Source organism: Sus scrofa, chromosome 6, assembly GCF_000003025.6.
Source record: "Sus scrofa isolate TJ Tabasco breed Duroc chromosome 6, Sscrofa11.1, whole genome shotgun sequence".
Lineage (NCBI taxonomy): Eukaryota > Metazoa > Chordata > Mammalia > Artiodactyla > Suidae > Sus > Sus scrofa.
The window spans coordinates 77,345,456-77,486,057 of record NC_010448.4 but is presented as its reverse complement, the minus strand read 5'-3'; the positions used below and the strand labels follow the sequence as shown (position 1 = coordinate 77,486,057).

At 53.5% G+C, this 140,602-nt stretch overlaps 3 protein-coding genes and 1 long non-coding RNA gene across 6 annotated transcripts; 3 read left to right on the top strand and 1 right to left on the bottom strand.

Annotated features, from left to right (window-relative positions):
* On the top strand, window positions 27,824-79,691 carry IFFO2 (intermediate filament family orphan 2). 2 transcript variants are annotated; one of them, XM_021095461.1, is made up of 9 exons: window positions 29,795-30,774; window positions 64,195-64,255; window positions 65,522-65,617; window positions 66,736-66,876; window positions 68,194-68,333; window positions 72,224-72,344; window positions 72,450-72,542; window positions 73,932-74,062; window positions 75,256-79,691. In XM_021095461.1, exons 1-9 carry the CDS (start codon window positions 30,119-30,121, stop codon window positions 75,359-75,361), a joined length of 1,545 nt encoding a protein of 514 aa, XP_020951120.1. In that variant the 5' UTR covers window positions 29,795-30,118; the 3' UTR covers window positions 75,362-79,691. The 2 variants fall into 2 exon arrangements, with proteins under 2 accessions (XP_020951122.1, XP_020951120.1); XM_021095463.1 differs by lacking the exon at window positions 66,736-66,876 and having other exon boundaries at window positions 27,824-30,774.
* Window positions 35,769-36,980, bottom strand: LOC110261105. The gene is made up of 2 exons (XR_002344919.1): window positions 36,470-36,980; window positions 35,769-36,315 (listed from the first exon to the last, which is right to left on the bottom strand). It is a non-coding gene; the product is annotated as an uncharacterized LOC110261105 (long non-coding RNA).
* Window positions 82,043-112,059, top strand: ALDH4A1 (aldehyde dehydrogenase 4 family member A1). Its single transcript, NM_001252213.1, is given in 16 exon segments — window positions 82,043-82,105; window positions 92,631-92,724; window positions 93,539-93,631; window positions 97,933-97,980; window positions 98,744-98,899; window positions 100,442-100,591; window positions 100,666-100,740; window positions 102,076-102,263; window positions 104,207-104,280; window positions 106,460-106,656; window positions 106,808-106,855; window positions 107,831-107,983; window positions 108,661-108,756; window positions 108,759-108,781; window positions 109,581-109,699; window positions 110,626-112,059. Coding segments are annotated over 16 exon segments (1,689 nt in total). The 5' UTR covers window position 82,043; the 3' UTR covers window positions 110,739-112,059.
* TAS1R2 (taste 1 receptor member 2) lies at window positions 120,506-135,632 on the top strand. 2 transcript variants are annotated; one of them, XM_021093444.1, is made up of 6 exons: window positions 120,506-121,387; window positions 123,082-123,382; window positions 128,387-129,160; window positions 131,739-131,948; window positions 134,089-134,212; window positions 134,673-135,632. In XM_021093444.1, the coding sequence occupies exons 1-6, from the start codon at window positions 121,215-121,217 to the stop codon at window positions 135,599-135,601; spliced, it is 2,511 nt and encodes an 836-aa protein (XP_020949103.1). In that variant the 5' UTR covers window positions 120,506-121,214; the 3' UTR covers window positions 135,602-135,632.

Sequence of the window (140,602 nt, the reverse complement as noted above, 5' to 3'; positions counted from 1 at the left end):
GGGTATTCAAGGTGGGTGAGAAACCTACTGGTGGACCTCAGGAAGGTGTTAACGATCTAGTTAAGTATCAGATGAGGGAGGTTAAACAGATCACCTTGGATAACCCTATCTTCTTCCTTATTATTGAAGTAATACACCAAAAATTAAAAAAATTGATGATGACGTGTGTTGTCAAGGAGCAGGTATCTTAAACACCATTAGTGAGAAAATTGAAATCAATTATTATTTATAAATAATTTATAGTAATAATAAATAAATTTTATTTTTTGGAGTATGCTTTGGAATTATCTATTTAAATTTAAAGTACACCTGATGGAGTTCCCATTGTGGCTCAGCAGTAATGAACCCAAATATTATCCGTGAGGACATAGGTTTGATCCCTGGCCTCAACCAGTGAATTAAGGACCTGGCATTGTCATGAGCTGTGATGTAGGTTGCAGACGCTGCTTGGATCTGGCATTGCTGTGGCTCTGGTGTAGGCTGGCAGCAACAGCTCCGATTAGACCCCTAGCCTGGGAACCTCCATATGCTGCAGGTGTGGCCCTAAAAAGACAAAAAGGCAAAGAAAGAGGAAGAAAGAAAGAAAGAAAGAAAGAAAGAAAGAAAGAAAGAAAGAAAGAAAGAAAGAAAGAAAGAAAGAAAAGAGGAGAAGAGAAGAGAAAAGAAAAGAAAAGGAAAGGAAAGGAAAGGAAAGAAAGAAAGAAAAGAAAAGAAAAGGAAAGAAAGAAAGAAAAGAAAAGAAAAGGAAAGAAGGAAAGAAAGGTTGATTCCATTCATGGAGTTCCCATTATGGCTCAGCAGAAACGAATTTGACTAGTGTTCATGAAGATGCAGGTTTGGTCCCTGGCCTGGCTCAGTGGGTTAAGGATCCAGCATTTTCATGAGCTGTGGTGTAGGCTGCAGACACCGCTTGGATCTGGCATTGCTGTGGCTGTGGCGTAGGCCAGCAGCTACAGCTCCAATTTGACCCCTAGCCTGGGAACATCCATATGCTTCAGGTGCAGCCCTAAAAAGACTAAATAATAATAATAATAATAATAATAATAATAACAATAACAATAATGATAACAACATTCCATTCATGTAAAACATGTAAGTGAAATAATAACAAATTCGTATAGCCACCATGCAATTTAATAGAGCTGACATTATAAATTCCTGAAGCTTCCCCGTGTCTCTCCTTGAGCTCCTCCTTTCTCCTCTGTCTGGAGGCAATAACTACCCTGAATTTTGTATTTATCGTTCTTTTGTCCTTTTCCTTACAGTTTTCTCACAGACAGATGCAGTCCTGAACAAAATGTTGTCTAGTTTTTCATGCCTTTGAACTTCAGAGAAATGCAATTGGATGGTCTGGATTTTCCTGCAGCACCTGTGTTTTTGATTTACATTTTGCTTATGAAATTCACCCACGCTGTCGAGTAGAGCTGTCTTGCGTGCATTTTCGCTGCTGTGATGCACTCTCAGACATGAGTAAAACACATATCACTCATCCATTCTCCTCCTGATAGACAGAGGGCTGCTGCAATCAATATTTATTACATCTCCTGGTGCCCCTGTGTAAGAGTTTCTAGGTGAGGCACATGGAATAGAAATGTTGGATTTATGTGCATCCGAACTTGACCAGACAATGCCAAGTTGCTTGCCAAAGTGGTTGTGTGCATTTACACTCCTCCCACAAGCAGTGAATAGAGCCTGCATTGTTCCACAGCCCTGACAACACTTGGTGTTGTCAGACTTTAACTTGGTGCCAATCCGGTGGGAGTAAATTGGCATATTATGGAGACTTTAGGTTTGCATTTCCCTGGTCCCTAATGAGATTGAACATTTGTTGGCAACACTTGGCAATACTTGTTTCCTCGTCTGTGCAATGCTTGGTTATGCTTTTAGTCTTTTTCTGCTGTGTTGTCTTTTTCTTATTGTTTCCTTAGGAGCTTTTTATATATTCCAATCCTAATGTTTTGTAAAGTACATGCATTTCAGATGTCATTTCCCAATCCATGGCTTGTCTTTTCACTTTCTAAATGGTGTGTTTTTGTGAACAGAAATTCTTATTCTTAACATACTAGAATGCATTGATGTTTTCCTGCGTGGTGTGTGCTTTTTGTGCCTTTAAAGAAATTCCTCCCTCCCTGAAGTCAGAGAGATAGTTAGTTTTCCTACTTTTCTTCTAAAGTTTTGCCTTGTATGTTTAGTCTTTAGACAACTGGAATTGATTTTATATAAATAAAGGTCTAATTTCAGGTTTTTTTCCATATGGATAAGCAACTGTCCTAGCTCTATTTATTCATTAGTTCATCTTCTGCATTATTTTTTAAAAAACACCTCTTCTCTAGATCACATTTCCACAATGCTTGAGTCTGCTTCTAGATTTTTCAGTCTAATTCGCTTATCTGTGTGTCTATCTCTGAGCCCAAACCACACCACTCCAATTACTAATGCTTTAAAACAAGTCTTAATGATCAGTTTATATTGTGTGCATTGATACCCAGTGGGCCAAGCCCTGTTCCTTGTAATTCTTTAGGAATGTCTTGGCTCCTTTGGCCCTTTGCCCTTCCTTATAAATTATTGAAAGAGATTGTCTTATGCCATGAACACCTGGTTGAGATTTTATTTGGAACTGCATTGAATGATACTTTGTGCAGATATTATATTTTATTACATTTTATTTAGTTAATATTGGTTTACATTTACTGCATAGTTGTCCTTTTTTTTCTTTCTTGCATTTTCTATCTTGCATTTTTGATCTTACATCTGGAATCATTTTCCTTCTTCCTGAGGTACATTTTTAAAAACTTGGCGAAAATATATTGCTGGTCAACTTATCCAATATTTTTTTTTTTGCTTGAAAATAGTATCCTTGTTCTGGAAATACGATTTTTCTAGGTACGCAATCTTAGTGACAATTATTTTCCCTATGGGACAATTATTTGGCCCTTTTAAAATATTGTTCCAGTGTCTTTTGGCTACAGTAGTTAATATTGAAAAGTTATCTGTCCATGAATCCTTGTTTCTTGGCTGATAATCTGTTGTTTCCTTCTCTGACTGTATTTTGTCTTTGATCATGGTCTTCTGCAGGTGCACAATATTATTATGGATGTGTATTTATTTATTTATTGTGTGGTTTTTTTTAAGGCCACTCTTGCAGCATATGGAGGTTCTCAGGCTAGGGTTGAATCAGAGCTGTAGCCACTGGCCTACACTACAGCTATAACAATGTCAGATCCAAGCAGCATCTGTGACCTATACTATAGCTCACGGCAATGTTGGATCCCTAACCGACTGAGGGAGGCCCGGGATTGAACCTGCATCCTCATGGATGCTAGTCAGATTTATTTCTGCTGAGCCACGATGGGAACTCCTGGATGTGCATTTAAATTTCCTGGAGTTCCCATCGTGGCGCAGTGGTTAACGAATCCGACTAGGAACCATGAGGTTGTGGGTTCGGTCCCTGCCATTGCTCAGTGGGTTAATGATCCGGCGTTGCCGTGAGCTGTGGTGTAGGTTGCAGATGCGGCTCGGATCCCGCGTTGCTGTGGCTCTGGCGTAGGCTGGCGGCTACAGCTCCGATTCGACCCCTAGCCTGGGAACCTCCATATGCCGCGGGAGAGGCCCAAAGAAATAGCAAAAAGACAAAAAAAAATAAATAAATAAATAAATAAATAAATAAAAAATAAATAAATAAATTTCCATCTTACTTGAGATTTACTGTGTTTCTCGAATATGAAGATTCATGTGTTTCATCAGTTTTGAACAATTCTTAGCCACTATCCTCTCAATAATTGCTTCTCTCCAGTTGTATTAGTGTTTTGTGGCTGTTGTAACAAATCACCACACATATGGTGGCTTAGAACAGCAGAAATTTATTCTTTCACAATTCTGGAAACCAGAGTCCTAAAGCAATATGACTGGGCTGAAATCAATGTGTCAGAGGGGCTGTGCTTCTTCCAGGGGCTGCAGGCAAGAATCCATTCCTTGTCTCTTCCAGGTTTTGGTGGCTGCTGGCCCTCCTTGGCCTGTGGCAGCATCACTCCAGTCTTCAAAGGCAGCATCTTCAAATCTCTCTCTTTTTCATCTTCATGTAGACTTATCCGTGTTGTCAAATCTCCCTCTGCCTCCTCTTACAAGGATACAGGGGATTGCATTTAGGCACTTTGTGTAATCTATGCTAATCTCCCCATCCTCTGACTCTTAATCAGTTCTGCAAAGACCCCTTTTGTTTGCCATAAGTGGTAACATTCACAAGTTCTAGGCTTTAGGACATGGATAAATTTTGGGGGACTATTTTCAACCTATTTCACTGAACTCCAATGAGGTGTATGTTACACCCTTTTCCTCCGTTCTCTATGTCTTTAGGGTTTTTTCCCCATAGTTTATCACTTTGTCTCTCTGTGCCACATTCTAGGTGGTTTCTTTAGCTATACCTTCCATTTTCTTAATTATCTTTTCAACCCTATATAGTCTGCTCTTTAATCCAGCCATTGATTTTAAAATTTCACTTAAAATATTTTTTCATCCCTAGAAATTCTGTTTGGTTCTTTTTCAGGTCTCCATGGTCATTCTTATAATTTCTTGTTCCATGCTCAGTTTGATTTTCTTTTTAATTGATTCAATTCTTTCAATTGAATGTGGCTAGAGAAAAATTCATAACTCTTTTGAGAAATTATACTGTGAAAATGATCCAAGAATTGGGCCAGTTGCTAGAGGGGATGTAGGATCAGAGGAAAAAAAGAAAGAAAGAAAGAAAGAAAAAGAAAGTTGAGAAATTAAGGTAAGAGAGAGATTTGTATGGTCCTGAGAATGACCCCTGGCAGACAAGACAGGGACCAACTGATGGGGTGATGTCCTTACATCCTTGTATGGGGAGAACAGACAGGTCCAATGCACAGAGGGAGTTAACAAGGTTCAGATATGAGCTGGAGAGTTCACTTGATGGCCACAGTGGGAAGGCAGAGCAGAGTAACCTAGGTTGAAGTGAAGTGATGGATGGATGTGGGCCATCTCTTTTGGCTGCTTCTGCTTCCTTAGTAAATAGAGAGAAAAGTCATTAGCTGAGAAGGAAGATGGGAAAGATGTGTCTGAGCTTTGAAAGACAGAAGGTGTGAGAGGCTTATCGAAACTGAATCAGCTGGGAAGTGGATTAGGATTGTCTGGCAGCCATGAAATACCCCATGGAGAGTCGTGGACTGAATTTGATGAGACTGACCGATCACCAAGGTTGTATTTTCCTAAAGCACAAATTTGACCATGTCCCTCCCCTGCTTAAAACGCTTATTCACACCCCCTTCTGTAAACTCCTTTGCATGGCAAGGTCCTCCACGATTCCAGCTCTACCAGATCCCAGTTAGGCTCTTGACACCCAACAAGCCAGAGCTGCTTGCAGCACTCCCGCCCCTGCCTGGATTTTGCACCTCTCTGACATGGCTCTTGCTGTTTCCACTGCCTGGAATGCCCTTCCTGCCTCTGCCCTCCAAGCGGGGAGCCTGTTCACCATGTCTGCTTCCCTCTGCCCCTTGCCCCTCACTCCACAGTTCCCAGCACAGACTTTTCTCATCTATTTCAGCTCCTGTAAATCTTCACCGGCTCCCAGTCGTTTATGGTTCCACCTCATCTGCCCCAATGAGGACACAGACTATGTCCTTCCTCTCTGTGTCCCTGGTGTCCTGTACCGAGCAGGTGCTAAGGCAGTATCTGCTGAGAGGATGGACTGAGGGCTTCTAGAGGGAGAGCTAGGTCAGGCGGCAGGGGTGTTACCCAGAGTGACATTAGTGGAATCACTGGACTGTGGAGAAGAAACCAGAACAGTGGCCAGGAAGCTGAGCCAAGGCCTGAGGTCAGGAGAAAGCAGGCCATGCTCCCAAGAGAAGGGCTGGGAGGGAGGCGATAGAGAGGCTGTGGGAGTGATGGGGGGGGGGGCTGGGGTGGAGCCACGTGGTCCAGGACACACGTCTTTGAACGCTGAGCACCTGGCAGAGTGACTTTGTGCTGTCACCTGGTCCTCGGGCTGGGGAAGGGCACAGGCTGCTGCAAAGTGCTTTTCTCTCTGGGGATCAGAGACTTCTAAAGGAAGGAGAGCTGTGAGGAGTCCCCCAACCCCTCGTGTCCACAGAACCAAACATTCCAATCCCAGCAAGTTCTAAACATGCCCAAAGGCAATAAGGTCAAATGGGGATCTGCAGATGGCCTGCTGTGGTGCCAAGGGCAGTGCTCATGGGTCAGGATGCCTGTCCCCCTGTAAGCTGGGGTGCTGCGGACTAGCTGCTATGCCTCTCTGAGCTTTGGTCCTCACCTGTAAAAGGAGGATGATAAAGACAACACAAAACCCAGTTTATTTATTTTCTTATTTATTTATTTATTTTTAGGGCCACACCCGTGGCATATGGAAGTTCCCAGGCTAGCGGTCAAAGCGGAGCTGTAGCTGCCGACCTACACCACAGCCACAGCAATGTGACATAAGAGCCACGACTGCAACCTACACCACAGCTCAGGGTAACACCGGATCCTTAACTCACTGAGTGAGGTCAGGGATCAAACCTGTGTCCCCATGGACACTAGTCGGGTTTGTTACTGCTGAGCCACAATGGGAACTCCCATAACCCCATTTAAAAATGGGCAAAGGGTTTGACTAGATATATGTCCAAAGATGATAAAGAAATGGCCAATAAACCCATGAGAATCTGCTCAGCATCCTTAGTGGTTAGGGAAATGCAGATCACAGCCACGGTGGAGTAAAATTTACACCTTCTAGACAATAGTGATTGTTGACAAGGTGTGCAGAGCTAAAGCCTGCATGCATTGCTGGTGGGAATGTGAAATGGTGCAGTTGCTTTGGAAAAGCATTTTCTCGAAATTGTGAACATCGAGTTAGCATATGACCCAGCAATGCTATGGTCAGGTACCTCCTTAAGAAAAATAAGAACATATATCTACCCCCAAACCTGTATGAAATTGTTCATAGTAGCATTATTCATGATAGCCCCAAATGGAAACAATTCAAATATCCATGAGCTGGTGGATAGCGAGGTAAAATATGGTATTTCCATTCAACAGCATACTATTTGACAATTATACAGATTGAAATATTGCAACAGCTGCCACATGGATGAACATCAAAACCATGTTAAATGAAAGAAGCTGGACTCAAATGATCACATGGTGAATGATTCCATTTATATGAAATAGACAAATCTGTAAAGACAGAATAGATGCATGAATGCCTGTGGTGGGGGGGGGTGTTGCTGGTTGTGTGGAAGTGGGAAGTGACTGTCAACGGACAATTTTCTAACGTTAGATTGTGGTGGTGGTGGCCCAACTCAGTAAGTGGGACAAAATACATTGAATTGGCAAAATGGGCAGAATTTGTGGTATGTAAACAACACTGCAATACAGCTGCTTATTTATTTATTTATTTATTTATTTATTTCCTTTTTGTTTTTAGGGCTATACCTGTGGGCACATGGAAGTTCCCAGGCAAGGGGTCAAATGGGAGCTGCAGCTGCCAGCCTACACCATAGCTCGTGGCAATGAACCCCCTCCTCATGGATACTGGTCAGGTTCCTTACCGCTGAGCCACAACAGGAACGCCCAAAAAAGCTATTTTAAAAGGGGAGGGAGACAACGATGTCTTTTCTGCAATTTGTTGTGGGGGGATTGAATGCGTAGGGTAGACAAGTGCCTAAAACACACTAAATGCTGGACTGGAGTTGGTACCGGGAGACCCCAGATTTCTCAGCTCAGATTCGGCAGGGGCTCCAGAATGTCCCCACTGGGACTGAGCTCCAGCCGCCTCTGCTACCTCACCCTTTCAAACTCAATTCCCTACCCCACTACTGGTGTTTCCTGGGCTCGCCTCTCCAATAAGCAATGTACTTAGATCCTTGTACTGGGTCAGCTTTTAGGGGTGCCTCGTCCAAGGTTGTGCTCCCAAGCTCTGGCTATGTATGGTCCCAGTGGGGCTCATCCAGTCTCCAGGCACAGCTGGTCCAGCTCTGTCTGCTCCCAGTGCGCTGTAAAACCCTGGCCTCTCTACTCTACACTGAGCAGGGATGACGTGCCCTGGAAGGAGCTGAGGCTCAGGGAAGGAAAGAGAGGGACCCAAGGTGTCTTCAGCTAAGTGGGTTGAAGATTACTCAGTGCGCGGAACTGAATAAAGCACCGCTCAGGTATTTTTGCATCCTTCCAGCATTTCCACGCTTCATTTGACTGAGTTGAAAACTGAGGTTCAGAGACATGAAGTGACTTGCCCGAGGTCATACAGCAATGAAGTTGGGATGTCTGCACTTGAACCCAGGGCCCGAGCTCTCAGCCGCTGTACTAACCTGCCTTCCTCGGTGCCCAGATGAGCATCTGACCTACCGCCTTTAGACGTATGGGGACTCTGTTAAGGGGAGGCTTTGGCTTGCTCTGCTTACTGCCATCCTGGCCCTGAGCCTAGCTATAAGGACACTGTGCAGGTGTGCTTTGGTTGAAAGTTTTATTTTTTTTTTATTTTTTTTTATGGTGGGGGGAGCCCATTCTCAGGAGAGAGCCTGCAGGCTGGATGGGAAACAAAGACGCTGGTGTGGCTTCTTTGAGGTCCCACTGACTCATGAACGAGGCAAGCCTCTTAATCTGTTTTCTGGCTCATAAACCAAATTTATGGGATACTCTCTTTGGATTTGCAAGGGCCTGGAAGGGCCCTGTGGGGTGGCCACTGGGAGCCTGGGTTTCAGGTCAGGGACCCCTGTACTTGGGCAGGCTGGGTCCCGTCCCCCCGCCAGTTTGCTTTGTTCAGAGGAGAACAGGGATGGGGGCGGAGCTGAGGAGGAGAAAGATGGAGGGAGCTCCCTTTCCGTGAGTACTTAACCAGATCTGCTGCTGCAGCAGGGGCACCGGGGGGTCATGCAGAACCCCCATCAACTGGGGCAAGGGTGCAAGACACCAACAGTCATTATCACGGCATGGCAATAAGAGCAGACGTCTGTGGAGCACTCCCTGTATGTAGGGGCTTCCCAGACATTATCTCATCCAATGACACCCGACACCAGGCACAAACTGCTGTCGCTGCCCCGTTTTATGGGCAAAGCAGCTGAGGCAGAGCAAGGCTCAGTCACTTGTCCAAGGACAGAGCTAGAACTTGAGCTCAGGCTGTCTGGCTCCAGAGCCTTTCAGGCTAAGCCTCCCCTTCTATTTCCTCCACTGGGGCAGGGGGAATGGGGAGCCCAGCAGCAGGAAGGATCTGTTGGGGTGGGAGTGGGATAAACAGTGGTTTCCATATTGATGCCTGATTGGGGTTTTGGAGGATGGATAGGAGTTAGGTGCAGAAGGTGCAGGGAGGGTGTTGTGTAGGAAGGAACAGCCTGTGCATAGATAGAGAGGCCTGAGCTGGCATGATGGGCTTGGGGACTCACAAGAGGATCAGTACTGCTGGAGCATAGTGTAAGCAGGGGAGAGGGGAGGTGAGGCCATTGACCAGGCTCACGGCACTGACGCCCTGTCGTGTCCAGCTGAATCATTAAGACTTTGTATAAAACCCAGTCCCTGCCCTCTAGGGCTTCTCCTGAGTCTGGGGAGATGAGCTAGATCATCAGGAAATGACAGTGAAAAATCCACTGCCATTCAGGTACCAGTGTGGGGAGATGCAGAGGAGGGAGGCCTGCCCTGGGTCCAGGGGGATGGACTGTGAAGGAGACTTCCTCGGGAGGGGCCGTCTTGCTGGGGTTAACAATGGGAAGAAGAGGTGTATGAACAAAGATGCAGAGGCTAGAAAGAAAGTTACCAGGTGTGTTTGGGGACATGAAGAGAATGAAGGGATGGCAGTTGTGGGAAGAGAGATCAGCAAAGCTTATGTGATGTTCAGCTCTGCCCACCGTTTGGAGTCCGACCTGGGTTCAAATCCCAACTGGCTGTTGACTGGCTGTGTGACCTTGGGCAAGTCACTATACCTCTCTGAGCCTCATTTTCCTTCTCACCTGTTAACTGGCTGGAAACAAAGGATGATAACCTCCCAGAGTTCTGATGAGGGGTTCACTCACTCGGGTACCATCACCAAGATCTTGGCCATGTCAGCCAACCACATTCACCAGGGGTTGGAACAATTTTCTCTAAAAGATCAAATAATAAATATTTTAGGCATTGTGGGCGATTGGTCTCTATTGCAATTACTGAACTCTGCCATTGTAGAATGACAGCAATCGTAGGCAAAATGTAAATCCATGAACATGAAAGTGTGCCAATTAAACGTTGTTGATAGACACTGAGAGTTGAATTTCATATATTTGCCACGTCAAATATTCTTCTTCTTTTGATCTCCCCCAGCTATTTAAAAACGCGAAAACAATTTTTAGTTCATGAACCATACAAAAACAGGCAGTGGGATGGATTTAGCATGCAGGCCACTTTGCCAAACTCTGGCCCAGGCTCTTCTTTCGTTAATGTTTTCTTTAGATTCACCTTGCGCTACTTAAATAGATTCATGTGAAAAGGAAACTTTACATCGCATCAGTATCATGTCACGTGACTAGAAGGTGACCATGAAAAATAGCATAACAAAGCAAACTGGCATCATTAAATTTTCACGGGGTCCAGCCCAAGAGTCCAAGCCTGGGGCCGGTTCTCTCTTTGTTAAAAAAAGACAAAGAGGTGCCAGGGACAAATAGAACAAGACAGACTTTCTCCTGGTCAAATTCAGGGGGGATAGTATGGAAAAGGAATAAACAAGAAGGTGTCTCATTAAAGAAGTCAGTGTTTAATGCTGCATCGTACACGGCCTAACCTGCTCTTGTGGGAGCCGGCTCTGATATCATCGAAGTGCCAGGACCACGGAGACTGCTCATGGTGGCATGCTGTCCTGAGTTCTAACTGAGGTCTCTGACTATCGGGGGAGGAAAAACGCTGCCTCTGACCAGTCTGTGGGGTGTGAGTCAACCTCTGTAAGTGTTTTGAAATCACCTAATGACAAGTTGATGGCCAGTACAGGGAATTATTAATGTTAATAAAATGCTAATCGCAGTAATGGTGAAGAATTCTGGCTGATGAGATGTTAGTGCCTGAAGGCCTCCGAGCATCTTTTAAAAGCATCCCTAAAATAATAATTAAAATTGCAGCAAGAGTGCGTCAAAGCCATGAAAGCAACTTGGGCCTGGTGCAAACGGCAACTGACCGAGACAGCCTGGGGGCCTTACCTGCCCCCTCCAGGCAGAGGACCGCAGGGGCTACGGGAGGCACAGGAAAATGAGCTAACAGACTCAGGCTGTCGGGAGGCCTTGAGTGAGATGATGATTTTTTTCCCTAACTTTATATCTTTGAGAATGATTGCAAACTTAAAAATTGCAAGGATAGTAACAAGAATTGTCACACACCCTACACCCAGATTCATCAATCATTAACATTCCGACATATTTGCTTTATTACTCTTTCTATGTATGTCATTTATTACATATCAAATGTAATGGCTATTACAATATTAAATGCATAAGCTCTATGTATATTTCCCTAATACTTCGATGTGTGTTTTTTGATGACAAGGATATTCACTTATCTAATCACAGTCCAATGATCAAATTTAGGAAATTTGACATTGACATCTCAAACAAGACTATGGAGATGGTGACTTTTTTCTTCTTTTTAAGGCCATACCTGTGGCTTACGGAAGATCCCGGGCTAGGGGCTGAATCGGAGCTGCTGCCGGCCTACACCACAGTGACAGCAGCACCAGATCGGAGCTGCATCTGCAACCTACACCGAAGCTCACGGCAATGCCGGATCCTTAACCCACTGGGAGCGGCCAGGGACCAAACCCACTTCCTCAGGACGTTATGTCGGGCTCTCAACCTGCTGAGCCACAACGGGAACTCCGAGAAGATAACTTTTGACGTGGGGCCTTTAGTTGAAAATTCCTGGACCTCAGTGACCTCATCCGAGAAATGTGGATGATAATACTTTGTGTGCAGGAGGAAGGGGGCTGGACCAGATGGGCCCAGAGGAGGCCCTGTTTCAGTGCTGCCAGCTCTTAACCTGAGGCGAGTCTCCAATCCTGGTGTTTGGGTCATTTCAGTGGCCAGGTGTCCACCTGGGAGAAAATATTTAACTCGGGGTTTGCAAACCTGCTACCTAGGGGGCCCTTAGAGCTATTTGTCTCTAACTAGCAAAGTTAAAATTTAGAAAACAACACTTGGGATTCATTACCTATTATGAGGTCATAAAAGCAGACACAGTGCATAATTAAGTAGCTCAGCGAACTGTGACATAGCAAACAGCTGTGTAACCACCAGCCAGGCCACAAGAAAGCACAGCAGGACAGGTCCCCGGGGACACCCTCATGTCCCTTCCAATCTCTTGACATCACTGAAAACATTTTTTTCAGTTTGAACATGTGGTATCTTTTTTTCTGATACCATTAGAAAAAATTAGAAAAAATTGTGTGCATTTTTTTTTCCACACGGAGTCTGCAATTCTTTAACACCCATTAAGTGTCCAACAATTTGATTGAGTTCTGACGTTACCTGCTTGGAATTCGTACAGATCCCACAAGTTAAGGGCTCAATCCCAAAGACTGCCCTCCCCCCACTTCGGACACCCATCCCAAGTCCTGGGGACCACCTGTACTTCTGACCAACGGGCTATAAATCCAGGGTCCCCATGACCCCTCCTGAGGTTTGATGAGTCACTGGAATAGCTCAAAGAACTTTGGAAAACACTTAATTTACCTTTACTGCTTCGTCATAAAGGACACAAGGCAGGAATGGCCAAATAGAAGAGAAGCACAGGTCAAGGTTATGGGCACGATGGGCCTGGAGCTTCCTTGACCCCCTACCAGGTCCGCCACCCTCCAGCACCTTAATGTGTTTATCAGCTCTCCGAATGTGCCATTTAGGGATTTTTAGGGTGGTTTCATTATCTAGGCATGACTGATGAAGTCATTGGCTGTTGGTGATTGAACTTAATCTCCAGTCCCTCTCTTCCCAGGGACTTGGGGAGGGGAGGCTGAAAGGCCCAACCCCCTAATATTTCTGGCAACCAGCCCCCATCCTGAAACTACCTAAGGCTCCCCTTCCATGAGGCATCGCACTAGTGTACAAAAGACAGTAAACTCTGAGGGGTTTAGGAACTGTGTGCCAGGAACCACAGGCAAAGAAGAAATATTTATTTTTTATTATACCACAGACCATCTTCAAGCAGGAGCAGGGAGGGACACTCTGCTTTGCCACAGACCCTACCAACCCCTATTGCCTTGCACGGTCCAGTTCACAGATGTGTGTTGCCTATTCAGCCACTGTAGGTATTTGGAGTGGTCATTAATAGATGCTCTCTCTCTTAATAATAACAGAAATAGCAGTTATCATCATCATCATCTAATTATAATAATGGTAAAGTAGCTATCAATTACCGGATATTTATGGTGTTCCTGTTGTGGCTCAGCGGAAACGAATCTGACTAGTATCCATGAGGATAAAGGTTCGATCCCTGGTCTTGCTCCGTGGGTTAAGGATCCAGCATTGCTGTGAGCTGTGGTGTGGGTCACAGATGCAGCTTGGATCTGCCACTGCTGTGGCTGTGGTGTAGGCCAGTGGCTACAGCTCCAATTCGACCCCTGGCGTGGGAACCTCCATATGCCATGAGTGTGGCCCTTAAAAAAAAAAAAAAGATTGGGTATTTATAATACACCAGGGACTGTACTGTGCAAATCAGCTACAGTATCTTGTTTAATCTTCACAGGAATCTTTCCAAGTAAACTTTTATACTCTCCATCTTTCAGATAAGGAAGCCAAGGATCAGAGAATTTGAGTGTGTTTCCCCGGGCAACCCAGCAAATATAGTGGAAAGCTATATCGGGCCCAGGCCTTGAAGTGGGGTGGGTCATGTGGGGAGCAGGACAGCCCTAATCCCACTCCCCACATGACCGGTTTTATGTTGTGGGAGTGGCACAGGTTTGGGGGTCAGATAAACCTGGGTTTCTACCTTCTCGATGCTACCCTGGACCAGTTACTCAGTGTTCCAGGCTTCAGGTTCCCTCTCTATTACCTGGGTACAGCGACAGCCACCTCACAGGGTCACTGTTAGGACTGAGTGAGCTAAATGCTGGGTAGAAGCTCCATAAATGATTCTTCACAGCATCCAGCCCAAGCAGAAGGGTTGCTTAAAACTCAAGAGCCCCAGGGAGTGTTCCATCTCTGCCTCCTTCAAGACCAGGTTCAAGACTGCTTCCACCAGGAAGCCTCGCCAGGTTCCCAGCAGCCCCATCGTCCTTGTTTTTACTTTCGAATTCCCCAGGACTTTGGTTTATGGGACCACGTCTCATCTCGCCTTGCTGCCACTCCCAGCCCTGTGTACGCGCTCTCTCCTCTGAATGGCTTTGACTTCCCAGAGCGCTCTCGACCTTGTTTCATCACTTTTGACCCTCTGTGGGTGTCACTGAGGGGCCAGCCTGGTCCCTTCCCTGGGCAATGGAGGCTCCTTGAGGGCAGGTGTCTGGCAGAGAGGGACCTGTAGAGCCTTGCCGACTCTCCCACCCCATGCCTGCCCCAGGGCTCAGCAGAGGGCCCACCTGCTGCTGGTGGACTTGTCTGGGTCTCCTGTCCCTTCTTGGCAAGAAACTGTGTGAAAGTGACATGACTTTCGTCAAAGAATATCCTGGGGATGATACACTTGTCTCATGTAATCTCCCGCTAAGGTTTTTTTCATAAGGTATATTAAAAATATTTTTATTTTGGCAAGAGGTGCATAACATAAAATTTACCATTTTAACCATTTTAAGTTTGGTGGTATTTAAACGTACTCACTATATGGTGCACCTATGGCCACGATCCGTTTCCAGAACTTTTTCATCCTCCCAAACTGAAACCTTGTACCCATGAAATAATAATTCTCCATTTCCCCACTCTCTCCAGCCCCTGGTCACAGACCTGGACTCACACAATGTTTATCCTTTTGCGTCTGGTCTATTTCACTTAGCATAATGTCTTCTAGGTCCATTCATGTGAGAGCATGTGTCAGAATTTCCCTTCTCTGTATGGCTGAGTAATAGCCCCTTGGATGTCTATATCACATTTTGTTTATTCATCCTTCTGTAGATGGACACTTGGGATGTTTCTACCTTTAGGCTATTTTGAAAAACACTGCTCTGGATATTGGTGTCCGGTATATATTTTAGTCCCTGCTTTCTGTTCTTGAACATACACCTAGGCGTGGAGCTGCTGGTATTTCTATATTTATCTTCTTGAGAAACTGCTAAACTATTTTCCATTATGTCTGCATCATTTTACATTCCTCCCAGCAGGGCAGGGAGGTTACAGTTTCTCTATATCCTGGTCAACCCTTATTCTTTTCTTTCTTTCTTTCTTTTTTTTTTTTTTTTTAATGTTAGCCATCCTCATGGGTGTGAAGTGATATCTCATGTAGTTATACCCCTATAATTTTCTTAGGGCCACACCTGCAGCATATGGATGTTCCCACATTGGGGATCGAATCGGAGCTACAGCTGCTGGCCTATACCACAGCCACAGCAATGCGGGATCCGAGCTGCGTCCGCAACCTACATCATAGCTCACGGCAATGCCGGATCCCTAACCCACTGAGTAAGGCCAGGGATGGAGCCTGTGTCCTTGTGGATACTAGAGGGGTTTGTTACTGCTAAGCCACAATGGGAACGCCCATCCCTATAGTTTTAGAGGTAACTCTTACTGCCCCATTTTACAGTGGGGGAAACTGAGGCTTGGGAAAGTTAAATAACTTGAAGTCACATCCTCGGAGCTAGGATTTGAACTCACTGTCTTCACACTATTCCTGCTGCCTCTCCTGAATTCCTTGAGGATAGGGTCTATGTCTTCCCGCTCCTCTGTGGACACCAAGAAGGAAGAGGACTCTGTCATAGAAGCCCTGAATTTGGGAGCAACTGAAAGGTCCTGGGAGACTCTCTCATTCAGCCCCTGATTTTTCAGCCAGGAAGGCTCAGGTCCCAAGTGAACAGCAGGACAGAAGCTGGTGTCACAAACCCTGAGCCTCTTTCCTGGGTTCCTCTGGCTCTCGCCAAGGCATCCTGCTTTCCCACCCCTGAGTGTTGCCTCTCTCATCTGACCCATGGCACCGATGGGGACCGGGCGGCAGTCTGGACTCCAGGTCAGGTGACCAGTGTCCAGGTCACAGGGGATGAGCTGCACCTCCCCCAAGGACTCCTCCCAAACAGACATCATTCCTGGCTGTGGGCCAGGTGGTTTCAACCCCTCCTGGGAGGTGGTGGCCAACCTCAAAAGGGAACACCAGAGGATCCTCAAAAGGGATCCAGAGACTCCTGACAGCTGGCCAGACCTGCTCTTTCCCCTAGACAACCCCAGTGGTGGTCCGCAACGAAGGCCACAAGCCCTGGAGGATGGATTCCAGCCCAATGGCAGAGGCTTGCCTTGGCTGCCCAGGAGGCGAGGACCATCTGACTTTGGGGAGTGGAGGGGTCTTGGGAGATGTCTGTCCATCCACTGCCTACGGGGGAATGCAAGTCCCAGGGACGGAGTGTGAGGTTAGAGAAAGAATATAGGCTTTGGGTTTGCACAACCCGAGGTCCGGTCCTGGCCAGACCCCAAATCATCTGTGTGATGTTTGTAAGTTATTTGAGCTTTGGAGGTCAGGTTCCTCATCTATAAAATGAGGAGGCGAGCATGAGCTCTCAGCATTGGGTGAAGATGAAATGACTGGCTGCACGAATAAAGCTGAGGGCCACGCCTGATCCATAGCAAATGCTCAGCGAGATGAGCTCTAGTGAATTAACTTTTTCTGCCTGATCTTGGGCTGGGCTCAGCGCTAGATGCTGGAGTCTGAGAGGACCTTTCCTCCCAGGTTAGGCTCTCCTGGGAGAGGGTCTTCCCCTCCCCTCCAAGGCCCCTCTGACCCCTGAGTCTCCCTCTTTCCTTGTTAACCTGTGACACTGTCTCCTCCCTCTTTGCAAATGACCAGCCGATGGACACTAGTGGTTTGCCCTCCTGGGGAGCAATGTTTTCATTTCAGGGGGTCCTTTAAAACCTGTGATGGCAAAGATCAGGCTCAGATGACTTCAGAAGTCTTTGCAGTGCAAAATAATATTAATAACAGTGATGACCATTTATTAACTGCCTGCCACGTGCCGGACATTGCTCTGAATCCCTTGCAAGTATTCCCTATGTGATTGTTGCAACAAAAGTCTGAGTTTGGGACATTTATCGTCACCCCCATTTTATAGATGAAGAAAGTAAGGCACAGAACACTTAAGTAGCGTGTGCCACATCACACAGGAAGTGGCCGAGAAGGGACGCAAATCCAGCCTGGCCGACTCCAGAGCCCACTACAGCTTCTATTTAACTGAGGATTCAACACGCCTCAGGCATGTTTTCAAGATGCTTTATACACATAATTAGCTCTACTGCCTCTGCCTGGCAATACGTCGAATTTCTCTTTTAACCCTCGCACCAGCCCATGAAGTAGTTACTGTTATTTAAAAAAATTTTTTTGGCCACAACATGTAGCAGTTTGATGTGGGATCTCACTTCCCAGACCAGAGACTGATCCTGGGCCACAATGGTGAAAGCACTGAGTCCTAACCACGAGACCACCAGGGAACTCCCAAAATAGGTGTTCTTACCCACAATTTAAAGGGGAGAAAACAGAGGCCTGGAGAGAGAACTGCTTTCTGTTGTCTCTCCTGCTGTTGCGATAATCCCTATGAAGCAAGTTTAGACTCGGAACTGCTTTGTCCTGGACACCCTCTGGGTATGATGGGAGGAGTATCAGGGGTGGGACAGAAGGCATTGACTGGCTTTGGAATCAGAAGTTCGGATCTCCTCTCCACTAGTGTTAGCTTCACAGCTCTGGGAAAATTCCAGAGCCTTGCTGAACCTGGATATTTTCATGAGCAGAAAGGCAGAAGTTATGCCCACCTCAAAGGCTGTTGTAAGCCGGAAATGAGATAAGATGCCCAGAGCAGGAGGCACATAGTAGGTGCTCAAGAAATTGTTTCATTTCCCCTAATTCTGCATCATTTGCTCTGCATTCTCATAACACTTTGCCTCATGCCTCTCTCAGTCCACTTGTTGGAGGTGATCTGGTGTCCAGTTATTCAGGGACCTGGGGCTGGAAGCTTCTTAGTCAAAGGCCACATCCCACACATCTTTAGATCTCCCACTTGGCCCAGTGCTTTTCATCTTATGCAATAACATTTTTCTTTTTCAAGTGAAAATAACTTTTCCACTTTTCTCCTTTTAAAAGTAGTACGCGCTCATTTTAAAATGGGGAGGTGTTTCCATGTAGCTCAGTGTTAATGAACCCAACTAGTATCCATGAGGACGCAGGTTCGATCCCTGGCCTCATTCAGTGGGTTAAAGATCCAGTGTTGCCATAAGCTGTAGTGTAAGTCACAGACGTGGCTCGGATCCCGAGTTGCTATGGCTGTGATGTAGGCCGGCGTCTACAGCTCCGATTCACCCCTAGCCTGGGAACCTCCATATGATGCAGGTGCGGCCCTAAAGAGACACCCCCTCACACAACAAAATGGGGAAAGAATTTGACAGGCCTTGTCAGGTGACGTGAGGGTTTAAAGAGATAACGCTGGTGACACAGTTACCAGGGTGGGGAGCTTGTTACTACTGTTATTCAGAAAAACTTAAATGTATGTGAAAGGGTAAAACCCATCAGCTGATTTTTTAGATGTCCTTACAGATTTTTTTTCCTACATATATACACATAGACACCCCTAAAGACATAAGATGAATGAATACTTTAAAAATGGGCTTTGTAGTGTTGTCATTTCATTTTTAAATTGAAGTACAGCTGAGGTACAGTATTACATAGTCACAGGTATACAACATCATGATTTACCTTTTTTTTTTTTTTTTTTTTTTTTTTTTAGGGCTGCACCTGCGGCACATGGACGTTCCCAGGCTAGGGGTCAGATTGGAGCTATAGCGGCTGGCCTACGCCATAGACACAGCAATGCCAGAACCGAGCCACCTCTGCAAACTATAGCTCCTGGTAATGCTGGAGCCTTAATCTGCAGAGCGGGACCAGGGATTGAACCCTGTGTCCTCACGGATACTGCTTGGGTTCGTTTCTGCTGAGCCACAATGGGAACTCCTGACTCACAATTTTTAAAGGTTATAGTTACTACAAAATTGTGTTTATGTTCTCTGAGCTGTAACAGTTTGTATCTGCTAGTCCCCACCTTGTTTCTCTCCCCAGTGGCAGCCACTAGCTTATTATTCTCTATATCTGTGAGTCTGTTATCTTTTTTGTTGTATGCACAGTTTGTTTTATTTTTTGGATTCCGCATATAAGTGATATGGTTTTATAGTGTTTTGCAATGTGTTTTTCTTTCCTTTTTCTTTTTATGGCTGTACTGGCAGCACATGGAAGACCCCAGGCTAGGGGTTGAACTGGAGCTGCAGCTGAGGTCTACACCACAGCCACGGCAACACCAGATCCAAGGCACATCTTCAACCTATGCCACAGTTTTCGGCAACACTGGATCATGAACCCACTGAGCAAGGTCAGGGTTTGAACCTGCATCTCATGGACACTATGTTAGGCTCTTAACCTGCTGAGCCACAGTGGGAACTCCAACCTTGTGCCTTTTCACTTCAGTGATAGCTGGTGGACCTCTTTCTATGCCAAAAAGCTAGGTGCGGTGGCCCACTAGCGTGCTTGCACACAGCTTCTTACAGATGTGCCTGGGTTTCGTTCTCAATCTCCAGCTGCAGGACACCTAGGTGCTGTCTGTCACCTGTCTGAGTTGGGCTGGAAGGCCCAGGGTGGGTGTAGACCAAGGAAGCCTCTGGCTGGCTGAGGCCTCTGTGGTTACAAAACAGCCATTGGGGAAGTCACCAAGGCTGACACAGTGACTTGTGTGGCGAGTAATTTCAAATTTGCGTTAGGGACGATTAGGGAACTGGTCCCATCATCAGGGCCTGGGATGAGTTCAGGTGCTGGAAGGGGCAGTCCCCTGGGCTCTGACTCATGCCTTTCTGGCAGTCACCTCCCGGGAGGTGTCCCCACTGCTGGGGTGTCTGCTTCAGCAGAAATAGGACCACGAGGCCACAGAGGACCAGCCTGCTTTCCTTGGAGGGCCTGACACGGGAAAGGCTGTTTGCCACCCAGAAATCAGAGGTGAGGTAGTGGGGGTTACCCAGCTTACCACCTCATCGGAGAGGCCCCTGGGATAAGGACTCCCCCTGTCCTGCCCTGCCTGCTAGTTTCTGGAACCCCCAGGGCCTCCGTGGCTGCCGTGCACACATCCCAGTCCCCACGCAACGACAGGGCCCTCTCCCATCCTGAGACTGGTGTGGACATTGCCACATCCATGCAGGACCTGGCTTAAGGACCTAGGATCTCCAGGCGCTGGAAAAGGGGGCAAGAGCCCAGCTTCTCCTCCCCAAGCCTCAGTATCTGCATCCGTAAAATAGGAGTGAGGTCCTTTCCTCGAACTGGTCAGGTGCTTAGGATAGACCCAGAATGATCCCTGCAAAGCATTTATTCAATGCTGGGCATGTAAACTGCTTCTACGGGAACTGATCCGAGCAGGCGAGCGTGAGGAATCAGGGAAATGCCGTGTGTGGAGCCACGAGAAGGCTGTCAGGACCTGCTGGTACTGGAGGTCAGGGCCCGCCTCTTTGGGGAAAGATAGTTATGTCATGTCACCCAGCTGGGCACTTTTCGGAGCTCTCTGATGACAATAATGAGGGCTGAGAGGTCATCTCCTCTGAGGGAGGGCCGTAGGCTTGAGGATGACCTCAGAGAGCGCCCCTCACCCTCTGCCAGGCTCCCTTCTGGGGATTTAATACACAGCGCTTCTTTCAGCCCTCATAACCCTGTGGGGCAGAGGCAGCCTTCCTATTTTATAGGTGGGAAAACAGGCTCAGAGAGGTCCCGGATCACACGCCGGGGCAGGGGCTGTCTCCTTAAGTCCTGGGCTGGAAATTGATTAGGGCACATCAGAGAGAGGGGTCCTGCATCCTTGGCGCTGGACTCCTGGCTGCACTGGCAGAGGGTGAGTGGCGGGAGACCGGGGGAACAGGGTCCGACGCATCCCTCCTAAGGACTGTGGGTCAGATAGATGGTGTCCTTTGCTCCCTCAGGGAGCCCTCCGTTCTTGAGATGAGGGTGACAGGGAACCAGTGGGAAGGCTACAAAGGAATCTGCGCTGGGGAGAAACAGGAGACCCCTATCTACCCTGGTTTTAGAGATGTAGAATGGCTTCCAGGAGGAAGTGCCACCCTTCACATTCCCCAGGAAATTTAAAATAAAAAGGACGGACTATGCTGAATATTTAAACAATTGAAGTAGCATTCTGTTACAGCATTGTTATCTTCAGGTGTGCAATGAAGTGATATTTTTTTTAGCCACACCCACGGCATGCGGAAGTTCCGGGGCCGGGGATCCGACCTGCACCACAGTACTGACCTGAGCCATAGCAGAGACCATGCCAGATCCTTATCCCACTGAGCCACCAGGGAACTCCCCAAATGATTTTTTTTATATAAATTTTTCAGATTCTTTTCCATTGTAGATTATTATAAGAAAGAGAATATAGCTCCCTGTGTTACACAGTAAATCCTTGTTGCTTATCTCAGACTATTCTAAATATTAGCTGGAATGTGGAGCAATCAGAACACTCCTGTGCTGCTGAAGGGGGTATATATTTATATGGTCAGCGCAGAAAACTGCTTGGCAGTGTCTATTAACTCTAAACATACACATACCGGGAGTTCCCATTGTGGCGCAGCAAAAGAGAATTCGACTAGTATCCACGAGGGTGTGGGTTCGATTCCTGGCCTCCCTCGGTAGGTTAAGGATCCAGTGTGCCGTGAACTGCGGTGTAGGTGGCAAACGTGACTTGGATCTGGCGTTGCTGTGGGCTGTGGCATTGCCTGGCAGCGGCAGCTCTGATTCGACCCCTAGCCTGGGGTATGCCATGGGTGCAGCCCTAAAAAAACAAAATGAAAACAACAACAACAACGACAAAAGCCATAAACATACCCTGCAACACAGCAATCCCGTCCTTCGATTTTTATCCAGGAAGAACAAATGCTTATGTTCACCTCAAGACAGAAATGAGAAAGCTCATGACAGTTTTACTCTGAATTAAAAGCCTCCCAAATGTCCCGTGCAATAGAGTGCGTAAGTGCCCTGTGACATGCTCACAGCAGGTAGTATTACCCAGCAAAGAAGAACAAAATGCTGCCACACTCAGCCACATGGACGGATCTCATACAGACAAGACGGAGCAAAAGAAGCCTAAAACTTACTGCAAAATTCCGCTTATGGGAGGCTAGAAAGGGATCCATGGTGAGAAAAGTCAGAACTGGATTACCTTCGGGAGGTGTCCCTGAAAGAGGTCACAGGGGAGCCTTCCGTGTGTGGGAAATGAGCTGGGTGAGGACTACACTGGCTGCGCTTATGTAGAACTTTGTTGAGCCGTACTCATGACACTGGCGCAGTTTGCTGAATGTACATTAACCCCTAATGTAAAGTCAAAACAAGACAGCAAATGGAGAAGGAGAAGTGCTACCCAAGCCATGATCTGAAGGGTAAGAGCTAGGTGGCAAGAAGGGGAACAGTGTCCCTGGAGCTGGAACCAGCATGAGCAAAGGCCCAGAGGTAGGACTGCACTGTGCTTCTTCTCATCATGCCTCTGGGTTCATCTGATGAAGGCCCTGCCCCTTGCTTCCCCATGCCTCTCTCCACTCACTCGAAGGGCTCCACTGTGGTACACGTCTCACTTCCACGGCTCACGTCTCAGATCGGTGTTTGGATGTTCCACCTCTGGTGGTTAAAGCTGAGACAAAGGACTGAGTGGGATGGATGGGGCTTTGCGCTCAAAGTTGAGCTCAAAGTTGATTTCAAGGCTATCCGGGGCCATGATTTGTGTGTTCTTGGGTAGGCCCTTGAACCCATGAGCCTCAGGCTCCCCATCTCTAAGAAGGGTCTTTAACGGGGGGAGTTTTAGTGATGGAGTCAGGGTAAAGGAGATTTTAACAGGTGCTTGTCCTGTGGGAATCGGGGATTAAGGCCTAAAAGCAAGGACCTCCCCAGACTCATGGCTCCACCTGGAATGATCCAGCATGGCCCTGGTTAGGCTTCTTTCAACCCTCGGCCTTAATTTCCTGTCATGTGGAGCTCCAACCACCCCCCAGAACGATGCCTGCCTGGCAGGAGTTGAAGAACATTGACTCATGTGATAGCTGGAGATTCATACATGCCAGGTACTGCGCTCAGCTCTTTACATCTGTGGATTTGTTTCATCCTCACAGCAACTCTGGGAACTACTCTCATCCTGTTTTACAGAGGGAGAAACTGAGGCGCAGTTCATTGATAGAGCCCGGCTCTGCCTCCCCTGCTTATAACCACCCTGCCCTACACCCACTGACCTTTATGAGAGAGGCCTGTGGAGGCCTGAAGAAGGTGCTAGAAGCAGCCAGGGCTCCCCAAGGCTGCTGACCAAGATCAGTGCTGTCCAGGCTGCCAGTGGGACACTCTGGCGCCCTGTGGTCCACGAAACCCACGCCCTGTTCAAAGAAGGCACATCCACCCAGAATAATTGTTGAGCCAACAGGTAGCTTAAGCCGCCTGTGAGCCTGGAGGTGCCCGGAAGGGATGAGGCCAGGCAACGTGCCACCTCTGCTGAGACGGGCAAGAGTCACCCTTTCTGCCAGGCTTTTTTTTTTTTTTTCTTTTTTTTTTCCGCTGTTGTTATTGTCATTATTGTTTTTGGGGAGGAGAGACGGGCCATGTCAAGAATTTGCCTGTGCCGTTTAAAGGATTAATTTTCACCTGTAACATCATGTGGGACAGGCAGCCGCTCCCTTTCCTCTGTGCCGTCATGTTTTACTGCTCTCTTTCATTTCACCATGAAGAAACCTGATGGGAATGTTCTAGAAACTGCACCCTGGGGTGGGGATGGGAGACGCAGGGGAGAGGGCAGTTTATTCTCCCTGGCATCAGGGCTGCCAGGTGTGGGGTCACTGGAGAGGCTTATTTTTTCTCCTGCTTTCTTGAGACATTTATGGGCTTTTCACATCAGCATGAGCAAAAAAGAATTTAAAAAATCATGGTGATAATAGTAAATACTTATGGAGCATTTACTGCACGCTGACTTTACACGCATGAACCCGTTTAACCCTTACAACCACTCTCTGGGGTAGATATTCTTATTAGCTGTGTTTCCTGATGAGGAATGGATATACAGAAAAGTCAGGTCAATAAAGTAATAAAACATTCAAACTACTAAAGTTTAAAAAGAAATTGGCCATGGAAAGGAAGGCCTTACCCATGCGGTAACATGGAAGAAAAACATCGAAACCTCTACAAACAGGAGGTTCATGACAGATGCTATAACGTGGATGCAAAAACCCTCAAACACATGAGGTTCATGAAAGAAGCCAGACCCAAGAAATCACATATTGCATGACTCCAGTTATAGGAAAGGTCCAGGAAAGGCAAATCTGTAGAGACAGAAAGCAGATTAGTGGTTGCCTGGGGCCGGAAGTGGAAAAGGATCAAGAGCAAATGGCACAAGAGATCTGACGGGAGGGCTGACTGACTCTAAAACTGATTTATAGTGATAGTTGTGCCACTCGGTTAGCATACTAAAAATCGTCAAAAAGGGCAGATTACATGCTACGTAAAATATACTTCAATAAAGTTGTAAAACGAAGAAATTAAATGTGAAAATCTCACATTTATGGAACCCTTATGCACCTTACTGGAATTTTTCTCCCAGTAGCAACAGCTCATTCAGTTGTTTATCTCAACTCATCTTTGTTGAGAACCTATTATGTACCGGGATAGGGTGTAGGTCTAGTCGGTGTTGGGGTGTGGGGTAGGGGTGGGGTAGAGATGCCGATGAGAAAGCCGGCGACGACAGGAGGGTGTACCTGGGGCTGTCGGGCGGTAGGCATGGTGCCGACAGAGCCCAGAGGAAGCTTCCACCCAGACCTGGTGGGACTGGGGAGGGCAGAGGGGCTGGGACCTGACGGATGAGGAGGTAGTTAGCAGATGAAATGGCAGGGAGATGGGGTAGGGAGAATGAACATGGTTTGACCTGGGAGTTTGGGGTTAGTAAATGCGAGCTATTGCATTCGGAGTGGATAAGCAGTGAGATCCTGCTGTATAGCCCAGGGAACTCTATCTAGTTGCTTGTGATGGAGCATCATGGAGGATAATGTGAGAAAAAGAATGTGCATACATATATGCATATGTATGTATGACCGGGTCACTTTGCTATATAGCAGAAATTGACAGAACATTGTAAATTAACTATAATAGAAAAAAATAAGGAGTTCCCGTCGTGGCACAGTGGTTAACCAATCTGACTAGGAACCATGAGGTTGCCGGTTCAATCCCTGGCCTCGCTCAGTGGGTTAAGGATCCGGCGTTGCCGTGAGCTGTGGTGTAGATTGCAGATGCAGCTCAGATCTGGTGTTGCTGTAGCTGTGGTTTAGGCCAGCGGCTACAGCTCCGATTCGACCCCTAGCCTGGGAACCTCCATATGCCGTGGGTGTGACCCTCAAAAACAAAAAAACAAAAAAAAAAAAAAGAAGGAAAAATCCTAAAAAAATTACTTGGCCGTTCAGTCAATCATTTCTTTTGTTCATTCATTCGGCAACTGTTTATTGAGAGTCTGCCACGGGGCCATGACAGAGGCAGAGGGTATAAGAAGGGCCTTGTGGGTGAAGTCATGCCTTCTTCACGGATGGGCCTCAGAGAGGTAAAGTGACTCGCCAAGTCACACAGCTGGAGCCAGCCAACTTTGGTTCACAAGTCCATCTCTGGAACCATTCTCTCTCCTGTCTCCAAGAAGAGGCTGGCCAGGTCAAACACACTGCTGTGATTTAGAGGGTCACAATAGGAAAACCCCATCTTTTTTTTTTTTTTTCTTTTTACAGACACACCTGCAGCATAGGGAAGTTCCCAGGCTAGGGTTTGAATCAGAGATGTGGTTGTGGATGTGGCCTACGCCACAGCCATGGCAACGCTGGATTCGAGCCGCATCTGCAACCTACGCTGCACCCTCCGGCAATGCCAGGTCCTTAACCCACCCAGAGAAGCCAGGGATAAAAGCTGCATCCTCATGGACACTATGTTGCGTTCTTAACCTGCTGAACCATGATGGGAACTCCAAGGAAAGCCATCCTTGATCAGCAGGTGGAGGCTGGCATCCCCCCGGGGACACTCCTCTGTCTGCTGGAAAGACCTCTTTCCTTACCTGGTGAGGACCTCCCTGTAGCCCCTTTGGATGATGGGTGGGGGAGTACTCAGGCCTGAGGGAAGGGGCAACTGATTTCTCCGCACAACTTGTGGCAGGACCGAGCACTGGACAGGGAGTGGGGACAGAATTACCTGGGCAACTGGAGCTAGACCCTACCCCTCACTTCTCGTCTCTAAATTGGGAGCATTGAGCTTGCTGCACTCTGAGCTCTGTCTGGCTGACATGGATGATCAGGACTTCTAGTCACAGATGGCTCAGGAGCTGCGGGAGCTGGAAGTAGGGTGGCCAACTCATCCCAGTTTGCCTAGAACTTTCTGGGTTTTAGCACTGAAAGCCTCACATCATGGGAAGTCCCTTGGTCCTGGGCAAATACAGACCGTTGGTCGCCCTAGCTGCAAGGACTTTAGGCTGGCCTCCCCTCTCATCCTGCCCACAAAGAGCAAGATACACAGCATCTTGCTTTTGCTCCTGTGTGGCCACAGAACTATTTTCTAGCCAATTTGTTTGTATGAATAATGTTTCCACCCCCTCACTTGAGTCTGGGTACAACTTCTGCTGTTTCCATCAGACCTGATCTCCATCAGCCGTCTCCTCCAGGTCAGGCTTCCCTCCTCTGAACCCCCTCCCACATCTCAGGGCCGTCTGCTTGGCCGTCTGTCTCCACTAGCTCTTCCACTGCTTCCGGCTGTTTCCCCAGCATCAGGGCAGGGTCTGTGCAGAAGCAGGTACTCAATAAATGATCTTGGAATGTCTGGCTCTCTCTAGGCCCAGGACAGGGCTGGTTGCCCCACCCTCTCCCCCAACCCCACCCATCCAGGAGGGCTTCACACCCCAATTCCAGGGCAATGCTGCTGGCCGGATAGATCCTTCCAAGAAAAGGCAGCAGGTAACCACTCCCCAGGTGTGGCTTCTTAACCCTTTCTGTGGGTTAAGGCCCCTTGGGCATCTAGTGAAATCTGTGGACCCCTCCTCATGATAATTTTTTAAAGATTGCATTCAGATAACAAAGAAAACAATTTTACTAAAAGACAGTTATCGAAATATTTAAAAAGTTGTGACATCGTGCCATGTGCTTCTTTGTTAATGCTTAAAATGAGATTTAGTGGTGAGTCAAATCTGACCTTAATTTCAGAGTTGTGGTCACTTAAATGATAATTTGAGATATCTACAGTACCTGAAGGTGATATGAAAATACCTGTGATTTCTTCGTTTTTCTTTCTTTCCTTCTTTCTTTCTTCCTTTCTTTCTTTCCTTCCTTCCTTCCTTCTTTCTTTCTTTTTCTTTCTTTCTTTCTTTCTTTCTTTCTCTCTTTTCTTTCTTTCTTTCCTTTCTCTCTCTCTCCCTCCCTCTTTTCTTTTCTTTTCGTTCCTTTTCCTTCCTTCCTTCCTTTTTAGGGCCACACCTGCGGCATATAGAAGTTCCCAGGTCAGTGGTCTAATCGGAGCTGTAGCTGCCGGCCTACACCACTGCCACAGCAATGCCAGATCCAAGCCCCATCTGAGACCTACACTGCAGCTCGTGGCAATGCTGGATCCTTAACCCACTGAGTGAGGCCAGGGTTGGAACCCTCATCCTCATGGATACCAGTCAGGTTCATAATCTGCTGAGCCACAGTGGGAGCTCCCCCTGTGATTTCTATTAGTGACAAAAAATCACGGAGACTTCTACTTGTTGCCTCTGTTCATGATCAAGTCAAATGCTAAATGCCATTTAGGGATTAGTGAAAATAAAGGCATAACTTTTGTCCATCCTTAGATCCTGGGCCTCTCAGAATTCTATCCTCAGCTTCCTTAGGGTCTGTGAACTCTTGTTTGAAGCAAAGGTTTTGATTCTTTAGGGTAGACAAACAAGAAAATCACCACGAGTTGAGAGAACAAAGAGTAAACAGCAGTGACCTCAATGGGCTGGGTTAAGCAGAGGAAGCTTTCAAGACAGGTGAATTTTGGCACAGAGTGTTGGAAAGGTGACCTTATTCTGGAAGGGAGCAAGGAGCTGGGGTTGAGGGAACATGGGGACGGTCTGCTCTTGTGACTGAATCAAAACCAGCCAGTGACTAACATCACAGCCACAGCCTCACCCCAGAGCATCCCTGTGTCTCCTTTGTGTGTCTTCTGTTACCGAGAACACCAAGACATTGTCCCCTCAAGACAGGGCACCTGCCCTCAAGCTTACACAACAAAGAGACAGAACAAACAGAAAAGTTAATAACAAGACATAAATTAAATTGCAATGCAAAAAATGCAGTCGGAAGAATCTGGAACATGCCACACATCTGGTTAAGTGCACACAGTGCAAGCCACAGGCGTTCAAAGGTGGGAATCACCTCCCCCCCCCTGAGGTTTGTGGTGAAGATCAAACTGGGAAGTGGACGAGAGGCCCCCAGCTTCTGCAGGCCACTTACAGCATGTGTTTTGGGATGGATTGCTGCTCCTCTGGTCCCAGCAACCTCTGTAAAATGTGGATAATAACTATGGCACCTCACATAGACTTAGCACTCAATAATGGGAACTATTATTAGCACTGAAAAAATAACGGCAGATCTTTGCAAACTGGTTTAGGAGACACCAGGAGACTGGAGAACTTCGTCCTTAGGGTGGTAGATCTGAAAACAGATTTGAATGAACGAATGAATGTGTCCTCGGGTTGGCTCCGCCCACTAGACCGGTTCTGCGCTCAAGCTGCCTCCTGGGCGGTTCAGTGAAAAGGACCCCCCAGCTCTGGGGTCAGCTGCATCTCAGCATATGACTGTGCAGTGGTGAGGAGGCGGTCATTCAGGGCCAGGAAGCGGCAGCAGCCTTAGATGAGCTTGCGGGTGTCACATTCCGGGAGGGTCTTCGCTGGGTCTCCCCTCCTTCCCACCATCCGCGCAGCACATCTTTGGCCCCGGGGACTGGCGGGCTTGGCAATGTCCCGGCAGATCTCCCGACAACAAAGCCGGTAGTTAGAAGCGGGGGCAAACGGTTGAGAAGCCCTCCTGGGTCCACTGCGTGGGGGACGTGCCAGCGGAAGCGCGGCCTTATCTTGGGAAGGTCGACCTAGGCCGCCCCAGGCTGGAATGGGGGTGGGGTGGGGATGCAACTTCAGATGCTCTGATACCCCAGCCTTTCCAGGGCGAGACGGAATTGGGGGCCTGGGGAGGTGGGGTGTGATGGGAGAGAAGTGGAGCCTCCATGGTAGAGGACGTGGGGGATGGGGCGCCCTATAGGAAAAGATCGCTGCCGAGATTGCCGGTCCCTTTAAGAGGCCGGGCTGGCTCTGCGGCGATTCCACGTAACCCAGAGCCTGGTGCAGCTCTGCGGTCCGTGTCCCTGGGCAAAGATTCCGAGCCGGGCCGGGCAGCCGGACCCGGTGCAGGGTCGGGGAGTGGTCCAGCCCAGAGCTGGGTGGAGTCAGAGCTGCAGACAGCAGATCCACGAGAAAGCCGCGGAGTAGGAGGAGCCACAGAGCCGTGGGCGGGGCCCGGCGCTGCGGGCCTCGGGGGCGGAGCCTCGAGTTCGGGGAGTTCTGCAGTGGAAGGCGGGGTGGGCGGGGCTATGTTGGGGGCGGGGCCTGTGTCTGCAGTGGGCGGGGCCCGCTGCAGAGGGGCAGTGCCGGCGGAGAGTCCTCTGCGAGCGGCTGCCGCGGCGCCTCCACAGCGTCTCTGACAGCCCCGGCGCCGCTACCCGCGACCCTCGCTACCTCGCGCTAGCCGCCGCGGCCTCCACCTCGACTCGAGTACCGTTGCTCGCCTCGGCGCCCATATCCGGGGGCGGTCCGGCTCGCCGTTGCTGCGGAGGCCGCATCTGGAGCTCATCTGGAACCGTCCGGCCGGCCACGCTGGAGCCCGCGCCCGCCTTGGCCCGGCCGCGCCGGGATCCCTGCCCGGAGCTGGAGCCGCACCTGGAGCCGCGGGCCCGGGGCCCTGAGCCGCGCAGCCGGCGCATGGTGAACTCGCTGCTGTTCGGGGAGATGGCCTTGGCCTTCGGCTGCCCGCCGGGCGGCGGCGGCGGCAGCTGCCCTGGTGGGGGAGGCGGCGGAGGGGCCGGGCCAGGGCCATCGCCAGTGACGGCGGCGCTGCGGGACGACCTGGGTTCCAATATCCACCTCCTGAAGGGGCTCAACGTGCGCTTCCGCTGCTTCCTGGCCAAGGTGCACGAGCTGGAACGGCGCAACCGGCTGCTGGAGAAGCAATTGGAGCAGCAGCAGAGCGAGCGCGAGCGGCGGCTGCGCTACAAGACATTCTCCCGGGAGCAGGCCGTGCAGACCGGGCCCGAGCTGCTGCGGCCACCCGCGCCGGGCGGCGGGTATGGCAGCGGCGCGGCTGCAGGCGTCAATGCCAACGCCGTGGCGCTGGGCGGCCTGCCCCCCGGCGGCGGCTCACATCCGCAGCACTACGGCCGCCTGCCTGGTACCATCTGGAGCTACACGCAGGTGCGGCGCACGGGCGGCGGCGGTGTGGAGACCGTGCAGGGCCCCGGTGTGTCGTGGGTGCACCCCGACGGTGTGGGCGTGCAGATCGATACCATCACGCCGGAGATCCGCGCGCTGTACAACGTGTTGGCCAAGGTGAAGCGCGAGCGCGATGAGTACAAGCGAAGGTGAGTGGGGTCCCTTCCCCTGCACTCCTGGGGAGGGGGCGCTCGGAATGTGTGCTTTTGGGAGGGGCCAGGGGCGGCCAGTTGGTCCTAGCAGGTGGGCTGAAAGCTGTGTTTGCGGAGTGCCTTACACGCGCTTGGAAAACCCAGTCGCCTAGTTCCAAGAATGGGGCAGGCGCCGTCTACGGTAGGGGACACCTCCGCCCAGTCATTGGACTGGGCACATTGTTTTCCAGGTGACATAATGACCATTGGTGTTTTATGTGATCTTATCTAATCCTCACTGGCAACGCAGAGCTGTGGGGCATCCTTATCCCCGTTTTGTAGGTGAGGAAATCCAAGCACAGGGATGCCAGTGACTTGCCAAGGATGGCTTGGCTAATAGGTGGTGCAGGCAAGATTTGAACTACTCCTGGCTAGTCTGTCTTCCCGCTTAGTATTTTGCCGAAGATGTAGAAGATAGGCTCTCCTCCCTCAACGGGGGAAAAGAAATAACTCTTAACTAATCCACTGGCTTTTTGATCCTTGAATTAAAAGAGATCATATGTTTGAAAAAGGTTAGATCTGTCCACTGGGACCAGGGTCTGCCGTCTTGCCCCAGCTCTGTAAGGTCCAGCTGCCTGGGCTGGGTAACCAGACTTACATTAGACTGGCCATGAGCTTTTAAAAACATCTCCTGCCACCATTCTTCTCCCCAGCCCCTACCCCAGTTCTCATGGTTTTTTGGACCCCAACATACTCAGCCCTAAAGGCCCAGAGTAGGAGATAAAGCTTGGGCTGGAAGACTGACTATTGAATCTGCCTCTGGCTGGAGTGCAGACTGCCTGCTGAACTGGCTAGCACATTCCTGCCCAGCCCAGATTCGCTAGCTGGGAAACTGACATTGCTTCCTGCCTGGAGCTTGGCTAACAGTATTGTCTAATCTGCTTTCCAGTAAGAGGAGAGGGGTCTGTCTGTAGTAGCTCAGGGCTGGATGGGGGCAGGGCTCTTTGCTGTCCCAGCCATGGGCAACTCTGCATTGAGAGCGGTGGCTCCAAACTCAAGGGCTTGGAGGAGGCATGGAGAAGCAACTTTCGTTCCACTCCTTGCGTTCTAATGCTCACATGAACACAGAGAGCAGGCATGGGTCTCCTTCCTTTTCCTCTCCTGGGCAGGCTGGCCACTGGGCAGGATTCGAGTGCCAGCTCCATCACCTGCCAGTGAGAACGACTGGCTGAACTGAGTGGTTGTTGAACCACTCAGAAGCCTGTTCGCCTATCAGAGAAATGGGAATAATAAAATCCACCCACAGTTGCACAAGAGGTCAGTAGGCTGGTGATGCTTTTTGGAAGTTATTAAGTAATCGAATTGATGTTATTAAAGATGATAGGCTCTTAGTCAAGATGTCAGGGAGCAGATGCCTGAAGTCTCAGGTCTTTCATGCAGGGCTTGGCTTCCTGGGGTAGTACTTAGACCCCATTGGGAGATGAGCTGCTCTCCTGAGCTAATGGTCTCTCTTAAGGACCAGAAACCGGCCTGGTGCCTCGCCATGGGGAGACCACCTCTCTGCGCCTCGTGGGCAGCTTCCTTGGGGTGGAACAGGGAAACAGGCACCTGCTTTCGATGGTGAAACTCCGAGGGAGGGGCCTTTCTGTCTGCCACTGCTGATGCTGTCGTCATGCCCCAGGCTTGTGCTGTGTTTGTTTGATTGTTGTATGCGTTTTTGGACTTGCTACTAAGGAGATGGAAAAACCGTGCCCAGTCTTAGAGGGAGATGGGTTGGCATTGAGCAATGCCCTGTTCAAGTTGCACCCAGGGTGTGGGGTGTGATGTCAGCTTCTGGCGCTGCCCTGGAATGAGATGGGCACTGCTGAGACAGGTGGAATGCGGTGTCTCTCTTCCCACTCCTCTGGGTGCTTTGTGCACCTTCTCTTCCTCATTGTGTGTGTGTGTGTGTGTGTGTGTGCGTGTGTGAATTGGGGAGATGCATCTTTTCTGAAGTCAATTCAGGGCTCAAGTTAGACTTGTCCAAAGCCAGTGTACTCCTTTCTTTGAGCCTCAATTTCTCTATCTGTAAAGTGGGAGGAGGTAGGCTAGAACTGTGCTTCTTGGAGCCCCAAGCTGCCTCTGAGATGTCTCAGGGGTTCCTTGACTAGTAAATAAAAATTAATATTTAAAAAAGGTTAAAATGGTGTAAAATTGTGCTCACTCACTTCTAAGTGCTTGCTGTTAACGTACAGATGTCAACTTACATGTTGATTTGTTAGTAGGTGGCCTCAAGTTATAGCCCGCCGCTGCTTTCTCGTTGTCTGAAGGGTATTCTGAGGTTACAAAGCAAACTGCTAAAAATGAGTCCCATTTGTAGCTACTAATCTGTGTGCGTCAGGATTTTCTCAATACTCTGCAGCCAAAACCGGAGGTAGAATTGAACCAAATGTGGAACTGTCACCTATAATCCCAGTTCTAAATGCTAATGGATCGAAATAGCCCATCAACCTCATCGACTGGATTTAGCATGGGTAACTGTTATATAGTTGAGCCTACAATATAAATTTTATATAAGTAACATTCTGTTTTTACTTGTTTCTGTGTTTGGTTTGCTCATAAGAATTTTCTTTTGGGAAGAGGGCAGGCCTGTGATCAACTTTTTGAAAAGCTTAAGAACCACTGGGCTAGATGATTTCAGCCTCGACAATGTATAAATCTGAATTTGAGCTCCTAGCCCCCATCTGATCTCCTGTTCATAAGAGGGTGAGACCAAGGTGTTTGCCTGGGCTCTTGGCCACTGAGGCTTCAGATCCTTCCAGGATGTCCAGCATGGAGCCCTAAGCAGTGACCAACAGAAGGAGCCTGTGCCAGGAAAGGAAAGTCCCAGGGTTCCTGCTGTTCCACCTGGAGAGACTCGCAGCCTTGGAGATGCTCACTCTGCTTCTATAGCGGGCAACCTGGCATGTGTAGTGCAGTGACCTCCAAGCTGGGGAATTTTGGGTTCCACCTCCATGAATCGTGGCATATTCACTTATCACCATCATAATATTACTTATGTAAAATATTTTAAACAGTTCTATTGAGGTATAATTTGCATATCATAGGATTCTCCTATTTTATGTATATAGTTCAATGGTTTTTTTAGTCAGTCCCAATCTGAGCTCTGCAGCTATCACCACGATCCAGCTTTAGAACACGTGCATCATCTTGGAAAGATCCTTCATGCCCATGTGCAGTGCATCCCCGTTCCCAATCCAGACCAGGCAACCACTGATCTGCTTTCTATTTCTATAGGTTTGCCTTTTCTTTCTTTCTTTTTTTTTTTTGCTTTTTTTTCTTTTGGAGCCGCACCCCGCAGCATATGGAGGTTCCCAGGCTAGGGGTCTAATCGGAGCTACAGCTGCCGGCCTACACCAGAGCCACAGCAACACAGGATCCGAGCTGTGTCTGTGACCTACACCACAGCTCATGGCAATGCCGGATCCTTGACCCACTGAGTGAGGCCAGGGATCGAACCTACAACCTCATGGTTCCTAGTCAGATTCGTTTCTGTTGCACCACGACAGGAACTCCAGGTTTGCCTTTTCTGGACATTTCATATAAGTGGAACCATATAGTAGGTGGTCTCTTACGTCTAGCTTCTTTCACCTGGAGAATGTTTTTCAAGTTCTTCTACGTTGTAGCTTATATCAGCAGCACGTTCGTTTATAACACTCAATAATATTCCACTGTTTATCCATTCACATACATAGTCAATAAAATGTAAATTAAAAAAAAAATGGTCTGTGTACCACCTCATCTCGTGTGTCATCAGTGATGTAGGATCCATGCTTTGGAAACACCAACCCTAAACCAGAGCCCCTGGCCTGGGGTGCCTGGGCTCTGGCCCTGCTCACCCCTGCTTTGGTTTCCCCGTGGTCCAATCAGCTCTTTACTGTGAGGGAATTGTGGTCACTGAAACTGTAGCCGGCAAGGTTGTCAAGCGTTGATTTGGAAACCAAAACAAACATCTCTATTCTGTTACCACCCAGAGCCACCAAAATATCCTGTTCTGACTTTGCGCGCTGGGGGGGCCTTTCCCTGGGAGATTCCTGCTGAATCTATCTGAACTTTAGACAAGCAGAAAGTTTTCTGAATTGACATCCTAGAGACCCAGACTCCAGATCTGGCTCTGCCATTAGGTGCTGTGTGACCTTGGGCCAATTGCTACCCTCTCTGGGCCTTAGGACCTCAAATGTTCCTATAGGGGATCCTTCCAGCTCGCTCTGTATTTGTGAACTGGAGAGGCCTGGTTCGAGTGTGCTCTTTCTGCCTCCTGGAATGACAGTATGGGCTTTCTCCTTTCTGGGCCTCCCCTTCTCCCGCCTCAGGCCCAGCATGGTTTGGAGTAGGCTGGTTTTGTTGCCTCCCCTTGCAAGTGGCTAAGTGCCTATGCCCCTGACTCAAGTCAGCCTGAAAGTCTTGGTTTGTTTTCCCCAGAGCTTCATTTTTGAGTTAGGAGGAACCACAGTGATCATTTAGCTTGGTGGTTTTTTTTTTTTTTTTTCAGGGCTGCACCTGCGGCATATGGAAGTTCCCAGGCTGGGGGTTGAATCGGAGCTACAGCTGCTGGCCTCTGCCACAGCCATAGCAACCCAGATATCTGAGCCGCCTCTGCAACCTACACCACAGCTCATAGTGATGCCAGATCCCTGACCCACTGAGCGAGGCCAGGGATCGAACCTGCATCCTCATGGACACCAGTCAGATTCTTTTCCACTGCTCTACAACAGGAACTCCCTAACTTGGTGGTTTTCAAATGGGCCCTTTGGAGCCCTGGGGTCCAGAGCAGGGTGCCCTGGAGTGATTCTGGGTCGGGGCGGTGGGGGGGGGGGCACCGAGCACCTAAGATTTGGCCTACATCAATCACAGTGGGTTCGTTTTCATGACTCTCAGATTGATATTCTGAGTGTCCTGTAGGGTCCTACCGTTTGGGAGAAATGAAAGAAAACAAAGCCCTACATTTTAGAAGAAAAGAAAGAAATCACTCATTCAGCTGAATGCTTTCATTTTAGAGATGGGGAAACCGAGGCCCAGAGGGAGCTGGACCACAAAGCAGAGCTGGGCAGAACTTCTGCCCGTGTGCCTTCCACGGGTCTTTGCAGGATTCTCTCCACCTTTGTATGTGTCTGCCTTTAAGCATTTTTTAAAAAGCCACTTTCAGGGATGGGAGGGACCTTTGTCACAGCTATTTCTGATCATGAGCCGGAAGGGGCTGGGCTGTCGGCCCAAGTGGAGGTCTCCAAAAAGGGCTGGTGGGGGAGCCAGCAGGCATGGCCCCTGCCTTTTCCCATCACACCCTGGGAGGCCCTTGAGTGCCCCAAGCCACCAGATTACCCCAGAAAGCTGGTCAGAGGGCTCCGTTCCCTGCCACTCCCATTGTTTGTCAAGCTGCTGCTGATACGGATTCTTGATTTCTGATTTTCCTGGGAGGCACCCTGGGATGGTGGAAAAAGAGCTTGAATCCTGATTCTGACGCTCTCTGTGTGACTGTGGGCAAATTGCTTGGCTTCACTGAGCTGCCTGGGCCACCGCTCTCTGTAAAAGAGGGAGAATAACGTCGCTCCCCTGGGGATCGGGAAGGAGCGAAGGAGCTCCTGTGTTAAGGTACCTGGGGCTTGCTAGGCTCCCGGAATGGCCCCCATCCCAGCGCACGCCCCCCTTCTCTGCAGTGTCTGTTCCCTTCATTTACCAGGATTTCTCAGCACAGCACCGGACTGCCCAGCACATCCATTTCAGGACGCGCCGTCGCTCTCTGTCCCGTGGAAGGCGCCAGAGATGGTGCTGGGGGCGGAGGGAGGAAGGGCTACTTCTTTGTCCAGTGTCTAAGGAGGCTGTTCTTCCTACTCTTAGTGGTTGATTTGTGGCTCCGGAAATCTCTGGCCACCCCCTGCCCTTTCTCCTTTAAAAGAAACATACTACCCCACCCCCCACCCCCCGCGCGCCTCCAGCTCCTCAATATTCCAAAGTCTCTTGGTGAGGCTGGCAGGCTCTTTGGGGACAAATTTGGGAGGGATTTTCAGAGCCTCCAGCTCGAGGGAGGGGAATGAGGTCCAAGAAAAGAAAAGGAAGGAGGAAGCAGGGAGACAGCTGACGCCGAGGATTCCTGCTCCCAGGAATTCGAGGCGGGGCTTTTGCCTTGGCTACCGGATGTGGATGCGAGGCCCCCGGGCCCCACCAGCGCGCGCGCGCGCGCGCACACACACACACACACACACTCTCTCATACTCACTCACACATGCGCCCTCACAGGCTCTCTCTCCAAGCCCATGCCTGCATCCCCACATGTCAGTTGTTTGAAGGACATAGCGGGTAGACCCAGCGCTTGCACAAGTCCTTTGCTGCTAGGAGATGCGGGGACTTCCACGGGAATTGATCTGAACCGTGCCATGTGATGCTGGAGGCTGTGGACATTGCATGTGGAGTCGTGGCTTTTGATCACAGTGATGAGATGCAGCCAGGCTGGCACTCCGTTTATTTCTCATGTCATAGATGGCTGGAGGCCTCAGACAGGGAAGGAGGAGCCCTATTTTCCCCTTTGCTCATGATGCATCTCCCTTCTCTGACTTTTCTTCCCTCGGGCATTCCTGAGTGCCCACTACCTCCCCCATCACAGCACCTACACCCTGAACTGTAATTGCTTAGGATGTGTCTGCTCCCTCCACTGACTATATGCTCGGGGTGGTGGGGGTAGATCCAGCTCTCTCTTCTTTGTCTTGTGTGCGCAGAGCCCAGCTGGGGCTTGGCCAGAGACCATGCCGAGCAGGTACTTATGCAATGAGGGGGGGCTCTGTGACGGCCAACACGGTGACCCCCCCCCCCAAACACACATGGCCTCTGCATCTGGGAGCTTTGCTTGCAGAGGGAGGGGTCTGGACTTGGAGTCAGGAGACCCCATGCTCCGGTCCCGACATATCAGTGCAACAAGTCTGAATGAACATCCGTCTCCTGGTACTAGATGCTGGGACCCCAGCGCAGAAGTTAAAAGCTGAGCAGGCTTAGGCTGGTCACTTTGCCTCTCTGAGTCTCCGTTTCCTCATCTGGAAAAGGGGAAGGCTGAGGTCTGTGTCCCAAAATGTGGGAGCTGTAAATGGGCTCATGGAGCTGTACACTTTATAGATGTTGATGTTCCAAGAGTTAGGCAGACAGCTTTCACAGGGTGGCAGGGTGGGCGCCCTAAGAGGTGAGCAGCACTGGCTTTGGGAGGTGGGCAGAAGTCAAGAACTGGGCTGGGACCTGGGGAGAGGGGGCTCCGTGACCTTGCTGGCAGCATCAGGGGTTGTACAGCCTCTGTGCATGGCTGGCCATGAGATGCTTAGAGGATTCCAGGCCAGATGAGAGGCTGGTGAAGGTTTCTGCTGCTGCTACTGCCTGCCTGCCAGAGCAGTGCCCTCCCCCTCTCAGTGGGCACCCATGCTTGGCTTTCTGGGCAGGATGTGGTTTCTTACTCTAGTTCCTAGCACAGGAGTAGCAAACCTGGCAAATGCCTCTGTTGCCCTCAAGGGGCTGTGGCCTGGCTGAGCCCCTTCGGGTGTGGAGTCCAGGTCGTGGTCCTGGCTTGCCTGTGGTGTGATCAAAGCTTCCTATTGCCCACGTGCAAGTGGGGATGGTGGGAAGATGGGCTCGCATGGTGCCCCAGAAAGACTGTTTTCTCTGTTACTTTCTTGGAGCGATCTAGAGTCTGTGCATGCTGTTTAATCTCTTGCATCTCGATGGGTTCCTCTGTAAAATGGGAATAAGAGTGCTTATGAGTTTTGCTTCTGAGGGTTGATATACAAACCGGTGGAAACTGTGGCTTGTGAAAACATTTGCAAGAAGGTTTAAAATAAATCGTAGCGACTTAATCGCCACCATTAGCTGAGTACCTATTACGTGCTAGGCTCTGGGGTGACTTCTTTAAATAAGTGAGATTTCATTATGAGTGCATTCCTAAAGGGGTGGGCGGGAATTATGTTCATCTTTCAGATGAGAGGCTCAGAAAAGTGAGGAAATCTGCCCTAAATCTAAGCCCAGCCTTGGTCTCCAGACCCCAAGTTCAGTGTTCTTCCCAGGGGAGAAGCCGGCTGGCCTTGTCTCATGCCGCCCAAAGGCTGACAAAGGCTGGCACAGGGTGGAGGAGGCAGGCGGGAGGCAGGCTGAGGTGTGGGTCTCCCCGCGGCTGTCACAATATTGCGGTGGCGGGTGGCAGAACAGGAGGTGGCTGCTATGCAGAGAAGACTTCCTGCTGTGACTTTATAGTAATTATTTCTTGAGAAGCCACTGAATCACTGGCAGCGGCAGGCAAATGAGCCTCCCGGGCCACCATAGAGGGCAGGCCAGCCCCCTGCTCTTTGAAGCCTGGGTTCTGGGTCCGGGGTGGTTCTTAGGCTGGGGGGGTAGTTCCTAGGCTTTCGCCCCTAGGCTGGAAGCCCTCCGGTGGAAGGGATAGTGAGCAGGGAACAGAAATCATTACCTATCAGGCACTTCCCCGGCAATCTGATTTAAATATTGTGCCAACCCCGCACAATGGAAACGGAGTCTCAGAGAGGAAAATTAACTTGCCCCAAGTCACACAGCATAGCCAGGGCTAGACGTGGGTCTCAGACGCTGAGTGTTAATACTCCTTTTTAATTTTTTAAAAATTCTCTTTACAGCTGCACTTGTGGCATGTGATATGGACATTCTCAGGTTAGGGGTAGAATCAGAGCTGTAGTTGAGGCCTACGCCACAGCTGCAACCAGGCAGGATCTGAGCCACATCTGCGACCCATGCTGCTGCTTGTGGCAATGCCAGATCCTTAACCCACTGAGCAAGGTCAAGGATTGAACCTGCATCTTCAGGGACACTATGTTGGGTTCTTAATACACTGAACCACAGCGGGAACTCCTAATGTTCCTTTTGTCACTCCCAGTACCTGGGCATCCCTAGGGCAGTGGCCACGGGCTCTCACCACCTGATGCAGCAGGCATTCTGGTGGCTGGAGGAAGCCAGCCTCTGCCCTGGGCTCAGGTGTCCCTGACTTTGCCTTGAACTTTGCCAGGGTACGGAGAACTTGTTACTGTCATCCCATGTCTCTTATTAGGGAAGATGAGACTGCTAGGTGCAGGTGTCTGAAACACCAGTGTTCCATATTCTGGGGCTCAAGAGTCTGGGGACACAGGCAAATGTGACAGTGCCCTGTGACAAGTACCTGCCCAAATAGGGCCTATGCATATGAGGGGCATAATAACTATTAATTAATCAAAATATTTACATACCATTTACTCTTTGTCAGGCTCCATTCAAAGCAGTTTATGAACATTTAATTCATGTAACCTCATAGTGCTATGAGTTGGGTACTGTCATTAGCCCATTTTAGAGATGCTGAAACTGAGCCGCAGAGACATCGAAGGAAGCTGGGCCAAGACAGGAAGTGGCAAGCCAAGATTTGAACCCAGGAAGTCAGGCTCCAGACCCAGCCTTTTAACCTGTGCGGTCCCCAGGAAGGGGTACGTCCATTGCAAGCAGCTTTTCTGCCCTGAACCTTGGTTTTCCCTTCTGTGAAATGGGGATAATCAATCTGGCCTCCTGAGGCTGTTTGGAAGACTAAACCGAGTGATGACTGTTGAAGCGTTTTATAAACTGTTGAGTGCTATGCCTGTGGTGACTAAGTGATGGAAGCCCTGACCCATATTGCTGTTTCTTCTCCAACTTCCGCTCCCTCCCCAACCCCGTGCAACCTGGGGCTCCTCGAAGGTCCACAAAAATCTTGTCCACCTCTTGCCTTTGTCTTCCCGTCTCCCCTGGATCCTGAGTCAAGCTGGGCTGAGGGTGCTAGACTCAGACCTGTGGGACTTGGAAGCTGGGAAGAGAGGAATCCAGGAATGTTTCCAGTGCCTATCAGCTCCATGACCTTGAGAGAGTCATTGCTTCCTTATCTGCAGAATGGGCATGGCTGGTCCTGTTGCTTGGATGTCATGAGAAAGCCAGGGAGGTGATGGTGCTAGACACTGGCAGCTGCCCTGATGGTGCTTAAATGAGGCTGGGGGTTCTGGGGGGAGGAGCGGGGGCAGTTGGGTGGCACTGGGACCCTGGTCTGGGCCATGCCGGGTAGGAGCTAGCTGCAAGCCATCTCTGAGATGCTTGTTCAGCACTCTTTGGCCTGCATGCTTTCACTGACTTCAGGACGTGCAGTTGGACACAGCTCCCCCCCCCGCAACCCCCGCTTGTCTGCTGCTCAACAGAGAGACACCCCCACACTAGAGACACTGCCTTCTATCCTCTTAATTGGCCATTTTTATTACTTGGGTTATTTAAGAAGCTTCTTGGCTCGCTGCCGCCTATTTGCCGCCTGGGGGGAGGGGAAAGATGCTGGTCTAAGTGGACCTTGTGAAATTCCCCGGGGAGACAGGTTCCTCCCTGGGCAGGGTCGGGGCATCATTCCTGGGCCCTTAGGTACCCCCGGTTTGCCCTGGCCATAGTAGTAATAGGCAGAGGGCTGCCTAAGGGCAGGGTAGGGGTAGAGACTAAGATTGGAATAGGACTGGGGAAAAGATTGTTGCAAAGTCAGAACCCAGGAGCAGAGAGAGAGAGAGACCCTTGGAGGGCTGGGCCAGACCCTGGTGAGACCGTGTAGTGCCCCAAAGCCAGGGATTCTCCAAGATGACTGAGCCAGCTTAGGGCCAGTCAAGGAAGGCTTCCTGGAGGAGACATCAGCTGAGTTGTGTTTTGAAGGTCCAGTGAGAGTGGAAAAGAAGGAAGAAGGGTGCTGCAGGGAGAGAGAGCAGCTTGTGCAAAGGCCCGGGGGTGAAGTTGCCATGCTGGCGTGTTCCCCGTGCCTGGGCTGGAGTCTGGACACAGCCAAAGCTGGGCCCGCCTGCTCTGTCTTCTCCCCTGACCCCTGCAGCCTTCTTGGCTCTCTTGGTTGTTTTGCTGTCTCCCCTCCTCTCTCCTCTCCCTCTTTTCCTTTGTTCTTGTTTTGGGTTCCATTCCCCAGGGCTGGCTCCTTCATCCCTGTGCCCATCAGAGGCAGGGGAGGGCTGTGAGGCGCTGTCCGCCACCCCTCTGCCCAAGGCCTTGGTGGGAGGGTCTTTGCCGCTGGGGCTTTGTGAGGCCGTGTGTGCACGTGTCTGTGAGCGTGGGGCTGGGGGCCTCCGTCTGTCCCCTGTGGACTTGGAGCCCCAAGGGTCAGGGCCTCACCTCTGTCCACCCCAGACCCCTTTGTACATCACAGTGGGCAGTGGAGGAGGTGGCCTGGGGAGAGGGAGAGCACCGGGTTAGAGGTCAGTGCTGGTCATGGGGCCTCGGCTTCCCCAGCCCCCATCAAGGTTTGGGGCTATTGGGCAGGGGTGTGGGGCTGGGGGGTTGCTCACCTTCCCTGCCTGCCTGGCAGCCCTGCCTGCCCCTTCTCCCTCACACCTGCGACTTCCTCTTCCCCCCGGTTAGGCTCAGAGGGTTGGACGCTCTCTCTGAGGTCATTTAATCCATCCCCCTACTTCCAGGCGACATTATTTCCCTACCATCCCAGATGACTAGATGTGCCTGGTGTCTTTTGAAGACCTTCTGAGAGATTGTCGCTCACTGTTTTGTATTTTTCTCTCTGTCCCCGCTCATATGCCCATGACTTTTTTACAGATAAGAAAACTGAGGCCCAGAGAAGGAGAGCAGCTCCCTTGAGGTCACACAGCAGAGGAGGGGCTAGAACCCAGGTTCCCTAAACAGGGTTCCTGTGAAACCCTTGCACTAGGGGATCCTACTGGAGGCTGCTTGTCCTTTGAGGACGGGCTCGGATAACTCCGAGAGGCTAGAGAACTTGGAGTGAAAAGACCTTGGAACCTGTCAGGCAGAGCCCACATAGACCAAGGGCTGCCCCCTGGCCAGACATCCGGGTCCTCGGTGTTGCTCGTGAGGCTCTTGTGGCTACAAACGAGACATCTGAGGTTGCCTTGAGTTTGTCTCCTTGTAACAGGAGGCACTTCCCCAGTCTTTTTGCCTAGTGTTGAGGTTTTGGGGTGTTGACTGACTCACTGACCTACCGTCCCTGTCTGCCAGCTGTGGGCTCAGCTGCATCATTCTCTGTGCCTTGGTTTCCTTCTTGTATAAAATGGGCTGGCGAGATCCTCAAGGTTGGTGATGAGCCTGGTGCAGTGAGGCCCATTCCTGTCCCTTTTTCTCTGAGGTGAGCCCTGGACTAGGAGGTCTGAGAACTTTGCCCACAGTGAGGAGCTGGTGAACCACCAAGGCTGATGCCCTGGTCCTTACAAGGACCATGCTTCCCAAGTCCCCAGCCTGCGGCTGAGACCCGACAACCAGTACGTTTGGATGTGTCTACTGTTTTACATGGAAAGTCTACATTTGGATCTGTCTGCTGTTTTACATGGAGAGTCTCAATATTACATTGCAACTGGCTTGACACTTGCCTTTAAAGAAAATACCCTGAAAACATCAGGACTTATTCAAGCGGGAAAACTGAGGCCAGAGCTCTCTAGGCTACTAACAGACTCAAGAGTAACCTGATGGTGGGAGTTCCCATGGTGACTCAGCAGGTTAAAGACCTGACATTGTCTCTGTGAGGATGTGGGTGTGATCCTTGGCCTGGCTCGGTGGGTTAAGGGTCCAGTGTTGCTGCAAGATGCGGTGTAGGTCACAGATGTGGCTTGGATCCAGTGTTGTTGTGACTGTGGTGTAGGCCGGCAGCTGCATCACCGATTCAACCCCTAGCCTGGAAACGTCTATCCACTGCAGGTATGGCAGTTAAAAGAAAAAAAGGAAACAAAAACAAAACAAAACCGAAAAACCAGAAAAAAACCCTAATGCTGAGTTCAGGGGAGCCCCAACTCAAGGGTTTTTCCTTTCTGGGCCTTACGGCATGACACACCCACAGGAATTAAGAGGAAATTGTTCCTCTTCCTTGGTTGCATTGTTGGCTTGCAATCAGGGCCTTCACTGGGGCGGGACCTCTGATCCTCGAGTGAAGCTGCCTGAGTTCGTGTCCCCACCCCGGGCCTCAGCTCTCTCCTCTGTGACAGCGGGATGACCTTAGCTCACACGTGGTGGTGAACAACCAGTGAGATAGTGCTGAGTGCTAAGTGTGATGCCGGCCCCTGAGCCCTCTTGGCTCTGTTCCTTCTGTCCCAGCCCGGCCCTCCCCGGCTCCCAGGCCCCGTACAGTGGGAATGGCCTCTTCCCTTCTGCTTCCGGCTACAGAGTGGACTTTGTGATCAGAGCACTTCCTTTCCCCAGCAGAGCGGCCTGCATGCGGCCAAGGAGGAGGTCGGTCACATCCCCTCTTCTCCCCAGCAGATTGTCACCACGTGGTCACTGGTAGGGCTAGACCTAGCAGTCAAGGCTGTGGGCAGCACAGTGTGTCACCTGGAGCCTGTGGCCTTGGTGGAGGTGATCCTGAATGGGGGGTCTGCCCCGACCCTGCCTCCCAGGGGAGGGGCCCCGTCAGCGCCAGCATCCCTGCGAGGATACGGAGGCAGCCTCAAGAGGTCACATCCCTGGCCGAGGCCTCCCCACGAGGCAGAGCTGGGCTTTAAGCCTTCCAGTGTTCTTCCTACCACCCTCCCAGCCTCAGTCCTCCAGGCTGAGGAATGAGCTGCATATTCTTGGCCCTGGCCCTTGGGTGGAGATAGAGGGGTTCAAGTCCTCTCTTGCTCCTTAAGGCAGCTGTTCTTCCTTAAGGCCTTGGGAAGATGGCTTCTGGGTTCTTGTCCAGCCCACAGACTGTCTCTGTGAGCCCTTGTGGGTGAAGCGCTCTCTCCCAGGCCTTGGCAGAGAAGTGACGTCGAAGGCTGTCCTGGCGTTGTTTTTCCAGGGTGGACGTCAAGGGCAGCTGGTTTAGGGTTTCATCTCTGAGACAAAGGCTGCTTTGTAGCTTCTGCTCAGTTTAAGCCCAGACACATCATTCCCCAAGGTGGGAAACGAGGTGGAAGGGATTGCAGGGCCCGAGCAGAGAAGCCCTAGGAGGCTCGGCTCACCCTCAGCTCCACCAAGAAGGAAGCCAGGACCTCATAACCCCGTAACACTCTTCTCACCATTCCCTGAGCACATCTTGTGTATCTGATGCAGTTCAAGGCTTCACGGGTATGTTCTCCTGAACCTCACGACACTCTTGTAGGGAAGCTGTACAGATGAGGAAACCGAGTCTTGGCAAGTGAAATGACTTGCTTGTCATAGTCAGAAAGTAGCAGAGAAGGCATGTGAACTTGGGTCTTAAAAGATTTTCACTGGGTTCTACCACTGTCAAGTCTCATTTCAAACCTGGCTTTGGGATGGTGCTTCAGGAAGCACGAGTGCCCCGGGAAAAGACTGCAGCAGGCAAGTCTCACTGGGGATCCATAGCTTCTATTCTCAGGATTCAGAGTTAGGTCATGGTGCTTGGAGCATGTGTTGTGTATTTTAGTGTGTATATGTAGGTGTATGCACATCTATGTACAAGTTAGAAGAGGGAGCTGGATGTTGGAAGGTCTGTAGTCACGGGAAGGTGATTCCAAGGAGGCCTAATGGCAAGTGTAAGGAAGTCTCCCAGGTGACACCTAGGGCCTTCTGCTCTTCTTTTTCTGGAATTACTCCACTTGATCATTCATTCATCCATCCCTCTGTCCATCCAACCATCTCATCATCCATCCATCTACCCAACCACCCTTCCATCCATCCATCCATCTCCATCCATCTATCCATTCATTCATCCATCCATCCATCCCTCCACCCTTCCATCCATCCATCCATGCATCCACCTACCCATCCTTCCATCTGTCCATCCATCTATCCACCCGCCCATTCATCCTTTCATCCATCCTTCTATCCATCTACGCACCAACCCTTCCATCCATCCATCCTTCCATCCAACCATATATCATTTCTTCCAAGCACCCATTCCTCCATCTAGCCCTCCATCTATCATTTTTAGGACACTTGTGCTTGGCCCTATGCTTGGGCCCTGGAGATGATGTTACATGGATTGGAAAGGCAGACTCCTGAACCTAGGGAGCTTGCAAAATGACTCCTAAATCAGACCTAGAAGAGATGTTCAGTTTCTCCCCCTAACACACACTTTTCAGAGAGGTAGTGACTTGCTATAGGTTGCACAGCAAGTTGGAGACACACCTAGGACTCAGAGCCGTGTCTGTGGACTCCTGCCACATGTTTTTGCATCTCTGTCACGCTGACAAATGGCTGCACTCCTGGCTGGCAGCCCTCTCACCCAGCCCTTCCCTCCTTGCCTATTTTGATATGTTCTTAGGCTTTTCTAGAGTTTTCCACAGCCTCTGTCCTGAGAGACATCCAGAGATACTGGTTGGACCAGCGTGCAGGCCTCAGGCTGGAGCTGAGCCTGGCCGTGCTCTGCCCTGAGATGATACCACTGGCCACTTGGAATGCCAGGTTGGCTGGGCACCTGAGTGCAGAGACTCTGAAGCCCTGTTTTGCTGTGGACACCAGCTGGCTGTCCCCAGGGGTCTCCAGAGGTCATCTGTTCTTCCCTCCCTTTGCAAATCCCATTTAAAGATTTTACTGCCTTAGAAGGACATTCCAGAGCCCTCTCTTAGATGTGCCCCCTGGCATCCTCATAGCCTCTTCCATTGGTTAATGCTTCCCGGCCCTAGCCCGGATCCCATATGCTGCATTTCGCCTTGTTTAGCCTTCCGTGGAGTAGGGACTGGGTGGGCATCAGCGGCCTGGTGAAGACCCTTCCCAAGTTCTCAAGGCAGCATCGGTTCCCCGCTGAACCCTGGAAGCTTACCTTCTTCCTACCGGAAGTCCCCCTTGACCCATGCATGCTGGTTGGGACACACTCTTTATGTAGAAGGGATCTGGCTGGTCCCTCTAGGATTCCACAAGTTCCTGAGGGTGGGGGTGGGGGGAGGAGACACATTCCTTCTCCTGGAGTCATGGAGTCCTCTGAGCCGGAAGTGGGCCTGGAGCCCAGGGATCACCCCAGCCCCCCTTTCCTGATGAGGAAACTGAGGCCCAGGGCGGTTGAGTGGCCTGTCTATGGCCGTTCAGCCACACTGGCAGAGTTGGATCACCTTCTTCATAGGGCAGTGCTGTTTCTGGGGTTTGGCGGTGGGGACCGTGGGTTTTCTAGTCTGATAAAGGTAGCTGGTGGCCTTTGGACCTGGCATTCTCTGCCCCAAGTGGATGTCCTGGAAGCAAGGCAGCTGGTTCCACCTGGCTCCACGGGGCTCCCAGCCTGGAACCAGCACCCTCCCTATTTTCCCTCTGGGCTGGCAGATTCCTGGCGGGTGAGGCTGCCCTCAGAGCCAAGCAGCGATACCTCCTCCACTCCCTCCTGCTCCATGGTCCCCTCTCACTCCACCACCTTCCTGACTCCCCTTTGGCCCCTTGTAGGCCCCTCACCTCCAAGGGTGGAGGGCAGGAGGCCTGAGTGTTATGTCAGTGATTACATTGCCCGGGGGGATGCTAGCTCCCGAGGCTGGGGCAGGAAGGGGTTAAGCGTCCCTGCTTGCTGGGACAGGACTCCCAGCTGGTGTCCTGGCCCTTTAGGCCAACCAGGCCATCTGGCTTGGCAGACGTCACACCAAGTTCCATCTGTCCCAAGGCAAAGTCACTGGGAGGAAGCCGCCTACTGCCTTTGTGGCCTGCTAGGGTGGGCGTAGACCGGCGGCGGCTGTCCCTAGGAGCCAGGCAAATTGGGAAAAGGGACCACCACTGGCAGGCTGCCCAGGGGGTGGCTGGCAAAGGCAGGGCCTGAGCTCCCAGGGGCGGTCAGAGCTTCCCTGTGCAGATGGGTCCTGGGCATGCTGGGACCTAGGCAGAGTGGGACTCATACCCAGGCCCTGTTTGTGACTTCGCTCCATGGCTCCAGCCTGTACGTTCATTCATTCACCAGTGCATAAGTACCCGGGGAGGGCCTGCAAGTGGCTAGGTGCTCAGAGACTTGGATGCCTGGCAGCACCCTGGTCCCAGCATGGGGGAGAAGGACCCAGAGAATGAAGCCTCTGATGGGTAGAATGGTGCATCTCAGCCAAGCCCAGGACCTTGGACCCTGGAACCACTCACCCCCACCCCTGACACACACACACACAGCAGCAGCTGGAATTGGGGCCTGCTCACTAAGATGAGCAAAATAACATTAGATGCTTGGTATTTATGATCTTATATAATCTTCACAACCCATTGAGGTAGATACTGTTGTTACCCCCACTTTATAGATGAGGAAACGGAGGCTGGGAGAGGTAAAGTCACTTTTACCAAGTCACCAGCTGGGGCCTGGCTGAGTCTATCTGACGTCCTAGTGTTTTGAAATAAGTGGTCCCACCCCTTCCTCCGGGCCACTCCTCCTCGTGCCTCTGTCCTCAGCCATCTTCTTTTTGGCTTCTTACTAAGTCCAGGCATCGTGTGGCTGGAGGACCAAGCTTCAGGGGGAAAGAGGCCTCAGTTGTGTTTGAGTTGAGAAGGAATCCCTGCTGGTCCCTTGGCAGGGCTGGGATTTGGTGACCCTCTGCCTGCTCCCTCTGGGCTGGGCACCTGGCAGGATCCGAGCAGGATCTCTAGGGTCTGCAGGACGCCCTGCCCATCTGAGGGCCCTGGTGGCTGGACTAGGCCTCGGAGAACCTCACTTCACAGGCCACACTCTTGGGGGCCCATGGTGGCCAGAGTGGGGGCCTCTCATACAGTTTGAATGTGATGCCACTTGGGGTCCATTCTGAGCCTGGGAGACTGAGGTCCATGCTCCCTGACCTTGTCCCTCCCATCGTGAGGCCACCTGGCACAGAGAGAGGAGCCCAGGCTTTGGGAGCAGAGAGACCCGGCTTCTGTCTTTATGGGGAGTAGAGGCAGGCATGCCTGGTGGTTATGAGTTTGGGCTCTGCAGCCAGACTGCCTGGATTTAAGTCCTGGCTCCACCGCTTTTGAGTTCTGTGGCCTTTTGCACATGTTACTTTACTTCTCAGGGCCTCAGTTTCCTCATCGGTAAAAAGAGCGTAATATCTACCTCTTGTGATGATTAAATGAGTTAATAGTGCCTATCACATCCTAACACTTCACATCGTTAACTGTTACAATTACGTGACCCTGACAAGTTGCCTTACCTCCGTGAACCTCAGTTTTCCCATCCGCAGAAGGGGGGTGAGAAACTAGAGGCCTCGATAAGGTGCTATGCACCAGGGCGTTACTGTTGCAGAAGGTCCTCTGGGAATCTGCTAATTTTTGACCTCTCACTCCTCTCAGAGGTGTACTCCAGCCCCGTGGATGGATGGGAGCAGCACTCTGTGTGTGTGTGTGTGTGTGTGTGTGTGTGTGTGTGTGTGTGTGTTGGGGGCGCCCCGCTGCCCTCCCTGCTGATTCACAAGTTGCATGTCGGGGCCGCATGATGACAAGAGGCTGGCGTTAAGTAAAGAGTCCGGCCCTTTGAGCTGTGTGCTGTCACTAATCCCTCTGTATGGGTGATCGCAGTCTAATTGCCCGTCCCGGCTGTCCCTGCAGCCTTCCTGGCCAGTTATGACAAATGACAGTGCTGTGCATACAAGCGGCACCTGCCGCAAGCCATCCCTGTTGCACCAGATCCACGTGTCATTGGTTTCCCGGGTCCCTGTCACTCTTCCTTCCTCCCTGATGATTGCTCAGGACTGTGCTGTCCCCCTAGTTGTGGCCTGGCAGGAAGCACATGGGCTCTGGGTTCCGATCCCTGCTCTGCCACTGCCTGGCTGTGTGACCGTGGGCACGTCACTTCATCCCTCTGAGCTTTGGGCTTCTTATTTCCAAATGGCTTGGGCTTCAGAGCATCCCCTTCTGAGGTCCTGGGGAAACATGTACTGTGATTTTTTTGGTTGTTTTTACACCTGGAGCCTGTCTGTGCTTGCAGTCCTCATTTAATCCAGGAAGGGGGTCCTTCTCCCCCATTCCACAGATGAGGAGACTGAGGCTTGGAGTGGTGACTTGCTCAAGGCTGCAGGGCTTTGGTTTAAACCCAGGATGGGGTGTGTGCCAACTCTTGCCTGGTGGGCTCTGCGTGGCTGCTGACCACCTCATTGGTCCAGGCGTGCTTAGCTCAGGGTGAGTGACGTGGCTTTGATGGGGAGACGGCGTTGAACCGCAGACCCACAGTGCCTCACGTTTACCTGCGGGCCAGCACAGTCACTTGAAATAAACAACAGAGAGACCCAAAGTGCACATTAGGTTTCCAAAATAGCCTTGGGAGTTGCTGTTTTTCCTGAAAGCTATAAACATGTCCCTGGGTGGGGCTCCCCCAGCCTCCTGGGCACAGACCCCCCAGGCCTCCCGCTTCTTGGCCTGGGTGCCCAAGACCCCCTCCTGACTTCTGGACTTGCACAAGAGCTGCAGCCCTGGAAACTGAGTCGCTGATACCCAGGATGGGGGTTGGGTGGAGGGGCTCTGGGGGCTCGGCCAGGCTGGGCAGAGAAGCTAAGTCCTGGGGATGGAGAGCTGTGGGCATGAACTTGCCCATCGTCTGACCCATAAGAGGGAGGCCCAGGGTCCAGGTGAGAGAAGAGGATGGTTGGAGGAGAGTAGAAGAGCTGAAAGGGCCAGTGGAGGTTGTCTGGGGAAACTGAGGCTGATGGGGAGGGGCGGAGCGGACAGGGAGGTCACGTTCAAGGCCACACAGTGAGTTAGTGCAGCACTGACTGGGTCTCCTAAGGAAGGTCCTGGAGGTGACATTCCACTGGCTCTTTATCCAATGAGTATTTGGTACCTACTGTGTACCAGGCTCCATGCTATGCTCTGGAGTTGCAGCTGGGAGCCAGAGATGGGCCTCATCTTACAAGGGCTGAGTTAGGTTGGGGGGGACCAACAGGTGAGCAGATAACTTCTGTAGCAAGTGCCCCAGGCCTTTGGAGTACCTGACCCTGACCATGGAAGACTTCTTAGAGGAGGAGATATACAGGCTGAGTCCTGAAGTTGGCATAAGATAAGGAGAGAGAGAACCACAAAGGTTGCATGTAGGCGGAGGCTTCCAGGTAGGGTACACAGCACACGCGAGGGCTTGGAGGTGTGATGCAGCTTGGCATGCCCGGGGCTGGAGGTACCATGGGGGATGCTGTTTAGCCTTGCCCCACCCGAGGATGTGGCCACCTGCTCCAGGGCTCATCATGCACCAGGTGGGAATTTCTACCCCTTTAGGAGAGGTGACAGGGCCCATTTCTCATATGAGCCTGGTCGCCCAGCCCTTGCTCCTTGGGGAAGGCAGAGTGCCACCCCAGTGAGGGTGAGGGGACAGTATTTATGGTGGGGTCTTCCTCCACCCAAGGATGAGGCAGCCTTTTGACTAATGAGGGAACTGAGGCACAAAATAGCATTGCTGCTGAGCTGGGGTAAGGACCCGGGACCCTGCTTTTCCTGGGCCCCTGGGCAGCTGCCATGCCCCAAGAAAGTGCAGCCTTGTCACCCCGTTTTTTCCAAGGGGCACTGTACCTTTGACCTAGCAACCCACTCCTTGGAGATAACTGGTCAAATGTGCAAATATGTGTGCCCCGAGGAATTCCCACCGTGGGCTCAGCGGTAATGAATCTGACTGGTATTCATGAGGATGCTGGTTCAATCCCTGGCCCTGCTGAGTGGGTTAAGGATCCAGCATTGCCAGGAGCTATGGTGTAGTTCACAGACATAGCTCAGATCCCGCATTGCTGTGGCTGTGGCATAGGCTGGCAGCTACAGCTCCAATTCGAACCTTAGCCTGGGAACTTCCATATGCCATGGTGAGGCCCTAAAAAGATTTTTTAAAAATTATGCACCGAGATGCTCTTGGCAGTGCTGTTTAGGTTGCTAGGAGTGGGGAATGACAGTGCAGGACCCATTAGGTCAGTGGTACCACAGTGACCTGCTGTATCACCTGCTGGGAAGGATACCTGCTGTTAAGGGGAAGAGCACATTTGAAGACCACACATGCTCTGATCCCATTTTCCCTATTAGAAGATCTCATCAGAGAAAGAAGCTCCTAAGAAAGCAATGAAAGGATGTGCAGCCAATGTTAAGAGCGATTCCCTCAGGGATGGAGGATTGGGTGGGTTTTGAATTTTTTCATTTTTTGACTTATCTGATTTTTTTCTGTGTGTGTGTGTGTGTGTGTGTGTGTGTCATTCTAAACTATTCGTGCAGTTTAAAACAAGGGGGAAATGAGCAGGTGTTTTTGTCTTTTGTAAAATTTAAATGGCTTTGATTTTTTGACTAGGTCAGGTATTGCATAATTCGAAATTTAAAAGATACAGGAGGAGTTCCCCGATGGCCCAATGGGTTAAGGATCCAGCATTGTCATTGCAGCAGCTCATGTTGCTGCAGGAGAAGAAATTCAGACACTTGCTACCATGTGGATGAACCTCGAGGACATCATGCTAAGTGCGATAAGCCAGTCACCAAAAGACAAATACTATATAATTTCAGTTATATGTGGGACCTTGAGTAGTCAGATTCCTGGAGACAAAGTAGAATGGTGGTTGCCAGGGGCTGGGGGTGGGGGGATGGGGAGTTATTGTTTCATGGGGACAGAGTTTCAGTTTTGCAAGGTAAAGAATTCTGGAGACGGTTGATGGCGATGTTTGCATAACAGTGTGAACGTACTTAATGTCACTGAACTGTACCCTTAAAAATGGTTAACATGGTCAGATTTTATATTATGAATATTTTATAAGAAGGTACAGAAGGGGGCAGAGTGACAAGTCTCCCTCCCACCCTGTCCCCAGCCATGAGACTCTCCCTTTGGAGGGAACTGCTATTTTCAGTGTGGTGGTGGATCCTTGCTTCTTGCTTTCCTGTCTCCTGCCCTGAGTACCAACAGGCGGGGTGACTTGATGGGGCCCCTTCACTTGTGGGCAGAGCAAAGATGCCTCCCAGCCCGAGAACTCAAGGTGCATCCCCTCCCATCTCCACTTCCAGGGTACGAGACCTGTCGGGTTGGAGGGGTTGAGGATCCAGGGCTGGGGGGTGGGGCAGAGAGAGCTCCAGAACTCACCACCCATCTCTTGATGGGAGGAGAACCCTCTTAATTCAGTCCTGTGCCCCTGGGCGGGCACTTGGGAAATGTTTGTTGGCTCTCTCATGGGGAAAGATGATGGAATCAAAGCCAACAGCCAGAGGGTAGGGCTGCGGCAGATGCTGAGGCTGCTGGGCGCGGGCAGAAACACCCCACGCTCACTCACTGCGACATCCTTAGGGCCGAGTCTCATGCCGGTGCTGGGATGTGGCGCTGGATTGGACACAAGTGAGGTGAGACGTCCTCCTGAGATGAGACAAGCCTCCAAAGACTTGTTTGATGGCCCCATGTGTCACCAGCATTGATGCAGGGAGTTTGGTACCTGGGGATCCTGCTGGTACCTGGCGCTCTGGCCACCCACTGGGCAGAGCTGCCACCCCTTCTTTGTGAGCCGCCCATTCCCCTGGATGGGAGAAACCACGTAAAGCCCACGTTCCGAGGCTGATCAGGTCCACCTCTCGAGCATTAACTAAGAGCTGGGCTCTGTGCTAAGCGCATAACGGAGGCTGACTCATTTCGTTCAGCAGCCCCACGAGGCATGTGCTTCCATGAGCCCCCACCTTAAAGATGGGGAACCAGGTGCTCACGAGGTTCAGTGCTTTGCCCCAGCTGGTTGCAGGGGTGGAATGGGTGGCAGGGCTGCGGGCCAATCTGTCTTGGCCAGTGGAGGTGGAATGCGAGGGCCCTTCTCTACCTGGGTTCTAGGGCCCCAAGAACTGAGTCAATGGCAAAGTGGCTAGGTACCTGGGCTAAGTGGCTGTCCTCCCAGTGACTGTGCTCCATGAGTGCACATCTGTGCTGGCCCTGGTAGGGTCATTTGGGGTGTCTTCTAGGCAGCGTGCTGGGGACATGGTAGGGAGTAGGGTTAAGGGAGCAAAAGAGACACTCTTAACCTCTGAGAGGCTCTTCAGATGTGGGAGCCAGATGGACCTGCGCCTGGCTTGGAGCAAGTCATCCCACCTGGGCCTCAGCTTTCTCATCTGTAAAGTGGGAATGATAACACCTGGCTCACAGAGCTGTGGTGGCAGTCAAGTGACTAGACCAGTGCAGAGCAAGTCTTTTACAGCAAAAGCATGTCCTCCTTCGCTCCAGGAGAGCAGAATCTGATGAGAGAGGCAGAGGAGTGAAAATTTACAGCATCCTGGATGCTATGAGGAAGGCACATGCCGGACCTGGAAAAACTGGGATGGGCATAGTGACTCATTCTGGGGAAGTCGCGAAGGGCTTCCTGGAGGAGGTGATGAAGTTTGTCGCAAGTCTGAAAGAGGTTGGAAATGGTGCCCCAGGAACTTCACATTTGCCTGCAGTTTGGGACACAGATTCCTCTTCACCACCATACACTTGCCGAGTCACTTTCCTTCTCAGAGTGGCCTGCTTGGTAGGGGACAGTGCCCACTGGGGTGTGGTCTCTAGACAGAAGTGCTAGAAGAAGGGCCCTGCCCTGCACACAGCTCTGGGTTACAGGCGTCCACAGAGCTGCCAGGTCTCCAAAGGGGTTTTCTTTTCTTTGTCTTTTTAGGGCCACACCTGTGGCATATGGAAGTTCCCAGGTTAAGGGTCGAATTGGAGCTACAGCTGCTGGCCTACACCACAGCCACAGCCATGCGGGATCTGAGTCACATCTGTGACCTGCATCGCAGCTCAGAGTAACAATGGATTCTTTAACCCACTGAGCGGGGCCAGGGATTGAACCTGCATCCTCATGGATGGTAGTCGGGTTTGTTACTGGGCCACAACGGGAATTCCCAAGGGGTTTTCCATAAATGACACCCATGTGGGAATGACACTGGGCACCTGGGCAGATATGGACACTGAGTGACTGGAATGGAAGACTCAGAAGCAGCTGGAACCTCAGACTGGCTTTGGGGCAGGTGACCAGGGACATCTCTGGGCCCAAGAGAACGCTCTTCAGTGCCTTGTGCCTGCTGAGGTGGCCCCATGAGGCCAGCAGGGCTTTGGCTGGCAGGATACCTTCTGCCTGAGTCTCTCCTGCTCTCATGGTGGCACTTGTTAAGACAGACTTCCATGCCTAAGCACGTGCCTGTTCATTCTTGGGGCACGTCTGGGGCATGGAGGCTGCAGCAGGACACTTGCTGGGTTTTGCTGGCGGTCGAATCAGCACTCTCAGCATCTGGCTCCTTTCCCTCGGCCACCTCCATGTCCATGTGCCCCTGGTCCCCCAGCCAGGTGACAGCGGCAGCCAGTTCATTCTCATTCTCATCATTGATGTGGTGGTTATGGTGGCATAGAGGCTCTGGGGTCAGCCAGTCCTGAGGTCATGTCTGGCCCTATCACTTGTGTTGTGGGTCCAGGACCACCCTTCCAGTCTCTCTGATCACGGAGGTCATGAAGAGGATGCCACTGACTTCGCCTGTCATACATGAGGCCATTGACTATTTGCAGAAAACCCTGTGAGGTGGGTGATCTTACCAAGGCTCAGAGAGGGTCAGCAGTCTGCTCCAGGCTGCAGAGCTGCAAGATGTGTAGCTGGGGTTTGATCCCAGGACCCTCTGGCTCCAGAGCCCCTGCCCTTCTTTCCTCTGCGCTCACTGCTTGGAGCTCAAAGGCTGGTGTCCCCATTGCCTTGGAGACCTTGTGGTTTATCTGCTAGCATTGCCGGTACCGTGGGGTGTTTGTCCGGGCACTATGGAAATTGTTTCCTGGCCTGGGTGGGGTGGGTGGGCCCTTCGAATGTATCTCGTTTGACACCATTGCTTTAAGAATGGGGAAGCGATGCTAGAGGAGGGGGAGCGACTTGCCCAAGGTGACACAGCAAGTTCAGGGCAGAGACCGGGATGCATGTACAATACTGGCTGTCTTGTTGCCTGGGGCTGCGGGGTGGACCCAGGGATTGTGATCCAGTGACAGGTTTGCGGGCTCTCCCTCCCACCTCTCCCAAGGCCTGGTGGGAGCCCCATAGGCCAGCTGCCCTGGAAGAGGTACCCGTGGTCACTGATACAGGAAGGGGGAGGGGGATGCCTCCACACGGCTCAGCCCCACGGTCCTGGGGCTTGCAGGGGCTTGCATTCACCTCCTTGCTGGGAAACCTCATTCACCACCTCTCTCAGCTGCTTCCAGGTCCCCAGAGGGTCAGGGCAGGATAGAGAAGTGTCCCTGCTTAGGTTGTCCAGGCCTTACGTACCCACCCGTCCCGCCTCCCCCAGACAAGCACAGGCAGGATAGTACCAGCGATGACAACAGCCATTGTCCAGCAAGGGTGCCTGTGTCCTTCACATGAGCTCACTTAATGTTCGTGAACCCCACAAAGTGGGATCGCTACCCGCATTGCACAGAGGAGAGCTGAGGTTTCTAGCTGGTGGTCAGCGGGCCCTCCAGGGACCACACAGAGGCAGACGACATCCTCAGTTTCTGCCCTTCTTGGTGGGGCTGGCGGAGACTCCTATCATCCTTGATTCTATGAGGGCCAAGCCGACTGGGTGAGTGAGTGGACAGCGAGGAACCATTGCAGGCCACCATCCACTCCCCCTGCTTGGTCACCAGCGGTGACGGCAGGGGCCAAAGGCCCCACACCATTATTCAGGATGACTCTGGATGCAGTGACATCCCCTGAGGCTGTCACCTCTTTCAGGCTCCAAGGAAGGGCCGCATCCAAGGTCTGCAAATGGTGCTGCACAGTGTCACATCCAGAGGAACTCTTAGGAATTATGTTATCATTGGGCAGATTGAGGCCCAGGTGGAGAAGGGACTTGCTGGGGTGGTGCGGTGGATCAACAACAGAGCTGGGACTTGAACCAGGATCTCCTGCTCCCTTGCTCAGAACCTTCTCCTCTACAGGGTGCCTCCCTGTGGACATCAGACTCCCTGCTCCTCTGGAGGAGCCTTGCACAGACCTCTCCGCTGAGATCCCTGAAAGCATCTGCTGTTCCAGCTTGAAAAGTGGGCCTGGGTGTGTGTGTGTGTATGGGGGGGGGTGTGTATGTGCGCGTGCAGTGGCAGCATGCTGGGGAGAGGTGCACACTTGATGTGGTGGTTGCTCAACCCGGCCCATCACCAGCTCACAGCCTGTGCTGGGGCTGCTGGGCCATTACCGCCCGCCTGTAATGGAATCGGCTGCCCTGGTTAAGTGTTCACATTAAATTAATACCTCCTCCGCGGAGACAATCAGTTGACATTTAATTTGTGTTTCCTTCTGAGCCGCGGAGTACAGCTGGGCAGCTGGGGCTCTGATGGGCACGTCTGCGAGGCGTCCCTTCCCCGGATCAGGGGCACGGTGCCCAAGGGGGCCCCAGAGTCCAGGGGTAGGATGGTGAGGGCGCGGGGGGCGGGGGAGGCCGTGCTGGGAGGTACCCGTGAGAGCGGGGCTTGCTGGGATGGGGGCGCCTCTCCGCTCACAGGCTGGGGGTTTCGGCCCTCCTTTTACTGGAGAGAGAAGATCCTTAGCGCAAACCAGATACGAGGAGGAAGTCAAAAGAGGAGAGACTCCACGTGTTTCAGCACTGGCTGCTGGGGGCGGGGGGGGGGGGGGGGGGGTGGCTCTCGCTCGCGGTGCATTCCTGGCCCCGCCCCCACTCCCACTGCCCTTTTGGTTCCTCTGTGATTTTTTCTGCCACAACCGTGAATTGTTATAGTCTTAGACAAGCAGGGTAGTGTGGAATGAGGAAGCTGATCCAGTTGTGATTTTTTTTGAGCTGTTGGGAGCTGTGCAGAAGCTAAGGGGTGAGTGCCAGCCCTGATCTTCTGCCCACTGTGTTACCCGTGGGCTTCTGTGAAACTGCGTTGGAAGGAGGGTCCCTCTGGTCTGCTTTGTGCCAGCAGTCTCCTTCTCCAGCTCGGATGTCAGTCTAGAGAAGGACCTGCCAGTCAGGGCAGTGAGGCTAGGGCAGGGCACATCCACCCCCACCCCACCCTGCAGCGGTCCCCTCCCCTGGCAGCCTGTACCTGGCTGTGCTGCAGTGGGTGAGCTCCCCATGCCAGGGGAGCAATTGCCCTCCACCCTTCTGCCCTCCGCCCGAGGCAGGGCCCACGCTTGGCCCAGAATGAAGTTTTCCACTGACGGCTCTGCACTCCAGCCTCCCCTGAGCTTTTGCTTCCCATCACCTGAGTGAGTTGGCCTGGGTGTGCCGGCAGCCCGCCTCCCCTTGAAAGGTGTGGACCATTCCTGGGGCGTCCTCCCAGCTCTCTGAGGTCTGGCCACTGGAGCCAGCCGTGGGATTCTCCAGATCAGATTGAGCCGTGGAGTGTCGGGGTGGGACTAGGTGTTCTCGATCACACTGCACCACCTCAGGTACCTCTCCCAACCACCCTCTAAAGGGGTGGGGTGCTTCCCATCGCACAGATGAGGCCACTGAGCCCCAGAGAGGGTGGCTGACTTGCCCAGAGTCATACAGCTGGGAAGTGGCAGGGGCAGGATTCCAACCTAGTTTCTTGCTACCCAGGAGTCTCTAGGACTTTCTCCCCAGAAGCCCCAGGGCTGTCCCAGGAGACTAAATTGTTTCACTGGGGCTGCACCCCGTTTCCCCTAGAGCTGGAGCCCCGGAGCCTCTTTCCGTGACTGCACAGGAAGTGAAAAATCTCTGAGTCAGTCCCTCTGCCAGTGACTTCAGCTTGGCTTTCCGCTGCTCAGCGGGCCAGGCTTTGTGGCCCCTTTCCTGCGGGTCCATGTGTCATCCTGAGCTGATGGGGGAGGGGAGAGACTGGCCCCGCGAGTTGACTGGGGGTGGGGGCTGCTGTTGAAGCTGCCATCCCCTCCCCCCAGTGGCCGGCGGAGACTTCTCGTCCATCACGTGGTCCAGCGGTGGCTCTTCAGGAATGTGGGGAGACCACATCTGGCTGAGGCGGGGCGGCCCCCTCCTTCCCCATCCCAGCCTCTTCCTCACACGTGCGCTCCATCTGCTAAGATGGTGGCCGAGCCCCGAGAGATGCGGTGTCCTTTCCTCTCCCCGCCCGCACTGTCCTGACGGCCCTGCCTCCCCTCCACAGCCGGCAGGGCTGTGGGAAGGTCTCTCCTTCCTCCTGCCCACTTCCTGCCCAGGCTGGCCCTCTGCCTGGCCTGACCTCTCCTGGGGGAGGCCCCAGAGCCCCCAGGCTGGGGCCCAGCAGACTGAGAATGTTCCAGGCTCAGGCACCCTGGCTGGGGAGGGGACAGGCAGGGGAGCGAGGCGTGATCGTCACTTGGGTTATTCATTTATTCATCAAATCCATTCAGCAACTGTCCGACTCCTTACCATGTGCAGTGAGCATAGTCGTAATTATAACTAGTCTTAATTATAACTAGTTCTCTGGCTGCTGGAGGGGCCAGACCCCCAGCTTTAGACCTGACCCCTTTTCTCACCTTGAACACACGTCTGCTCCATGGTTCCTCTACGCTCCAACAGGGTGCCCGAGACCTCCTAAGATGAGTGCTGGAGAGCCTGGCTGTGCTGCCTGCCTATACATCCACGTTCCCGACCAGTGGGCTCCACACTCTGTGCCCCTGCTTGTCCTTTGCCCTCCTGGACTGCCCTTGCCCTTGTCCAGCACGGCCGTGTTGTGGATCAGGCCCACGGGGTTTGGACACTGGTCAGCAGAGAGACAGTGGTGATTGAGTCGCAGGGGGCAGTAGGCTGGGCCGGGCCAGAAGCTGGGCCCTGAGACCTAGTCCAACCAGAGCCGGCCTGTGGCTGTGGGCTGGTCACCTGCCCATCAGACAGTGTCCCTGGGATGTGTTGGGCTCACATACTCCATCTCATTACAGATGGAGAGATCCAGGCTCTGGGTGATGGCGACAGATCAGAGGCAAACCCCGGGTTTGGACTCATGTCCTTCGGCCTCACTCCTCACGAGTGTTGGCTTGGGCCAGGGGAGGGGAGGGCATGGAGCTGTCCACTCCCAGGTGACCCTGCACCTCAGTTTCCTTATCTGAACCCTCAAAGGCGTGGTCTAGGTGAACCTTGGTCTCTTTCAGCCTTTGCCTCTGAAGATTCTCTGAGAGTCTCTTGTTTCTGTAAAATGGAAACAACCCCTACTTGCTGGCTGTGTGATGTGGGGTGAGGTGCTCATGCTTGTGGACTTCAGCTTCTTTATCAATGACGTGGAGATAATCATAACCTAACCTCGAGGTTACTGCAAGACCAAAATGAGGCTCTACCTGTGAAGCACCTGAGAATGGTGCCTGGCATGTCATAAGCACTCATTCTGGGTTGACTCTCTGAGCACACCACTACCACCATTATCATCACCACCACCATCACTATCCCTATCACCATCACCACCACCACCATCATCACCATTACCACCACCATCATCACCACCACCACCACCATCCCTATCATCATCATCATCATTGTCACCATCATCACCACCATCATCATTGTCACCATCATCACCACCATCACCACCACCACCGCCATCATTATCATCCTTACCATCATCACCACCACCACCACCACCACCATCACCATCGTCACTGCCACCATCATCCATTCTGCCTGCAGAGGCTGGCATGAGCATCTGTAGACTAAGAGCACTTTGAGGAGCTGGCACGGGTCCGAGGCTATTGTCAAAGGATGTCTGCAGGTAGGGGGAGAGCGAGAGCATTCTGAGGGTGAGGTGCTGGGGCGAGAGAAGTCTCTGTGGTGTGGTTGGGGCCGTGAGCAGCTTGGTTTGGGGCCTGAGCGCTTTGGAGGTGGAGAAGATGGAGCACGGCCCATCCATCACGGTTCCTGGCATTGTGGGCTGGCGTTTTGGGTGAGAGCCATGCTTGAGGAGATGCCCCAGCCAGGCCGCCTGGGGACGGTGGCCCCCCGAGCCCTGCTGCCTCAAGCCTGAGCCCGGGGAGGGAAAACAATGAAGTGGCTGCTGAGGCTTGGGGACGAGGACATTGGAAACAAGCCTGGGAGAATGGATAGAGTTGAGGAGGCTGAGGAGGAGGGAGCGAAAGGGGCATCACGTTACCTCTGATGGTCTGTTTCCTCATCTGCAAAATGGGGACCATTTTTAGAGGAGGATTAAGTGACATTTTATATTTTACAAACATATGAAGACCCAGCGTGGTGAACACTACCTAGGAGGTGACCAGTGACCCTCCCTCTCTCCTCTCCCTTCAAGAGAATAGAATTTGGAAGTTTTATGAGCTGGTGGATCAGGGTGGGCAAGCGTGGGGCTAAGGGCTTCAGGCCATCTTGGCCTTGGCTGGAGTTGTCTGCGTGCACCGAGTCTTCATTTTCCCACCCGTGAAATGGGGAGGCAATTTCTCTCCAGCTTCAGAGCCCACTGTGTGAGCTCCCTTGCCCAGGAGTGGGCTGGACATAAAAGTCAGGACGGCAAAGGTTAAAGAACATGACATCCACCAACCCCAACCCATCGTAGGTGTGTCCCCTTTCGGTGGCAACTGGCCATCCCCTGGCCTTCCTGTTGGCCCATCTTTGCTTATGTGGGTCCTGCTGCCTGAGACACCCGTCCTGCAGAAACCTTACTCCCATGGGCAGATCCAGGTCAGGGGACAAGACAAGGCCTGGGAAGCAGTTTTGGAATGTTGGAGCCCACAACTTGGTGGACCAGTTTGTGGTTAAGCTGCAGGCACCCTCCCCCTGGGCTGAGTTGCAGTGAATGCAGAGCATCTGGGGTGCCTTCAGAAACATGGCCCATCCATCGGTTCATCCCAGTCAGCCGGTGCAGCTGAAGGGCAAAGCTTTTCTGCACTGTCAACCTCAGAGCCAGCAAAGCCAAGCTTTCCCGTCGCGGCTGGGAGGGGACGTCAGTACGAGCAACGGGTTTCGTCTGTCAAGCCAGCTGCTATCAATACACTGGGGTCCTTCCTCGGTCTCCTGGGGGCAGGTGCACCAGCTGCCCACCCATCCAGCTCTGGAAATTGCAGGCCCGTGAAATCGTTTGTGCAAGCTCATCTGCTGGGGTGCAGCTCAGCCAGGCGAGGGGGCTGCCACAGTGCCTTCTGCAGGGCAGCTAGCTAGAAGTGAGCCCCATCCCAGGCCTGCGGGATCTGGGTCTCTGTGAGAGCGAGATACCTCAGAGGTTCCCATGCACATCTCAGTGGGAACCTGGTTGCTTTAGAGCACGAGCTAGGCTTCAGTCCCATCCCTGCTTGCTTGCTCTGTGACCTTAGATAGTTACCTCACCTCTCTGAACCTCAGGTCTCTCATCGGCAAAATGGGTTTGGGGGAAAATTCTTTACTTGAGAAGGTTAATCATTCACACAGAAGCTGCTATGATGTGTATGAAGCACCGAGCCAGTGCTCGGGACCCAGACCGTGCTCACCACTCAGTAGCCACTGCCATGGCAGCTGAAGTGTCCAGACCACCAAAGCCATGGCTTTAGTTCCACTCTAGGTTGACTTGGGACAAGTTGTTTTCCTTTGCTGGGCCTCATTTTGCCTGTCTGTTCAATGGGTCTATTGACCCCTGCCCTACCTTCCTCATGAGAAGGTGGCTTAAAGGAAAAATGAGCAGGGGGGAGGCAGGGCCTCCTTCCCAAGAGCCTGTCTGGGAAATGGGAGTGCATGGGGGTGACGTGCCCCTGGGTGCCTGCGCCTCACCCTTCTTGGCTCCCCTCCTCTGCTGCCCCTGCTGCTGCTGCTGCTGCTGTAAGACGCAGTATCGAGGCTGGCCTCAGGAGCCAGGCTGCGGCCACTGCCACACCAGGCGCTCCCTTGTCCCTGCTCTGCTCAGGGGCTTTGGAACCAAGTTCCCTGCCCCCGCCAGGATGGCACGGCCAGGAGAAATGATTCAGCTCGGGACTTGTGTTCCCGAGGGAAGCTCCAGGTGCCCCTGGCTGCGGGAGGAGGTGAGGGTGGCCCATGAATGTCTCCCCACCTGGACTTCCTGTTCCCATGGTGGACCTGGGCCTGGACTGCCGCCTCTGTGCCGCCATCCTGAGTGACCTTGGCCAAATTCTTTGTGTGCCCTGGGCCTCAGTTTCCCTATTTGTACAAGGAGGGTATTCAGGGAGATGCTCCTGCCTACGTTAGACCTTTAGCTTCTCTTGCTGCCGCTTTAGCTTCCTCCATGCCCCTCAGCCCCGCCAGGACCCCTGCCCCAGCCCCGCTGCCACTGGGTTCTGAACTCTGCAGTCCAGGGCAGATCTCAGCCTGGCTGCTGCCACGGGGCGGAGGGGGGCTGGTAAGGACCAAAGGGGATGGGGGAGGGGGTGCATGCGTGTCCTCTGGGAGCCCTGGCCAGGGCCATCGTGTCTTGTGTGGGAAAGAGGAGGAATTTTCCTCTGTGTGTGCAAACAGTATCCGTTTTCTCTTGTTTCCAAAGGCCGGTGACGTAACCCACTCTTCATCCATCCCTCCCCTCTGGCCTATTTTTAGCTGGCCCCGACAGCATCCTAAAAGGCTTCCAGACCTGCCTGCTCTGAGGCCATGTAGGGAGGCAGCTGTGGGGTGAGGAAAGAGAAGCTCCTGGTCTGCCCGTCTCAGGATGGAGGCGGAGAAGGACCTGCCCTCTGGGGAGCAAGGGGGATCTGTGTGGGGAGCGGGATGGGGCTCTGATGCGTCCCGGGTCTACAGGGAGCCTGGCAGGGTGACGCACTCAATCTGGAGCCTGGTTTGCGTCTGAGCCTCACCTGTCCTCACTCTGACCTTGGGCACCTGACTCTGCCTTGTTTTCCTCGCCCGTAATGTGGGGATCCTGGTGGCACCTACATTAGAGGTTGTTGTGAGGATTGAATGGCACCAGGTGGAGCAGTGCCTGGTCCCCAGTCAGCAGTCAGATAAGGCGAGCTGGCATTGTGGTGGCAACTCCTATGATTATCACCCCATCCTACCTCCAGTTAAGGCGGGGGATACACTGTGGGCCCCTGTGTGCCTTCTCCCTTCTGTCCTTTCCTGTCCAGCTTTAGCCAAGAAGATGATACATGTAAGGCCCCTGGAACAGAGCCTGGTACTTCACAAATATTAAATAGATGAGAGCTGTGTTTATTTTTTGTTTTAATATAATAAAACAGATCTGAGTTGAGACATCCAGCCCCACCCACTAACTAGCTGTGTGTCTTTGGTCAAGATATTTAACCTCTCTGAACCTCAATTTCCTGTCTGTAAGATGGGGATAATAACAGCGAGGCAGGAGATAGCTGTTGGTTCAGGCAGGCTGCAGGACAAATAGACTCCAAGACTGGAGGGGTTGGCACAATAAAAGTTTACTTCTTGCAGGGGCAAAGGAGAGTCTGAGCGTGGTGCTGGCTGCAGCCTGGCTCCTGAGAGCAGCCTCAGCACTCCCTCTTACAGAACAGAAGGAGCCGTAGTATTTGTATAGCACTTTACAGTTTGTGTGAAGCGGGGGTGGTGGTCCCTTCTGCCGTTGTCTCCCTGCAGGGGTGCTCTCATGCCTTCAGCCTGGCACATGTTAGTACCACCTGGTATTATGGTTATGGGTCAACCTGACTGACCCACCCACCCACCCTAGACTGGCAGCTCCCAAGGGACAGATGGGGATGGAGTCAGGTCCTTGCCCAGCCCGGGGACGGGCTCAGGGTGGGTGCCGGCATTGTGTCTGAGGTGGGACTGACCTCAGGAGGCCCCTCTGACCACTGTCCTTCTTGGCTTTTGCAGATGGGAGGAGGAGCTTGCTAAGCGCATGAATCTCCAGACCATGGTGGACACACTGCAGGAGGTAAGAGATCCTGGCTGGAGGAGGCTCTCAGGAGAGCCATGTGGCCGAGGGGCAGAGCCAGGGGCAGTTCCCAGCACAGCCTCAGTGCTGCGTTACCTCCTGCTCCTCAATCTCTCCTCGGTGGAGCCTCGCTTCCCCGGCCTCGGGGCTGAAGGCACCACCCAGTGTTGTGGAAAGCTCCAGTACGGGAGTCCAGGTGCTGCCCCTGGCTTGCAGGCACCAACCTGGGGCTGAGAGCTCTGAAGAGAGTGGTAGGCGTGTCACTGGGTGGGCTCCCAGCCCCAGCGGGCGCTCCATGGTGGGTCTGGGGACATTCTCTTGCTCTTCTGACTCGGCGGCTCTGTGCTCTGGGCCCTGCTCCTCACTTGCCAGCTGTGTGCTCTGGGCAGCAAACTTTACCTTCTCAGCCTTTGTTTTCCTCTCAGCCACCATTGTGGTGACCCCATGAGAAGGCATGCAAAGCTCTTTCAAGCATTAAAAAAAATTGCCTTCTGGGAGTTCCCTGGTGGCTCAGTGGGTTAAAGATCCAGCGTCGTCACTGCTGTGGCTCAGGTTTTGATCCCTGGCCCAGGAACTTCTGCATGCCGCAAGTGCGGCCAAAAAAAAAAAAAAAAAAATTGCCTTCTGATATTTAAAACATTGATTTTCTACAAAATTAGAGACAGATTTAAATAATGTCAATATGTAGGAGGCAAAGGATGAACAGCCTTCTTTTTCTTTTATGACAAAAGTGCTTTCTACTTTACAAACATAACATCTGATGCTCAAATATTTGGAAAATTCAGAACAACGCAGAGATGAAAATAAAACATACCCCCAGTTTCCTCCTCTCCACTGTTGATAAGTTGGTGTGTGACCTTCCGGTCCTTTCTGTGCAGTCACACACAAGCCCTGGGTATGCATATTCGGGTCCATTGACATGTGTGACATCGCCATTCTGGAGACCAGAGATGGTCAAACACGAGCAGTTTCACATGAACGGATCTACTCTTTTAACCTATTGGGATCACTTTTACCTTCACCTGTTCTTTTTCTCTTAATGCGTGCCATGCATTTTTTTCATACAATAAGTAGTCCTTTGAGAACTGTTTTAAGCTGAGCAGTGCCCTGCAGTGAGCAAGGGTGGAGTTGGGGGGCTAGGCTGGGACGAGGTCCTTGGCACCCCTTCCTTGCCTGGCACTCAGGTGCCCGGCTCAGTTGGATATCAGGCATCCCCACCAGGGAGCCCAGCCCCCCTAAACCCTCCGCCATCTCCATCCCCCGTAGGCAGCACAGGAGGCCGAAGCCATCCAGGAGGAGATGAATGAGAAGATTGAGCGTCTCAAGGCCGAGCTGGTGGTGTTTAAGGGGCTCATGAGTGACGTAAGTGCCACCGGCAGCCAACCCCAGGCGTCATGCCCTCCCCCACACCCATCATGCAAAACGCTTCATTCACTCCGAGGCTCCAGAGCTCGGCTTCTAGTTAGAGTCCTGGCTGGCTGCGTTTGCCCCGTGAGGATGACGGATGCATCATCGGAGACCAGGCCCCCCTCCCGGCCCCCTCCCCACTTCCGCTCCCCTTGGTCTGAGTAGAGATGCATTAATCTGCTGCTTAACCCATCCTGCCCTCCCGGGGCTCCTCTGATGGTCTGTGTGTGTTTGCTCCGCCTCCTGCCAGCTCACCACGGTGAGGGCGGGTAGAGGGTGGCCTTGGGTCTCGGAGTCTGGGTGCCGTGGGGGCCTGCCTGAGAGGCTTCCGGGCCAGCGGCCTTCGGCAGGGTTGTTTTGGAAAGTTGGGACAGGCCAGTGTATGTGTCCTTGGGATGATCGGAGCCCCTCTGAGTAACCGTGGGTGTGGTGGGGGCAGCCATTGGCAACCAGGGCCTCCTTCCTGCTGGGGACCCAGTTTCCCGCCACCTTCCAGCAGTGGGTAGTATGTCAAGTCTTCAGAAAGGAGAAGGAGCCCTAGTTCAGGTGACTCAGCCTGGCGTGGTTTCTGGTCCCGACCGTCGAGAGGCTGGGGCTGGAAGAGGCCACCTGGCTTCCCCCCAGTGGGGTCCGAGGGACCCCCTCCTCGTCCAAGAGCCAGGGGAGGAGTCTCTGTGGGGGGCAGGCCGGGTGGGAAAGCAGGGAGCTCTTTCAACAGCGGGACTTGTCTTTCTTTTTTTTCTTTGCTCTGACAAAATAAACACTGACTCTGCGGCTGCTGAGAGGATGCCTTCCAGCCCTTAGGGAGACCGGCAAACACCGTCTCACATTGTTTAGTTGGCGCCGAAGCCCTTAGCTCCCAGAGTCCCCCCGCCCCCTGCCCTGAACCTGAGCGGCTGTCCCGACCCTTCCACCCAGAAAAGGCTCAAGGCCCTCTTTGGACTCCCGGGCCTCCCGCCTGACACCTAGGGCTCCCCGCCGCCTCCGCCCAGCTGGAGCCAGGGAGCACCCCCACCCGCCCCCACGCTTGCTCCATCCCTCGCTCACGTAACCCCCTGCTGTCCTCCCTGCAGCCCATGACAGACCTGGACACAAAGATCCAAGAAAAGGCCATGAAGGTGGACATGGACATCTGCCGCCGAATCGATATCACGGCCAAGCTGTGCGATGTCGCACAGCAGCGGAACTCGGAAGACGTGTCCAAGATCTTCCAGGTGACTAGGGCCGCCCTGCTCACCAGCCGCCACTCCACCCTGCCTGGCCACCCCGTTTCCCTCACACCCCCTCCCCCCCCAGGTAGCGTTCCCCCAGCCCTCTGGCCGCCGCAGGAAAACATAGACTCAGGGTGCGTAGACGGATAGGCCTGTCTGACTCCATCATCAAGGCAGACCACGTCATCACATGGCTGAGGACACCACCCACCGGGATGGGTGGGTGGGGGAACAGGCTCCAGGAAGGAAACGGCAGAGCTGGGACCAGGACTCAGGTCTGATCTGCCAGGGCTTGGTCCGTCCGACCACTGGGTCCACTGCCCTGCTTCCTGGCTCTTCCTTTGGGAACCAGAACAGGGTGCCAGGGCCATGGTCGGGGAGCCCTGGCCAAGGCTCTGGGAGCGCTGGGTGAGCTGACCTGAGCCCTGGCCCGTGAGCCTCAGATTTCAGAAGAAGAGCCCTTGCCCACTGACTCTTCTCCGTTTCCACAGCGGACACTCTCGATGCTCCCCTCCCCCATGCCGACGAGCAAGTGTGTGTGTCCTGGGCAAAGGCAATGGGTTAGCACTGGCGAGGGTCCTCCCGGGAGGGCCCGGGGGCTCGTCCAGCTGCTCGAAGGGCCTGTGTCATTCTCTGAAGGCTGCTTCTTGAGTTCGGGGTTGTGGTTTGGCTTTTGCTTGAGCCCAGGGCCATGTGGTGTGCTGTCGCTTGAAGTGTATGACTTTGGATGTTGTGGGGTGAGGTCTGGGCTTCCGCCGGGCCCATTATCCATCTTGTGCCTTCTTACTGCCCTTCAGCGGCAAAGCAGGGGAGACCATTTCAGCCTTTGTCTGGTTTGTCGCGTCTTGTCTGCTTGGCGTGGAGGCTTGTTGAACCTGGGGCTGTCTGCCTGTAGGTCACCTTTGCATGTGAGCAGATGACCCTGGGAAGCCTAGGGCCGTCCATGCCTCTGTCAGGGGCTCTCTGTCTCTCTGGCTGGCTCTGAGACACCCTGGGTGACGCGGTGTCCCAGCCTGGCCTCGTCCCAAATCATGGGGCTGCCTCCCTGGTGAAGGGGTGAGCTGAGCTGGCCCAACCACCCGGCATCCCAGGGGAGGGAAGGGTCCAGGCCATCTGTTCCTCCATCCTGCATGTCTCCCTCCCACCTCACGCTTCCTGCTAACGCCGCCTGCTTCTTAGACGCCCTGCGCATCTATCCTGCGGCGGCTGGCCCCAGCCACCTCCATCCATCCCATGGGACGCCGGCCCCCTTCCCAGTCCACCCGCCCTCCATGCCGGCTGAGCCTCCCAGTTACCTGGATCTCTTCCTTTCCGGGTCAGGTGGTCCCCAAAAAGAAAGAGCGTAAGGTGGCTTCAGACGATGACATCTCCGAGCAGGACGGGGAGGTGAACCGGTTCTCGGACGACGAGGTCGGCTCCATGAACATCACGGACGAGATGAAACGCATGTTTAACCAGCTGTGAGTATCCCGGCTGCTCAGGCGCTTGGGGGGGCCCTGGTGCAGGGGTGGCAAACCAGTGGCCGGGGCTGAAAGTCGCCTGCAGGTGTTTGGTTGGCCAGCATGGTGTTCTAGAAAGAATTTGGATTCATTTCCAACAGTTAGCATTTGGGGAGTTTTACATTTTCAGAAAGGGCCGAATGGCGGTCCTATTTGTGGGTGACTCTTTTAATCAAGACGTAACTGATGTGTAACTTGGTGTTAGTTTCAGGTATGCAATGTAATGATTCGATGCTTCTGTGTGTGGGGAAATCACCACAATAAGTCTAGTTCACCTCCATCACCATACAAAGTTGGTTTTTTTGGTTATTTTTCCCTCTCGGGATGCACTGCTGCCTGGGTTAGAGGCAGAGTCTGGGCTGGGGAGGGTCAGTGGTGGGCTTGAGCCGGCTTGGACCAGCTCGTGAAAGCGGATTGTATGCATCTCTGCCCACACCAGGTTCAGGGGTAGCACATTTGTAGCTTCAAATTGGCTACAGTGGGAAATTGCCACATGCTGCCAGTGTGAGCAGCCCTCTCCCGCCCCTCTCGGACAAGCTGGTCTACTAGAACCTCGCTGGGTATGGTCTTCTGGGGCAGGGATGCAGTGTACTTGCAATCCTGATCCATCTTCGCTCTAATCCGTGCAGTATCCGCGGGCGGGGTGGGGGAGGGGAGGGGAGCAGCCAGCTGCGGGCCTTGGCTGACTCACCTGAGGCCTTGAGTCAGAGGGCAGGCTGGGACTGGGCCTCTGGAGTCCACCTTTCCCTCTGCCCCACTGGCCTGCTCTCACCTGCTCTCTCCCCAGAATCCCTTGTAGTTGGGCCCTGGGGCCCTGGGAAGTCAGCTCTTGCCCAGGATGCCATCCTCCCTCTCCACCCCTATGTCCCGTCCCTCCGCCCCCTTGCATCTGACTCTCAGGGCCACACACGCCTTCTGGCCTGATGTCCCTTCCTGGGACGCCTGGGTTTCCAAAAGCAGGGCTGGATTCGAGCACTTGGCTCTAATGAGCCATCACAAACCTCCCGGGGCCCTCCAGGAGGGCACCCCTAATCATCTGGTGCTCCTGCCTCATACTCCTTTCAAGAGCCAGGGGCACAGGCCTGTCCCATCGGTTCCTGCACTGCTCGGGGAAGCAGAGTCCAAGGATCACTCCATCCGGTCCCCTTATGGCCTAGGGAGGACACTGAGGCTCAGAGAGAGCTGTGTGAGTGGGGACAGAGCCAGGCCCCCAAATTTTGGTCCAGTGCTTTGCTCCCAACTGGCTGTTTTCCTGCTCAGAAGGATTTTCCCTCTTGTTTCCCTTGCCATACTCGCTCCACTCTGGCGACTTAGGAGTCAGAGCTGGCAGGATGGTTTGACGCTTCGGATACCTGCTGTTTCCTTGAAACAGAACTAAGACGGGGCTGTGTCTGGGAGGTGGGGGTTGTTGCTGTTTTAAGGGTAACAAGAGGACTCCTAGATTCTTCATTATCTTTTGAGCTTGACTCCCCTTCTCACATCCCCCCATTCTCATATGCTCGTATTTCGCTGACGAGAGCGGCTTTGGGAGAGAACCCTTGGCCGACGTGGGTTTTCTGAACGTTGCTGTGGGCCTTCCTGAGTGTAGGGCAGGGTTGTATGCCCCAGAGACACAGCTGGGTTCATCTGGTTGAATTCAAGGGCTTCTCTGAAGAAATCGTGGTCCCCGGTTTTCATAAAGTCACCAGGAATTCCCAGGCTGCCCAGGAAGGGGGTGCTCTAAAGAGCTGTGCTCCCGTGTGTGTGAAGGAACTTGCTGATGCTGCAGAAATGGGCACCTGAGCATTGCCAGGTCTGAACTGGGTTCAGTATCCAATTGCATTCATCTGGTTGTAAAGCTAAGTTCAAAAAATATATATCCTCTGATCACCCCTCCTCCCTTGTAGTTGAGCCAAGGCCGCACCGGCAGACCGCACCCTAGGTGGGGCCCTGGCCCCCTCCCACCGACGTCTCCGCTAGCTATGGGCTGAGACCCAAGCCACAAGCTGCCCCCCGGCCAGTTCCTCTGAAGTCTTTGAATAATGCACCCGTGTCAGGGCTGTTTTGTTTTGATCAAAATCGGTTGCTTGGGCTTCAGACCAAGGAGAAGGGGAGGAATTTGCTACTTTCTCTGCTACAGTAGGCAGCCCTCTTCCTCAGCCCTGCCCTCCAGGTCTGGGGGGAGTGGGGGCACCTCTTCTGAGCCCTTTCTCTTGTCCAGCTTCCTGTCCTTTCTTGTTCCTCATTACTCAGCTGGGGTTTCCTTCGGGTCCCGGCCACTGGGAAGGAAGTGAAGTCAGCAGTCTAGTATGTGATGCGGCAATGGGTCCACCAGTGACCCAGGGGCTCTCCTGGAGCTGCTGCTCCTCCCTCTCCCACCCGCCAGGCAGTGCCTCCCCCTGGGCCCCCTGCAGCCCTGCTCCAGCTCTGGTCCCTGGATGCAGGGAGCCACCTGCAGGCTCCTGCAGGAACTGCTTTTTGGTGGGGAACCTGGCTCCAGGGGCGCTCTGGGCAGCTCTTTTCCTGGAATTCTTGGGCTCTGCCTAGGGGCCTATGGTCAGCAAGTTGAGAGCAACGCTCTGTAGGACCCAGGAGGTAATTGAAGGAGTGAGCGTGGGCAGTGAGGAGCCTGGGGATGGGAGTCTGAGGACTTGGGACCTACATATTCCTCTGCGGCTGATTCACTGCGTCAAATGAATGAATGTCCTACAGACCTCAGGCTTCCCATCGGAATAATGGGCATTTGAGGTGACTGGTTTTTATGGTCCTCTCCAGTTGGGGCAACCAGTGCATCTCCAGAAACCCCAGTTCCTACATGGTCCATCATCCTCCCTTCCGGGTCTAGTGAATAGGGGAGCCCAGAAATCGCTCCAGCTTTGCATTCAAATCTGATTTCCAGCATGTATTGTTCTAGAAGTCCACCTAATCCCTCTGTGCCTCAGTTCCTCACCCTGTAACATGGGACTAATGATCACACTCACCTCATAGGACTGTTGAGAGGATGGAATGAATTGCATTTGAATATGCTTAGTGGCCGGTCTCGTGCTCAGCACATAGTAGGTGCTTGGTGATGTTCTGATGGGAGGAAAGAGCTGTAGGAAACAGAAAGATCTGCCTAGTTTCTGGTACAGGCTAGCTATGTGACTTTGGACAAGTGAATTATTCCTTCTGAGCCGCAATTTCTTAGTCTGTAAAATGGGAATGAGAGTACCCACCTTTCCGAGTTGTGAAGAAGATGATACGAATCACCCCGGGCATAGTAGGGGCTCCAGAAATGAGCTGGTAAATGCCTGGAAAACAGTCACGAGATTGGACTCTGGAGAAAAATATGTTTAGCCTCCATTAATGAAGGCCTGGCATCTTTAGGAATATACACTTTAAATTGTATAAATAATATGTAAATACATTTTGCATTTGGGAATTCCTGTCGTGGCGCAGTAGTTAACGAATCCGACTAGGAACCATGAGGTTGCGGGTTCAATCCCTGGCCTTGCTCGGTGGGTTAAGGATCCGGTGCTGCCGTGAGCTGTGGTGTAGGTCGCAGACGCGGCTCGGATCCCGCGTTGCTGTGGCTCTGGCATAGGCGGGTGGCTACAGCTCTGATTCAACCCCTAGCCTGGGAACCTCCATTTGCCATGGGAAGTGGCCCTGGAAAAGGCAAAAAGACAAAAAAAAAAAAAAATACATTCTGCATTTGAAAAGACTTAAATTCCATGGAGCAGGTGCATGTCCCCTTTGGCCACCGTCCCCTGTCTTTTTGGGTGGCCACTTGGCAGGAGCCTGCCCATCAGGGCAGTGGCCCTCGCTATCCCCTGTCTAGACCCCTGGAGCCTGGCTTCTGTTCAGTCATGCCCTCCCGTGTCTCCCCGTAGGCGAGAGACCTTTGACTTTGACGATGACTGTGATAGCCTCACATGGGAAGAGAATGAAGACACGCTGCTGCTCTGGGAAGACTTCACCAACTGCAATCCGACCATCGACCTGCAGGGCGAGGTGAGCCGGGCCCAGCTTCCCAGAGGATTGACGGTCCCTCATCCCTGTTCTTTCCCTGAGACCCCAGCGCCCGGCTAAGTTGTCCCCTCTGTTCTGTTTTCCCAGCAAGAGGAAAACCTGGGCAACTTGATCCACGAGACGGAGTCCTTCTTCAAGACAAGAGACAAGGAGTACCAGGAAACGATAGGCCAGATCGAGGTGAGGCGCCCCCTGGCAACCTGGTTGAGACCCCCTGGTGGTTAAGTGCCCACGTGGACGGGGGCTGGTAGAGCCGGACAGACACAGGATCTGGAGTTGGGATGCTAGGGATCCCCTGCCTGGCCCTGGGCAAGTCCACCTATCCTAGAGCTTCAGTTTCCTAATCTGTAAAGTGGGGGTGGTGGTCCCTGTCTGCTCCAGAGAGGTTTATTTCAAAAGTTATTGGACTGAGGAGTTCCCATCGTAGCTAGGCAATAATGAACTCGACTAGAAGCCATGAGGACACGGGTTCAATCCCTGGCCTCACTCCGTGGGTTAAGGATCTGGTGTTGCTGCGAGCTGCAGTGTAGGTTGCAGATGTAGCTCGGATCCCACGTTGCTGTGGCTGTGATGTAGGCCAGCAGCTGTAGCTCCGATTTGATCCGTAGCCTGGGAACCTCCATATGCTGTAGGTGCGGCCCTAAAAAGACCAAAAAAAAAAAAAAAAAAAAGGTTATTTGACTGAGATGGCGATCTCAAAATAACAAGACCTGATATTTGAGTGACATCAAGTGACGCTGGGCACTCAGTCAGCCCTTTACAAACACACCCTCCCTGGTAGCCACAAGTGCCTAGAGGGACCTAGGTGCCTTCACCCTATGCAGTAGGTACTGTGCGCCCCCATTTTATAGGGGAGGAGATGACATTAAAAAGACCAATTGGGGAGTTCCCTCTGTGGCACAGTGGGTTAATGGTCCGGCTTGTCTCTGTAAGGGCACTGGTTCCATGCCTGACCCAGGGCAGTGGGTTAAGGATCCGGGGTTGCTTCAGCTGTGGTGTAGGTTGCAGCTCCAGCTCAGATTTGATCCCTGGGCTGGAAGGTTCATATGTCGCGGGGGCAGCTGAAAAAGAAAAAAAAAAAAAAGAGAGAGAGAGAGCCCAAGTGAGTTGCCCAAGGCCCCCCAGCAAGGAAGCAGCCTTCAAGCCCAGTTCTCCCTGCCCTGGAGCCTGTGCACTTGGCCACCTCTATCAGTGAGAGTCACTGATGTTGTCACGCTAGACAAAGAGGAGGCCAGCTCCTTCCCTGGGGGATGTGTCACTTTTGGAGGAGAAGGGTCAGAAACAAGAGACTGCAGAAGTTTTCTAATCCAGCCCACCTAGAGGAGTGCAGGGACGCTGGGTGGCGTGGAGTCGCTAGGGCTGCCCCTGTGGTTGCTAAGCAACCATTCCCCTTCCACCAGAAGCAGTTCCAGGGGCCCTAGACCAGTAGCAGAGAGCAGAGGGAGGGCCTTGAGGGCGTGGTGTCCCAGGGTGGCCCCGATGCCACCACCACTGAGGCTGGGAGGCTGCTGAGAGGTCTGCTGGGAGGATGACCCGGCATCCCCTTCATCCCATGTTGGTTCCTCTCAGCTGGAGCTGGCCACGGCCAAGAGCGACATGAACCGACACTTGCATGAGTACATGGAGATGTGCAGCATGAAGCGGGGCCTGGACGTGCAGATGGAGACCTGCCGCCGGCTCATCAAAGGCTCCGCAGACAGGTACCCGGCCCTGTCCTCCCTGGCGATGCTATGGTGGTGACCTGGGGGGGGGGCAGGCGGTGAGGGTGTTTGTGGGGCTGCAGCTTATAGCCTGGCCATTTCATTTGCCCAGCCCCTCTGTCCATCTGTCCGTCCACCTGTCCACGGGTCTAGTGACTACTGGCCACTTACTGTGTGTGGATGCCTTCCACATCTAAGTTCATGCGACTCCCACCACGATCCGGCCCCTATTGATGCAACAGCTACTGTGCAAGGCTTGCTCTGTGCAAGGCCACGAGGACACAGTGATGACCAGAACCGTCACAGCCCCTGCCCTCCTGGAGCCCATGCCCCACTTCCTGCTGAGTCGGTGGGTGGAGGCAGTGAGCTGGGCTCAAGTGTGTCCATAGGAAGCAATTTTCCATTCTTTTCCAAGGCCACGTGGGTGTGTCCCCAGGAGACAGATATGTACCTGGCCTCTTTTATGTGCCGGGGGACATCAAAATAAAGACAGAGCCCCTGCCCTCAAGGAACACACAGCCTCTTGGGGGAGACAGACCTGCGAATAATAAAACGAGATGATACATGTAAAATGCTTGGCATGAAGCACAGATGCTTCTCTTTATGACTGTCCTTGCAGGCTGTGGTTTGGGCTCTAAGAGTGGGAGAGGCAAAGGGAAGTTGTGTGTGTGTGGGGGGGGGCGCTTAGCATGTCACACCATTGGCGGCTTGATTCCCAGAACCCACTGCTGTTATCTCCGTTGTTCAGATGGAGGTGCGTACATGTAGGCAGGGAAAATAGTTTGTCCCCAACCCCCTGGCTCACCAGTGACAGCCAGAATTTGCACCCTGTGCTATTAAACCCTATGCTGTATGGCCTCCCTTTGAGCTCCGAGTTACTTGCCCAGGCCTGTGTTAGATGATGGTCGGGTAAGAACTGAACTTGACCCACGGTTCCTGCTCCCAAGGAGCTCTCAGCACCAAGGGCAATTAGAGAGGCTGGCGCAGGGCATCCAAAGAGGTCTCAAGCGCCACGTTCAACTCCTGAGCTTCCAAGATTCTAGGGAAAGCAGAGCAAGGGTGGGTCTCAGGGCAGGATCCTCCTCTGAGGTTAGGTTTTCCAGGAGTGGTTGCTCCATCTTTCCTGCTCTCTGAGTCCCTTCCATGGTCCCCAGGCTGCCCACTGATGTCCCCCATTCTCTTGTGCCTTCCAGGAATTCACCGTCCCCCAGCTCCGTGGCCAGCAGTGACTCAGGAAGTACAGACGAGATCCAGGACGAGTTTGAGCGGGAGGCGGATGTGGAGCCCATGGTCAGCTGATGACTGAGGCCCCCCCAGCCCGTGCCTGGTGGTCTTGGTGATGGGCCCTCTGCCACCCTCTCCCCACGGGGCCGGGAAGGCTCCTCGGAGTGGGGTCCAGTCCTCACCACGCAGACTTCCTTTGCCCTCCCTTCTCTGGAGGCCCCGAGGGACCGCTGCTTCCTTCCTCCCTCCCTCCCTTCCGCCCACCAGTGCCCCTCTCCATCCACCCACCCAAGGAATGGTGCTGTCAATTTCTATTGTTCTCCACGTTACAAATGCAGACTTCTGTCCGGACGATGCGGTGTTAACTGTGCCTTTTCCCTTAAGCTGAGCCACTTTGAGCTCCAAAGAATTATTCCTAGCAGGTGTTTTTATACAAAACTCTAAGGTGAGGGCGGGGGCCCCTGGCGTGTTCAATGCCATTTTCTACCCTCCCACCTGCTCCTCCGATTGGCCATAAACTCTGCCCTCCCTCCTCTGCTGCAATTGGGCTTGGGATGGTCAACCTCCCCCCAGGAAGGAGCTTTTTGCCTTTTTGACCTTTCCAGGCCTGGGTGGGGACTTCCCAAGGGTTCGTTACTTTACCAAAAGAGAGAAAAGAAGGAGGGGGGGGAGACAAATTTTTATTTTGTGTTTTTGGATCGAGTGGCAAAAGCAGAGGGACAAGGCACTGTGGGGGAAGGTGGAACCTCACTGTGTTTAAACTACTATGCAAAAAACAAAACAAAAAAAGCAGCTTGCCTTATACTGTTGTGGAAGGTAGGCCCTCTCCCAGGTCCCTGCTTCCCCTGGAGCTGGGAGGGAGGCCGAAGCTAGAGTGATGTCTCTCGAAAACTCTGAGGGTGAGCACTGACTTGGGAGGGCTTTGGGTTGAGGTTGGTAGTGAGGCCTGGGTCCTGCGAGGCCCCCAGCCACCCGGCCGCTTGCTTTCCTGGAACTTCTGTGGGTTGTGGGGGGAGGTGTCTTTTATTGTCCTGATGATGATTTTTTTTTTTTTTCTCAGCCAACAATAAGAGGTTATAGATCTGTCATTTCTCTGTGAGAAAGTCTGAAGGGGGCCAGGCCTGGCGTCCACCCACCTCCATCACGGAGCTGGGTCAGTACCGCCTGCCATCTTGGTTCTCCCCCACTGGGCCCCAGTCGCCCACTGTTTGGCCCTTGGAAGGCACTGGAAGAGGAAAGGGAGAGAGGCAGCAGGACTGCTGGCAGAGAGGAGGTGGGGGAGTCGGAGCTCTGCTCATGGACATATGCTCACCTCTTTCCATAATTCTTTGATTGACCAGCCGGTTGGGGAGTTAATCTGAGCCAGTGTCTCCCCAGACTTGAGTGGGCCTGAGTCAAAGGCACTGTGTGGAGGCTGCCCCCAAATCTCAACTTGGAGCCAGCAGAACAGACTTTGCTTTTTGTTTTTAATTTCTGTTTTGAACCCACTCCTGTGGGTGTGATTTTTGGTTTTCTTGGCTCAGGCGCTCCCCCTGGAGGTGAAAGGAGCAAAATGTGCCCAAGGAACAGAACCCCTGGCTCTTCGCAGCTTGTGTCTGCAGGCAGAGGAGGGGCTCCGGCCTTGAGTAGATGAGGCCCCGTCTTTCCTCCCCAGGGTACCAGTGACCTGTAAGGGCGTCCTCTCTCTTCTGTTTTCCCCACCTGTTTTTCAGTCTTAAAACTAATGTACATTATGTTCGTAATATATGCATATATATATATATAAATATGGAGAGAGAGGAGAGTGTTAGTGATTGTGTGTCATTTTTATTTATCAGAACTTGGTGGCCTTTATTGTGAATTTTTCCTTTTTTTTTTTTTTTTTTTTGTTGTTGTTGTTGTTGTTGTTGTTGGGGGAAACCTTCTACTGGTTCTCTGTGAAAGTCTGGCTGAAAGCCTTCCGTTCCTAGCATCTCTTATTAACCAAACAGTCCCTTGTTAGGTACGTGAAGGGACGATGGTTTTTTTGGAGGAGATTCTGCCCCTTCCCCTCCTCCTCATTAACCCTTACAGGGTTCAAACATACCTGGTTATTATTGTCATGATTGTTATTGTTGGTTTGTTTTTTTTTTTTTTTAATTTGTATTTTAACCAAAGGTTACCAGAGCCAGTTGGGCTTGGACCTCAGCTGCTGAAAAGATTTTCCGTTTCCAGGAGGGCGGGAAACTAACCGCCCCCTGGCCCTCCTCTGACCAGGATGAGGGAGGTATCCAATGCCAGGGGCAGGCAGGCAGAGTGGAAGCCGGCCCTGGGTTGTTTCTCAAGGTGGTGGGAGGGTGACCTGTCTTTAGAGTTAAGACAATAAGGCAACAATATAAGTATTTGGGGGTAAGGAAGGTTACCATGGTGACTGGTGTCCAGTAGTATTATTTTTGCTTTTCCCCTTGGATACATAGGATGTTTGTCTTTGGGGGCTTAGGGTACTCCGAATTTGCCTAGGGTGTATGGAAATGGCGGGAGCCAGAGACAGATGCTGGCCAGAAAGATCCATCCTGATGGTTTTCAATAGCTGTTCTCCTGGGGGAGCAAGGACGTGGGGCAGGCAGAGGGGTGGACAGCAAGAGTGTTGGTGACCTGCCTCCTGGGTACGGTCCTGGGTCTTAACATGTCTGCCTCCCTCTCCATCCAAGTTCTTTTTTGAGTTAGTTGCCAGTGGGCCCTGCTTGTTCCCTCGCCATGAGCCCACAGCTTGCCAAGAAAGACCCCAACGCTCGCTGGGGCAGCACCAGGTCCAGTTGGGACAAACTGGTCCGTCCTTTGTAAAGCTGTAAATACTTTATTTCGGTTTTCTATTTCTCAGCCCAGTGTCATATTGACATTGGTATTTTAGAATTGTTCTCAGATGGGCTCTCCTGTGCTGCCCTCTCTCACTCTCCTATTTTGGGGGGTTTTATAAAAAAGAGAGGATTGGGGAGGGGCAGGGAGTGTAGCTTCTTTTTGGCTCCCTGGCTGTGGAACATACACACACACACACACACCACACACACACACACACACACACACTACTCTGAGACTCTTAACAGGGAAAAACATGATTTGCAAGTAAACACATTGTGTTTTCTTGTGGTGACACGTCCAGAGGTCTCCGACAGGCCCAGCTGTCTTGGACTTGGCTCTGTTGGTGTAGCTCAGATGAAACCACTTTGGCTTGGGATGGGGGAGGGGGTGTGGGGCAGGGGGTAATATAAAGTGTAACTTAAGCTAAATGTAATCTATTTATAAAGCAAGAGACTCTCATCTATTTTTATGAAAGGAAAGGTTTTTTTTAAATCTAGGGTAGGCAGTTGTGGTAGCCCAGCGTTTTTCTGTGGACAAGGTGCATGTTGCTGCTGGATTTAATATCATCAGTTCCCCTCACCCTGTTTCCCCATCCTCACTGCCTCCTCACCCACACCCAGGAGCGGCTTCAGCAGAGCGGAGTGCCCCCCTCACCCCGTTTCCCTGTCCCTTGATCCCCCAGCTCCTTGGTCCTTGGAGGCCTAGGGGATGGGCACTTGTGGGAGTGGGTGGGCAATGGGGCATTCAGAATGGAGACGGGTGGTGGGAGGGGAAAGGGGTGCTGGGTAGGGGACACGCTCTGCTTCAGCCCTGGCCTGCCCAGACCCATTTCCCAGTCAGCTGCGTTTGGGAGAGGGTTGAGAAGCAGCAGAGTGTGGGTGGCGGTGGCTGTTGGTTCAGGGAGCGCACGGCTTCCTTGGGGCCTGGGCTCCTGTGGGTCCCGGGTGGTCAGGCAGCTGGAGCAGGAGTGGAAATGCCATGAGATGCCCATGGCCCAGCCCTGGCTGTGCTTCCCCCAGGCCAACGCCTGGGATATCATCCTTGATAATGCTCCTCCAGAGCCCTGGATGAGGAACTAAGGTGTTGGGGGCTTCCTTATACCCTGTCCCACCTTGGGACACTGAGCTGTGGTTCTAGAAGGGCCTTCAACTAGAGTGGTTAGTCTGGAGGCGGCCAGGGAGGGGTAAAGGCAGAGTCTCTCTGGAAGGGAATTTTCCACACGTGGAAGATTTCGGGCTCAGGGTGAGCTGTGTGTTAGTTTTGGGCAAACCCCTCACTGTTCCCCCCACCAGGCTGTCAAAGAAATGAAGCAAAGGCACGCTCACCCAGACCCCTTCGTGAACATTTTAGCATCTACCTGATTTTTAGTCCCATCTGGGGAGACTTTCTATCCCCATGTCCCATCCCACCCCACTGTGGCTGTTTGTCTGCCAGCTGGGTCTAGCGTCGAGGGGAAGGGGGGTGTTTATACTCATTGAAAGACTACTGATCCTACCGGAAACCAACCTGTTTACTGTACTGTTGTAAATATCATGCCCTTTATATCCTGTATATTGGCTTCTTTTAAATAAAGTGAAATGTCTTGGAATTGATCGTGCTTTTTTTTTTAAATTTTTATTAAGGATGGGAATTCCCTTTGTGGCTCAGTGGTTAATGAACCCAACTAGGATCCATGAAGATGCGGGTTCGGATTCTGCATTGCTATGGCTATGGCATAGGCCAGCAGCTGTAGCTCTGACTGGACCTCTAGCCTGGGACCTTGCATGTGCCGCAGGTGCGGCCCTAAAAAGCAAAATAAATAAATAAGGGTTAAAGTGGCAATGAGGGAGGGACAAGACAGAGGGCCACATAAAAACTGTAAAACAGTAATTAGCCAATTAGTGATCAAATGCAGAAATGTCATATCACCTGTTATAGTTGCACCTCACAACGAAATCTTTGGAAGTAGTTAAAGCAGGAATTATCTTGCGCATCTTACCGAGGAGGACGAGTGAGCCACAGAGATCACAGACTGAATAACTGGCACAGGCTGGTTTGGAATTGAGGTCCTATTAATCACATTGACCCCATTTCTTAAACCTCCTCACAGTGTCCTTGAAAGGCCACCTCCCAGGCCCTGGATTTGACACCATCCAATGTTCTAGTTTCTTCTTGCTAATGCCTGAATTCAGGGAGACATTGGCCTGTGTGATCTGGGCTCCATGACTAGGGTTTTCTTTAAGGGTGAAGAAAAACGGCCACCACCAATCCCGATTTACTTTTACCATTGCTAAGACTTGCACTTGTTGTATAGTTGGTTCTATGAATCTGCAAGTTTCGCATCCTCAGATAGGGAGGGCTGACTGTACTGTGCCCTTTTCTGTAAGTGACTCCAGCAAAGCTGGATTTCCTGGAACCAGTCTCCCACGGACACTGAGGGACGATTGTTCTTTCTTTTTCCCCTTCCCCACTCTAAGTTCCCCAAAGTGCCTGAAAGAGTGTGACTTTCTGAAGAAAGAGGAGTAGCATGAAATAATGAGGGCATCCTAAGGTGGATATTATTACCCCCATTTTATAGACATGGAAACAGGCTCAGTAAGGTTATGTCTTTTGCCAATGACAGGGATAAACTACCATGAGCTTTGGAACTCTAATGACTCCTCAGCGGGTTCTGGGTACACTCTGCTGGAAAACATTTAAACAGATACATTAGAAGAATGCATTAGAAAAACCATAACAGCACTTTAGGAATAGAATGCGCCCTTAAGATTCTGTCCTCAGGAAGACTTCAGAATCCCAGTATTAAATAACGTTCATCACGGAAGTTCCCGTTGTGGCTCAGCGGTAAGGAGCCCGACCAGTATCCATGAGGATGCAGATTGGATCCCTGGCCTCGCTCAGTGGGTTAAGGATCCAGCGTTGCTGTGAGCAGTGGTGCAGGTCGTAGGTGCAGCTCCGATCCCACGTTGCTGTGGCTGTGGGGTAGTAGGCCGGCAGCTGCAGCTCTGATTAGACCCCTAGCCAGGGAACTTCCACATGCCGCGAGTGTAGCCATAAAAAAGACCTAAGTGAATAAATAAATAACGTTCATCAGGCAAACAACTTCTCCAAGAGAAAAATTGAAATTGTGCTCTAGGTTGCAAAAATAAAGGCTTTGAAGGACAGCCTGAGCATAGGATGGCTCGGGTTTTATCTTCTTTTGATCGTAATCTGCAACGAAGCAGGCCGATTTATCTAAGCTTTAGGCCACAGGAAGCTTTTTGGGTGGCCCCGCTACAGGCCCGGAGATGGAGAGAGAGGGCGGCTGGGTGCCAGCCAGGAAGCCAGAACTAGGGACAGCAGGCTCATTCCAGGGGCTGCAGCCTCTGAGTAGAGGCAGGGGGCTGGCTGCAGAGTGGCCTTGCAGGGTCAAGAGTCTATCGTCCACAAATCAAGGGCAGCTAGAGTGGTGGGGCCGGGACTCAAGCAGCACCTGACCCACAGACCCGCGGTCCTTCCGCTCCGCCTCACACGTGCTCCACTCCCGCTTTTTCATTGGCTGTTTCAGCCCCTCTATCCCGGCCTAAGAAGGCTGCAACATGACCACACCTCTGATTGGTCCAGGAGCTCCCATGTGTCACTCTGATTGGTCGGTGGAGCTCACTCCCTCTGGCCCTCGGCCCTTTTGGAGGCCGGCTGGGTCAAACCATAAAGAGGGGAGGGGGAAATATGAACATTTCAAGGATTCTCTTTTGAGTTATTTTGTTCTTTGTCATATAATACTCTTTATAATGCCATGAAAAGAGAATTATTTTGTTAGTAGAAGGTAAATATAGAGATATTTCTGTAGAGCTCTACTTTGAGGACGGCCGGAGTGATAGGTTCTCCCCTATGTTCGAGGTGGTGCGCTCCGGGCGGGGCCGCGCCTTCTCTCAGCTCCGGGGGCGAACGGTCCAGCGAGCAGCCGCGCCTTGAGCTCGAGATGCTGCTGTCGCTGCCCGCGCTCCGCCGTGCCCTGTTGGCTCGCCCCTGGAGGGCGGCCGGGTGAGTGAGCACCGGGCCTGGGGAAAACCCTAGCGGCACCTAATGGCCGAGGGTCCCGGGGTGGGGGTGGGGGGTGGGGTCGCTGGGCGCCTCCCGGTGCGGGACTCCCTCCTTGCCAGACCCTTGCCGGTTTTCCCAGGGGCTCTCCTCCGGCGGGTGACACTTCCTCAGGTGCCGTCCGACCGCTGCCTAGGCCTTCCTCCCACTGCGATCTCCCCGTCTCCCAAAGGCGGTCGCCTTCCTTCATCGAGGGGCATCCCCTTCCTGAGTCTTGCAGCGTGTTGGTGTAGCTCGGTGCTCTTGTGGCTCCCTCGCTTAGAGTTTAGCCTCCAGTCACTCTTCTTTCTCCTGGTATTGGGTCTTCGAAATTTGCACACGGCCGGAGTTTTGTGGCTTCCTCTGAGGGCACCTCTATTTTTAGCACACCCCGCTTCTTAGCTCCGCACCCTCTGTCTTACATTCAGGACCCATCCTCGGGCTTCTTTGGGTCCTTTCTCCGTCTACGAGCATTTCTATTTCTCGCTTTTCTTTTTCTCCTTTTTTTCAAGTCAAGTGTTGGGGAGAAAGAAAAGGAGACCTTTTGGATTTTTTTCCTGATAGGTGGAACAATAATACTTACGGGGTGTGTATAGAATGCCAAACCTGTGCTAGGTCCTTGGGGCATGTGCCTTACTGTGATGGTGAATAAATGCGTTAGTACATGTAAAGTGCAGTGAACAGTACCTGGCACCTAGGCAGTGCCCAGTTACTATTAACCACGATCATTATTATCACTCATGTTTAACCTTCTCCTGGGTAGCTGTTATTCCAAATTACAGATGAAGAAACCCGGGTGTAGTTTCAGAGTGGAGCTGCCCTACAAATCCAGGTTTGCAAATCCCCACGCTGTGGAGTTGGGTTCCTGGACCCTTGCCCACTCAGTGATACCTGTTCTCAGAGCCCCTTTCTGCCCTTGGTCTTGAGGAGGGTATGGGTAGAGCACAGATCCTGCCCCAGAGAGGCCCATAGACTGGTGAGGCTGCATGCACCCTTTTGGACCCGAGTTTCTGCTGGTCTCTGTTTCAGAGCTGGGCAGCTCCTGCCCCCAGTTTGCGTTTTGTTTGCCCGACCCCTAGGACTGTGGCCAGCCCTGTCTCTCCTGCTGGCTCAGCCATGCCCGTTCGGAGTTAATCAGTGTCCCAAGGGATAGTGCTGTGGTGCCCTGGGCATGGATGAGTTTCAGCAGGGCAGCGTATTCTCTGGGAGTGGGGAGAGGTGGAAGACAGGGTAGAGAAGGGGACATGGAAGAGAAGGGCCCTTCCAAACCAAGACCAGGGGCCACGCTCACCAACGTGATCCCATTTGTTGGCCTCTCCCTGGACTCTGAGACTACCCATCTCAGACCCTAGATGAAAGCTGCCTAGATTCACGTGTTTACTGATTACCCACGTGTGCAAGTGCTGTGCTAGACATTGCAGGGAGGGGTACCCAGGGGATTTGCTTGTGGATGGGGGCCCTCTAAGAGTTTTCAGTTTAATGGGGAAGAGAGCCTTAGGCAAAACAAACAAACAAACAAACAAAACACTCAAAAAATCCTCTAATATCTGGTAGAAAGAAATCCATATTCTGGAAAAAACAAAAAAACACCCCAAAACTCTGGAGTTTCTGTCATGGCTCAGTGGAAATGAATCTGACCAGCATCCATGAGGATGCAGGTTCAATTCCTGGCCTCGCTCAGTGGGTTAAGGATCTGGAGTTGCTGGGGCTGTGGTGCAGGACAGCAGCTACAGCTCCAATTTGACTCCTAGCCTGGGGACCTCCATATGCTGTGGATGTGGCCCTAAAAAGACAAAAAACAAAAACAAAAAACCAAAACCACCTCATAACAGCAATTGTTACCAAGCAATCAAGTACTATAGGCTTGGCACTAGGCTGATAAGCACTGTATTCTTACCATTTTATAGATGGGAAAATTACCTGCCAGTTAAGACAAATATAAAGCTGCCTCCAGACTCACTCTTCATTACAAAACCTCCCGAGTGGAAAAAAGCATTTTGCAATCAGAGCATTTTGCAACCAGATCTGCCGGCTCAGGTTACCTCTTTGCATATAGCACTTGGCCTGATGCCCCAGTTTCCCAGCCTCGGACTGTAGGCAGTATGAACATTTGAGTCCGAAAGTCCTTTGTTGTAGGGACTGCCTGTGTGTTGTGGGAGATTTAGCAGCATCCTGGGCTCTACTCACTAGAGGTCATAGCATCCCCTAGTCGTGACAAAAGAATATTGTCTGCAGACATGGCCAAATGTCACCTGGGGTCAAGGTGGCAAAAATCTCTCCTGGTTGAGAGCCACGTTTTGGAATTTAGTCACTTGTCCATTTACAGATATTTACAACACACCTGTGTCTGTATTTATGGAGAAGCAATTTTAGGACATTTTTAGTGATCATCTCTACAGAGATTATGTTACATAAAACTTGAGTGCTGAGAAAAAACCATCTCTTAAGGAACTGGCATGGGTGACATCATGGAGTGTTTCCCTTTTTGCTTGGAGTGCCAGGAAGCACAACTGATTTTTAAACATACTCTTGATTGTGCATCTTCTTTTTATTTAATAAGTATGTGTCCATGGTAAACAGAGATAAGGCAAAAAGGGGATTATAAAACTCCCCTGGGCTCCCCCCACCCCCAGGTACGCCACTGCCGTTGCTTTGATTTCTAGCCTTTTAACGTTTCTGGACTAGATATGCTTTAGAAGAACAACCTTAAAAATGAGCTCATCTGTAAATCCTTTTTGTAGCTTTCCTTTTCCTGCAGACTTATCTACCTCACCATATGCCCCCGGGGCCTAGAACTGTGCCTGGCATCTGCTAAGCCCTCTGCAAACATTTGGTGAATGAATGAACATCATGTGACTCCTTCCTGGTCAACAGAGATTTATCAAAACGGCTCTTGAGGATAGTCATGACAAACACCTGGCCTTTACCGATGGCCCCGGGGATGGCAATGCTATCACTTACCCTTCACGTGGATTATTTGACGTAGCTCCCCTGCAGCCTGTGATGTGGCTGTTATCATCCCCACTTCACAGATTAAACAACTGAGGAAGTTAAGGAAAACTCGTCCAAGGCTGTAAGCTGGTAAACACCAGACCTCCCAACCGACTGCCTTCCATCTCCTTTGGCCCTGACCTTCCGTTTTCTCGATTTCATTACCTTTGTTAGATACTTATTTACATTGGACATTATCTAGGACATTCCAGGGGAGAGACACTGCCCGGGGCACTGCTTGGAGGAGTGAGAGAGCAGAGTTTGTCCAGGAAACAGTGGGAGGTACCAGCCCCCCCCCCCGCCCCCCGCCCCCGCAGCACCAACAGTGCCCATCCAGGGGCAGGCAGGCTAGGACAAGCATTGCATGGTTCTGAAATTGGGAAAATTAGTTGCCAGCTGGGCTGAGAGAAGTCCCAAGTGAGCAGGATTCCTGCAGGGGGATTCTAGCCTGCGGTTCCCCTGACATGGGTGGGGTGGGGGTCGAGCTGGAGTTACCCCTGGACCCCAGCACCCAGCAGGATCTAATACAAGAGCAAGTAAGGGACAAAAATTAACATTTATTTTAAGCTTACTATGTGCCTGGGTTAGTCCTTTTATTTATTAAATTTATATATAAAGGGAGTTCCATGTGGCACAGTGAAAATGAACCCAAGTAGTATTCATGAGGACGCAGGTTCGATTCCTGGCTTTGCTCAGTGGGTTAAGGATCCGGTGTTGCCGTGAGCTGTGCTGTAGGTCGCAGATGTAGCTCGGATCCCAGGTTGCTGTGGCTGTGGTGTAGGCCGGTGGCCACAGCTCTGATTTGACCCCTAGCCTGGGAACTTCCTTCTGTCATGGGGGCAGCCCTAAAAAGCAAAACAAAAAAAATTTGTGTGTCAATATAAATACGGATCTTGGCTCTCACCTGGACTGTCCTCCCCTGGAATCCACGATCACCTAGCACTTTGAGGCCTTGCCAGGTCTGCTCTCCTTTGGCCCTTCAGTGTCCTGTCTGTAAAATGGGGACAGTCCTATTAACAGCAGCCCAAGGATTAGAGATGATGTGACAAGTGGCTTGCCGGGGGCCTGGGAGCCAGTGTGCGCTCTTTGAGTTGTTGAGTGAAAGAATAAGTAGAACAGGAGTTCCTGTCGTGGCTCAGTGGTTAACGAATCTGACTAGGAACGATGAGGTTGTGGGTTCGATCCCTGGCCTTGCTCGGTGGGTTAAGGATCTAGCGTTGCCGTGAGCTGTGGTGTAGGTCGCAGAGGTGGCTCAGATCCCGAGTTGCTGTGGCTCTGGTGTAGGCCGGCAGCTACAGCTCCAATTCGACCCCTAGCCTGGGAACCTCCATATGCGGCAGGAGCAGCTCAAGAAAATGGCAAAAAGACAAAAAACAAAAACAAAAACATATCATGATCATAATACTGGCTTCTAAAGTTGCAGAAATCCTCATTCAGGCAGCAGCAGCACCGGGACACACACCTGGGGGTACCTGTTTCTGGTGCCCAGCACCTGGCATGGCACATAGTAGGTGCTGAACAGTTGCTGTTGGGATGGTCCACAGGGCAGCCTGGTTCCACCTCAGCCACTGTGTGGCCCTGGGCAGGTTACTCAACCTCTCTGTGCTGTCTCTTGTTCCCATGTGGAAAAGAATGACAGTAGTCGCCACCTTGCAAAAATGCCTTGGAGATTAAATGAATTTGTACATGAAACCTTTTTTTTTTTTTTGTCCTTTTGCTATTTCTTTGGGCCGCTCAGGCGGCATATGGAGGTTCCCAGGCTAGGGGTCGAATCGGAGCTGTAGCCGCTGGCCTACGCCAGAGCCACAGCAACGCAGGATCCGAGCCACGTCTGCAACCTACACCACAGCTCACGGCAACTCTAGATCCTTAACCCACTGAGCAAGGGCAGGGACCGAACCCGCAACCTCATGGTTCTTAGTCAGATTTGCTAACCACTGCGCCACGACGGGAACTCCTGTACACGAAACCATTTTGAAGAGTGTCTGGTATCTCAAAAACTAAATAGAGGTTGCTTCAAGCATCTTTTTTCTTTCTTTTTCGGCTTCCCTATGGCATATGGAGTTCCTGGGCCGGGGATCTGATCCAAGTCGCAGTTGCAACCCACACCACAGCTGTGACAACACGATTCTTAACCCACTGTGCCAGCCAGGGATTAAACCTGCACCCCAGCCCTGCAGGGATGCCACCTGTCCTGTTGTGCCCCTGCAGGCGCTCCACTTCAAGCATCTCAGTGAATGAAATCAGGCAATGAAAGCCCTGGGCTGAGCTGGCAGGGCTGGTGGATGGCCTCGTGACCTTGGCCAAGCCCCTGCTCCCCCTTAGGGGGCCTCTTGGCACAGGTGGGAAGTGAGGAGGTGCTGGCTGGAGGGTGAGGAGGAAGGACCCACCCTGTCAGTGACTGTGGGTCACGCAGATGCTCCACCTGCTTCTGCCAAAATTTATCCCCTGAGTGAGGATCCTTGGGTTCAGACTCTGCTCTGTTACTCCACGAGCTGTGACCACTGGCCTTTCACCTCTGAATCTCAGTTTCCTCCCCTGTAAAATGGACCTAATAATCGTTCAGAGGTTAATACGTGTGTAAGGTGGATTCAGTGAGATAATCACTTAGCACCCTGCTGCCAGGCGTGCTGTAAACTTCAGAAAAGTTCCTTGATGTTCTCTGGAGCAGCTCCTCCTGGGCTTCGTGCCCCTCCCTTCTGGTCCTGCCCCGGGCTCTGTACTTTCTCCCTGCTCACCTCCACTGCTGGCCCCTTATCTCAGTGATAAGGAGGATTGGTCTTATCAGGTCCCAGATAACAGCCTGAAAAGCCCAGAAGCTGAATGAAGCAAGGACAGTTTCCCTTCTGCTCCTCTCCTTGGCCTTGGCTGCCCCTGACCCCGGCCACTGGGGGCGTGGGAGTCCAGTCCTGGGGACCTGGTGTCTGCTTGTGTGTTAATTGTTCTAAAGGCGTGGCTCTGATGCTGACGGTGGTCCAGCCAGTGTGTGAGCAGAATGGACACAGGCTGGCTGAGGGGGGCTTAGGGCCCGGTGGGAGCACAGTCAAGAGTCATGAGGGATGTCCCCCATGAGATGATCCGATAGGGGTCCTACCAGGGCAGTGCCAGGTTGGTATCCCCGAAGAGGGGTCAGCAGAAAAGGGTGGCCGATGACGTGGGAGGGGGTGGGGGTGATGGGCAGAGTCTGGAGGCCTCCGTAAGGATTCTGATTCTTTATCTTAGAAGAAATGAGAAGCTGCTGTGTAGTTTTGAGCCGAGTGCTTACCCTGTGTCTCTGTGTGTGATGATCATGTTTTCACATTAAAGCTGTACCTCCTGGATGGGGTTTGGAGAGGAGCACAGGGTCAGTGGTGCTGGAATGGCTGTTGGAGTCGTCTAGGCAAAAGCTGAGGGTGCCTGGGGCCAGGATGGAGGCTGAGGGGCCACCCACCTGGGAGTTCAGCACCACCCGTTTCCCTCAGTGTCCCCCTCTGCAAATTTCAGAGCTCACATCGGCTGGCCCACAGCTCCATGCAGCCCTGACATCGCCTGTTGCAGATGTTTTGGCATTGCAGCCTTTTTAGCTCAGATCCTGGTACCTGCAGAGGGTGGGGAGGAGCAGCTGGGGTCTCAGGCTCAGGCCCCGAAGTCCCCAGGTGAGCGGACGGGGCGCTGCAGGTTGTTAGGAGAAACGGAGTCAACTTCAAACTCTGTTTTATGCCTCCTCCCTGAAGTGGGTGGGTTGGAGTCACCTCTGCATCCTGGAGCCAGGCACCTGCTGGGTGGGATGAACACACAGGTGAACCATTCGACCTCATCCAAGCTGTTGCTGCATCCTTGCCACGTGGGGTTGGTGTGTGCTGAATGAATGAGTGAGTGAGTGAATGAATGAATGAGGAATACAGTCCTGCCTTGAAGGGCCTCCCAGGTCCTCGTAGAGGCCCCTAGTCCTGTGAGCAATTCACTTTGTCTTCTGCTGAATCAGTGGGAGGGTGCTTATATTATCCCAAAGGGCCCATGAGCCAAAAAATAATTGTCAGGCAACCCTGGGTTATTATTGGCTGTAGTTGACTTCGGCTGATCTTGGAACTTGTCTCTGTTGCCCAAGTCACATTCGGACCGAAGGACAGCGGGGGCCAGGGCCTGGAGACTCTCCAGGCAGAGAGAAAGCCAGGGGGGCGGGTGATCCTGAGGTCAGAGTGGGCCTCTGCCCTGGGGAAGGGAGAGGGAGACCTCTAGGACTTTGGTTTCTGTCACTGCCTGGGAGGGTACAGGGACAGGAGGGCTGGTGGCTGTTCCCTCTTGAGCTTCTGCCCTGAGTGGGACGTGGGACACGGGGCTGAGTTTATTCCAGCAGGGTTTGTTGAGCCCCTGGGCTAACCCTTGATCCTTGGGGTGTCCAGGAACCAGTTTGCCTCTGAAATCCCGGCCTGCTGGATTAAACCTTCTGTAAGATCTTTACAGATATCTAAGGGAAGCCTAAGAGCAGGAGGGGTGAGAAACAGGCCTTCAGGGTTTGTGCGGAGGTCTCGGGTGTGAGGGTTCATCTGAGATATGTCTGCTTCCTGGGCCTGGGCTTTTTACACCTGCCGGACCTGGGGTCCAGAGAGGGTGTGGGCAGCCCAGCTCCTAGCTCCCAGCCCAGCTCTCTCCTGGCTTGAAGAGGACATGCTGGTGTCTGGTTCACTGATTTGTGGCAGCGTGCTGCTACCAAGGCCCAGAGAGAGGTGTTTGGAACTTTCCAGATGGCGGGGAGTGGGGAGGGGGAGGTAGATGCTGGGCTGTTGAGTCCAGTGACCACTGGAATTTTCTGGTCGGGCCATTCTTCCCCCCTGCAGTGGGGGGACGGGGGCCATGTGTGTTTTCATTTATTGAGCACACCTAGAGTTCTTTTCTTTTTGGCTGCCCTGCGGCATATGGAGCTCCTGGGCCAGGGATCAGATCCCTTCTGCAGTCGCCACCTAAGGCGCAAGCTGCAAGCAACTCTGGATCCTTCACCCACTGTGCCAGGCCAGGGATCGAACCTGCATCCCAGTGCCTCCAAGATGCGGCAGCGGGAACTCCAGCATCCCTATAGTTTTGCATTGTCATCTCTTCCAATCTCCAGAGTAACCCCATGGGATGTGTGTTGCGTGCTGCCCTGAGGAAACCAGCCCCTAGTCTTGAGTCTTGCTCCAAACCGCCCGGCTCTGTTAGAGGCTGAACTCGCCCAGGTTCCTTAGGGTGGGGAGGGTGGGGCCAAGGAATGCGCCTGCTTCCTTGGCTTCCTTGGGCGTGGGTGCCGCTGGGGGCGGAGGTGTGGGGAGTGGAGGGAGAAGCCCCCCCACCCAAGGCTCACTTTGTTCTGGGGGTGGGGGTGGGGGTCCTGGGCAACCGGTCCTGCCTTCCTCCCCCCCCCCCGCCCGCCACCCACCACCCCCTCCGCTGCACGGGCCCCTTTCTGATCTTCCTGACGCAGGCTTCTGGCTCTGGGCCTTTGCGCTTGCTCAGCGCTCTCTCTGCTGGGACCACTCTTCCCAGCAATTCTCAGACCTCCCCCAGGCCTCTGGCAGGGGTCACCTCCTCGGAGAAGCCCTCCCTGACCACCCCTGAAGCAGCCCTGCCCTTCCCCTTCTGTCCTCATTTTCTTGTCCCCTCTGTCCCCCTGGAGGTCAGCTGTGCCCAACCAGAGGCCTTGCTGTCTTGGTCACCACTGTGTCTCCAGAGATGGCACCGGTGCTCAGTAACCTTGTAGAAACAGCGAAGGCCCCACGGCCCCCGGTTTTGGGTCCTTCCCCCAGGCCTCCCAGGCCAGGTCTTCAAGCCCCAGACCCCTTTTCAGTGGGAAGAACAAAAGTGCCCAGACGCGTGTAGCCAGGCCATTTGGTTCTGTTGGACACAAGCAACCCCAGCTGCAGATGAGGCCCCTGGAGGCCAGGATGAAATGAGGCAGAACAGCCCTGCTTCGTACTTTTGCCCAAGCACAGAGGTCACCGTGCCACCCCAAAGTACCATTCCCCTGCCCCCTTGCCAAATGAGGAATGGCTACTTTTTCACCTGTAGACTCGCCCTGCATGCCGACAGCCTTCAATACAGGGCAGACCCCCAGCTTCCTTAACCCCCAACCACCCGCCCATGACCCCAATCCTATGACAGCTTCTTTTGAACACCCTCATCCCACGAGGCCCTCAGGTCCCCCAGGGGCGCATCCCCCCTCTCGCAGTGACCGGTAACCCGACTCATCCACCCGCAGGAGTGTTTCTCCTGGGCTCTGCCTGCGGGGTGATGACCCCAGAGGGGGATAGATCTGAATTTTTCTGGACTCAAATCCAGGCTTTTCTTGGTCTTTTTGTCTTTTTAGGGCCGTACCTGCAGCATATGGAGGTTCCCAGGCTAGGGGTCGAATCAGAGCTGTAGCTGCCAGCCTGCACCACAGCCACAGCAATGCCAGATCCGAGCTGCATCTTTGACCTACGCCACAGCTCACGGCAACGCCAGATCCTTAACCCACTGAGCAAGGCCAGGGATCGAACCTGCAACCTCATGATTCCTAGTCAGATGTGTTTCCACTGCGCCACAACAGGAATGCCTTCTTTTTTTTTTTTTTTTTTTTTTTTTTGAAATTCAGGCTTTTCTTGATCTTGATCTGGAACTAGTCTGTTTCCTTTTAGGACCTAAATTACCTTGTTTCTATCATGGGCCCACTGGTGGGCCCTTTGGATGCCGCAATTGCATTATCAAGTCTGTGGTGCCCCATGGGCACTAGGTGGCCTTTGTCATCATTAATGTCCTTGGTAGAGATGGGGACACTGAGGCCTGGAGGAGAAGTCCCACCGCCAGGGCCCCAGCTGTGGAATGACACCTTGGGACGCCCAGACACTTTAGGGGTGGTGGCCACTAATCAGTGAGGTCTTATGGGTCAAGGTTGAATAGGGTCTCCAGGGAGTCCTTGGAGCTCTTTCCCCAGGAATCAGACTCCGAACCCCACAGCAGCCCTCCCTGTTGGCCCTTAACTGAGCTCAGGGCACTCCTCCAAGTTCACGGCCCACCTCTTGGACATTCCTGCCCACCTGGAGCTCAGCTCTCTGTGCCAAGGAAATCTCGCTTGTTCACAGTCTGATGAGACCGAACTCTGGAATGTGCTGTTTTTTCAGCTTAGAGAAGGAGGCAACCTGGGTCTGTGTGGGAGGAAGTCTGCATCATGGGGAAAATAAACCCTCACTTCGTGCAAAACACTAAGCCATGGTTTTGCACCCTTGAATTTAAACTTCAACCATCCATGCGAGTTTCTGTGATTATTCTCACTTAGAAGTGAAATGGGCTCAGAGGAGGCAGGTCACATGACCAAGGACACACGGTGGCAAGACCTGAACTTGAACTTGGGTTTTGGACTCCGAGGCTGGTTCTCGTCCCCCTGTTCTATAGTTGCTCTGGATTTCAAGATTCCGGGCCAGTCCAGGACCCCTGTCAGAAACAGGGGCTGGGACTGGCGGTGGCTGCTGCTGACCTGTCCACCTCTGTTCCTGCCCTTGGTCCCCAGGCTATGTTGGAAGCACATTTCGTCCTTGGAGGTGGCCAATGAGCCGGTCTTGACATTCACGCAGGGCAGCCCCGAGCGAGATGCGCTGCGGAAGGTAACGGCAGCGGGGTGGGCACCCGGCGGTGGCGGGCCTGGAGCAGAAACAGCCTTCAGCAACGCCTAAGCTGCCTCTCCCCATCCCGTCCCTGCTCCCAGCCCCGAAGGGAACCTGGAATCTGGGGAGAGCTGTGCGTCTGGAGGGGGGAGGATCTGGGAGCAGCGGGGTGGCACCCTGGGCCTCTTTGGGGCCCCAGGTCAGGGGTCATAGGTCCACAGATGTTTGATGCTTAAAAACACTTTTCTGTGAATCTCCAGAATTTAAAAATTGTGAGAGTTCACCGAAATTTCAGATGCAGTTTTTGTGTTTGTTTCTTTTTAAGGCTGCACCTGTGGCACATGGAGGTTCCCAGGCTAGGGGTCAAATTGGAGCTCAGTTGCCAGCCTACACCGCAGCAATGCAGGCTCCGAGCCACATCTGTGACCTATACCTTAGCTCATGGCAATAGCAGATGCGTAACCCACTGAGCGAGGCCAGGGATCGAACCGGCATCCTCATGGATACTAGTTGGATTTTTAACCCATTGAACCACAACCGGAACTCCTATCAGATGGTTTTTAAATATTTTCTCTAATGAGAAGACCTGGCCACACAGGCCTTACTGTCCTGCAGGCCAGGAAGTGAGGGTGCATGTGGGGGGAGCGCTGAGTCCTGCTGTCTCCCCAGGGGGCGCACCGTCTCTGCCCACAGACCCAGCCCCCTTCTCATTTCTCTTCCTGCCTTGTCACCTGCATTTGTAGACTCTGCCTCTGGTTTAGGCAGGGAGCAGAGGGCAAGGAAGCGCTGGTGTGACCTCTTGTCCTCTCCCCAGGCCTTGAAGGAGCTGAAGGGCCGGACGGAAGCCATCCCATGTGTGGTGGGGGACGAGGAGGTGTGGACCTCGGACGTGCGGTACCAGGTGTCGGTAAGTGCCGTGGGCAGGCTGGGCTTGGCCGCGCTCCTGAGTCTGGGCCTGGGTCTCGGGCAGCATTTAAACATGTAATGCCAGGTCTCCGTCTCCACAGGGGCTTGGAGTCCACTCTCAGATTTTGAATTCTGGGCACCGGTGTAAAACTTCCAAAGGCAGTCTTGGGGGCTCTCATAGAGTAAACAGACCACCTCGCGGCCACAGCAAGGGACAAAGAGGGATGGGGCCTCTGCTTGGGGTTGGACCCAGGGGTTCACTCTCAGGCCACCTGCTGGGGAAGCCCCCATCCAGACGTGAGTCCTGGGGGCTGCAGTGCTTCCCCTTGTTATGGTCGTGACAAATTTAGCCCAGAGAGGCTTAAAGCAAATACCCATCTTGGCTGCAAACAAAAGCAAAGAGTGTGTGTGTGTGTGTGTGTGTGTGTGTGTGTGTGTGCGCGCGCGCATATGTGCATGCATGTGTATGTTTTGATGTTATAGATATATATGGAGTTTCCAGCTTTGCAACCAGTTGCAAAATAAATGCCACTGAATGTAGGTGAGGTGGTTTACTCTATGGCATTATTATATTTTTTTGGCCGAGTCTGTTATTATATATTTTTTGGCCATGTCTGTGGCATGTGGAAGTTCCCAGGCCAGGGACTGAAACCATGCCACAGCAGCAACCCGAGCTGCTGCAACACTGGTTCCTTAACCCACTGAGCCACCAAGGAATTCCTCTCTATGGGATTATTAGCTAGAAATCTTTTAAAGTTGAAAGACCGCTTCCAAAACAATGCCTGTAGCTCTTTCCAGGAAGGTAATTGTGGATCATGATAATAAAACCCAGCCAGAGTTCCCATCGTGGCTCAATGGAAACAAATCTGACTTGTATCCATGAGGACACAGGTTCGATCCCTGGCCTCTCTTCGTGAGTTAAGGATCTGGTGTTGCCGTGAACTGTGGTGGAGGTCGCAGAGGTGGCTCAGATCTGGTGCTGCTGTGGCTGTGGTATAGGCCAGAAGCTACAGCTCCAATTAGACCCCTAGCCTGGAAACCTCCATATGCCATGGGTGTGGCCCTAAAAACAAAAAAAAAAACAAACAAAAAAAAAAAACCCAAAAACAGGAGAACTCCAGGTGGTGAGAGGGGCTGGAGAAGTGGAGGCTGCTTGAGACACGGTGGTCCCCAGGCCTCTGGAAGTTGAACCCAGGGATGAGGATCAGCAGAGGTGTCAGCAGGTGCAGGGTCATTGGGACGGGGCTCAGTGAGCTGCAAGGCGGGGTGGAAGCCAGGGAGGTCGGAGGAGTCGGGCACAGTTCTTATTGCTTGTGGTTAAGAGCCTCTTCCGAGGCCTGAGAGCCCAGGCAAGCCAGGCAGGGGGTGGAGGAGGTGAGACTTTCCAAGAAAGCCCATTGCTTCTTAGCAGGCTCTCTGATTTCAGGATAGCAGAGGGATTAAGAGCTCAGCAGGAGGTGTGAGTGTGGACGGAAGTGTGTGGAGGGCCAGGTGCCCATGGGCAGCCAGGGAGCTGGGTAGGGAAGGTGGGAAAGGGCTGTGATGAGGCACCCACAGCAGGTGGGTGGCTGGGGGAAGGTGTCGTGCAGGAAATGGTAGGAACAGCTTGGAACGAAGCCCTGGGGATTCCACCCGAGGTGGAGGGGGCGCCTGTGGGGGGCGGGAGATCTACCCAAATCCAGGAGCTGCTCGCCTGCCCCATGCGGTGCACCGGGGCAGCCTTTGAAAGTGTGTGAGGCTGCTTCCTGGGGATGCTGGGCCCAGGGGTGGATATCTGACCCCAGCTGGGCCAGTCGAAAGTACCTGCCCTGGGAACTTGGAACTGACATCTTTCTGTGCCAGGCTGTGAGACGTGGGGCGGGGGGGGCATCTTCCACCTCCGAGGACCCTAGAAACCGAGGAAGTGGCTCTGTTCAAAGATTCAGGACGCCAGCTCTCAGGGGAGCAGGGGCGAAGGAGAGAGAAGCCATAGGGTTTTCAGGCCGGGGCTCTTGCATCTTCCCAAGACCCAGCTGAGTCCCACTCTAGTGACCATGAGGAGGCCTGTCTGTAACAAGCCCCCTTTCTGCCCACTTGCTGGTTGCATGTCTTTGAGGGGCTCGACCTCCCTGTGCCTGAGCTTTCTCGTACATAAAATGGGGTGACAATCATTCCACGTAGGGATGTGGTCAGGGTTCAGTGGATTAATCCGTAAGGAGCACTTTGGGCCTGCACGCAGGAAACTGACAGATGTTAGCTATGACGGTAACTACCACTGTGCCTGAACCAGGGGCCTGCAGCTAGTTTGTGCACTAAAGAACTAGTTAAAAAGAAGCAAGAGCCAGACCCATTTTAAACCACTGCACGTTGTTCACCTGCGGCAGGAGACTCTCAAACTAACCTGCCCCCGTTCTCACATGGGTGCCATGTCTGTGGGTTCGGTGACCTCACTCACTGGCCCAGCAGCCACACTGTGCTCAGCTGGTAACTGAGTCTGTCCCCAGGCAGGAAAGATCCCAAGGGTCCACACGGCCACTTCTGCTGATTCCTGATGGATTTCTCTACAAGGGGGCTAATGGTGGGCGAGGGTGGGAAGCCGGGCTCCATGCTCCGTGATGACATGGACCTAAGAGACCCACCTGCTTGGAGTTCATGGAACCAGGAACTGGCATGCGCTTTGGATGAACCAGGAAACTCAGGTCTCTCACTGGGAAGAGTGAAGGGCTGGCCCTTTCACACCTGGGCTGAGCACACTCTGGCTCCGATGGAGGCCTGAACGTTGCCAGCAGGGTTAAGAGAGAGGAGGGCCCGGGGCCCCAGCTCGGAGGGTTCTGAGGACGGTCTGTGGCAGGAGGTCTCCCACAGATCCCCTGCTGCTGGATCAGCAACTGGAGGGCCCCCCATCCCTGGGGCGTCAGAGCTCAGCCCGGGGTTTGCAGCCTCTGCAGGTCTGCACAGGTGCACACCAGGTGCCTGCCCAGAGCCGCTCCCATGGCCTTGCTCGCCAGGTCTCTAACTGCCCAGAGCTCACCCCCGCCTGCAGCCTGCCGGCCTCTGTGGTCACTGCAGCACCTGAGCTTTTTCCAGACACTGGGATTTTGAAAACCCCCTTGGTGGGCACTTCCAGTTTTCATTTCCCACATTGTCTTACTGACCTGGCCACATGTCATCCTTGGAGCCCTGGCATCTGGGGCAGTGGTGGTGTGGGGGCAGCGGTGGTATGAGGGCAGGGGCTCGTTGCCGGGACGTATTGCATACTGGGGTGTCCGCAGTCCACTGGAACTGGGTGTGCGGGATTGAAGCGCCCAGGTGCTGGTGCCTTCTCCACCCCTGAGTGTCACAGGCCGCTCCCAGGTATGGTCACAATATACCTGAGAGGGCCCCTTTCCTCTCCAACCAGACCAGTGGTGCCCAGTAGCACTTTCTGCTCTGATGATGTAAATGTTCTAAGTCTGATGCAGCCACGCGCCCCACGAGGTTATCGAGTGTGTGAAACGTGGCCGAGGCAGCCAGGGAACCGGGTTGAAGTTGCCGTAGCCACGTGTGACTGGTGGCTGCCTTCTGAAGCAGGAAAGCCCCAAACGATCCATTGGAAGACTCATAGGTGACAGAAGTGTTGATCGCTATGGCGTAAATGTAGGCGGGGACGAGGCCATGTGTCCCCACTTACTGCTCAGGCTGGCGTTCAGCCCTGCTGGGTTCTGTTTGTTGGTTTTGTTGGGGTTCATTCCTCTTGGATGAGTCAATCCGGGTCCCATGCAAGGGGCATGAAAAGCAGTTGATCTGTTCCTTGGTGGCTTTGGGAAGTGGCAGCAATCCATCCTCTGGGGCCGCCTGGGCTGGCAGCCCATCACTGAGCCGTGGCCTCACTCCAGACCCAGTTGGAAGGCAGGAGCTGTGTTGGAGGAGTTTTCACCTGTGAGCCCCCTGGGTCCTCCCCTCCGTGCTTTCCCAGATGCGGAGATATGGAAAAGGAAAGTTAGCTTACAGAACACCCCTCAGCTAGTAGTTGGCAGAGCTGGGATTCGAACCTTTGTCTATCAGACCGCAAGGTTCATGCTTTCCCTGAAAGACTGTTCCATTCATGCCTTTCTCCCAGACCTTGAACCTTTCAGAGCTCGTCCCACAGCAGGTGCTCCACCACCCTCAAGGGGAGAGAGGTCAGCAGGGGGCGGGGTGATCGAAGGCCTCCTGGGGGCTGGAGCGGGGGTGCGAGTGTGCGGAGGACTCTGGCCTGGAAAGCCAGCTCTGAGGCCAGCTCCAGCCCATCTGCCCCAGCACTGCTCTCCTGGACGGCGACTTCACCCTTCTTTCTTCTTTCAGCCCTTTAACCATGGACATAAGGTGGCCAAGTTCTGCTATGCAGACAAGGTGAGTCCCCAGAGACTTTGGGGTTCGGGTGCTGCCCCCTCTTGTCCTCTTAGTTCTGACCTGGCAGTAGATGTCAGAGATGTGTCCCTCTCTGGCCATGAAGGGCAGGGGCATCTGGAGGGTGGCTGGCACTGATGGCCTTGGGCAGGTGTCTTTGACCGGGCAGGTGTGCCGGGGTTGACGTGAGCCTAGTGATGGCTGCCTCGAGCAGGGCTGGGACCTCCCCGCACCTGCCCCTTGTGAGGTTGCCCTGATTGGGGGAGGGGAGTATGTTCTGGGAAGCCGAGTTGGGAGCTGGAGGCATCATGGGTGGAAAGCCAGGCAGAGAACTGGCATGAGGGAGGGCCAGCGAGAAGGCATGGGGTCAGGGAGCCGGCATCCTGTGTATGGAGGGCGGTTGGCAGCTGGGATGCCAGCAACAGGTGTCTGTCTTTGGCTGCAGTTCTGGCCTGGCAAGGGGTGGAGGCTCTGCACAGTGGGTTCCGGAGCCTCAGGCCCCAGGAGGAAGGGGAGACCTGATGAGTCCACAGGAGAGAGAATGGGCCAGGTCCTGGGAATGCTGACCTACCTGGCAGGTCCCCGGGGCTTCTCCAGTGGGACAGGCTCCAAGCCTGGGACATGGTATCTGCCGCTGCAGGGGTGGGGGCTGAGAGCTGAGGGAGCCAGGGGTGAAGAGTGACCTCCAGATCTCTCCTACTTCCCCTGCTCCTCTGGGACCCTTCCTACTGCAGGAGAAAGCCCCCAACCTCTCCCTCTTCATCAGGCCCTGCTCCACAGAGCCATCGAGGCTGCCTTGGCTGCCAGGAAAGAGTGGGACCTGAAGCCTGTGGCAGACCGGGCCCAGGTCTTCCTGAAGGCAGCAGATATGCTGAGTGGGCCGCGCAGGGCGGAGATCCTGGCCAAGACCATGGTGGGACAGGTGAGGTGCCCGTGGGCGGGGTAGGATGGGGGAGGCAGTCATACCCCATACCCCGTTCGGCAGGCATCAGCTGAGCGTCTTCTGGGTGCCAAGACCTCTGTGTGCTGGAGCCTAGGAGACTTTGAAGGACAAAGGCTAGGGGAGGGGATAGGCCAATATACCTTGTAGATGAGGTGGATTGTACTAAGCTTGTACGTCCTCTGGAAATGACCCCTTCTGTCCACCTCTGTCCCCATCTTGGGCCAGGCCCTGTCCTGCTCTGCCTGGCCTGGCAGTGGCCCTCCACAGTCCTCCAGGCTCCGTCGGACCCCTGCTGCCCTCAGAGTAGTCTTTGAGACACCTGCAGCAGGTCACCCCAGGCTTCCGAACCACCAAGCTCTCTCTTGCTGAGTCACAACCCAGATCCTGAGCCCAGGCCCGAGGGCCCTTCCATTCCCACCTCTGTCCAGCTTGCCAGCTGCTCTGCCCTTCCCCCACCAGGCCAGCCCTCCTACAATGTCACCAGTCTGGAGCTAGCCTGACGCCTAGACACCCTGGGCATCCCGTCCCCTGCCTCTGCCTGGAATACTTCCTGTCTTCTCTGCCTCATGAACTCCTTAACTGTCAAGGTCCGGGCCAGATTATCACCACCTCGGTGAGGCTTCTAGAACCTTCTCGGTGTGAAAGGATCGGTCCCACCTCTGTGCTGCCCCCAACCGGCTGTTCTTTGGCTGTTATAGCTCAGGTTGCACTGGGGCGTAATGACGTCCTGCATGTTTGTGGCCCCTTGACAAGGTTTTTGGGCACAGTGATCACATGTTAATGTCCATCATCTTGCTGGGCCTTGCCCTGCATCCTCCTGGAGTTGCTGATGCTCCTGATAAACCTTTTTTGAGTGAATGCATGTTTAGCCAGTGAGTGGCGCTGGCAACCCAGCGTGCAGGGGAAGGAGCACAGGGAGAGGGTTAATTTCGCTTTAGGGGTTTGGCTCTGCCTGGCCCTCTTCCTGCTCCCCAGCCCTCAGTGAGGGTGCCCTCTGCTGCACAGAGCTGGTATGACAGCTCCACTCCCTGCTGACTCCTGAAAGCAGCTGAGCCCATGGGGTAGGTGACTGGTTCCATAGTGTCCTGGCTGAGCCACACGTGGACAGGAAGAGATGCACATACTCCAAGACCAGATGAGGGTGCCTCTCTATTTGACTTAAGACTCAGGAGCTCGTAGGAAGGATGGTGGCCATGCAGAGCAGGAGACAGTGCTTCTTAGCTCAGCTCACACTGCTCTGTGTCCTGAGCTGGGTGAGCAGCTGACAGTGACCCTGTGTGCACAGAGGGGCCGTCCTGTTGGAGAAAGCCTGATTCTTGCTGCCCAGAGTCCTTTCCCTGTGGCTCACGTTCGCCAGGGGGAGGAACAGACAGTCCAAGGAAGTGTTTACGGTCATCAGGCCTCCTAGCTCTTGGCCCAAATGCACCTGCACCTGATGTCCCTGTGGGCACAGGGTCCAGTGTCAGAACAGGGCTGATAGGAGGCATGTCGCCACTGACCCCTGGTCCTCCCGCCTCGCAGGGGAAGACGGTGATCCAAGCGGAGATCGACGCCGCAGCCGAACTCATCGACTTCTTCCGATTCAACGCCAAGTTTGCGGTGGAGCTGGAAGGGCAGCAGCCGATCAGTGTGCCGCCCAGCACCAACAGCGTGGTGTACCGGGGGCTGGAGGTACCCGCAGGTGGCGTGGTGGGCCTGGGCTCCAGAAGCTTCAGGCTTGGCCTCACTGCCGCCTCCTTCCCCAGGGCTTCGTAGCGGCCATATCGCCCTTTAACTTCACTGCGATCGGCGGCAACCTGGCGGGGGCGCCGGCCTTGATGGTGAGCTGTGGGCAGAGGCGGGGATGGCAGGTTTGAGTCACAGTCCCCTCTCAACAGACAGAAGGCCACGTCGGGGTCCCAGCTCTAGTCGTGGGGAGAAGCACAGAGGGTGGAGGCAGCTGGGGGCTGTGGAAAGGCTTGGGAGTCAGGATGGTTTGGGTCCCAGCTGTGCCCCACTCTGTCTGGGTGCCCCCAGGGAGCCCCCTCCGCCCCTGCAACACACACTCCTCTGAGGCAGTCGCCTCATCTGAAAAGCAGAAATAACAGGAAAGCTTACATTACTGAGGCCCGAGGAGCAGATGAGACAGTGCCTTTGACGCATCTAACACCAGGCAGGCTGGTGGCGCAGGCTTAGCATTATCTGGGGGCTGCTAAGCATGGTGATGGTGGAGTTCCTGTTGTGACCCAGCGGGTTAAGAACCCAACATAGTGTCTGTGAGGATGCAGGTTCAATCCCTGGCCTTGCTCAGTAAGTTAAGGATCCGGTGTTGCCTCGAGCTGCGTAGGTCACAGATGTAGCTTGGATCCTGTGTTGCTGTGACTGTGGCGTAGGCCAGCCGCCACAGCTCTGATTCAACCCCTTGCCTGGGAACTTCCATATGCCGCGGGTGCGGCGCTAAAAAGAAAAAAGAAAAACAAGAATGGAGATGGTGATGGCGATCCTTTGAGTGCCTGTCCTGCGCCCGGTGACGTGTCAGGGCGGCATGGCTAGTACATGATGGAACAGATAGGGATTCGGGCTTGGTCTGGGCTGATGGTCTCCAAGCCAGTGGGCTCCACTGCCCCTGTCAAGGTGAAGATGGCCGTGAGCCCCAGGCGATGGGGGAGAGGCAGCCCTACCCCCTCGGAGGCCTGGGCGGCTCAAGGGGTCACAGGAGGCCAGGCTGACAGTCGTCAGAGGCGGCTAGATGATCCCTAAAGGTGTTCGTGCACAGGGCCGTCCTCGTGCATCTGCGCTCCGACGAGCACACGCCTGGCACCCAGGTGCCCGTGTCCAGGACACGTGCAGCCAGAGCGCTGTGAGCACTCGCCCAGCCACGCCCTGTGAGCACCCAGTGACTTGCAAACACCCAGCCTAGATCTGCCTGAGGGGCGCTGGCAGGGCCAGTCGGCACAGGCTTTCGGAAGAAGGGAGCAGACAGAGCAGGGTGTGGGCTCCCTGGCAGGGTTTTTAGAGCCTGATGCCTGGCACCTGGAGGACTGGGGACGGGTAGGGAACATCCTGCCCTGCGCAGGGCCCGGGGCTCCAGGTGAGGGCTAGCCGTGCTCTGGGGTAGGTGGGAGTCAGGGCTGGTGGCCCCCGGCCTTGTGAGTCATCACCGCACTTCTGGGCAGGGCAATGTGGTCCTGTGGAAGCCCAGTGACACTGCCATGCTGGCCAGCTACGCCGTCTACCGCGTTCTCCGGGAGGCTGGTCTGCCCCCCAACATCATTCAGTTTGTACCAGCTGATGGGCCCACGTTTGGGGACACCGTCACCAGCTCAGAGCACCTGTGTGGCATCAACTTCACTGGCAGCGTGCCGTAAGTCCCTGTGGGCAGGGGGGCCTGGGGATGCCCACCAGGCCTCGTCACCTCTGCCTGGAAGCTGGGGCTGTGAACCCAGGGGTCAGGCACTGACTGTACCCTCTTCTTCGTGGTGGCCATAGGTGAGCCTCTTCCCCTCTCTGAGCCTCCGTTTCTTCACTTGTGTAACAGGAGTGGTGATTCCTCCCTTGCAGGGTCATTGGGAGGGTCAAACTAGTTACTGAGCGGGAAGGAGCATCTCAGGCTGGAAGCAAGCCTACAGGTGTTTGGTGACATGGATTTTGATGCTACTTCACTCCCTGGAAAGGACAGAAGGAAGCTTAGAATAAATTGGAAGAGGAAAGTCAAGAAGGCTTCTTGGAGGAGGTGGCATCTAGGCAGCCAAGTTGGCCAGGCAGAGGTGGAGGAGAGTGCTCTGGTCTCTACTGACTGGAAGTAGGAGTCGGGTTAGGAGGGGTCCACCTCCTGGAAGGGACGTTTGGGGACAGGGAGAGGTAGGCTGATTCAGGTGAGGACGTAGCAGTGAGACCCAGGCCCCTGGCTGTGGGGCGGGGGTCCGGGGGTCAGTGGGGACGTCCGGGCTGGGGACAGGAATGGGGCACCATTTATCAAGGTGGGCAGCCCTGATGGCCGGGCACCTGGGAGACTTGGTGAAGGAAGTGAATTAGATGCTGGTCACTTTGGTGTTTTTTTTTTTCCTTTTCAGGGCCGCACCTGAGGCATATGGAGGTTCCCAGGCTAGGGGGGTCAAAATGGAGCTGTAGCTGCCAACCTACACCACAGCCACAGCAACATGGGATCCGAGCCATGTCTGCAACCTACACTACAGCTCCCAGCAACGCTGGATCCTTAACCCACTAAGCAGGGACAGGGATCAAACCCGAATCCTCATGGATACTACTGGGGTTCTTAACCTACTGAGCCACAGCGGGAGCTCCGACGCTGGTCACTTTGAGTCTGAGGTCCCCGTGGGTCGCCTGGGGGGGTGATGTCGGGGTCTATGCTCCGGGCCTTTCAGGTATTTTGGGGACACCTGTGAGGGTTTCTCGCCCTTTCCGCCTGGCCTCAGGCTCCCCCCGCCAAGCTTTGCCGGGTGGCGATGGCAGCCTGAGAATTGCTGAGGAGGGCTGTTTTCCAAAAGGCCCGCTCTGCCAGCCATGGCCCCACGGGTCTGTGCCTATTAGCGGATGGAGCGGGCCTGGCCCCCATTTGCCATGCTCCGATGAGCAGCAGGCTTAAAGGTAGGAAAGTCATAAATTAGTATTAGCTACTGTGTCGCCAGCTCCCTGGTGATTAGCATTTTTATTGTTTTGTGGTGCTGAGGTTGGTCACACTTGGAGCCCGCCCGCCCGGGGGAGGGAGGAGGCAGGGGCCTGAGCTGCCTCTCCCAGGACCCTCCTTGGTTTGGCCTCAGGAGCCCGGGCCTGGGCTTGGGGTGCCCCTCCCAGACCACGGTGGCGTCTGCCTCCCATCAGGCACCACAATCCTGAGCATTCGGCCATATTCACGCTATCACAGAACAGCCCTGCCAGGAAGGATCGTTCTTTCCAGTTCCCAGATGAGATGCAGGATTTGAGGCTCAGAGAGGTGAAGTGATGGGCCCAAGATCACACAGCCAGATCAGGACTCGAACCTGGCATCCGCTGGCCTCAAAGCCTGGGCCTTCTCTGCACTATCTTGCCACCAAGCCTCCCCTTGTCCTTGTGGGCCTGGAATCCAGCCCATTTCCAGCTGCCACCACCTACTCAGTTGTCCCCCCATCCCATCCCTACCGCCACTGTGACCCCTGCCCACCTGTTGCCGGGCTGCTGACCCTGGCGCTCCTCCCAGGCTTCCCGGCCCCGTCCTCTGGTAGGGCCTGCTCCCCACCCCCAAGACCCCTCACCCTCTCAGGTCCCTGAGCCTGGCTCCCTAATCCCTGCCCTGTCCTCTGGTTCCAGCACCTTCAAACACCTGTGGAAGCAGGTGGCCCAGAACCTGGACCACTTCCGCACCTTCCCACGTCTGGCCGGAGGTAAGGGCCCCCTTCCCGTACCCTCCCCTGGGACTCCAGGGACCCCTCCCTTCTCTGGCTATCGGGAAAGAGGAGGGAGCCAGGGTGATGCCCCCAGAGGTGGGGCAGCCCTGTGGGAATGGGGAACCCCTCGGGGTGGTGCCCCTGCTCTGGCAGGTCCTGGGGGGCGTGCAGAGCACTTGTGCCTCAGAGCATCTTTTTTTTCCCTTTCATTCATGCATTCATTCCCCATTCAGCAAGGAAATGATTAGGAACGAGCATAGGCACTTTCTGGACGCTGGGGAGGCAGTGATGGTGAGATAGAGACCTAGCCAGCAAGACCTTCTGTTCCAGCAGCGGTGGGGGCGGGGAGGCAGTAAGCATGAAGATAGATGACGTCAGAGAGCGAAGGAGCTACGACAATTCAAGGAGGGAAAAGGGGCCACAGCAGTGACCTCCCCCCGCCCCCCGGAACAGGCGTGGTGGGTGACTGTTACTTAGGGTGGCTGGGAGTGGGGAGCCTCTTCAAAGAGGGAACACTTGAGCAATGGAAAGAAGCCAGCCTTGCAGGAATCAGGGGATAGACCGTCGTGGGCACCGGCGCTGTCAGAGGACCTTTCTGTGGCTCTGTGACAGTGGACCTGGTCTGTATCTGAGCCGTCCGATATGGTAACCACTAGCCACGTGTGGCTGTGGAGCACTCGAAATGTGGCTGGTGTGACTGAGGAAGGGAAATTTTGTTTAATTTGAATTAATTAGAGTGTCAACAGCCACGTGCGCCTGGTGGCCACTGTGTTACGCCATCCAGATCTAGGCTGAGGAAGCGGCAGGTGCAGAGGCCATGAGGCAGGAATGAACTTTCAGTGGAAGAAATACGGCCAGTGTAGCTGGGGAGGGGGTGGCAGGATATGGGAGTGAGAGGCCCAGAGGGGCTAGGTCTTGGCAGAATAATTTTCTCACAAAGAAACATGGTCCAGGAAATTTGGGGGGCACTGCATTTGAAGTAAAATGGATTCCTTACCTGTAGGATGTCTCAGGACCGCTAAAATTCTAATTTGCATTGCTCATCTTCCAGTGCAAGGGCTGATATGCAGTGTTTCCCAAGCTCTTTGGGCTGCAGAACCCTGTTTTGACAGGGGCCCCTTGGACCATGTTTTTCGTGGAACACACTTTGGGGAAATGCTGAGACCTTGTGAGAGGGAGGGCCATCCAGTATCACACAATGCGGTAACGCCAGAGCTGGGGCTGGTGGTTCAGCCTTCTTGCTCCTGGGGGAGAAGTGGGGCCCATGGGGAAACTGGACCCCACTCCTGAGCTGGTGGGAGCTTTGATGGGGGGTCAGGGTAAGCCTCCTCAGGGCCATGTGTAGCATCTGCAGCTTCCAGCCCCCCAGTGTGCCCCAGTCCAGCCTTCCCAAGGTGGGGAATCATGAGCCCCTTCACTGAACTGTCTGTGGTTTTCTGCCCTGTCTCCTTCCTTCCCACCATCTTCCCGAAGCAGGGGGACCACTGCTTCCCTGACCGCTTCCCAACCTCAGTCTCTCCGTGCCTCAGTTTTCTCGTCTTTAAAATGGTCTAATGATGGGAGGTTGCCATGAGGCTTCAGGGAGATAGAGCACAAAGTGCTTTGAACTGAGTCTGGCAAGTGGTTAGTGCTTTGTAACATGAGCTGGTATTGGCTGAGGCTTAACTCAGTGAGGAAACCAAGGCCCTGAGGGTTTAGGGAGCTGCCGAGGCGCCCTCATGCCGAGAAGCCTGGGCATGGGTTTTCCCACCACGAGGAGGGAAGCTGGGCCAGCCGTGGACCTGGACATGGGCTCCTCTGGCTGCGCAGGGGGGCAGCGGAAAGCTCAAAGGAAGCTGTGCCCACTGCTGGGAGTGCACCAGCTTTGGCGAGCCCTGGATTCTGGTTCTTCCTCTGCCTTCATGTTGAGCAGCACCCCTGCCCCTGGGGCTCAGTTTTCTCATCTGTGAAATGGGGAAGCTGGTCCTGGTGACCTGGTACCCTTCATCCTTGCCCTGCGTGGTCGCGGTTGGGGTACAGCCCTGGCTCCTCAGTCTCGGGGATGTTGTCTCATTCTAAGCCTGCTCTCTCACGTGCTCCCTCTCCGTCTGCCCATAACGGGGTGGGGGGCTGGTGGCCGGGCCCTGTGGGCAGATGTAGACAGTGCTCCCCCACTCACCGTCCCCCACCCCCCCAGAGTGTGGCGGGAAGAACTTCCACTTCGTTCATCGATCGGCCGACGTGGACAGCGTGGTGAGCGGGACCCTGCGCTCAGCCTTCGAGTACGGCGGCCAGAAGTGCTCGGCCTGCTCCCGCCTCTACGTGCCCGGCTCACTGTGGCCGCAGATCAAAGGGCGGCTGCTGGAGGAGCACGGCAGGATCAAAGTGGGCGACGTGAGTGGCGCAGCGCTCCCCGCCGCGGCCCAGCGGGGGGCTGATGGGATTGGCGGCTCCTGTGCGGAGGGGCTGGGGTGTGCGGGGAGGGGCGCCCTTTGTCTCGGGCCCACGGTCATTCCATCCCTCCCCGTGTCTCCCTCGCCTCCAGCCTGCGGAGGATTTTGGGACCTTCTTCTCCGCCGTGATTGATGCTAAGGTACTACGAGGGGACGTGGGGCGTTCCTGGGGGCCGTGCCCCGGGCTGGGGGGCGAGAGGGGGGAAGCGCGTGCTGGCGACCCCGACCCACAGCTTCGAGCAGGGCAGTCCGATAGCCGTGCAGGCACCGCACACCCTGGCCCCCGCCAGCTTTGAAAAACACGAAGGCATCCGCGCCCAGAGAGGAACTCGCCTCCTGCACACCCAACCCCGCAGGCCCCCTTTAAGTGCCCGTATTCACGTGTGCACGTACACATAGGTCCGCATAAAGCCGAACACGTGTGAACACACACAGCCGTGAGCACGTTCATGCAGATCTCTGCATGTGGCGGTCAAGGTGGGTCCACCTGCACCTCTCCATTCATAGATCCGCCCACATGTGTGCTCATCCGTGTACAGGTTCATATGTGTATGTAGGCACACGTGGGTCTACTTGCACAAACACATACACTTACCACAAGCATATATGTACCTACGTGCTTAAACCTAGACTCATGGCCATGCATATATAGTGTGTATGATGTTTATATGTAAGGATACATGTTCTTTTTGCCTTTTAGGGCCATACCCATGGCATATGAAAGTTCCCCGGCTAGGGGTCAAATCAAAGCCGGCCTACTCTACAGCTCAGGACCACACCAGATCCTTAGCCCACTGAGTGAGGCCAGGGATCGAACCCGCATCCTTATGGATACTAGTTGGGTTCATTACTGCTGAGCCACCATGGGAACTCTAAGGATATGTGTTCTAAAGTGCGCACCCACACACACAAATGTGCATGTCTAACCTTGTCTCTGCTGTGGCTCAGCAAGGCCCTGGCTTTTGCCCTCAGGGCCCTCCCCCACCCCTCCTCCCATTTCACATTTTAGGCCCTTCAGGGACAGGTGTTTGGGGTGCCTGTGTTGGGGGGCTGCAGCTGGAAATGGCCTCCGGCCAATCCTTGACTTCCCCTCCCCGCTTCCTCCTCTCCCCCAGTCCTTTGGCCGCATCAGGAAGTGGCTGGAGCATGCCCGCTCCTCCCCCAGCCTCACCATCCTGGCTGGGGGCCAGTGTGATGACTCCGTGGGGTACTTCGTGGAGCCCTGCATCATCGAGAGCAAGGACCCCCAGGAACCCATCATGAAGGAGGTGACGGGGTGGGCAGCCTGGTGCTGGGAGGAAGGCAGCCTCCCCAGAGCATGGGATGCACACAGGTCCCACCCGCACTTCACGGGGCATCGTCCCATCTCATAGATGGGAAAGTAGATGTCTCACTGCTGACCCAGACCTCTGTCTTAGCACTTGCACTGCCCATGACCACCAAGGCCCCTGCAGCCGTCTCAACGGCCAACATTGCGGACTCCTAGCTGTGGGCCAGCCATCTGACCGAGATGTGAGGGGTGGATCATTCCCATTTAACAGATAAGAAACTGAGGCTCGAAGAGGTCAGGGCACTTCCCCAGGATGACTGTGGGGAGGGGATTTTCCCCCAGCCTCTTGGTGGCAGAGGACATAGTGACACTGTTGGACACTTCCTGGGCCAGCTGTTGCCAGAAGTCTCCCCTTTCCAAGGACCTGAACCCTTGGTTCTGGATGTGGGTTGGCTGGCAGGGAGGCCAGAGAATTTCCTTGGATCTTCTGCCAGGTCAGGTGGGGCCAGCAGGGCGGGAACTGTCCCTCGAGGGAACTCAGCAGGAGGCAGTGCCTGGCCGTTCTTGCAGGGGCTGAGGAAGAGAACTGGGGAATGGCAGGGGCCAGAGCAGAGAGACTTGGAGGCTTTGGGGCACTGGTCCAGGTGGGGCCTGACCCCAGGGCATCTCTCCCAGGAGATCTTCGGGCCTCTGCTGACGGTGTACGTCTACCCTGATGACAAGTACAAAGAGACCCTGCGGCTGGTCGACAGCACTACCAGCTATGGCCTCACGGGGCAGTGTTTGCCCAGGATAAGTGAGTTGCCACAGCCCCTCTGCTCTATTCCTGGTGTCCTGTCCCCCACAGGACCCTGCTGTCCCCGGAGACTGCTCCCTTGGACATGGATCCTAGTAATAATGCTGCCTTTGCTTTCTATCCATTGTCCTGACCCGTGGGCAGGCCTCCCAAACACAGACAGACCTAGGCAGCAGGCTCTTTGTTAAAATGCAGATTCTGGGGCCCCACTGTTGGCTGCTGAATCCAGGCCTCTAGGGGTGGGGCTGGGGAATCAGTGCCTTTGACCTGCCTCCCCAGGTCCGAGGGGGCCTACAAGCGAGGTCATTGCTTCATGCTGCAGAGTAGGAGGCCGGCTCGCCCCCCACCCCCCACCCCCGGGGGCACACTGCTTGCCTGGCTGGGGCAGGATGGGAACCTGGGTGCCATGACTCTAAACCCGAGGTTTTGCCTTTTCCTTTCTCCCTGGCACTGGTTGCCTTCCCGTGTCTGCCGCTGAGAGTGGAGGCGGGATTGGAGGCTGAGGGGAAGGCTGGGGTCTGGGGGTTCCCCACCTCCCAAGGGCAGGACAGCAGGATCGGACGGGCCACCCCCCCCCCCGGCCCAAGTATGAGTAGCTTGACGTCTCCCCCGCTTCAGTCCTTACAGCAGTGCTGCAAGGGAAGCATGCTAACCCCCTTTCCAGAGCAGGAGGCCGAGGCTCAGACTCCCGGGACCCTGCCCAAGCGCGCACAGCTGGCACCTGGCCTTGTGGGCATGGCCAGTGTGGGCTGGGGTGAGGGTGAGCCAACTGCGTGCTTACCGCTGCCCTGCCTTGTAGGGATGTTGTCCGGGAGGCCACAGAGATGCTGAGGAATGCTGCTGGCAACTTCTACATCAATGACAAGTCCACGGGGTCGGTGGTGGGCCAGCAGCCCTTTGGGGGGGCCCGAGCCTCAGGTGAGGAGGTCCCCCTTTATCAGAAGGGGGCTGAGCTCCTAGTGGGAGACAGTCGGTCCTTCATCCTGAGGGTGTTAAGAGGGAGCAGGAATAGCACCCCAATCTGAGCACTGCGGCTGGGCGCTGTGCTAACTCAGGGTCCTGCCAGCAGCTTCCTGAGCTGAGGTGCTGCCATTCTTCCCACTTGACAGAGGGGGAAACCGAGGCCCAGGGAAGTGAAGAGACTTGGGTGGGGAGTGGTGGAGCGCGTGACTTTGGTCCAGCCAGACTCCGGGTCACCGTGGTGCCACTCCCTCCTGTTTACAAATGAGGGAACTGAGGCAGTGACTTGCCGGAGGTCCCAGTCCCTAGTGGCAGAACCGGGTCTCCCGACTCCCAGTCCAGGGCCCTCCCTGGTGCTCCCTTATCTTCCAGACACCCTTTGCAGCTGGGGTGGGGGACCCGGGGAGCCCTCCTGCCCTCGCCCCCCCACCCCCAGCTGAGTGCTCTAAGGCACTCTGAGACCTGAAGGTGTGAGGGTTAGCTTAACCCTTTGCTGCCCATGCTGGTGCCCTGTTTACTGCACCAGCTCCTCCCGACTCCTTCCCCCTTCAGCCCAGAGCCTTTGAGCCGTTGTATCTTTTTTTTTTTTTTTTTTGGTCTTTTCTAGGGCCGCACCCCCGGCATATGGAGGTTCCCAGGCCAGGGGTCTAATCGGAGCTGTAGCTGCCGGCCTACACCCCAGCCACAGCAACACCAGATCCGAGCCATGTCTGCGACCTACACCACAGCTCACGGCAACACCGGATCCTTAACCCACCGAGCGAGGCCAGGGATCGAATCTGCAACCTCGTGGTTCCTAGTTGGATTCGTTTCTGCTGCACCACAATGGGAACTCCAGAGCCGTTGTATCATTTCGGAGAAAAACAGAACCATCTTTTCCACAGGGACCAACGACAAGCCCGGGGGACCCCACTATGTCCTGCGGTGGACATCACCCCAGGTCATCAAGGAGACTCACAAGCCGCTGGGGGATTGGCGCTACCCATACATGCAGTGAGCACGTCGCTCGGCGCCTCTGTGGTCCACCTATCTGTCCGTCCAGATGACTGATCTCAGTGCACTGATCCCACCCCCCGAGCCCTCTACCCGGGTCCCCACAGGACGACCCTCTTTCTAGGGCAAGGCCTGACCCCCGGCCCCTCTGTCCTGCTCCACCCCTCAAAGTCTAATTTGAGATCATGCTGTGAGGAGGAACAGGGCTGCCACCCCAACCCCATCAGGTGTCCTAGGAATTCCATCTGGTTGGTGTGACCGTGGTGTCCGGCTGGTTCTCCGTCTGTCCCTTTCTTCTTCACACTGGCCCCGTGGCTCTGGGACCTGGGGAGGGGCAGTGGAGTTGCTTGCGGATCCGTGGAGGAAAAGGAGGCAGCTCTGGGCCCCCTGACAAACCTCACCACCCACAGTGGCCTTGGCCCTGGCTGCTCTGCGCCTCGGGATTGGGCATGGGCAGGGTGACCCTCAGGGCGAGCTGTGGCTGCAGGGTGTCAGGACACCCACTGGCCTTGCGCTCTCTGGTCCGGGCCACCCACTTCCTCACTAGCTCTTTGTCCAGATGCACCTATGCCCGCTGGGTACCTGTGCCCAACCAAAAGCCTTAGATGCTGTGTGCCTTCCCCCAGAGTGCCTGTGCTCGCCTGAGGCCCACAGATTCCTGGCCATCTCCATGTGGTGGGGCTGGGGGCGGCTACCAGTCACCTGCTCGTGGGGCGTGCTGGGCCTTCCCGTTTGGGCTGTGAGCTTGATATCCTTGTTGGGCGGGCCCTTCCTGCTGCTTCCCTTAACTCTGGGTCCCGCTTCTAGAGAGAGCCACTCTCAGAGCCCCAGTTGCCCTGGGATTTCCTGCAGGAGCTCAGCGCCCACTGGCCATGGTCGATCATAGATGTTGCTCCCATTTCTCATTTAGCCCTGACATTCTACAGAATGTTCTGTAGAATCATCCCTCCTTTGCGTGTTAGTGGCTCTGTGTGGACTGGCCCCTAAGAGGCCTGTTCTGTGATGCAGCCAATACATGCTGGGTGGATTCTGGGTGGCCAGGGGGCTGGAGGGGGTGACTTTGGAGGACAGTTTCTAGGGGGCCCTGAAAGAGCTATGCCCTCCTCAAGCCGGGCTGCATGGGGCCCCCATGGGGCTGGGGTGGCCATTCCCCAAGTGCATGGTTTCACACCGTGGCCCAAGGTCAGGGGTGGGTCCTGATGCTGCCCGGCTTGTTTCCCACGAGATGCCAGGTCAGGAGGGGGCTTCTACACTGGTTCTGGTTCTACACTGAAGTGGCAATGGGATTTGCCCTGATGCCACCTAATAAAGTGCCTGTTACTTAACCAAATCGGTGTTCCTTCTGGTGGGGGTGGTGGGGGCTGGTCAACTGCTCAGTCTGATGGTGTTGCCGGCGTGTCACTGTGTGTCGCAGTGCCCTTGGTGTGAAGAGAGGAAGGGCAGGCCCTGGTGATGGGAGTGCCTGCTGCGGATGCTGGGAATCCTGGAGCCAGACGGAGTGGGTTCAAATCCCAGCTGCAGAAAGTCAGGCCGCCTCTATTGACCGTCTTTCGCTTCACTTGTTAGATGGAAATGGTAACACACACTCACACACACAGACACACACAGGTTGTCATGAGAATTCAATAAGCTGATTCATATAAGTGCTTAGAACAGATATGGGGTTAATGATACAACAGTGTTGCCCATTTGCCAATTGTAACAACCACCGCTATGTGCTGTGATGGTTAAGTTTGTGGGTCCACTTGGCTGGGCTTCACTGCTCAGATATTAAGCATTATTCTGGATGTTTCTATGAAAGTATTTTTTAAATGAGATTAACTTTTGGAGTTCCCGTTGTGGTGCAGTGGTTAACGAATCCGACTAGGAACCATGAGGTTGCGGGTTCGATCCTTGGCCTTGCTCAGTGGGTTAAGGATCTGGCTTTGCCATGAGCTGTGGTGTAGGTTGTAGACAAGGCTCGGATCCCACGTTGCTGTGGCTCTGGTGTAGGCTGGTAGCTATACCTCCGATTAGACCCCTAGCCTGGGAGCCTCCATATGCCCCAGGAGCGGCTCAAGAAAAAGGCAAAAAGACAAAAAAAAAAAAAAAAAAATGTGATTAACTTTTAGATCAGTGGGTTTTGAGTAAAACATCACCCTCCATCACGTGAGTGGGGGCCTCCTCCCATCAGCAGAGGCCTTGACAGAACCAGAACTGACCTCCCAGAGCAAGAGGGAATTCTGCCAGGACCTGACTTTAGACTCAGCTGCAGCTCGCTTGGTCTCCAGCCTGCCGGCCTGCGTTTCAGATTTTGGACTTAACAGCCTCCTTGATCGAATGAGCGAATTCCTTAGAATATATCTCTCTGTCTCTATGCCTCCTGGGGGTTCTGCTTCTCTTCAGAACCCTGACTCACACATGGGCCAAAGACTTTGCATGTCTTTCACTCACCAAGTCCTGCTATGCTCCCCTTTTGCAGATGAAGACACGGGATGCAGAGATTAGCCAAGGTATGATATCACCAGGACGTAAACCCAGGCCTGTCTGATTCTAAAACCCATTCTTGGAGTTCCCGTTGCGGCTCAGAGGTAACAAACCTGACTAATATCCATGACGATGTGGGTTCGATCCCTGGCCTCGCTTAGTGGGTTAAGGATCCTGCATTGCTGTGAGCTGTGGTGTAGGTCACAGACGCAGCCTGGATCCCGCTTTGCTGTGGCTGTGATGCAGGCTGGCAGCTGTAGCTCTGATTTGCCCACTAGCTTGGGAACTTCCATATGCCGTGGGTGCGGCCCTAAAAGGACAAAATAAGATAAAAAATAAAAACCAAAACCCATTCTTTCTCCTCAACTCAGATATCTACACATGGCTTGCAGAGACCCACTCAGCTGGCTGAGTGACATGATAGGGACAAACCATGAGCCTGGACTGGAATCCATGGGTCCAAACCCACCTGGGCCAGCTGACTTGGAGGGGAAGACGTGTGTGCTGGCCTGTCTCCACCCGCAGATAATGTGAGAGGAGCTATTTCTAAGTCACTTGGATACCCACCCCCATCCGAGCATCCATCGGTTAGGGCTGTTGGCTGAAGGAGCCCAGAGCTGTCAGGAGGGTAGGGAACTCCACCCTTGGCAGAAACCGTCCTCCCCCCAACCCCGACCCTGGCTCACCTAGGGGCTGCAGCAGATTTGTGCAAAAGGGGTCTTGAGCACGGACGAAGCACAGGGCCCGGAGTGGCCCAGCTGGAGCCCACGGAAGGGAAGGGAGGCAACTGCAGTTTGTAGTTGGGGGTACGTGGGCCCTGTTCATGTTTCTGAATGAACAGAGTGACTTGCTCGAGGTCACACCGAGCCGCAGAGTTAGTTGGCTGATTACCGGCCGAGGGCTGTGCCTACCTTGTCTCATGGAGCCTTGACATTGACCTTACCAGGTAACTCATGCCACATTCTATGGAAGGACTAGTGGAGAGCCGAGGTAGTGATGAGCCCAAGGTCGCACAGCTGGTTAGTAGGAGGGCCGGATTTGAACCTAAGTCTGTGGGTGCCACAGCCCACACTCTGTCACCCCCCTCCATCAGGTCCCCAGTACCCAGCTGTGCCTCTGCCATTGTCATTTCACCCCGTCCTCCCCCAGCCTGGTGACTTTGACTCCACTGAGGCCAGGGGTGGCTCAAAGCCATTGCTCACTCTGTCCTCCTTTGTCCCCCAGGCTCGGGGTTGGTGGCTCCTGAGGGCCAAGTGCCCACCTGGGTGCCCAGAGCTTCTTTGCATAGTCACCACAATAAGTCCCCGTGTCCACGGTGGCCCAAGGAGCCTCTTCATTTCCCTGCTGTGGCCGGGGGCCCAGCCGCAGGACTGCGCTTGGAGCGTGAACCATTTGACTGAGGCCGGATGTCCCTGCCACCATCATCCTGGGGGCTGCCAGTGGGGCGTGCACGCTTAGCAAATGAGGGGCCACCAGTGCCCTGGTTGCCAGGCAGACCCGGAGCTCCTGGGGGGGAGGGGCGGGGCAGAAGAAGCAGCAAGGTTCAGACCCACCTTCTCCACTGGGTCACACCTTCAGTTTCATTATTTCACCTGCCCACGCATTCGTCATCACAGCCCTGTACACTCTGCCTGGAGGTGCTGTCGGGAGCAGTTTGGGCCACCATTCCTTGCACACAGGCTGTGTGCCAGGCTTTGTGCTAAGCACTTTAGGCATCGCATCCCCAGATCCTTGGAAGGTGATCTTGTTACTCCCATTTCACGTGAGGAGCCTGAGGCACAGGTGGCTGAAGTAAGAAGCACCCAGGAGGAGCTGACTGCCTGGGTTTCTGTCCCGTCTCTGCCTGCCTGGCCTCAGAGCACAGCCCTGATGTCCTGCCTCAGCCCCTCGCACCTGCGCCTCGGCCTCTTCATCCTCAGATCTGACATTTCTCTGGGAGCTGAGGATCGAATGATGTGTCTTAGAACTAAGTGCCAGGTTCCGTGCCCTGCGCAGAGTGAGAGGCTTGGCGAATGAGAACTTGTTACCTTCCCCCGCTCCCTTCATCCTGGATGCCTGTGCCCAGGAAGGCGACGAAGCTGGGCTTCCCTGGGCACCATCCTTGGGCAAGCGCTCCTGCTAATGTCCTAATCATCTCGGCCCCACTCCCGCCTGTGAGGGAGGTGGTGCTGTTTTGGCCCTATTTCACAAATGAGGAAACTGAGGCTCAGGGAGGTGAGGAGAAACCTGCTCAGAGCATATGGAAGTTCCTAGTCTAGGGGTTGACTTGGAGCCATAGCCGCTGGCCTGTGCCACAGCCACAGCAACGCCAGATCTGAGCTGCATCTGAGACTTAACGCTGCAACTCGTGGCAACGCTGGATCCTTTGACCCACTGAGCAAGTCTCGGTTTCGAACCTGCATCCTCATGGATACTAGTCGGGTTCTTAACCCGCTGAACCACAACAGGAACTCTCAGAATCCATTCCTAATGGCTGTACTGGCACCCCCTTGTCCTGGTCCTTTGCAGAAATCCAGCGGCTTCTGGGTGGGAGCCATCCAGTTGGGTGGGTGAGCAAGAGGAGGCCCGGCTGACACTGGCTCCAGACACAAGCAGCCAGCTTTGTCCCTCTCATCTGGGTTGTTGACAGCCACCCTGGACAGAGGAGCAGGTACCATAGGACCCTCTGGGGCCTGAAGTCCAATAGCATTTTCTCCCAGGGCTCCTCCATGCCCTCCCTCCAGACCTGGTGCCAGGCAGCTGCCCCTCAGCCTCGCAAGCACGTGGCACACAGAGGCTGGGCAAAGCCAGGGAGCTGGTGTTCTGTTGGGCACCTGCTCTGTGATGGGCATCTGGAAAGGCGTTGTTAGGAGGAGAACGAGGCTCAGGAGAGGGAAATGCCTGGAAGAGGTCACACCAGCAAGCGGCAGGTGAGGGAAGGGAACCCACATCAGTCAGATCTGAGTCTTCAGGGGAAGGAGTGTCACACAGAGTCACAGATCCCATCCCTTTAACGGGACTAAAGTCGAGACTCCCACTTCCATGCTAGGAACGAAGTCATCCACACTGTTGTGTAAAACTGTCACTTACGGAGCAGGTGCTTGATGTATTAATCTCATTTAACCGCCCTTGCTTGAAGAGGGCTGTGCCCATTTTGCAGGTGAGGAAAGCTGAGTGGAGTCAGAGCCTGCTGGCTGGACCCTGTTCCCTGGTCCAGCCTGGGCCCCACGGAGCCCCACAGAACAGGGCCAGCCCTCTTCCCCACCCCAGCCCCAGCCCTTGATGCTCCCTTTAGTGACTATGACCCTGTGACTATGGCTCTTACCAAGCTGGTGGTCATTGGGCATCTTCAGATCTCTTTCTGGGTGAGACACAGCCTGCTTAATGTCACCCAGCAAAGTTTAGTGAGCAGCCTTGTGTGGCTCTCTGGACTCAAGAAGGTGTCCTAACCACACCGGGGTCCTTCCCTCAGGCTGTAGCTGACCCCTAGGTCCCCAGCCTCCAGGGGTCACGCCACCCACTCCACTTTGTTTTTGTTTTTTTTGTCCACACCCTCAGCATATGGAAGTTCCCAAGTGAGGGGTCGAGTCCAGGCTGCAGCTACAAACTACGCCATCGCTGCAGCTTGACCCACTGAGCCAGGCCAGGGATTGAGCCTGTGTGACCCAGAGACAAGTCTGGGTACTTAACCTGCTGCGCCACAGCGGGAACTCCCCCACTCCACTTTTGATATCTAAATTCTCAGAGGGGCTGAGAGCCTGATAGAGTTGAGCCCTGGCTCCGAGTCTCCCCTGTGCCTTCTGTGTGACACCTCCTTCAAGATGTCTCTGAACCAAGCCAGCTGGCTCAGGGGCCACCCATCTCCCAGACCCTCCTTGGAGAAGCCCTGCCTGCCCATCCCCGCCCCATTCTCAGTCCAATTGGAGTTAGGGTTTCAACTGCCCGATTTTGTCCTGAAGGAGGCTGGCAATACTGGCAGGAAAGAGATGGAGGGGGAATGGGGGTGTGGGTGGGGCAGAGAGCAAGCTGATGATGTACCAGATGGTAGAGGGGCAGAGACGGGGGGTTTGGGGTGGGGGGAGAGCCTGCAGTCCCTGGGCTCAGGCCCCTCTTGGGGGCTCTCCCTGTGGTCCGGCCCCTCTCCAACCATCATGGCAGGGTGAGGAAGAAAGTTCAAGGACAGCCCCCACCCCAGCCCAAAGCAAACACTGCCAGTTCCTTTCCATAAGCACCCAGGGAAGCAGATGGGAGGCAAACGGGCAGCTTCTCCTGGGCCCCCATTTCCACGGCTCGCCCCTGCCCCATGTACTTTGCATGAGTCAGTCACGGTTCTCCATCACCTTGGCAACCAGTGGCCACACAGGTGCGAGCATGGGGACTCAGGCCCTGGGCTGGGCCATAGGGTGGCAGTTGGGTCAGGCCAGGGCCTCCACGGGGCTTGCGCCGCGTGTGCAACCTCGGAGGAAAACCACAGTGCCTTGTGTTCCCAGCATTTGTCCCCAGGGCAGCCGGTGTCCCAGCCTCACCCGCTTGTCCTTCTTGGGTGATGTCAAGCCTAGAGAGGACCGTGGAGACCATTCGGTGCAGGGCATCTCAAGGGTCACAGACTGAGCTCGTGACATCCTGGGCCTGGGCGCACGGCTGCATCTGTCAGCGTGTGTATTAGTGTCTGGAGCTTTCGCCAGAATCTTAAAAGAGCTTTGGGTCCATTTTAGAGGTGGGGAAACTGAGGTCCAGAGAATAGAAACCACTTATCCAAGGGTGCCATCAAGTTGGGGCAGAGCTGGACCAGAGCTGGGCCTTCTGACTCTCCATCCAGGTCTCCTTCGCCAGCTTTTGGTCTTCAGAGAGGTCACTTGTCCAGACTGAGCCCAGTCGAAGCAGCTCTCCCTGTCTAAAGGGACCCCCTCATTCTTCCTCACTGGAGCCCCCTGGTGTCGCATGAGCCCCCATTAATCCACATGAGTTACTGTCCTGCTCTGAACCTCAGTCTCTTCATCTGAAACATGGAGAAAGGAGAGCAGCACCTCAAAAGGTGATGAGAATAAAGTGGGATGGGAGCCCGGCGAGTGCTCAGCCCGGTGCCTGGTGCGTAGTGGGCCCTTCAAACACATCAACGACAGAAATGACAAGTGCTCATTATCCCATCCTCCTCCTGTGCTTGGTAGCACAGACGCTGCCTCCCCCATGGAGCCCTTGGCTGGTCCATGCCTTTCTTCATCCTTAACCCATCTTGCCAGTGGGCGCAGCGTGGGGCAGAGCTGTCCCAACATGTTTTTAACCAGATTGGAGTCCTGCCTTTTTTTTTTTTTTTTTTTTTTTTTTTGGTCTTTTTAGGGCCACACCTACGGCTTATGGAGGTTCCCAGGCTAGGGGTTGAATCAGAGCTGCAGCTGCCAGCCTACACCACAGCCACGGCAACACAGGATCCGGACCGTATCTGCAACTTACACCACAGCTCATGGCAATGCAGGATCCTTAACCCACTGAGTGAGGTCAGGGGTTGAACGCACATCCTCCTGGATACTGGTGGAGTTTATTACTGGTGAACCACAAGGGGAATTCATGAATTCTGGTTTGCTGGCCCTTCGGCAACTGCCCCTCTTCAGGCCTTGGTTTCCCCATCTGTATAATGGGTAGGTTTGTGGAGCTCTGCAGGCCCTCTTAGCTCTGACCCAATATACCACACTATGCATGGCCCCGGTGGCCCTGGCATCTTCCAGCATGTGCTGCCCTCATGGAGGCCTTGGTTTCTGTCTTCGAGCTGCAAGCCGTGTCCCTTGTGTGTCCTGGCTGTGTCCCACACCCGGCCCTGCCGCATGTGGGCTTGTCAGTGCCCTCTAGATCCACAGCGTTCTCAGTCACTCTTGTCCTCCACACCCCACAGCGGGGTCTCTGGTCAACTGAGACGTTCTTTTTCTCTACCATCCCCATGCCTGGCATATAACGTGCCCTAGAAAATGCCCTATTAAGTTATTAGCCTCATGACTCCCTATGTTTCTAATAGGGCAGGTGACTGCATTCTTGCTGGCTCTTAGAATGCCACCAGGGACTGGTCCAAGGAGGCCAGCATGGCTGTCATTTGGGCACATAATGCCTGAGAGAGCCGGGGGAAAGGGTGGGTGAATTGGGGCCAGGCTGGGGAGGCCTTGAACCCCAAGGTTATGGGAGCTCAGCCATGACCCTGCGGCAATGCGGAGCCCTAGGAGGTGTTAGAGTCAGGGAGTGATAGACACGGAGCTGTCTTTCAGGGACTTAACTGTCACCTTGAGGCAGACAAAGAGGGCCAGAGAGGAGGTGATGAGGGCTGCGCTTGGGGTGTGATGAAAAGGTGGAGGGGTCTGGAAAGAACCCAGGGGACAGAGGATGAGTCAGCGCTGGAGCTTTTGACCTGCAGACACGGAGGGTAGATAAGGGCGGCCCAAAGCCGGCCTCCCCATTGTATGGATGAGGAAACAGAGGCCAGGAGAGAGGAGAGCCAGGCCCAGAACCCATTCCTCAGACGCCCTGGCAGGGCTCTCCCTTTCATTCCATGGGTTGGGTTTCCCTCTCCCCTGACTGGTTTATATACACCCAGAGAGGTGCAGGAACAAGCCCAAGATCACACAGCAGATCCTGTGTCTTTCCACAGCACCAGGGAGCCTCGCCCTGTTGTATGTATGTATTTATTTATTTATTTTTGCTTTTTAGGGCTGCACCTGCAGCATATGGAAGTTCCCAGGTGAGGGGTCGAATAGGAGCCACAGCTGCTGGCCTATGCCACTGCCCACAGCGACGCCAGATCTGAGCCATGTCTGTGACCTACAGCATAGCTCACAGCAACGCCAGTCCCCCGACCCACTGAGCGAGGCCAGGGCTCGAACCTGCGTTCTCATCGATCCTAGTTGGGTTCGTTAACACTGAGCCACACTGGGAACGCCTCTCCCTGTTGTTCTAAACGTTTGTGGGTTGACTCCGCCCCAGGGAGGGTCAGGGGTGAGGGAGGGGGCCTGTGACAGACCCAGGACCCTGAGTCACACATTGCTGGGGCTGGAAAGGACCAGCATTCCGTGAACAAGGGTCTCTGAATCAAACAGGTCCCGAATTTGCCAGAGTATCCCCCTCATCAGGGGTAGAAACTGTCAATGTTAGGAATTTTCAATTTTCTGCTAACAGCCCCCGGCCTTGTGTGCTGGATCGGGAGTTGGGGGGGGGCGGACACCCAGGGGGGGGGTGTCCCTCTGCAGAGCTGATGGTTGGGCTGGCAGGTGGCAGCTGTCAGAGGGAGAGGCCCCCCTTCCACCTCCTTACCACTTTGCTGCTGTTTTGCTGCTTGGATCAAAAGCCATCGCCTCGTGCTGTCATAGGGAGGTTAAGGGCTGGGTCCTGAAGTCTGGCTGTGTGATTTGAATCCTCGCTTTGCTGGTTGTGCCACTGAAGGGGAGTTATCTTAACTTCTCTGTGCCTCAGTCTCCTCATCTGTGAAGTGGGGTTAGTGATAGTCCCAGTGATCACAAGTTCTAAATGAGACGGTGAATGACACGCACACAGCGCGTTGCCTGGTTCTTAGGATCGGTGGCTGCTGATTTGGAACATCTGCTGCAGGTCAGGGGCCAAGGACAATGCCACGTGCCAGACCCAGCTGGGTCAGGCTCTGAGATGTGGGCTCCATTTGTCCCCCCACGTCTATCCCTCCCATGGGGGTACCTATGTCCTTTATGCCCAAGTGTTTGAAACCTCAAGAGGATGTGACCTGACCTCATCCAAGTGGCAGAAGCTGTGAGCCATTCTCTATGTTAGCTGGGCTACTCTCGCTATGGCCAAATGAGGTTCTGCCAGACCACCCAGGTCCTGCCGTCCCCGCCGAAGGGATCCTCCTAATTCCAGCCTCCTCCCCTTTCCCCAGAGCCCTCAAACCTCTCTACCGCCCCAGGTGCTTTTCCGCCCTGTGGACAGCGACAGGACCGGTATGTAAATATCTGTGCAAATCCCCTGGCCTTAGATTGCCAACCCTCCGGGAAGGCAGAGTCATCTCTGGGACCCCCACTTGCCAGCCATGGGACCCCAGGGTAGGGTGATCTGCTCCCTGCTCTTCCTGCTGCGGGCCCTGGCTGAGAACTCGGAGTTCTACCTGCCTGGGGATTACCTCCTGGGTGGCCTCTTCACCCTCCATGCCAACATGAAGGGCATCGTCCATCTCAACTTCCTGCAGGTGCCCAAGTGCAAGGAGTGAGTCTCCAGTGTGAGGCTGGAAGTGGCGGTGGAGGTGGGGTGGGAGGCGGGCTGGTCCTGTGGTCCCAGGTCAGGACCAAAGGGTCAGAAAGCTTCTCCTCATTCACCAAACCCCCATCTTGGATGTGCCCCACTGGCTCCCAGGGAGACCCCACAGAGTCCGTGTTATCAAACTCTTGCAATTGCGTTCTGAAACTTGGAGACCCGGTTTTTCCAATGTCACATCTCTTAATAAAGAGTCATAGGATGTCTGAGCCTAGAGAGGTCTTAGAATACATCAAAACCACCCCGACTTGCTCTGGCAGTGGCGGAACTCCCAATGGGTCCATGCCAGGGCTCAGGTGTAATCCCTTTGAGGGACAGTCTGTGATTTTTCTGTAGCAGGTTCTCAGACTGAGGGAGGGTTTGCATTTTCCCAGGGCTGTGGTTGGGTGGGCAGGGGTGTTTTCAGGACGGGAGGGGTTTCCTCCTGTACCCTCTTCCTTGTGAGCCCCTTAGGGGGGCAGCATCTTTCAGAGATAGAGTGGGCCACCTGCGTGCAAGCCTGGAGGCCAGGATGCTGGAGCCAGCCTGGGATTATAAAAATCTGGGAAAGAGGGGGAGAGGAGGAAGAGTGCAAAGGTGATTAAAGTCTGACTCTGAGAAACACACCCTTTATATGATGTTGGGGAAGATTACATGCTGGCCTGAGAATGGAGAGGGCGATGGTGCCAGGGATGGTGCTAAGCATGACGTTGGATATTTTGATGCTTGTGGTGATGGTGGAGAGTCCAGTGACGTGATGGTGATAGAGTGATCGTGGTGATGCTGCTCGTGTTGATAGCAGTCATACTGATGACAGTGAAGATGGTGATGGTGGTGGTGGTCATGCGATAGTGACGGAGGTAGTGCTGGTGGTAATGGTAGTGACGGTGAAGGTGGTGGTGGTAGTGCTATTGGGAATGGTGGTGATATGGTGATGGTGGTGATATGTACTGACTGTGGTGATAGTGGAGGTGGTGGTGGTGGTGCTAAGTGGTGCTGGTGCTGGTACTGATGGTGGTGATAGTGGAGGTGGAGGTGGTGGTGGTAGTGATATTGGTAATGGTGGTGGTGACAGCGGTGATAGTCATGATGGTGGTGGTGGTGCTGGTGGTGGTAGTGATATCGGTAATGGTGGTGGTGGTGACAGCAGGGATGGTGGTGTGGTGATGAGGGTGCTGATGATGGTAGTGGTATTGATGACGATGGCTACAGACATGGGGTGACCGCGATGGCCTTGGTGGTGCCATCAGGCATAGAAACAGCAGGCGCTGATGGTCACAGTGGCAGGAGTGGTGATGGAGGTTATGGGGTCACACTGGTGGACACCTATAGGGTGATGGGAGTGATGATAGGGGTGACAGATGGGATGGTGACAGATCATAGGGATGGAACCCCTGGTGGCAGTGGTAGTGACAGATGGCGGTCACGGAGATCAGAGCACCAGAGGTGGCCATGGGCATGATGGTGATCTTAGAGCTGTGATGGTGTGAAAACGATGTGGTAAAGATGCCAGAAGCTTCTGGAGTGGTTCTTGGGTGAAGCCTTGGCTTTGCTATCGCAGGCTGGAGGGACAAGCTGTCTTCCCGCCTCACTGCCCCTCCGCACTCTGGACCCGGTGCTCACTCCACCTCCGCTCTCCCCCCGCCCTGCCCCTGCGGCCCCACCAGGTACGAGACGAAGATGCTGGGCTACAACCTCATGCAGGCCATGCGCTTTGCAGTGGAGGAGATCAACAATGACAGCCGCCTGCTGCCGGGCGTGCTGCTGGGCTACGAGATGGTGGACACCTGCTACATGTCCAACAACGTCCAGCCCGTGCTCTACTTCCTGTCACAGGACGACTACTTCTTGCCCATCCAGGACGACTACAGCCACTACCTGCCCCGCGTGGTGGCCGTCATTGGTCCTGACAACTCCGAGGCCACCATGACCGTGGCCCACTTCCTCTCCCTCTTCCTCCTTCCCCAGGTGAGCATCCCTCCACCCTGGGGCCCTGGGAAAAGGAGCTGGGGAGGGGGGCAGCCAAGTGCTCGTCCAGAGGGCTCACCACATCCACCAGTCCTGGAGTGGGGTGGATGGAGGAGCTGAAGCAAGGTCAGAGCATCCACCCTCGTCCTGCCAAGCCAGCCAACCTATCGGTTACGTGCTCAGGCTTTGGAGGCAGACTTGGGTGTGCATCTTGCCATGGCGAGACCTCGAGCCCATCTCTTCACTCTCCCGAGCCTCGGTTTTCCCATCTCTAAAATGGAATGATAAGAGGTCCATCCTTGAACTGCCTGAAGATTAAAGTGTTCAATCAACGTAAGAGTTTGTAGCGCAAAGTAGCTAGTCAGTAATGTCACTGTTCTGGGAATGTATCTTGCGTGAGAATGAAAACACAGAAAGCACTCAGTATTATCCTGTATAGTTGCCCAGCACAGCATCTGCCCCACAGCTAGTCCTCAGAAAAGTGCTATAGTATTTCTACTGCTATTCTTTTTTTTTTCAAGATGCTTTTCTTTCTTTCTTTCTTTCTTTCTTTCTTTCTTTCTTTCTTTCTTTCTTTCTTTCTTTCTTTCTTTCTTTCTTTGGAAATATTTTATTTCTTTTATTTTTTTTCTTTTTTTGCCTTTTCTAGGGCCGCTCTCACAGCATGTGGAGGTTCCCGGGCTAGGGGTCGAATGGGAGCTGTAGCCGCCAGCCTACGCCAGAGCCACAGCAACGCCGGATCTGAGCCGCGTCTGCGACCTACACCAAGCTCACGGCAATACCGGATCCTTAACCCACTGAGCGAGGCCAGGGACCGAACCCACAACCTCATGGTTTCTAGTCAGATTCGTTAATCACTGCGCCATGACAGGAACTCCTCTGCTGCTATTCTATTATCATCATCATGATTGAAAGGGGATAGGCTGGAACGAACATAAACATCTGTTCATTAAAGAGCAGCTAGCACAAGACCTGGTGCACTAGTCTTTGTAACTACAGGTAATTACAAATACTGTAAATTTTGCTGTTATTTATTATATCAGGCACCAAGGATCTAACTTGTAATAGGTGCTCAATAAATGTATGTGTACATTATATATATATACACACACACATATATATATGTTTTTTTGTGCCCGAGCCAGTGACATGTGGAATTTCCCAGGCCAGGGATTGAACCTGAGTCACAGCAGTAACTCAAGCCACTGCAGTAACAATGCCAGATCCTTAACCCTGTGCTACTAGAGAACTCCCTAAGTGTTAATATTCTTCTGTGAAGTGTCTAGTCCAGGACTGAGCTCATTCTTTCATTCCTTTAACAAACATTTATTGAGCACCAACTATGTCAGGCACAGTTGTTGGTGCGGAAGATTCAGCAGGTAAAACAGAAATCCGCCCTCATATAGCCTATCTTCTAGTGAGGCCAGACAGATGATCCATGTAAAAAAGTATGTGATATAGAATGAATGAGAGAAAGAAGGTGATGGAGGAAAGCCCAGCAGGTGCAGGGAAGTGGAGCCCATGGGGCAGGAGGAGTGGGTACCAGGAGATGGGGCAGAGACTTGAGGAGGGTGCAGGAGGGAGGGAGCTCTGTGGGCATCTAGGAGAGGAGGATGCAGGACGAGGCATCAGCAAATGCCGAGGCCGGGAGGTGCCTGACTGTTGGTGGAACTGGTTGAGCGGAATCGGGACTAGTGGGAGAGAAGGAGCACATGAAATCAGAGTGGTGAGGGCTGGCGCCAGTGATGGAGCCCCTTAAGGACCACTGACGGACTCTGACTTTTCCTGCGTGATATTAGCAGCTGTGGGAGGGCTTTTTAAGATTTTATGTTATTGAGAGTTCCCATCGTGGCGCAGTGGTTAATGAATCCAACTAGGAACCATGAGGTTGCGGGTTCAATCCCTAGCCTTGCTCAGTGGGTTAAGGATCCGGCGTTGCTGTGAGCTGTGGTGTAGTCTGCAGACACAGCTCGGATCCTGCATTGCTGTGGCTCTGGTGTAGACCCATGGCTACAGCTCCGATTAGACCCCTAGCCTGGGAACCTCCATATGCCTCGGAAGCGGCCCTAGAAAAGGCAAAAAGACAAAAAAAAAAAAAAAAAGAAGATTTTATGTTATTGAAGTACAGTTGATTTACAATGTTGTGTTGATTTCTGCTGTACAGCAAAGTGATCCAGTTATACACATATATGTGTATATTCTTTTTCATATTCTCTTCCATGATGATTTATCACAGGATATTGAGTATAGTTTCCTATGCTGTACAATAGGATCTATCCATTTATCCATTCTTTTTTTTTTTAGGGCCGCAGCTGTGACATATGGAGGTTCCCAGGCTAGGGGTAGATTTGGAGCTGTAGCCACTGTCCTACACCACAGCCACAGCAACGCCAGATCCAAGCTGCCTCTGTGACCTATACCACAGCTCACGGCAATGCCAGGTCCTTAACCCACCAAGTGAGGCCAGGGACCAAACCTGCGTCCTCATGGATACTAGTCAGATTCATTTCCTATCCATTCTATATATAATAGTTTGCATCTGCTAATCCTAAACTCTCAATCCATCCCTCCCCTCTCCCCCTCCTCCTTGGCAACCACAGGTCTGTTCTCTATGACTATGCATCTGTTTCTGTTTGTAGATATGTTCCTTTGTGTTATATTTTAGATTTCACCCAGAAATGATATCATAGAGTATTTTTCTTTCTCTTTCTGACTTACTTCACTCAGTATGATCATCTCTAGGTCCATCTACATTGCAGCAAATGGCATTATTTCATTCCTTTTTTAGGGCTGAGTGGTATTCTATTGTATATAGTACCACGTCTTCTTTATCCATTCCTCTGTCAGTGGACATTTAGGTGGTTTCCACGTCTTAGCTATTGTGCATAATGCTGCTATGAACACAGGGGTGCATATTTCTTTTTGAATTATAGTTTTGTCTGGGTATATTTTGTCCAGCAGTGAGATTGCCGGATCACATGGCAACTCTACTTTCGGTTTTTTGAGGAACTTTCATAGGGTTCTTCATCGTGGCTGCACTGATTCACATTCCCACCAATAGTGTAAGAGGGTTCCCTTTTCCGTTGGGGTGTTTTAAGCAGAGAAGTGATGTGACTGGTGTATGTGAGCAGGGTCGCCCTGGAGGCCCCCTTAAGTACAGATTGTAGAAGGGAGGGGAAGAGGATATGGTGGCAACTTACAACGGGAATAATGGTGGCTGGACTAGGATGGCTTGGGCAGGTGGTATAGACACGGGAGAGACACATTTTGAAGGTAGATCCAATGGGATTTGCTAATGGATTGAGTGTGGCACATTTGGGGGAGATGAACCAAGGAGGCCTACAGTTTTTGGCCTGAGCAACTGGAAGGACAGAGTCACTATCAATGAAGATGGAGGAGATTGTGGGTGAAGCAGGTTCAGGGGAGACAGGAGTTCAGTTTTGCCTGCGTTAAGTTAGAGATGTCAGGTAGGCAGTTGCAAATAGGAGTCAGAAGTTTAACAGAAAGGTCCAGGCCAGGGCTCCTGGGATTGTTGGCAGGAAGTGGAATTTAAATCAGGAGCCTGGGAGTTCCCGTCATGGCACAGTGGAAACGAATCTGACTAGGAACCATGAGGTTGCAGGTTCAATCCCTGGTCTCGCTCAGTGGGTTGAGGATCCGGCATTGCCACGAGCTGTGGTGTAGGTCCCACACATGGCTTGGATCTGGCATTGCTGTGGCTCTGGTGTAGGCCGGCAGCTATAGCTCTGATTGGGAACCTCCATATGCTGTGGGTGCTGCCCTAAAAAGACAAAAGACAAAATAAATAAATAAATAAATAAATAAATAAAGCCAGGAGCTTGGGAGTTCCCTTTGTGGTGCAGTGGAAACGAATCCAACTAGGAACAATGAAGTTGCAGCTTTGATCCCTGGCCTCCGCTCAGTGGGTTTAGCCTTGCTGTGAACTGTGATGCAGGTTCGCAGATGTGGCTCAGATCTTGCATGGCTGTGGTGTAGGCTGGCAACTATAGCTCCAATTGGACCCCTAGCCTGGGAACTTCCATATGCCAAGGGTGTAGCCCTAAAAAAAAAAAAAAAAAAAAAAAAAGCCAGGATCCTGAATGGGATCACCAAGGGAGGGGGAGAGCAGATAGAGAAGAAACAAGGCCTGAAGGCTGAGCCCCAGGGTGCTCCAAGGTCAAGAGATCAGAGAAGAGGGAAGGAGATGGAGCAACCAGCGGGTGGGGAAGGAAACAGAGACGGTGCCATCCCAGAGGCTGAGGCAGGAAATGTGACTAATGTGAGGATGATGGTGAGAAGGAAAGGACCCTGCGCAGGGATACGCAGGAGGCACCCAATCAGTGCTACTAGATCATGAGAATGATAATGATGGACATCACCTAGCCTGCGGCTTGGCGCACAGTAGGTGCTTGGTACGTGTTACGACAAGGAGAATCCTGACGATGCTAATGTAAAGCGCCTAACCCAGGGCCTGGCACGTGATAGATTCTTGCGAAATGTTACTACCATAATGACCATCGGGAGTTCCCATTGTGGCTCAGTGGGTTAAGAACCTGGCGTCGTCTCCGTGAGGATGCAGGTTTAATCCCTGGCGTCGCTCAGTGGGTTAAGGATCTGGCGTTGCTGCAAGCTGCAGCAGAGCTCGCAAATTCGCCTGGGATCTGGTGTTGCTATGGCTGTGGTCTGGGCCTCAGCTTCAGTTCCGATTCCGCCCCTGTCCCCGGGAGCTTCCATATGCTGTGGGCGCAGCTGTAAAAAGAAAAAAAAGAGACACAGAGAGACCACAGTGACCATGATGATGACAGCGTAACCCCCTAGTTCGGGGTCCAGCACATAGCAGGTTCTAATTCATTGTCATCATGGTGATGACCACAAACCACTGGCACTATGGGCTCCCCAGATGCCACCGGGGTGAGGAGAGCAAGTGGAACTGCCCTGAGTAGGGCGGAGGGCGCTGAGGCTCTTGCTAATGTCCATGAGGCTCTTGCTAATCCCCTCTGGCAGATCAGCTACAGTGCCATCAGTGAGGACCTCAGCGACAAGCTGCATTTCCCAGGGGTGCTGCGCACGGTGCCAGGTGCAGATCACCAGATCGAGGCCATGGTGCAGCTAATGCTGTACTTCCGCTGGAACTGGATCATCGTGCTGATGAGCAGCGACGATTATGGCCGCGACAACAGCCGGCTGCTCAGCCAACGCCTGGCGCACCATGACATCTGCATCGCCTTCCAGGAGACCCTGCCCATGACGCAGCCCAACCGGAATATGACGCAGCTGGAGCGCGAGCACCTGGAGGCGGTCGTGGGCAAGCTGCGGCGGAGCACCGCGCGCGTGGTGGTCGTGTTCTCCCCAGACCTGTCCCTATACAACTTCTTCCGCGAGGTGCTGCGCCAGAACTTCACCGGCGCCGTGTGGATCGCGTCCGAGTCCTGGGCCATCGACCTCGTCCTGCACAATGTCACCGAGCTGCAGCGCACGGGCACCTTCCTGGGCATCGCCACCCAGGCTGTGTCTGTCCCGGGCTTCAGCGAGTTCCGCGTGCGCCGCTCTCAGGGTGTGCGGCCCGCGCTCAACAGGAGCAGCCAGGGGGCCACCTGCAACCAGGAATGTGACTCCTGCATGAACACCACCGAGTCCTTCAACACCATGCTCACGCTCTCGGGTGAGCGCACGGTCTTCAGCGTGTACTCCGCGGTCTACGCGGTGGCCCACGCGCTCCACAACCTCCTGGGTTGCAACCAGATCAGCTGCCGCAAGGAGGTGGTGTACCCTTGGCAGGTGAGGCCCCGCGCATGGAAACATGGCCCCTCCGAGCAGGCGCAGGCGCAGGCGCAGGCGCGGAGTCTGTGGTTGCCATGGAGACGGCCCAAGCCCTTTACTCTAGCCTCCCCTTCCTTTGGTGGGTTTTGGGCCAACAGGTTGGGGAGGCCATGGGACACGCCCTGCCTCCAGACACATAGGAATCCCTCCTGGTAACCAAACAAAATTCCTTTTAAAAAAATTAGTTTAGGGAGTTCCTGTCATGGCTCAGCCAATTGAACCCAACTGGGATCCATGAGGATGTGGATTGGAACCCCGGCCTGGATCAGTGAGTTAAGGATCCAGGCATTGCCATGAGCTATGTTGTAGGTTGAAGACTGGGTTCCAATCCTGTTGCTGTGGCTGTGGTGTAGGCCCGCCGCTGTAGCTCAGATTCGACGCCTAGCCTGGGAACTTTCTTATGCTGTGGTTGCGGCCCTAAAACAAAAAGTAAATAAATAAACAGTTTAATCATCAGCATTCAAGAGCGCCTGTCCTTGGAAGTTTGGCTGAAATTCCCTGGAAAGAAGCCCCGCAGGCAGTGGGAGTCCCAGTTCTCAGCATGGAGGCCCTGGGATGGGCCTGTGTGCTCCCATCAGCTCTCAGATTTATGGATCTTCTCCCTGCCCCAGTTCTGCATCACTTTAACTCAGACCTGAAATTTGAATCTGCGTTTTCCTGTTGTTTTTGTTTTTGTTGTTGTTTGTTTGTTTGTTTGTCTCACCATCATGTGGAAGTTCCTGGGCCAAGGATCGAACCTGAGCCACAGCAGTGACCTGAGTTATAGCAGTGACAACACCAGATCCTTAACCATTAGGCCACTAGGGAACTCCTGCATTTCCTGGTTTACACACACACACACACACACACACACACACACACACACACACACACACTCTACCATGAAGCCTTTGGAAGGTGGAGAAGACTTTACTGATGATCTGGAGGAGCAGAGGGGACATACGACAGAGATGTACATTTTCTACCTGCTGCCAGGCAGCTCTGCTTAAACAGTTCACTGTTTTTTTTTTCAGAGTTTGGAGGCAGCTGCCCCCTCTATGGCTCAGTATCCTGTCTTTATCCTCCCCTTGCCTCCTTTAGGCATCTCCCATACAGCCCACCTCTTAGGAGGCAGGTGGTGGTGAACGGAGCAGAGCTTTGGAATCAGACAGACATGGGTTTGAGTTCTGCCACCATTAGCTGTGCAACTTTGGGCCAGTTATTTAATCTCTCTGAGCCTCAGTGTTCTCATCTATTAAATAGAAGGAATAACACGTATGCTGCTGAGTTGCCGCGAGGATGGACTGTGATGTATGCGCATTCCTGGTGCAGAGTGGAGGCTGAGCATCTCTGCCTCCATTTCTGACCCCAGGGTCTGGCCTGAGAGAGGAGGATGGGGCTTGGGGACAGAGCCACTGCTGGAGGTGGGGGTGGGGCTACATGAGGAAGGGGAGCCAAGGCTCAGATCCGTAAAGGGAGCCGGGAGAGGTCCAGACACCTACCAGTTATAGGCCACACTCCCTCAGGAGAGTCGTAGGGAAAATGCTTTCTGGCTCCATACCTTGAACCCCTGGAATCCCAGGTTGCTCAGCCCAGTTTGGCCAGGTGACTGCAGGGGGATCACGTAGACCCCAGCACCAGCTCGCCAGGGGGCACCACCATCCTGATCCCTATCCTCAGGCGACCTCTGGGGTGGAGGCTCCCTCCTCTCAGCTCCCAGGACCATTGGTCTCAGACCCACCAAGCTGTGCATATCCAAAAGGCTTCTAGAACCAGGACCTCCCTCTCCTGGCAGGGCAGGGAGAAGGCTGGGGATCAGCTCTCTTGGCTATTCATCTGTCAGTTCTTGAGGTGAGGTGAGCCCCCAAGGTGGAGTTCAATAGATGCTCTCATTTATGGAGGCATGCTCTAGGAGCCTGACTGATGGGATCTCTAAGCTGGAAGCCCTTTGTGGATCAGCCCAGAGAGGTTCAGTGACTAGCCCAAAGTCACACAGCACATCGAGGACAGAGCTAGGACTGGAATTCAGGCCAAATGACGTCCAGTCCAAAGCATGTTCTAGTTCACACCGGCTTCCATATAGTCAGAATGATAGGGAATGAGGTGGGAAGAGAGTAAAAAAAAGAGAGTTGGCTCTAAAGTGTGGGATGGAACAGGGCCCCAGGGATTGAGTCCCAGAAGGATGCTTCAGTGGGAGGTGAGTGCTGGCTGTTTACCAGGCACTGTGCTGAGCCGCTGACATAGATGGACTCCTTTACTGCATCAGAGCCCAGAAGATCAGGCTTCTGTTGCTCCCAACTTGCAAAAGAGGAATCTGGGGTTTATAGAGGTTAGGTGACAGGTCCAAGGCCTCCCAGCAGGGGGTAGCGCTGATGCCTAAACCCACATCTCTCTGGCTCTAAAGCAAGAGCTTTCGGCCACTGCCTCCAAACTGATACATTTTCAAAGTTTGGCCGCATTTTACAGACATGGTAATCAAGGCCCATAGGCTAGTAGCCTGTCTCTCAGGACCATGCTCTGATGCCAGCTCCACTTCCCTTCCCTCTGCCCCCTCCAGCTGCTTCCAGAGATTCGGAAGGTCAACTTCACCCTTCTGGGCCACCAGATCTCCTTCAACCAGCAGGGGGACATGTCCATACAACTGGAGGTCATCCAGTGGCTGTGGGACCTGAAGCAGAACCCTTTCCAGAGTGTCGCCTCCTACTACCCATTGAAGCGGAAGCTGAAGTGCATCCGAGACATCTCCTGGCACACCCCCAACAACACGGTCAGCTCTCTGAGGGGTGGGGGGCTGGGCCTGGAGGCCGGGAGTCAGGGCTCATGCTGGGATGGCAAGGGCCTTTTGATCTGGGATTCCTGATGGGGCGCCGGCTGGGTATCTGTTTGTGGGGGTGCTGCCTGGGGTCCCTGATGGAGAACCGTTCATCTCCCAGGATGGCAGGCAGCCCATGGCACTCACCTTTCCTTTCTTGACCTTTTTTTTTCCCCGGTCTTTTTTGCTATTTCCTGGGCCGCTCCCGCGGCATATGGAGGTTCCCAGGCTAGGGGTTGAATCAGAGCTGTAGCCGCCGGCCTACGCCAGAGCCACAGCAATGCGGGATCCGAGTCGAGTCTGCAACCTACACCACAGCTCACGGCAACGCCGGATCGTTAACCCACTGAGCAAGGGCAGGGATCGAACCCGCAACCTCATGGTTCCTAGTCGGATTTGTTAACCACTGCTCCACGATGGGAACTCCTTTCTAGACCTTCTTGTTCGCTGGCCTGAGACCCCCTCAATGACCAGGTGGTAACCACAGAACCCTGTCATGTCTGCTGATGGGAGTTTCCCCCTTTGGAGACCAGAACCTCTATTCTAGCAGATTCATAAGATGGGGGGGCAAGAAGCTCCAGTTTGACAATGGGTCCTTGGGAAGAATGGTGATTGTGGCCAATCCTTTTTCCACACTGCGGTTGTTGAACTCACGTAGTCTATCTTTTTTTTTTTTTTTTTTTTCTTGCTTGGGGCTGCAGCATTCAGAAGTTTCTGGGCCAGGGATCAAACCTGAGCCACAGCAGCGACCAGAGCTGCTGCAGTAACAAGGTTGGATCCTTAACCTGCTGAGCCACTAGGGAACTCTGGACCCACATATTTGAGAATGATCAAGTTCCATGTGGTTTGTGTCATGACAGAGACTAGAAGAGTAAACTTAACTCTGCTGCAAGTAGTGAATGTGAGTGAATTGACATCTTTCTTTTTTTTCTTTTTCTTTTTGCTTTTTAGAGCCTCATCTGTGGCATATAGAAGTTCCCTGGCTAGGGGTCGAATTGGAGCTATAGCTGTCAGCCTACACCACAGCCACAGCATCGTGGGATCTGAGCCACATCTGCCACCTACACCACAGCTCACAGCAATGCCAGATCCTTAACCCACTGAGTGAGACCAGGGATCGAACCGGCATCTTCATGGATGCTAGTCAGGTTCGCTAACACTGCACCACGATGGGAGCTCCTCCTTCCTTTTTAAGACTGAATAATATTCCATTGCATGTATATCTCACATTTGCTTCTCCATTCATCCATAAATGAACCCTTGGTTTGTTTCCACATTTTAGCTATTGCGAATTAATACTGTTATGAACAAGAGCGTACAAATATCTCTTCAAGACTCTGCTTACGTTTCTTTGAGGGTATATCCAGAAATGTAATCACTGGATTATATAGTAATTCTATTTTTAGCTTTTTGAGGAACTGCCATGTTTCCACGGTGGCTGTACCAGTTTACATTCCCAGCAGTGCACCAAAATCCGCTGTTGCAGTTTCTCGATATCCTCACCAACACCTGTTATTTTCTGGCTGTTTGATAGTCGCCATCCAAATGCGAGTGAAGTGGTCTCTCATTGGGGTTGAGATGTGTTCTTTCCTAATCATGTCTGATATTGGGCATCTTCTTATGATCTTATTAACCATTTGTGTATCTTCTTGGGAGAAATGTGTATTCAAGTCTTTTTTTTTCATTTTCATTTTCATTCTTATTATTTATTTATTTTTAGGGCCGCACCCACGGCATATGGACGTTCCTAGGCTAGGGGGCACATCGGAGCTGCACACGGCAGCCACAGCAACTCTAGATCCAAGTCACGTCTGTGACCTACACGGCAGTTCATGGCAACGCCGGATCCTTAACCCACTGATCGAGGCCAGAGATCGCACCTGCATCCTCATGGTTACTAGGCGGGTTCGTTACTGCTGAGCCATGACAGGAAGTCCTGAGTCCAGTTCTAGGGACCATCCCAGCACCACGCTCCCTCCTAGAGAGGGGCCAGTTTCCCTCCCCCGAGCATCCTGCTGGGATGAGCTGGGGAGGGAAGGGAGGCCCCCAGAGTGTGGGAATGAGGACTCAGGGTCTTTTGCCCTCCTCCCTCCAGGTCCCTGTGTCTACATGTTCCAAAGACTGCCAGCCTGGGCAAAAGAAGAAGCCAGTGGGCACCCACCCCTGCTGCTTTGAGTGCATTGACTGTCTCCCTGGCACCTTCCTCAACCGAACTGCAGGTACAATTCACAGACCCACATGCTTGCCCTGCCCCTGCCCTGCCCTGGGAGCGTCTCCTGTGCCCTTCACCTTGGGCAGCATCTCTGGGGTCTTCCCCAGGGGACGTAAGTGTCCAAAGGCCAGGGACCATGTCTTTCCCACCAGCAGGTGAGGGCTTGGGAGGAAGGAATTATAGTTGTTAGGGCTCTGAGTCAAGGAAACCTCCATTCAGATCCGGCCTCGGTCACTTCCTGGCCTGGTGACTTTTCCTGGCCGAGTGAGCCTCAGTTTCCTCATCTGGGAGATGGGGTTGCTGTGAGGATCAGAAGAGCCGGTGGGTGGCAGGGACTCCGTGAGCACTGGCTATGACGGTAGGGGTTGCCCTTAGCTCTCCCTCCCGCTGGGACCTGGCCCAGAGGAGGCCTGGAGGAGGCTGACAAGGCGGCTTCAGCGGACGGGACTTGCTGTGGGCTCTTGCAGACGAATATGAATGCCAGCCCTGCCTGAGTTACCAGTGGTCCCACAAGAATGACACCTCCTGCTTCAAGCGGCGCCTGGCCTTCCTCGAATGGCGTGAGGCGCCCACCATCGTCGTGGCCATGCTGGCTGCCCTGGGCTTCCTCAGCACCCTGGCCATCGCCATCGTCTTCTGGAGGCACTTGCAGACGCCCATAGTTCGCTCGGCGGGGGGGCCCATGTGCTTCCTGATGCTGATGCCGCTGCTGATGGCCTACACGGTGACCCCCGTGTATGTAGGGCTGCCCACCGTCTCCACGTGCCTCTGCCGCCAGGCCTTCTTCACCATCTGCTTCACCATCTGCATCTCCTGTATCACGGTGCGCTCTTTCCAGATCGTCTGCATCTTCAAGATGGCCAGCCGCCTCCCGAGCGCCTACCGCTACTGGGTCCGCTACCACGGGCCTTACGTCTTCGTGGCATCCATCACGGTGCTCAAGGTGGTCATTGTGGGGAGCGGCATCCTGGCCACCACCCCCAACCCCACCGCCCGCGCCGACCCTGATGACCCCAGCATCATGATCCTGTCCTGCAGCCCCAACTACCACCGGGGACTGCTGATCAACACCAGCCTGGACCTGTTCCTCTCCGTGCTGGGCTTTGGCTTTGCCTACGTTGGCAAGGAGCTGCCCACCAACTACAACGAGGCCAAGTTCATCACCTTCTGCATGACCTTCTACTTCACCTCCTCCGTCTTCCTCTGCACCTTCATGTCGGTCTACGAGGGGGTGCTGGTTACCATCCTGGACCTCTTGGTCACGGTGCTCAACCTCATGGGCATCAGCCTGGGCTACTTCGGCCCCAAGTGCTACATGATTCTTTTCTACCCGGAGCGCAACACACAAGCTTACTTCAACAGCGTGATCCAGGGCTACACCATGAGGAGGGACTAGCCCTCCTATCAGCTGCCCACTGGGACGAGGGCCTCAGCTCTGGGAGATGGAAGCCAGGGTGGGGGGTGAGGGTGAGTGGGGCTTGCTGGTCCAACTCCAGATGGATGCAGGGAAGCCACTGCTATTACCACCTCGCCCTGCTCTCTGATTGGTGTCGCTCTGAGGTTCTCTGCATCCTTGGCTGTCTTTACCCAACCTAGTGATGAATGCCTAAAAACGTCTGCCTTTTATTCCTTTCCCTCAAGCTATTTAGCTGGCCAGACGCCGCATGCTAGAAAAACAACCCAAAGTGGCCCATGGGCCTCCAAGGACAAGAGTCCAGCTTGGCAGCCTACAGCCGCCATCTGGTGGTCACCATAGGTACCTGCAGGTTCTGGCTCCTGCGCTTCTGTTCAGGGTGAAGGGATGCTATGCGGGTGGACGGGGCTGGGGTTGGCATGGGAAGATGTGAGCTCAAATAATGCTGCTCAGCCTCATTCACTAGTGGCCCATGTGTCCGAGGCTCGCCCCCCCAGATTTCCCCAGAGCACGAACCTCCAGCTTCTCTGCTGTCTCCGAGTATGGCTGAGTGCATAAGGGCTCATGAATAAAGTTCACTTGGGTGAAACGAATGGGTTTTCTTCTTGATTCCCAGAGGTCCCCTGAGAATGAAGATGTGGCATGGGCGACTTTGGTTCCATCTCAGTATTGCCCCTTCCGAGCAGTGTATTTGGGGCCGATTCTTTCCTGCCCCTGAACCTCCACATCCCTGTCTCTAAAATGGGAACATCAAAGGATCAGAGATAATGGGTGTAGAGTGCATACAGTAGGTACTCAGTAAATGCCAACCACTGCACATCCACACATCCTGGAACCATCAGGGACAAAATAAGGTTGTGTTTCCTTTCTGTACCCCAATGTCCATGGTCTATACTCCTGTTCACAGTACTGGGTTTTATGGGAAACTAGATTCTACCAGCAAGTTCTGAGTGTTGTTGTGGGGGTGTTTGAACCTCAGGGGTGCTATGGAATCACCGTCTGCCATGGCACTGCCACTGTAGCACTGCCAAACCTGAGAGAGCCCGCCCTGCTGGGTATGATGGTGCCCATGTCAACCACCCCCGGTGGTGGCCTCCAGCAGCAGAAGGGCCCTGACCTTCCTGTCCGGGGATCAAACCTGGCCTTTGGTGCTCACTGGGGAGCCAGAGCATCAGTGCTGAGGCCTCCAAATTGCTGCCCAGAGAGGCTGAATGACCGGCTCAGGGGCACCCAGCTGGAAAGAGGGAGAGGGAGCGTCAGAACCTGGCACACTCAGGCAGAGGGACAGGCGCCCTGAAGATTCAGTTACTACAGTGACAGGGTGGCTTCTCAGAACTCCCCTGGGAGTGACTGAGAGCTTGGCCAGCACCAACCCTGGCAGGAACTTTCTTAAGCATCTCTGCTGCTGGGAGGACTGGACCAGGTCCTCCACGTCCTGAATTTACCTCTTTCGCTCTTCAAGGCGGCGGGGGGCAGGATCTGGAATCGTCTGGGATTTGAGGCCACAGCTCATATTTTGGGGCTACTTATCCCTAATGGTGGGGACTGTCCCTCTTTCTCTTCCCAGACTCTCTTTGGAGCCTGGTACAGAGCAGGGGCTCCCTGATTATTGACAAACAGCTTCTTCCATCATGTCCTCCACCACCTGTTCTCCAAACCATTGCATCATTTTAAAAAATGTTACGGCTACACCCATGACATATAGAAGTTCCTGAGCCAGGGATTGAATCTGAGCTGCAGCAACACCAGATCCTTAACCCACTGCCCTGGACTGGAGATTGAACTCACACTGAGATCCAAGGCACTGCCGTCAGATTCTTTTATTTTGCTTTGCTTTTTAGGGCTGCACCTGTGGCATATGGAGGTTCCCAGGCTATGGGTTGAGTTGGAGCTATAGCTGCCAATCTACACCATAGCCACGGCAATGCCAGATCCTTAATCCCATGAGTGAGGCCAAGGATTGAACCTACATCCTCGTGGACACTAGTCGGATTTTTTACCGCTGAGCCACAGTAGGAACTCCTGCTGCGGTCAGATTCTTAACCCACTGCTGCTGCGGTCAGATTCTTAACCCACTGCACCACAGCAGGAACTCCAACCATCACATCATTAATTCAGTTCTTCCTTCATAAGCTTGGGTGCTAGTCTGGAGAGATATTCAGAAAGACACAATAACTGTACTTAACAATCGTTGAGGACCTCAGCGAACATTCAGTACCCTTTCTAAGAAGTCTACGACTCTATCCATCTATTCCTTACGTATTGGACTCCGTTATTTGGGCACAGTTAGGGCCCTTATTTTGCAGGTGGGAAAAAAAGAGACTCAGAGGGATTATGACACATCCCCAGCCCCGCACAGCTCACCCCCAGAACCATGACCTTCTGTGGAGTGAGACCCAGATGGCCCTGCCTGGAAAGCTGGTGCGAGGGAACCACAGTCACAGTGTGTGTTGCAGGGGGAGGACTCATTGTCCCCACCAGGGCACCATGAAGCATCAGATTTTCAGAAGATGGCTGGTGGATGCAGAGATGAGGGAAGACTTTGGGGGAAGCTGGCATTTGAAAAGAGCCTTGAAGGACAGAGAAGTTTGGGAGGCAGGATGTTTGAGTGTTGGGGGTGGCGGGAGGAACGGGGAGGGCACCAGAGCACAGGCAGTGCAGAGGGAGGCCAGTGGGAGCAGGTGGCTGAGGGTGGCCTGGTGGTGAGAACCGGACTTGGAAGGATAGCTGGGGCTAGGCTGGGAGCAGGGACACTGACCGAGGTATCGGGACCTTGTCTTTCCTGGTGGCCACCGCCAGCATCCCCTGCACAGGCTGGTTTGCCCCTCCCCTGGGGTCACCGGAGGCTCTATTCCTCGCTGTCCCTCACCTCTGTAACCAGCCTCCTCTCTGGCTCCCTCCTCTCCCCACAGTCTTGGGCACTGGCCTGGCCTGATGGGCTGGGGACTGCTGGGGAAAGACCCCAAGGCTGCGCTGTTGGTGTGACCGTCTCTTCTCTGTCCCCTCCGCTGGCTTCCCAGGGGAGCCCAGAGCCTCGGCTGAGACCCCGTCTGGCCTTGAACTTCTGGGGAGCAGCTCCGCACAGTCTGTTCCTGGATGTGCTGGTGTCCTGTCGCCCTCGCCCTCGGGACCAGCTTGTCAGAGGCTCAGGGAGTTTTAAGCTCTTAATTCTCTTTTCTTGCCTGCTTCTGACGCCTTGGTTTAAACATTTTTTAAAGGAGATAATGACCTCATTTTCCTGGTTCTGCCTCACAGCCCACCATTAGAGAGAGAATCCCGGAATCCCACCGACCTCCGAGGAACCGGCCCACTGTCCTTTCTTTAGCCACCCTGAGCTGAGATCCAAGTTCTTTCTTGTTCACCTCCAGGGATGGGAGGCTCCTTGAGGACAATGCCAGCTCTTAGACTTATTTTTATCTCTCGTCCTACATCCTACCTGTCAGCAAAACTCTTGGCTCTACCTTCAAAATATATCCCATTTCAAACCAAGGTTCTTTCGCCAGCCCCCTAATTACTTCTGCCCTTGTCCCTATGGCTTCTCCCCATCTCTCTCAGAGGAAGAACCTCAGTCCTTATGTTTGTGTCAGACCCACAGCCCTCCCACCCCTTGCACCTCTCCCACCTCTTTTTAGATCCTTCTCTCTCCCTACACTCCTCTGCAGCCACCCTGTTCTCCTCTCCATCCCCCAAAACTGTCATTTCTGCCTCAGGGCCTTTGCACTGGCTGTTCCCTCTTTTCAAAATGCTCTTCCCAGGAGTCACATGGCTTGTTCCCTCATGTATTTTCTCTTCCTGTTCAACTTTTTTTCTTTAATATTGACCATTGTCTTTATTTTTTTGGTCTTTTTACAGCTGCACCTGCGGCGTATGGACGTTCCTGGGCTGGGGTTGATTTGGAGCTGCAGCTGAGGCCTATGCCACAGCCACACAATGACAGATCTGAGCTGCATCTGTGACCTGCACTGCAGGTTATGGCAACGCCGGATCCTTAACCCACTGAGCAAGGCCAGAGATTGAACCTGCATTCTCACAGAGATAACACTGGATCCTTAACCTGCTGAGCTCCAACGGAAACTCCCAACCGCTGTCTAACGCATTCTCCATCTTACTTCTTTGTCTTGTTTATTACGTTTCTTCCCAACGACGCTACACTGTACGAGGGTGGGGAGTTTGGTCTGTTTTGTTTACGGATGCATCTCAAGCATCTAGGCAAGTGCCTGGCACAGAGCAGGTGCCCAGGAAATGCTGGGTGAGCGACGAAGTGAATGCCTGAAACAGAACCACCATGGGTTGTGAGGTCAGAAGGGAGAACCAGGGGCAGGTGCGGAAGTGAGGCGGGTGGAGCCGAGCAGTTCAGGTCGACAAGTGAGGCTCGTTCTCTCTTGCACCCCGTCTCGCTCATTCATTCATTTATTCACCCAACAAATGCTTATAAAGGACCCCTAGGGTCAGGCCCTATGTGTTCCCGAGGTGAGGCTGCCCCAGATATCAATCCTCGCACAGGTGTTCTATCTAGTGGGGGAGGGACCCAGGACACCGTGTGACACTGTGTGAGGGTGGGCTCTAGGTGTGGGGTCGCTCAGCGTGGGCACCTCGCCTTGGGAGACTGAGGACAATACCCCAAGGAGGTGACATCAGCCAAGGCCTGAGGAGTGTGCTGGTGTCGGTGAGCGAGGTGGGCTTGGAGGGTGTGCCCGGCAGAGGCCTGAGCAGGAGGACCTGTGTCTACACAACAGGAAGGGATGTGGAGCTGAACTGCAGAGCGAGGGTGGATGAGGTGGGGGCGGGGAGGAGGGCAGGGAGGAGGGGGGCGGGGGTGAGATAGAGGGACACAGGGGATGAGAGAGAGGGAGGGAGAGAATGTAGGCGAGAGGAAAAGAGAGAGAGACAGAGAGAGAGAGGAAAAAGAGAGGGACACAGAGACAGAGAGAGAGACAGAGAGAGAGAGGAAAAAGAGAGGGACACAGAGACAGAGATAGAGAC

Coding starts and splice junctions, on each gene's coding strand:
- TAS1R2 (XM_021093444.1), top strand. CDS start 121,215: ATGGGACCCCAGGGTAGGGTGATCTGCTCCCTGCTCTTCCTGCTGCGG. Junction 123,383..128,386: donor CCCTCTTCCTCCTTCCCCAG/GTGAGCATCCCT, acceptor CCCCTCTGGCAG/ATCAGCTACAGTGCCATCAG. Junction 134,213..134,672: donor CTTCCTCAACCGAACTGCAG/GTACAATTCACA, acceptor GGGCTCTTGCAG/ACGAATATGAATGCCAGCCC.
- IFFO2 (XM_021095461.1), top strand. CDS start 30,119: ATGGTGAACTCGCTGCTGTTCGGGGAGATGGCCTTGGCCTTCGGCTGC. Junction 64,256..65,521: donor TGGTGGACACACTGCAGGAG/GTAAGAGATCCT, acceptor CATCCCCCGTAG/GCAGCACAGGAGGCCGAAGC. Junction 68,334..72,223: donor AAACGCATGTTTAACCAGCT/GTGAGTATCCCG, acceptor GTCTCCCCGTAG/GCGAGAGACCTTTGACTTTG.